This window comes from Narcine bancroftii, chromosome 5 (assembly GCF_036971445.1).
Source record: "Narcine bancroftii isolate sNarBan1 chromosome 5, sNarBan1.hap1, whole genome shotgun sequence".
In the NCBI taxonomy this organism is placed as follows: Eukaryota; Metazoa; Chordata; class Chondrichthyes; order Torpediniformes; family Narcinidae; genus Narcine; species Narcine bancroftii.
In genome coordinates, this window is record NC_091473.1 from 132,754,276 (window position 1) to 132,898,454 (window position 144,179).

The window sequence follows — 144,179 nt, forward strand, 5'->3', positions numbered from 1 at the left end:
GGTGACCTATGGACTCACGACTGACCCAGAGCTCTGTTAAGCTTTATTCTTGTTGACTGTTGAACCGAATACCTTCTCCTATCACTTCATTCAAAGAACACGCTGGACTCAGACCACACATAGACTAAATTAAGAGTAAGGTAAAGCCAGAGTCCGACAGACACCAGCCCACCGAGTTCTCTCCTCGACCTCGCTCAACGCAACTCGAAGCACACGGAGGTGACTCTGTGAGCGCGGAGGAAGGAAGGGCTGCAGATCGATACCTCGCTGCCTGGCCGCAGTTTCTCCAGCATCACCTCCCACTTCATTTGGGCGAACCCGAGAGCTAAACCAGCCTGAACGGCCGATCGCAGTCAGGACCTGAATGGCACAGCAGGACTGAAAGGAGTGGAGGAGCGATCCCTTCCATCACTGTGAAGCAAAAGAGCTGGATGGAGGTAAAAGAGCATTTACTTCCACTGCATTGTAGCCCCCCCCCCTCCTCCTCCTCCTCCTCCAAAATACTTGCATTTCTTTGCACCGACCCAGACCTTCCCAATGAAAGAGGGGAAACCAGCCCAACCTGCCAATGGCACCCAATCCCCCTCCCTCCCTTCACCTGCGGCAGCCGCCGCACTGGGTCTCTGCCCGGGGAGAGCGGGGCACGGCGCCCAGCCAATCAGCTGGCCGGACGGCGGTCACGTGCCCCGGGGAGGCCACTGCCCAAGTTCCGAAGGGGATCGGCGGCGAGTGAAGTTTTCCTCCTCGTCCCAACCAACCCCGAGCACCGGCCCAGGGAGAAGACGTGCGGAGAGAAGTGCGGGGAAGGGCGATGACCGCAACCCCGCGGGCGGCACGGCGTGTGGCGAGCTTCGGGCCCCGGGTGAGCGTGCTCTTCCCCCGCTCGGATTCCGCCCCGAAGGCACCGTCTCCTTTCCCTCTCCCCACATCCCCCCTCCCCCTCTCCCCCTCCTCCCCCCTCTCCCCCTCCTCCCCCCTCTCCCCCTCCTCCCCCCTCTCCCCCTCCTCCCCCCTCTCCCCCTCCTCCCCCCTCTCCCCCTCCTCCCCCCTCTCCCCCTCCTCCCCCACTCCCCCTCCTCCCCCCTCTCCCCCCTCCTCCCCCCTCTCCCCCTCCTCCCCCCTCTCCCCCTCCTCCCCCCTCTCCCCCTCCTCCCCCCTCTCTCCCCCTCCTCCCCCCTCTCTCCCCCTCTCTCCCCCTCCTCCCCCCTCTCTCCCCCCTCTCTCCCCCTCCTCCCCCCCTCTCTCCCCCTCCTCCCCCCTCTCTCCCCCTCCTCCCCCCTCTCTCCCCCTCCTCCCCCCTCTCTCCCCCTCTCTCCCCCTCCTCCCCCCTCTCTCCCCCTCCTCCCCCCTCTCTCCCCTCCTCCCCCCTCTCTCCCCCTCCTCCCCCCTCTCTCCCCCTCCTCCCCCCTCTCTCCCCCTCCTCCCCCCTCTCTCCCCCTCCTCCCCCCTCTCTCCCCTCCTCCCCCTCTCTCCCCCCTCTCTCCCCCTCCTCCCCCCTCTCTCCCCCTCCTCCCCCCTCTCTCCCCCTCCTCCCCCCTCTCTCCCCCTCCTCCCCCCTCTCTCCCCCTCCTCCCCCCTCTCTCCCCCTCCTCCCCCCTCTCTCCCCCTCCTCCCCCCTCTCTCCCCCTCCTCCCCCCTCTCTCCCCCTCCTCCCCCCTCTCTCCCCCTCCTCCCCCCTCTCTCCCCCTCCTCCCCCCTCTCTCCCCCTCCTCCCCCCTCTCTCCCCCTCCTCCCCCCTCCTCCCCCCTCTCTCCCCCTCCTCCCCCCTCTCTCCCCCTCCTCCCCCCTCTCTCCCCCTCCTCCCCCCTCTCTCCCCCTCCTCCCCCCTCTCTCCCCCTCCTCCCCCCTCTCTCCCCCTCCTCCCCCCTCTCTCCCCCTCCTCCCCCCTCTCTCCCCCTCCTCCCCCCTCTCTCCCCCTCCTCCCCCCTCTCTCCCCTCCTCCCCCCTCTCTCCCCCTCCTCCCCCCTCTCTCCCCCCTCTCTCCCCCTCCTCCCCCCTCTCTCCCCCTCCTCCCCCCTCTCTCCCCCTCCTCCCCCCTCTCTCCCCCTCCTCCCCCCTCTCTCCCCCTCCTCCCCCCTCTCTCCCCCTCCTCCCCCCTCTCTCCCCCTCCTCCCCCCTCTCTCCCCCTCCTCCCCCCTCTCTCCCCCTCCTCCCCCCTCTCTCCCCCTCCTCCCCCCTCTCTCCCCCTCCTCCCCCCTCTCTCCCCCTCCTCCCCCCTCTCTCCCCCTCCTCCCCCCTCTCTCCCCCTCCTCCCCCCTCTCTCCCCCTCCTCCCCCTCCTCCCCCCTCTCTCCCCCTCCTCCCCCCTCTCTCCCCCTCCTCCCCCCTCTCTCCCCCTCCTCCCCCCTCTCTCCCCCTCCTCCCCCCTCTCTCCCCCTCCTCCCCCCTCTCTCCCCCTCCTCCCCCCTCTCTCCCCCTCCTCCCCCCTCTCTCCCCCTCCTCCCCCCTCTCTCCCCCTCCTCCCCCCTCTCTCCCCCTCCTCCCCCCTCTCTCCCCCTCCTCCCCCCTCTCCCCCCCTCCTCCCCCCTCTCCCCCCTCCCTCATCCCCCTTTTACTTCAACCAGTGTCTACAGATTTTCGTGGTTTTTCTGACCACTTCCTTGCATCCCTTGCCACCCTATCAGCACCTTGTAACCAGGTCACAATTAAACAGATGCTTCCCTCCCCCATATCTCCAAGTTTTAGCTCCTCAGGTGCATCCTGCCCACACTCACTTTATTGCTCCCACTGTCCCCATTATTTGCCCAGACTCTGTTTACCTATATTTGTCTTCCACTTTGGATGCAAGAACAAAAGCTTTTGGGCCATACCTTGTACTCTGTCAAACTATCTAGAAATGCTCCCTGTTAGTTGTAGTGGGGTGGATTGGATACAGGTTATTTAAATTAAGGAATGCCAGTGCAGTATTTACGGTTAGATAAGGATAGCATGGATCATACCTGCATCTGTTTTTTCCTGTAGTTGCCTTTTAATAAAATACCTCTTCTGCACTATTTCTGTTGAGTGCCATTTTGACCCAGTTTGTGTTCTGTTGCAGTTTGGCAAAGAAAATGGTTTATACGGACGTCATAAACATTACATTTCTAAAACGCCTATTTCTGAAATGTGACTGTCAAATGTAATTGATCAGCAGGTTGTAATAAATTGTACAGGATTTTATTATCCATTAAAATTGTGGCACAAAACTGGTAAAATGTGCTGTGTGAAAGCTGAAGGTTACTTGTACTGTTCTCAGTGGAAAACAGGAAAGGCTCTTGCAACAGATTATGTTCATTTTGGTTACCTCTTTAGAAATGAGTTGACTTGTGTTGTTTCAATGAGATGCTTTGTGTAATAAATTAAAATGAGTTCTCATTTGTTCTGTTAACATTGCTTTTATAATGTGATTTAATTTTGATTAATTTCAATTTATAGAACAGTAAATAATGATGTTTAAACCGTGGGTTGATTTTTTTAAGCTAATAGTTAATGAACCCAAATTCTGCCCGCAGTGTTTTGCCATTGAGTTAACAGATGCACATTCTTTCAACTGGGACTTGAAAATTTGCTCCCTCTCTTTTTTTTATAAAAGAGAGCCAAGTAATGAGATATTGGGTAACTTTCAGAGAATCTAGTGAGTGGTGCTGCAGTAGTAGGCAGATGACAAAGTGTAGTAGTCCATTGTACCAAAAGGCAATTAATTGGAGGTTTACAAATACATCTTTAATAAAATAAATTTACAATTGTTCAGCTCCAGTTAATTTTTACTTCATGGTGTTAAAAAAATTATAATTGCAAAATGTTCAGCTACTGTTGGTATTCATTAAATACGACTTTGAAATCAAATGCTTTGAAATAATCTTGAATATGCTAACTTAATATTTGTTTTCTGTTCTCTTTCTAGAGTCTGTCATCCTAAACATTTGTAAATGATTTTTTTAGCCTGGTGAACAGATCATCCTGAGAAATTTGCAAGCATCGCGCAGCTGGGATGTTGCGACAGACTGGAAGTAATAAACGTGGTTTGGGTTTCTCCCGTTCAAATTTCTTTGCATTGCCCAGCTCAGGAAACTGGAGTATGGGCCGAAGTGTCAAAAGTGGTTCTGTCAGCAGTATCAGCTCCAACTCGGACTGCTATGACAATCCAGTTGTGGACCCAGAATACATCATGCAGTTAGTGAATGATGTCAGGAAATTTGCAGATGTACTGGAGCATTTGAAAGAAGTCTTCCTTTCTGAAGGTGGGTTCTTAATATCCCTGAATTTCTCATGAATAAGCTTAATTTAACTTAAAATGAACATTATGAAGGTAGATGCATTTTTTTTTTGCAGGTGGCCATCCAGTCAAAACTCTCAATATGGCCAACTGTTATTGCTCACGGAAGAGGGGGTCAGGAAGCTCCAGTGTGATTTGGATAAATTGAGGGACTGGGCAGATACATGGCAAATGCACTACAATGAGGATAAATGTGAGGTTATCCACTTTGGTAATACAAACCGGAGGGCAGATTACTATTTGAATGGACCTAGGGGTACTTGTACACCAGTCTCTGAAGGTGAGCATTCAGGTACAGCAGGTGGTTAAAAAGGCAAATGGTATGTTGGCCTTCATATCCAGAGGGTTTGAGTATAGGAACAAGGATACCTTACTGCAGCTGTACAGGGCCTTGGTGAGACCACACCTGGAGTATTGTGTGCAGTTTTGGTCACCTTATCTAAGGAAGGATGTTTTTGCAATGGAGGGAGTGCAGAGGCGATTCACCAGGCTGATACCTGGAATGGCAGGAATAACTTATGAGGAAAGATTGCGCAAATTGGAATTGTACTCGCTGGAGTTTAGAAGATTGAGAGGGGATCTCATAGAGACATATAAAATTCTGGCAGGACTGGACAGAATGGATGCAGATGGGATGTTTCCAGTGATGGGAAAATCCAGAACCCGGGGCCATGGTTTGAGGATAATAGGCAAACCATTTAGGACCGAGATAAGGAGGAATTTCTTGACCCAGAGGGTGGTGAATCTGTGGAATTCATTGCCACAGAGGGCAGTAGAGGCAGGTTCATTAAATATATTTAAGAGGGAATGAGATCTATTTCTTCAGTATAAGGGTATTAAAGGTTACGGAGAGAAGGCGGGGACGGGGTACTGAACTTTAAGATCAGCCATGATCTCGTTGAATGGCGGAGCAGGCTCGAAGGGTCGAATGACCTACTCCAGCTCCTATTTTCTATGTTTCTTTTATCGAGGAGATTTTCTTATTTTCTGTCCCGCATCGGACTGGTCAGCCACAAACGAGCCTGCAGCTGACGTGGACTTTTTACCCCCTCCATAAATCTTCGTCCGCGAAGCCAAGCCAAAGATAAAAAATAAACTTGCTTTATTGTCTTAATCCTTCATCTCGTGTCACCATTCATAAAATTAGCTCCTACTCTTGATTTTTTAAATCCCTGCATATGGGCTTTATTGAAAGTGTCATTATTTGTTGCCTTGTGAAGAAGAGGTGTGTATAACTACAGTGGTTTAATGCTGAAGGTGGCTCCTACTGTGTCGCCAGGGAATTTTGAAGTTTTTTTTAAACAGCAGGTGATTAAAGAACACTGATTAAATGTTCAAATCTGAATGGTGAGGTGCCAGTACCAAGTCCAAGGCAATTTTTACACATATCTTGCTAGGCAATGGAAGTTGTGCATTTAACCATTGCTACCGAACAACCAACTGGATGTTTCAGTAGTGTTTTTTTTACTACAGCGTTGTGGTGAAAGTGCACAACCGAAAACAGGTAAACTGAGACAGCATTTCATTGTGGTCTGGGTATTTTCTAATTTATATTGTCAATTCTTGAGATTCCCAACTAGTTAAGTGTTGGAAATCATGGTTGTGTACACAACTCGGTGAAATAGTTAAAAATGGATTACTTTCTCTTTTGGGCTTCTTTTATCCAGTCTGTCCTGTCCCTTAAGTCAATTCTTAACACATGAAGTCCACATTCACATTTTTACGATGTTCCTGGTATAAGCTTGATGAAGGCTTCTTCTCTTGCCTAACTCTCCCACCTCACCCCAATTCCCTGCTGTCTACCATCCCCTCCCTCTTTGATATTCAGCAGTCAGTTCTGTATCTTTGCACCCACTACGATGATTAAACCAAGTGTAGATTTGGCATTCATTCTGTAGAATACCTGCTTTCTGTCTGCAGCAGGTAGAATGAGCTTCCAATTGCACAATAGAACATTGTGCTACCTGAAAATGGAAAATTCTCTGACATAGACTTAACTGTCGATGTATTTTTTTTTTTCTTTTGTTAATTTTTTTCTTTCTGGTTCCACATATCACCTGATTGCCTTTGTATTGATTAAAAACTGGCAGTCTTTCCCCTAAATTTGATGCAGTCTTTACCTGAAATAGCAACATGGTGCAATTGCTGCTTGAGTTTTTGTTTCTGATATAGGGGTTTAAGAGTTTAGTGAAGTTTTTAAAGTTAAACTCCTACACCCTTTACAAATAATTTTACAGTAAAGAATTTCAAAATGTGTATTTAAAAAAAAAAAGTTTAATCATTAGCCGTGCTGCCGCTGTTTGGTACGAGACAAAGGAGTGGGGTCATATTGGAAGAGAGGGAAAATTAAAATGAAAGGTGACTCCAAACTTGGATCACATTTGAGGACTGAACAGAGTAATGCACAACAATGTATTGTCTCCCTTATACATATTGTGAACAATAGGAATGCTGTAGCTTGATTTGGGTGAAACGTTTGGCAGCATAAGGGATCGATGGAGTGAAGGCTGCATATTGGTAGAAAGGAGAGTGCACAACAGTATTGTAGCTGCAAGTAATGAGCTGTTGGAGGAAGTCAATGGGTTAGGTAGATTAGATTAAACTTTATTGTCATTGTGCCAACTGCAATACAAAGCCAACGAAAGACAATTAGCATCCAACGATAAGTTTTATAAAAAAGCACTATATACAAATAACTGCATGCAAATAAAAATAAGTGCATTCAACAAGCAAACAGTTGTAAAAGTACTGACAGTACAATGTGAGTACCACTCAGTGCTGTGATTTAAAGTTCAGCAGGGCCACAGCCTTGGGGAAAAACGCTTTTCTGGAGCCTGCTCCTGAAGTGCCAAGCAGATGGGAGTAGAGTTAAGACCATAGTTTGGGTGAGATGCACCTTTAATGATGCTCTTTGACCTGCCCAGACAGCGTTCCTGGTAGATGTTCTCAATGGTGGGCTGTTGGATGCTGATCATCCACTGGGGAGTTTTCATCACCCACTGAAGTGCTTTACAGTCCAATACAAGACCATTGCCATATCACACTGAGATGCCACTGCTCTCAGTGGTATAGTGATAAAAATCCATCAATATCATGGGACAGAGGTGTACTTTTCTCATGGTCCACAGGAAATAAAGTTGCACTTGTGCCTTTTTGATCAGAATGGAAGAGTTCAGGGACCAGGTGAGATCATCGGAAATGTGGACACCAAGGAATCTGAAGCTTGATGCACGTTCCACCACAACTCCATTGATGTAAAGGGCTTCCAGCACACCTGATGTCCACACTGATCTCCTTGGTCTTCTGAGTGTTAAGTTCCAAGTTGTTGTCGGCACTCCACGTGACTAGGTGCTTGTCCACTTTCCTATAAGCACTCTCATCTTCTCCTCTGATCAGGACAACCACTGTGGTGTCGTCAGCGAACTTGATTATGGATTTAGAACCATATACAGGAATGCAGTTTTAGGTGAAAAGGGAATACAGGAGAGGGCTCAGCACACAGCCCTGGGGCATGCTGGTGTTCAAGGTGAGAATGGAAGAGAAGAGATTGCCTAACTTAAGAGATTGGGGTCCAATTACAGAGGGATGAGCTGATACCAAGCTGGTGAAGTTTGGCGATCAGTTTGGAGGGAATCACCAATGCTGAACTAAAGTCAATGAACAGCATTCTTATTTAAGAGTTGGAGCTGTCCAAGTGGGTCAAGGCGGAGTGAAGTATTGTGGAAATGGCATCCTCAGTCGACCTGTTGATACGATAAGGAAATTGATGAGAGTCCAGTGTGATGGGCAAACAGATTTTCAAATGTGATTCTTTTAAAAAAAACCCCAGCCTCTCAAAGCATGTTGCAAAGGTGGGGGTGAGTGCAACTGGATGGAAGTCAATCAGACTTGTAATGGTGGAACGTTTCGGCACTGGTATGATGGTGGCAATCTTGAAGCTTATGGGAACAACTGCCTGGGCCAGGGACCGATTGAAAATGTTTGTGAAGACCCTGGTCAACTGTTCTGCACAGGCACTAAGTACTTGATCAGGTAAACCATCTGGACCAGCTGCCTTCTGTACAGGTGGCCAAACATCAGCTGGAAAGTGAGAGAGGCAGTTCATCAGGTGGAAGATCCATTTTTGAAAGGGAGCTTGTTCCCTTAATCAAAGTGAGTGTAGAAATAATTAAGTTCCTCCGAGAGGGAGGCACAGCTGGAAGGGGGCAAAATACTAGCTGGTTTATAGTCTGTAATCTATACCATGCCATATGTGCTGGGGGTCCGGGGGCTTGAAATGCTTTTCAATCTTTATGTACGTTTAGGTAGCATCGGTTGGTGGAAACGGATAAAGTGTCCCAACCCAAAGCATTAACCATTTCTACCCACAGATGTTACCTGACCCACTGACTTCATCCAGCAGTTCATTGTTTGCTCAAGATTCTGCCTTTTGCAGATTTTGTTTCTCTGATATTGTAGTTGCAATGGTCTCTTTGAAGTTCTTGGAAAGCAAAATGTTTAGTGATGAAGTTGATGGTGTCAAAAATTCATGTGGAGGCCAGTGCAGTAAAATGGAAGAGCAAAGGGAAGCTAACTTGGTTCTGCAAAGACAGTTGACTGTAAGCATGGGGAAATGGACTGAAGACAATTAGCCCTTGTCAAATATACTGGAGAAAATTCCTCTGACGAAGAATGAAAGCTTATTGGAAGCACTCCAAAGCATTTCCAGATGAAATTGGGAGTATTGAATGGTGTCTTTTCAGAAATTTGTGGAAGAATACTTGAAAGTCTATTGGCTAATTTTATTTTTGTTGTATATCTACTAGAATAAAATGGAAAGAACTGTTTCTTGCATGGTTGTTTTAAGTGTTCCCATTTATAATAGAATGAAATTGTGTCGATGGACGCATCATGGATAATTCTATTAAATGTAATATTTGGTTATTATTGGCTGTGCAGTAATATGACAAATTACAATGTGTCTCCATACAATGTCAGGTCCAAATGTGACAGACTTGTCATTATATTGGCTGGGTTTGTGTTCTATATTTTCTTCAATCCATTTGTATATTGTGCTCATATTTGTGATCCTAGTTTAATCCTTTTAGAAATGTGAACTTTGAACCTAAAAGTTGTGGAATGCCAAGTTGGAAATGATGTATTCATCAAAGAAATGAAAGAAGCGCACTCATAATGGTTAAGGTGGCATTTGGGTGATATCCCATGACCAAACTAGAAATTCTTAATAATCCAACCATTGCCGCCTTAACTGGTGAAAACTTAGTTTATCCCTTTTCTCAGTTCTGAATTATCTCGGACCTGAAATGTTAACTCTTTCCACAAATATTGCCTGCCTGATTATTTCATACATTTTCTGTTTTTATTTCTCATTTCCAGCATCTGAAGTTTTATATTTCCAGAAATTCTCTAGTTCTAGTAACTAATAATGGAACCTAAACTAGTCACTGCTTTATGAAAGTTGATCAGTAGAGTTCATTTATCTTTGTGTGTAATGAATGGATGGAGGTGGAGTGGGTTAGTGCAGTGTACCTTAATTCTTGGGAGTTCATATTTTAAATCTCCTGGAGCCAGCATATTGAATATACTTTTTAAAAAGTTTCAAGAGATTTGGCATGTGGTCGAATACTTTTATCAAGCTTCTTGAGGTGGAAAATGATTGCATTGTGGCACAGTTTGGAAATACATGTGCCTGGAAAAGCAGAGGCTGCAGAGGATAGCAAATGCAACCACGTGCATCCCAGTTTCTGACCTCTTATCTATTGAAGATATCCATGTCAAGAAGGCTCCCAACATCATAAAGAACCCCTTCACCCTAGTCACAAGCTCTTCCTAATGCTATTTTTTGGGTGGGATGCATAGAAGCCTGAAGATCAACACCTCTAGTTCAAAAGCAGTTTCTTTCCAATGGGTGTCAGGCTTTCCTTGTTATACTAATCATGAACTATTCCACCATCACAATAGGATTACCTACACTGTTTTAACACCACTTTTACTTGCATTTTGGAAATGAATATTTATTATCTATCCATTGTATTTTTTATTGTAGCGTGTTGTGAGCGAGCACAGTGAAGGGACAGAGACAACAGGCTGTGGGCTCCAGTATCACAACTGCTTTTATTTGAATCTCGCGCTGCAGCTTTTAATCCCCATCTTGGTTCCGCCCCTAACGTCCTAATGCTTGCGTCTCAATAACTCCAGCATGTACACAACCTTCCGGTTGGACCAGAAGGGACGGTCCCACGATGCCATCCTTGCTGTGGCTGCCCTGCTGACCCGTGTGTAACAAGTGAGGCCAGTTCGCCATTGCAGGAATGTGGGTTGCCACCCAACCCCCACCCCGGGAATGCGTTGCGGAGAGGTGTGCTGTTTTGGCTGACCTCTATGCACTGATAGGGGAGACTATACCGGCTGGGACAAGGCAACATGCGCTGGTTTTAAACAATCCATCATGAATACCTCCTCTTTGCCCCCGATGTCAATGGTGAATGTTGAAGTGTTTCTGTGTAACACCTTATATGGGTCCTCATCTAAGAGAGGGAGTCTTGTGTGCACCCCTGTGCACAAAAATGTACTCACAGGAAGACAAGGCTGGGGTGGAGGGGGGAGGGGTAGTTGCAGGGTAGTTGACTGTGTCGCAATGGCGGGGTGGTGCGATAGAGCCCAGTTTGTTACGCAGCTGCTTAAGGATGGTGTTGTTGGTGTCATGCTTGGTTGCTGGAGGGAGGAATTGTCCAGGCACTGCAATGGTCTCTCCATAGACTAGTTCGGCCGTGGAGGTCCCGAGGTCGTCCTTGGGCGCTGTGTGAATACCCAGGGCAGCTCATCCATCCAGTTGGGCTTGTGTACTATTAGAGCGGATTTGAGGTGACAGTCGAAATACTCAATTAGTCCATTGGCTTGAGGGTGGTAAGCTGTGGTTTGCTACAGCTGGGTGCCCAGGATTCTGGAGAGTTATGTCCCACAGGATGGAGGTAAGTTGTGCTCCCCAGTTGGTCATAACCTCTGCCGGGACACCGAAGCGGGAGACCCAGGTGGAGAGGAAATCCCTGGTGCATGTTTCTGTGGAGGTGTCTGGGATGGGTATGCCTCTGGCCATTGAGTGAATCCATCCATCACTGTGAATAGGTAGCGGGATCCCTGGGAGACGGGCAGGGGTCTAACTATGTCTAGATGGACGTGTTGGAACCTTTGGGTTGGGCCATCAAAGTGATGGAGATTGTGCTTGGTGTGCCACTGGACCTTGGATGTCTGGCAGTCTGTGCAGTTCTTCGCCCACTCCGTGACCTGTTTACGTTGCCTGTGCCAAACAAATTCTGCGGATACTAGCTGCACTGTGGTGCAGATGGAGGGGTGCGATAAGTTGTGGATTAAGTCAAAAACTGTTCTCCACTGTGCGGAGATGAGAGGGCAGGGGTGGTCAGTGGAAACATTGCAGAGGAGTGTGGTGCCATTGGTGTGAAGCGGGAGAACTTGAAGCTGCAACCCCATGATTGGTGATCTGAAGCTGAGTGTCTCGGCGTCGTTCTGTTGTGCCTGAGCCAGATCACTGTAGACAGAGCATGGACTGTAGGGCTGGAAAGTGCATTGGCAACGACGTTATGCTTTCCGGAGAGGTGTCAGATAGCAGTGGTGAATTCAGAGATGGACAAGTGTTTGTTTTCAGGCAGGCCACGGGTCAGAGGACTTTGCGAAGGCAAAAGTAAGCAGTTTGTGGTTGGTGTAGATGATGAATGGAAGTGGCGGACGGCCAGGTAGAGAGTGGGTACGCTGTACTTCAATTCTGACAGTCGCAGGTGTCGACTGAAGAAAGTGAGGGGTTGCCATGAGTCATCAACGAACTGTTCCAGGACAGCGCCCACGGCTGTGTTGGATGCGTCGACAGTGAAGGCTGTCGGTACATCCATCCTTGGGTATCGTAGTGTGGGCCAGAGCTTCTTTAGTCTGTTTGAATGCACTGTGCTTCTTTGATGAGCCCGACATTAATGTGAAGAGAGGGCATATAATCTTGGCTCCAGCAGGGATGAGCCTGTTGTAGAAATTCACTATGCCCATGAATTCCTGAAGGCCCTTCAGTGGTGTTGGTCTGGAAAACTGCCGGATGGCATCGACTTTGGTAAAAGGGTAGCGCCATCTGGGGTGATCATGTGGCCCAGAAAGTCTATTTCCGTGAGGCCGAACTGGTAGTTCTCTGGTTTAACGGTGAAACTGAACTGTGCAAGGCGAGTGAACAGCTGGCTACCAGGATGTCGTTGAGGTAGATGAAAACGTAAGACAAGTCTCTCAACCGGGTCCATGAGGCGCTGAAAGGTTTGTACTGCGCTTTTCAAACCAAACAGCGTGTGTAGGATCTCTGAGGCCGAACGAGGCAATGATAGTGGTCTTTTGGACATTGTCTGGATGTATGGGGATCTGATGGTATCCCCAGATTAGGTTGACTTTGGAGAAAAGCTTTGCGCCCTCAAGATTTGCTGTGAAATCCTGGATATGGCGAATTGGGTAGCAGTCTGGTGTCTGTAATCATCGCAGGACTTCCAGCTGCCATGGGACTTGGCCACCAAATGGAGGGGGTGAAGCCCATGGACTATCAGAATGACACATTGCCCAGCTCCTCACTGTGTCTAAACTCTTCCTTGGTGAGGTTGAGTTTGTCTGGGGCCAGGCAATGGGCACATGAATGCAATAGTGGACCAGTGGTAGCAATATGATGTTGGATGCCATGTTTGGGCATGGCTACCATGAACTGTGGGCACAGAATGGAGGGAAAGTCTGCAAGGAGTGGGCCGTACTGGCCATGTTTGGTCTCCACAGAAGCGAGCTGGGTGGACAGCTCATTTGATCTGCCGAGGGGCACCGTGTGGAAAGTCTGAGCGTGGACTAGTCGTGTGCCCTGCAGGTCAGCGAGTAGGGAGTGGGCCCAGAGGAAATCTGCGCCGAGCAGGGGTTTGTCCACTGAAGCAAGGGTGAAGGACCATTGGAAAGTGATGTTGCTAAATTGTACAGGAATCTGCCTTTTTCTAAAGGTTCGGGTGGCGGTGTTATTGGCAGCCAGAAGGGAAGGACTTTGGGGTCTTGAGCACTGTAGGGGGTACGATGCAAATTTCCGCCTGTGTCCACTGGGAACTTGCGGCCTGAGATGTTTCCCCAGGCTTGAAGAAGGCTATTTGATAGGCCAGCAGCCGTAGCCACTAATGGCGGCTGGTCAGATAATTTCCCTGGAATAAACATGGCTGGCAGCATCTGCAGGCAGACGCCCTCCCAACGATGGTGATAGAAACGCCATTTAGGATTGGGCCTCTCTGTCCTTTGTGGTGGTAACTGCTCACGTGGTGGACTAGACTTGAGCATTGTCCTCAGTGGTGGCTGTGAAGTACAGTTGACAGTCTATGGCTTTGAGTTCGAACAGTGGAGAACATCCGCATATACCGCAGCTTTGCATGGGTTGCTGAAGTCCGTTCGCCAAGAGGAGCCTGATGTTCTCTGACATCTGCTCGAGAAATGCTTGCTCGAACAAGAGACAGGGCTTGTCCCCTTCTGTCAGCATGAGCATTTCGTCCTTGAGGGCAGACTGGGTCCTATCACCTTAGGCCATCCAAGTGCAGGAGCCTGGCTGCTCACTCGTGTCATAAGAGGCCGTACATGCTAATGAGGAGGATTTTTCAGAGCCATGTATTTGCTGCCTTCCGGCGATGCTTGAATGAGGTCATCGACTAGTGAGGCGGTTTCCTGGTCGAGCGAGCTGATGATGAAGTATCTGTTTGATCTGGAACTGGGCCTTTGTTTGGCTGAACCAAGTGTGTGGCCTGTCCATTGTTTCGAATCTTCAGGACATGGAGACTCGTCAGGGTCACCAATGTAGCGTGTTGTGAGCGAGCGCAGCTAAGAGACTAGAGACTTGAGACAACAGGCTGTGAGCGCCATTATCACAACTGCTTTTATTTGAATCTCGTGCTGTAGCCTTTCAGCCCCATCTCTGTTCCCCCCCAACACAGACCATGCATTTCAAGCGGGGCCGGTTCGCCGCTACAAGAATGTGCGTTGCCACATTTTCTCTTTTTTAATTTAATGCTTTATATTTGTTTTATGGAGTACCTGTTCGGCTGCAGCAACTAAGAATTATTGTTGTATGTGCACTTCATATAATATATATGACAATAAACTTGTTATAAATTGTCACTTAAATTAACAAGCCTTATTGTTTGTGATGCTTTGGAACATCTTGGTCTTTTAGTTGCATATTATTTCTAACTTGGTGTGAGCTTCCAGGCGCCTCAGATTGAAGAGACTGCCATCCGTGCGGTACCGGATGTAAACAGCGTCTTCATTGTTGGGGTCTTTCATGGCTTGGTTCAGCATCATGCTGAAGAAGATTGAAAAGAGGGTTGGTGCGAGAACACAGCCTTGCTTCACGCCATTGTTAATGGAGAAGGGTTCAGAGAGCTCATTGCTGCATCTGACCCGACCTTGTTGGTTTTCGTGCAGTTGGATAATCATGTTGAGGAACTTTGGGGGACATCCGATGCGCTCTAGTATTTGCCAAAGCCCTTTCCTGCTCACGGTGTCGAAGGCTTTGGTGAGGTCAACAAAGGTGATGTAGAGTCCTTTGTTTTGTTCTCTGCACTTTTCTTGGAGCTGTCTGAGGGCAAAGACCATGTCAGTGGTTCCTCTGTTTGCGCGAAAGCCGCACTGTGATTCTGGGAGAATATTCTCGGCGACACTAGGTATTATTCTATTTAGTAGAATCCTAGCGAAGATTTTGCCTGCAATGGAGAGCAACGTGATTCCCCTGTAGTTTGAGCAGTCTGATTTCTCGCCTTTGTTTTTGTACAGGGTGATGATGGTGGCATCACGAAGATCCTGAGGCAGTTTACCTTGGTCCCAACAAAGCTTGAAAAACTCATGCAGTTTGGCATGCAGAGTTTTGCCGCCAGCCTTCCAGACTTCTGGGGGGATTCCATCCATACCTGCTGCTTTGCCACTTTTCAGTTGTTCGATTGCCTTATATGTCTCATCCAGGGTGGGAACCTCATCCAGCTCTAGCCTTAGGGGCTGTTGAGAGAGCTGGAGCAGGGCGGAATCTTGGACTGAGCGGTTGGCACTGAAAAGAGATTGGAAGTGTTCTGACCATCGGTTGAGGATGGAGATCTTGTCGCTGAGGAGGACTTTGCCGTCTGAGCTGCGCAGCGGGCTTTGGACTTGGGGTGAGGGGCTGTACACAGCCTTTAGAGCCTCGTAGAAACCCCTGACACAAGAGAAACTTGTCCGTGAACTACTCTTTGCAGATGATGCCGCTTTAGTTGCCCATTCAGAGCCAGCTCTTCAGCGCTTGACGTCCTGCTTTGCGGAAACTGCCAAAATGTTTGGCCTGGAAGTCAGCCTGAAGAAAACTGAGGTCCTCCATCAGCCAGCTCCCCACCATGACTACCAGCCCCCCCACATCTCCATCGGGCACACAAAACTCAAAACGGTCAACCAGTTTACCTATCTCGGCTGCACCATTTCATCAGATGCAAGGATCGACAATGAGATAGACAACAGACTCGCCAAGGCAAATAGCGCCTTTGGAAGACTACACAAGAGTCTGGAAAAACAACCAACTGAAAAACCTCACAAAGATATGTGTATACAGAGCCGTTGTCATACCCACACTCCTGTTCGGCTCCGAATCATGGGTCATCTACCGGCACCACCTACGGCTCCTAGAACGCTTCCACCAGCGTTGTCTCCGCTCCATCCTCAACATCCATTGGAGCGCTTACACCCCTAACGTCGAAGTACTCGAGATGGCAGAGGTCGACAGCATCGAGTCCACGCTGCTGAAGATCCAGCTGCGCTGGATGGGTCACGTCTCCAGAATGGAGGACCATTGCCTTCCCAAGATCCTGTTATATGGCGAGCTCTCCACTGGCCACCGTGACAGAGGTGCACCAAAGAAAAGGTACAAGGACTGCCTAAAGAAATCTCTTGGTGCCTGCCACATTGACCACCGCCAGTGGGCTGATAACGCCTCAAACCGTGCATCTTGGCGCCTCACAGTTTGGCGAGCAGCAACCTCCTTTGAAGAAGACTGCAGAGCCCACCTCACGAACAAAAGGCAAAGGAGGAAAAACCCAACACCCAACCCCAACCAACCAATTTTCCCTTGCAACCGCTGCAATCGTGTCTGCCTGTCCCGCATCGGACTTGTCAGCCACAAACGAGCCTGCAGCTGACGTGGACTTTTTACCCCCTCCATAAATCTTCGTCCGCGAAGCCAAGCCAAAGAAAAGAATTTCTAACTTGGAGCTTAAACTTCATGAAAATTTTATCCACAAGATATGTCCTACACTGGCAAGTCTTTCAATTAATATCCATTTGTTATTAGCCTGTAGAAGGTAGTGGGGATTTTTGTAATATATTGTCAAGGTTCTCCTGCAATGTTTTTGGCTCAGAAATTCCAGGATTTTGACTAGGTAACACCTGCACTATCAGACCTCATTTGCACTTAGCGTTTTGGCTCCTAATGCCTCCAATTTCCCTCATGGCTATTCCTGGAGATTAACTTCTACCATCCAATCTCATGACTCGTACATTCCTTTATTTTAATCAAACCCCATACACCCAACCTGTTATATCCCTAGAGTGGAACAATGATCTGTAGTGCACTCAGGAGTTATAGTAGTAAATAAAACTATATTCTGGTAAAATAGTCTATAGAAATTTAGAACATCCGTAAATACATTGGTAAAGAAATCAGATAAAATTAAAAAAAAAAAATGAGTACTGACTTCTGCAATTTACCACATTTAAAAAAAAAAAAATTCAAGATTTTGCTGTAGGATTGTCTGCAACTCTGTTACATTTGTTTGAAGTTAATCCTACAATTGAGGAAGTACCCTAAATGTGCACTACATTAATTTAACATTTTGTATGGCAAAATTTGTGGAATTTTAGCGATAAATCTGTTTTGTCACATTTTTAAAAAATTCATCATTCCCTAGAAATGTTGTGCACGATAATGCCAACCTTGTTCGTGACCCCATCACTTTTTCCAGCATCATCATGTATAGACTTGAGGCTTGTTTTGTGGCAGAATAAAAAAAAATAACCAGGCATATTATGGTTTTACATTTGCCTGCCAATGCTTGGCTTCCAGCCTGGAATATGTTGGTTTCTGAATCCTTTTCCCAATCAAAAAGATCACAAGATATAGGAACAAAAGTCGGCCCATTGGCCCATCGAGTCTGCTCTGCCATTCTGATCATGAACTGATCCATCCTCCCACTTCTCTGCCTGAGCCTCAAATGAGCCTGAAAATTTTGGGAGTTGCAGCAAAAACTGATTGCAGAATTTGCAGAGTTGTAAGGAATTGGAGTTGTTACGAGCCTAGAGGACCCCAAAACCCAGCAGCAATAGAAATTCACCAAGATAAATGGTTACTTTAACAAAAGTTGCTTTTAATTATCTTTAAACATAAAAACAGAATCAAACTTTAACTGATCACTATTAATTTAATTTAGCCTAACTTAACCCCCTTCTAATTCTAAGTGCACATGTATGTAATGTGTACATGTTCAGGAAAGTTCTTTGCTTTAATAGTCTGATCATTCATTTCGCTAAGTTCAGCCAACTCCAATTCCTCTCACGAATCATTAATCTACTGCCGCTGCAAGCAGCTGGCTAGGGGTGGGCTGATGACGTTGCGGTGATGTTGTCATCCCGTGATCCATCTCACCTTTTCTCTCTCCCACTCACTCACCCCTCTCCATCCATGACTCTCTCTGGGCAGGGGCAGCCAGCAGGGGGTGGCCGGGACGGTCTGTGACAGCTTCACCAGTCACTCTAGCCTCTAGCACCTCATCAGCCCTCTTTGGCCTTCGGGGCAGCTCGTTGGTACCAGCGGCTCAATACACAGCAGAGCAATGGCTGGAAAATGCAGAACTGTTCCAGCCCCGTGGAGGATTATGGGTAATGTAGTCAGCCCATTGCTCTGTGGCACCAGTAGCCATGCCTCCTGAACGTTGCATCAACACCCAGCTGCCTCCAGGCTGAAGGGGGACGTCGGAGCAGTCTTTTCTAGACCTGCGTGAAAAGGTGAGAAATACTTTTTCATTCGGCTTTTAGCTGGCCTCCATGCAGAGGTCAACTATGAAAAGGCCTATAGACTCTATGAACTGAATGGCTTCTTTTCAAACCTTGAATGATTATATTTTATGGATCTAACTTTCATTTACATCTTAGTGTCTTTTTGAAGACTGGAAAATTACCTGCCATGTTTACATTTTCATGCCCAAAGGAACTATGGGGAAAATGTAAAATAATTGAATTATCTAATTTTTTATTTTAATCTTCAAAGTATGGATTTATCTGGTAATTACTGAGTGAAGCATTTTATTTATCCATGTATGTGATGTGGAGTCATTGGGATTCATCTCTCACCATTGCTGTCTTGTGAAGAAAGAATGGTGATGGTTTTTTAAAATCCTTGTTAAACCTGGGAGAGTAATCTGGAAGTGTTGGCTTTGGTATTTCTCTCTTGGTAAACATCACAGATTTAGGGAGTTCCTTTAAAGTCGTGATGAGCTGTTGCAATGACCTTTACAGGTGGCTTCTAGTGACAGAAATTGTTGTTTAAAATGGGTGTAATCTATCAATGGTGAGAACTCCATTCATTCAGGCAAAGGTCCAGAAGTTTTGATTTTTGCAGTTGCAGAATTAAGATGGGCAATCCAGTTAAGCTTTTGGTTGGCTGTATCCCTTCGATCTTGAAAGTAGAGATTCAACAAAAGGTGTCCTGCTAAACATCAGAGTTCTTTTTTCTACACAAATGCCTGATATTCGCATCATGCACAAGTGCGATGGCCAGAACAATGAACCAGTCTCGTTTCCAAGGCTTTGGTGTGCTCCACACTCCCATCAAGGAGGCGGTTTTTTAAAGGATAATTAGCGTCAGTTTGCATATGTTTTTCCTATACAATGCAAGTCCGATATAACACGATGAGTCATTGGACCCCAATTATATACAAGGTATGTGCCGTTTAACGTCCACATTCCATTCTAAGTGAGCCCATTTTAAAAGATAAAGTACAAGGGATGGCCATCCTGTGGTGAATTGGCGTGTTTAAATGATTAAGGCAAGTACAATAATGTTTATCTTGATTTCTCTCCACCACACTAAAAATGTGTCGTCACTTATTGGGCCTGGATTTTGTTTACACCAGCCATGAGTTGCTTGATAGTTTGAGAACTACTCTCAAATCTGCAACTTCTACAATCAAATGCAAAACACTTGCCTTTGGAATCCATGGCTCCTTCCTCAACAATACTCTGAGTGCCTTCACAACAAAGACTGTACCATTTCAAGAAAGCAGTGTGTCCCATTTTTCTCAATGGTAATTAATATATGTGCTTAGTTTTGCATTGAGGTCCAGATCCTGGATTGAATTTGAACTAAGTAAATTTCTTGCACAGATTGGTGATTCTCTTGACTTCTATATGCTAGAGGGTTCTGGAAGCTAAATCATGAATGGTATATAAAGAGGAAGCCAATTAAAACTTTGAAAGATTAGAAATTGAGCATCACGGGGAAATGGCATAGAAGAGGAGATGAAGTTTAGAGAAAGTAAGCCACGATGTTGAATAGTGAGGCAGGCGTTATGTTCTCCATCATTGCTCAACCCAAGGCTTCTGTTTTATCCCATCCATTTATGCTGTCAGAATCGTGCTCCTGTTCTGTGGGAAATGCACACCATTTTTTTCTGGTTGTGACAGTCTAATGTGCATAATGTATGTTACGTTGTGTGGTATGTAATCTTAAAACTGTTTTCCCACACCTCTAACATGATAAATATTGTCTTCCAATTTTGGCACAAGAACCAGCTCAACACAGGCAATATATTCTTTGGAAAAGCAATGTAATTCTGGAATTAGTAATGTTGAGGTCTTTAAATTGTCTGCAACCTCAGTGAAACATGTTTACTGAATCATTTAGTTTTGAATCTGTATGAGCTCCATCTGTATATTCTCTTAAGCAAATCTAAGATTTTACATGAGGTCGTGCATATTTCTAAAATGTTTAAATGCAATTATAATGTTGGCAATTATACTTACCAATGTTACAGCTAATGCTTGTTCTTGATTAAAATGAAGCTGCTTTTTTAATTAGAAAGTCATGGGTAATTAATTGAGTTTTAACTGGGCAACTGAGAGGCTGATTAGGATGTTGCTGTGGCATGGTTTACGTCTCAAAGGTCGTGCTGCTTCACGATTGTAGAGATTTCCACAAGATAAAATCATGAATCGAGTTAGTATGATATGGTAGCTACTTAGCATGGTTTGATCACTTCAACTGCTCAATGGGCATAAGCATATTGGATTGCCGCATAGCTTGACTTCTGAGAAATGATGCTTTGAGGTTCAAGCACAAGGATGGCTTGGCACACTTGTCTGTTTAGTCAACTTTTGTTTCCTATAGCAATTTTCGGCTCTTGATTTGTGTTCATTGGAGTATAGAGGAATGAGAGGGGATCTCATAGAAACATTTTGAAGGCTGAAAGGTTTGGACAGAGTAGATGTGAATAAGATGTTTCCCTTGGTGGGTGAGTCCAGGATGAGAGGGCACAATTTTAGAATTAGAGGGTGTCCATTTAAAACTGATGAGGGTCATGGATTTGTGAAATTAGTTGCGCCACGTATAACTGTGAAGCCCGATCATTGAGGGTATTTCAGGAGATTGATAGATATCTAATTCGTCAGGGTATTAAGGGATATGGAAAAAGACCGGAACTTGGAATTAGATGTGAGAATGGTTTAGCTAATGATGGAGAGGTGAAGACTTGATGGGCCAAATGGCCTACTTCTGTTTCTTTATCTTGTGGATTGAGGCTAATGGCATAGCTTTCAATAGTGAGGCAAATGCAGCAATTTGTGTCTGTGTTAAAGAGAGCTGAATGGAAGGAATGTGGAAAAGATCAGATTGAAAGGTGTTGGCGATGGGAAGTGGTAGATCATGAACTTGAGCAAGGAATGTGGAAAAGATCAGATTGAAAGGTGTTGGCGATGGGAAGTGGTAGATCATGAACTTGAGCAAGGAATGTGGAAAAGATCAGATTGAAAGGTGTTGGCGATGGGAAGTGGTAGATCATGAACTTGAGCAAGGAATGTGGAAAAGATCAGATTGAAAGGTGTTGGCGATGGGAAGTGGTAGATCGTGAACTTGAGCAAGGAATGTGGAAAAGATCAGATTGAAAGGTGTTGGCGATGGGAAGTGGTAGATCATGAACTTGAGCAAGGAATGTGGAAAAGATCAGATTGAAAGGTGTTGGCGATGGGAAGTGGTAGATCATGAACTTGAGCAAGGAATGTGGAAAAGATCAGATTGAAAGGTGTTGGCGATGGGAAGTGGTAGATCATGAACTTGAGCAAGGAATGTGGAAAAGATCAGATTGAAAGGTGTTGGCGATGGGAAGTGGTAGATCATGAACTTGAGCAAGGAATGTGGAAAAGATCAGATTGAAAGGTGTTGGCGATGGGAAGTGGTAGATCATGAACTTGAGCAAGATGACTAAGGAATGCAAGAATGAGCATAATTGATGCAAAAAAAATGATTTGAGAAGCAAAAACCTGGATGTGATTAAGATGAAAGCATTGAGTTCTAGGGTGTTAGAACAATGTCTACAGTTGATGGCAGAGTCTTGATGATTTTGGTAGTTATATTGCTGGATTGCTACCATAATTGGATGAAGCGTAGGAATTTAGGTAGAGAATCTAGAGGCTTCAAACTCAAATCAGTTAATTGGATAATAGGTTATAACTAACCTTGAATTAGAACATTGTGACTGGAAAGATGAGATGGTAAGAGGTTAAAAATGAACACTGAGTACCAAATACAACAGGCCAGTCGTTCCAAAGGGAAACTGTTGGGTTCATAATAGTAGGGCAGCAATTGGTTCTGGTATGTGTGGTAATCATTTCAAATGTAGGATCCAAGTTGACACTATGATTTATTTTTAGGCCAGATGAAACAAAGATTTAAGGAATAAGTAACACCCTTGTGTTCAGACATCAGTCATTTGGTTGTATAAAAATAATTATAGGAAATGGACCATTCATCAGCTGCCTTTGAATGTTGATGCGTTTTCACCTTGTTCGTGCTCAATAACAAAAGTATTAATGCTGCATGTCAAACTACATGAGTTTTTCAAGCTTTGTTGGGACCAAAGAAAACTGCCTCAGGACCTTCGTGATGCCACCATCATCACCCTGTACAAAAACAAAGGCGAGAAATCAGACTGCTCAAACTACAGGGGAATCACGCTGCTCTCCATTGCAGGCAAAATCTTCGCTAGGATTCTCCTAAATAGAATAATACCTAGTGTCGCCGAGAATATTCTCCCAGAATCACAGTGCGGCTTTCGCGCAAACAGAGGAACTACTGACATGGTCTTTGCCCTCAGACAGCTCCAAGAAAAGTGCAGAGAACAAAACAAAGGACTCTACATCACCTTTGTTGACCTCACCAAAGCCTTCGACACCGTGAGCAGGAAAGGGCTTTGGCAAATACTAGAGCGCATCGGATGCCCCCCAAAGTTCCTCAACATGATTATCCAACTGCACGAAAACCAACAAGGTCGGGTCAGATACAGCAATGAGCTCTCTGAACCCTTCTCCATTAACAATGGCGTGAAGCAAGGCTGTGTTCTCGCACCAACCCTCTTTTCAATCTTCTTCAGCATAATGCTGAACCAAGCCATGAAAGACCTCAACAATGAAGACGCTGTTTACATCCGGTACCGCACGGATGGCAGTCTCTTCAATCTGAGGCGCCTGCAAGCTCACACCAAGACACAAGAGAAACTTGTCCGTGAACTACTCTTTGCAGACGATGCCGCTTTAGTTGCCCATTCAGAGCCAGCTCTTCAGCGCTTGACGTCCTCTTTTGCGGAAACTGCCAAAATGTTTGGCCTGGAAGTCAGCCTGAAGAAAACTGAGGTCCTCCATCAGCCAGCTCCCCACCATGACTACCATCGGGCACACAAAACTCAAAACGGTCAACCAGTTTACCTATCTCGGCTGCACCATTTCATCAGATGCAAGGATTGACAACAAGATCGACAACAGACTCGCCAAGGCAAATAGCGCCTTTGGAAGACTACACAAAAGAGTCTGGAAAAACAACTAACTGAAAAACCTCACAAAGATAAGCGTAAACAGAGCCATTGTCATACCCACACTCCTGTTCGGCTCCGAATCATGGGTCCTCTACCGGCATCACCTACGGCTCCTAGAACGCTTCCACCAGCGTTGTCTCCGCTCCATCCTCAACATTGATCCCTGACGTCGAAGTACTCGAGATGCCAGAGGTTGACAGCATCGAGTCCACACTGCTGAAGATCCAGCTGCGCTGGGTGGGTCACGTCTCCAGAATGGAGGACCATCGCCTTCGTGTTATATGGCGAGCTCTCCACTGGCCACCGTGACAGAGGTGCACCAAAGAAAAGGTACAAGGACTGCCTAAAGAAATCTCTTGGTGCCTACCACATTGACCACCGCCAGTGGGCTGATATCGCCTCAAACCGTGCATCTTGGCGCCTCACAGTTTGGCGGGCAGCAACCTCCTTTGAAGAAGACCGCAGAGCCCACCTCACTGACAAAAGGCAAAGGAGGAAAAACCCAACACCCAACCCCAACCAACCAATTTTCCCCTGCAACCGCTGCAACCGTGTCTGCCTGTCCCGCATCGGACTTGTCAGCCACAAACGAGCCTGCAACTGACGTGGACATTTACCCCCTCCATAAATCTTCGTCCGCGAAGCCAAGCCAAAGAAGAAGAAAAAGAAGAGAATGCCAAGGTTGAGAAAGTTGTCTCAAGTGAGAAACGTTTGAGCTCATCCTTAAATATTTTCCTCTGTCCACCTTTGCAATCTTATCTGAGAACTGTCATGGAATGGACAGTATTGTTACAAGCCCAGAGGACCCCAAAACCCAGCAGCAAAAAGATATTCACTAAGACAACTAGTTACTTAAACAAAAGTTGCTTTTAATTGTCTTTAAACATGAAAATAGATCTCACTTTAACTTTAACACTATTGATTTAACCCCCTTCTAATTCTAAGTGCACATGTATGTTCTTTAGTTCACAGTCCAATCTCACTTCTCATTCATCCAAGTTCACTAGTTGCAGGCAATTTTTATACTGTGTACTGAATTTAGCATTTATAAAGTTCACCAGGCTTTGGTGCTTGAAGGTGCTCAGGAAGATTTATTCTTGTCTGTTTTCAGAGAGATTTGTTGTATGATGGACACCCAGCCACTTCAGTGTCTTACTGGCAAAACTTGCTCTTCAGGGTCCTCCAGATGATAGCTTCTTTCTTTCAGGTCACCACAGAGTTCCTTTATGTTTTTCTTCTTCTAAGTGAAACATTAGCATCCAGTCCTCTACTCGTGCATGAACCACAAGGGCTTTGACCAGGTTGAACTAAGCACTCACAACCTGTCTTCCAAATGGGTTTTTTTTTTGTCCTGTTCCAGTCCCAGCTGCTGTAGCTGTAACACTGTAGAAGTGATATCTCTCCTCCCCACCCCCCCCCCTTTGTTTAGACCACCTCCAATCTGCGACTCCAACAAAAATCTTTCATCTGTTGCTTTTTTGTAAACAACAATCCATTAGTTAAGTCTCTTGGCCACTCCAAAGCTTTTGTAAAGACAGTTGACCTTGACAGTTGGCCTTGACATGGCTAGCATGGGGCAGAGCTTCAGTATTTTAAATAAGATCTGTTTTAAAGTGTTTGTATGTGACCTACTCTAACAAACCTTTCCCAATTTCTCTCCCAAAAACATATCAGTATGTCACAGTATGTTTTGGGAGTTTGGTTTTTGGCACGTGGGTGACATACCCATAAATCCTTGGAGAAATGCAATATTCCCAATCTCTCTTGAGGATCTCTGGCCTGCGACTGCTCAATATAGAAAAGGGACTTTTGGGATGGTATTGAAACTTTCAGCCATACTCTGGGAGTACAAAGAAGCTTTGTGTAAAGGAGTGAACCACTCCAGAAAATACCCACCAACAGCCAAATGTGTGGAAGTTGTTCTCATTTGTCACCCAAAAACCTTTAAGACTGGTATAAAGTTGTCATTTAAAATTTTTTTATTTTATTTAATTTTTTAAGTGTGTATATTTATAAATATTCATTGAGAGCGACTCGTTTAGCGAGCGACTCGTTTAGCGAGCGACTCGTTTAGCGAGCGACTCGTTTAGCGAGCGACTCGTTTAGCGAGCGACTCGTTTAGCGAGCGACTCGTTTAGCGAGCGACTCGTTTAGCGAGCGACTCGTTTAGCGAGCGACTCGTTTAGCGAGCGACTCGTTTAGCGAGCGACTCGTTTAGCGAGCGACTCGTTTAGCGAGCGACTCGTTTAGCGAGCGACTCGTTTAGCGAGCGACTCGTTTAGCGAGCGACTCGTTTAGCGAGCGACTCGTTTAGCGAGCGACTCGTTTAGCGAGCGACTCGTTTAGCGAGCGACTCGTTTAGCGAGCGACTCGTTTAGCGAGCGACTCGTTTAGCGAGCGACTCGTTTAGCGAGCGACTCGTTTATATCCCCCCCCCCGGTGTGGAATTCAATGACTGTATATATGGAAATATCTGGATACATAAAAAATCCTTAAAATGCAGATTAACCCTAGAAAGGAAAAGAAACAGTGGACAGAGAGGAAGGGAAAGAAAAAGGAGATGTAATTTAAATATAAAATATTTAATAAATAGATAAACTATCAGGGCTTTTACATAAATTCAAATAAGGCTGCCAAATATCTGTGAACCTGTTTTATTCATTTCTAAGATTAAAATAATTTTCTCCAAGGGTATACAACTTTTCATTTCCATGTTCCAATGATCAGTATGTAAGAGGGAATCAGATTTCCATGTTACTTACTGCTATATGTTTTCTGGCTATTGCCAAAGCTATTTTAATAAATTTGGATTTACTTTTGGCGGAAGTTAACATTCATGACAGCCAAATTCCCCAAAAGGAACAATTGCAGATCAAGAGAAGAGTTTATCCCCATAACAGACAAGGAGATTCAATTTGAAAGGGGAATATAACTAAATTAATTTCTACAATGTATTTCGTGCTCCAAGACTAAAGCCCAAAAATTGGGTTACATAGATCTCAGGAGAGATGGGAATTGGATTTGGAAATTGCGTAACCACTGAAAACAGTAGTGGCTGATGAAAGTGAAATAACGACACACCGTTACAGGTAAATCTGAACTAGTTTACTTGAGTCGCGCGCGAATTCTTTTAAAACATTGAACCACATGCGCCAAGTTATGACATCCTTTGCAAGTTCTGAAAGTTGTAGTCTATCTATAGCGCTGCTACACATTTCTGTCCCAGAACTGCCACTATCACTTGGCAGATTTTTGACCCCTGCGTCTGACTGTTGAATAGGGGCAGTTTGGTCAACGTGGGCAGGTTTGAGCTTGTCAATTGTGAATGACAGCAGCTGCCCAGCAGTGTCCAAGACGCAAATTGATTTCATTCACTTTATACCCCTGTATGGACCCTCGTATGGCGCCTGCAAGGTCTGTCCATGTGTTCCTCTACATATGAACACTTATTCACAGTCCTTCAGTTCATGTGGTACAAAAGAAACATTTTTGCCATGTGATGATGGTGGTACAGGGGATAATTTGCCTATGGTATCCCTTAGTCTGCTCAACAGCTCTTTGGGATCTTCATCTTTACTGGATCTGTGTGGAACGAATTTCCCTGGGACCACCAAAGTAGCACCATAATACAAGCTCCACAAATGAAGTATGAAGATCTTTTGGAGTTGTCTTAACACTGAGCAGTACCCATGGTAATTCGTCTGCCCAGTTGGTACCGTCCAAATGGACCACTAAGTCTGATTTAAGGTGATGATGGAATAGTTCAATCATCCTGTTGAACTGCAGGTGATAGGCACTTGTATGATGAAGCTTAGAGCTGAGCAGCCGAGATAAGGCTGTCCATAACTAAGATGTTCATTGAGATCCTCTGTCAGAAGTGATGTACATTGATAGGCCGAAGCAACTTACCCAGGAATTAAGGAATGCTCATGTACAAGAGTCTATAGAAACATCTACCACGGGAACTGCCTCAAACTATCTCATAAACTTAATGGTAGCCTCGTGAAACTGGAATTGGTCCTACAATGTCCACATGGACATGGTCTAAGCAGCGAGTTACCAGTGCGAAGGGTTGTAGCGTGCTTTCATATGCCAATGGATTTTGACCTTTTTGACAAGCTGCACAAGATCTGGCCGTTAGCATGAATCTTTCTTCAGACTGTGCCAAACCAATCTGTCTGAAATCAGATGAATGGTCAATCTGATGCATGGATGAGAAAGATCATGGACAGAATCAAAAATGCAACATCTTCACGAAGCTGGAACCACTGGCTGTGGATGACCTGTTGATATGTTGCAAAAGAACAGCTTACCATAGATAACGGTTTGCCCATCCTTCCATTATAGGTTGGTTATCAAGGTACGATACAACTCCATCTCACCGACTTGTGCTTGGGCACTGGGGAGAGCTGCATAGTCAATATCATGGTCCATAGCTGATACCTTGTGTGCCACTGAATGGGAAAGTGCATTAGCCACCACATTTTCTTTTCCAGAAATGTGCATTATTCTGGTAGAGAATTTCAAAATGATGGACAACTTCCGCTGTTGAGCTGACCAGGGCTCTGACACCTTCATAAACGTGAAGGTCAAGGATTTATTGACGGTGGACATGCCTCCCAAAAAGTAACTGTAGTGACGGATGGACAAATAAATGGATAGGAGTTCTTTATCAAAGATGTTGTATTTTGTCTCTACCTCAAGGAGGTAGTGGCTAAAGAATGCCAACGGCTTCCATTGTCCATTAACATACTGCTGCAAAGCACCCCCTATGGCCACATCAGAAAAGTGTGTTGAAAGGTATTTTTGCAGCAGGAGCTCTCCAGGCTCTGGTGGATTGCTCAGGACGTCACCAACTTGCTTGGCAGTGGCTTGGTCCAAGGCACTGATGAAGTGATAATAGCAAGTTGCGTCCACCTCTATCTTCTTGAGGTGAAATTGTGCCTCAGTCTGTCGAAACCACAGCTCTGGTTCTGCCATCAGGAGGTTGGTAGCTTAACAACAAAAGCTGCAATATCAATATGGTCCAAAAGTTTGCTTTGGACTCATCGGTGGCATCAATTGTAACCACTGAAAACGCAATGGTGGCTGATGAACACGAAATAATGCACAGTTGCAGGTAAATCTGAACTAGTTTACTCAAGTCAAGCGCGTATTCTTTTAAAACACTGAACCATGCGTGCCATATCATGATGTTAGGACATCCCGTGCTGGTTTGCTAGACTTCTGGGACTTGTAGTCTATCGATAGCGCCACTACAATTGTAATTGATCAACAGTGTTGGTCAAATTTATGCTTGTATAGCATGACAGCTCTTAATTCAAGATATAGAATGATATATTTCAGTTTTTAAAATCAGCTATATCTCACCCCTCAAAATAGTAAATCTCTCCAATGTGTTTTGGGGGTAGCATAGATATTGGTACTTTTATATCTGGTTATGCATGAAATTAAAACCTTTTTTGGATAAATTTGGAAGAAATACTGTGTATTTCTTGATCCTAAGGGACTGTAAGAAACTCAAGTGAGTTATTCCCAGAATCACACCTTAGTACTCAAATAAAATCTCCATATTCTTCCATTCCTACCTGAATCTGCCCTGACACGTGTTGGGTGGGCTCATTGAACGGTTCATCAAACATTTATTCACAGAAATCTCTGCTTCATATCTAATATGAGCAAGGAAATTTCTTGCTGATTACAGCTTCCCCAGCCAACCCTTCACCACCCCACCCCCCCCCAACCTCTTTCCGAGATTGATGAATCTAACATTCTTCCACATTGAATACTGCTTGATTACGAGGTACAGAAATCTTGGTTGGGAAGCTTGAAATCAAAAAGTGATTTAGTACAATGTCAATCCTGGAATCTCAAATGTATGGTGTGGATGAAAGCAACAAAGATCTTCATCTTGAAGTGTTGATGGTTTTTCTTTGAACAGATGTGGCATGAATCGCTAAGTGTTTACAGGGTTTTCTGTTCTTGTTTTAGATTTTTGCAGGATCACTGCCTCAATTAAAATTCTCCAGCCCTTATGGTGTCTTGAAATATAATGTCTTCTCACATTATATCTATAGCTATGAGATAACTATGGTTTTAACAATTTTGTGGGTTTTTTTTCCCCCTGCTACTTTGCATGTCATTTAATAGTGGCAAGAATTCTATACTTAATTACAGTGTTATTTTGGGGGAATCCTAGTACACTTTTCAATATCATTTATTGTACATGGCTTTGTGCATGGTAGGTCTTGTTTAACTAATGTTAGAATTTTTCAAGGAGGTTAACAGGAAAGTTGATGAAGGAAAGTCTTTGCATGTTGTCAAAGGCCTTTCTGAAGTCCTTGTAGACAAGGTCTCACATGGGAGTTTAGTTAGGAAGTTTCAGGCGCTTGGTATTCATGGTGAGGTAGTAAACTGGATTTGACATTGGCTATGGGAGCAAACCAGAGAGTGGTAGTGGATGATTGCATGTCAGACTGGAGGCCTGTTATTAGTGGTGTGGCTGAGGGATCGGTGCCAGGACCATTATTGTTTGTCATCTATATCAATGATCTGGATGATAATGTGGGAAAATGGATCAGCAAGTTGGCAGATGACACAAAGATTGGAGGTGTTGTGGACAACAAGGAAGGCTTTCACAGCTTGCGGTGAGATCTGGATCAGCTGGAAAAATAGGGTACAAAATGGCAGATGGAAATTAATGCAGATAGTGTGAGGTGTTACATTTTGGAAGGATAAGAAAGGATATACATGGTAAATAGTAGGGCATTGACGACTGCAGTAGAACAGAGGGATCTGGGACTATAGATACATAATTTCCTGAAAGTGGTGTCACAGGTAGATAATGTTGTAAAGGAAACTTTTGGCATATTGTGCTTCATTAATTAAAGTATTGAATAGGAGTTAGGATGTTATGGTAAAGTTGTATAAGTCACTGGTGAGGCCAAATGTGGAGTTTTGTGTGCGGTTTTGGTCACCTACAGGAAAGACATTAATAAGATAGAAACTGTGCAGAGAAAGTTTCCTAGGATGTTGCAGTGACTGTTGGAGCTGAGTTGCAGGGAAAGGTTAAGACTGGTTAGGACTTTATTCCCTGGAATGTAGAAGAACGATGGGAGATTTGATAGAGGAACTTAAAATTATAAGGAGTATAGACGGAATAAATGCAAGTAGGCTTGTTCCACTGAGGTTAGGTGAGATACATGGGTGAAGGATGAAAGGGGAAGGTTAAGGATGAAAGGGAAACAACTTCACAGTGAGTGGTGGGAGTGTGGAATGACCAGCTGAAGTGCTGAATGTGGGTTCAATTTTAATATTTAAGAAGAATTTGGATGGGCACATGGATGGGAGAGGTATAGAGGGCTAAGGTCTGGGTACGGGTCAGTGGAATGAGACAGAATAATAGTTTGGCACAGATGAAAAGGACCTGTTTCCAAGCTGTAATGTTATACAGTTCTATATTCCTTACTTTATTAATTCTGCAATGCAGTACATTGCACATCTGTAAATTCAGGTCCACTTGCTATTATTTTGCCCACCTGCCCAGTTCATGGCAACCATATTGCCATTTTGTATCACATTCAAATTTCTTAATCATGGGTCCTATTTTTAAGCTCAAATTATTGTTGTAGCTCACAGAAATATAACTAGCCATAATATCTAACTGAGGCTGATACTAAGAAAATCGTTAAAGGAACAATCTGCTTGTTTGCACTCACTTTTTGGCTGAGCTAAAAAACAGTTGCTTCAGTAATCTTTGGAGTCTACATCCTCGGGTTGTTTCCTTTTTTAAATAAAAAGATTGTTCACAAGCAATAAAACAAAATATGTTTAAACAAGGTGTTCTAAGTTATATTAGGTTGTGCCAGGTATCAACTACCCCTTTTGACAAGAGAATCTTGATAACCTCTTTGACATTAAATAACATTTTTAATTACCAAAGCCCTTGTTCAGCACCTGACTTTCTCTATCTTTGTATCTGTAAAGCACAGGTCAGCATATGACCGAATAATGGTCACTTGTTTGGATGTATATAGCTATAAACAATAACCAAGAGCTGTATGGTTTAGAAATAGAGTTATGGTAAGAGATTTGTCACTTAAGGTTAATGAGAAGAAACTTGTTTACTTGGAGGGCTATACATTCTTCATGAATCATTGATCTGTGGATACTTGATTTATTGGGCATATTTGCTGCTGACAGGAAACACCTACATGTTACAGCATTAGAGAAGATGGAAGAGAGAAAATTGATAGGGACAAGAACTTGGAAGGCCAGATGTGCTTGAAGTTTTGATGTGCATTTAGAAGAAAATGTAAATGAAGGATTCTGTGATCTATAGATCTTTTCTAATGTAAATGAGCCACGGAGTACTCATGAAAGGGGAATCTGCAACCTACGTTTAACAGGTGGTGCAAGGGGTTTGATCCCAAGCAAATACAGACTGTTTAATGTGATCTTGGCTCCCAGGGAAAATAAAATTGGATGACTGGAGAAGGTTGAGTTACTAACGAGCTGATATGAATTTATTAAAGGCTGAGTGTTTAACTAATCAAACTGCATTTTTTTCTTGGATGAAAAGAATGAAGTAGATATCAGCTTAATTGAGTTGATTTTTAAAAGCATTTGAAAAAGTTTTCGTGAGAGTTTATTAAAGTGAGGCCCAAAGAACAAAATAAAAACAGAAATGCTGGTGGAACTCGACAAGTCTCGTGCTGTCCCTCGGAGGTAAAGGTATATGACCTATTTTTGGGGTCTGACCCCTACCTCAAGGCATGAGTTAAATGCAGACAGGCACCTGAATTAAAAGGCTGGGTAGAAGGATTGGCAATGGAGACAAAGAGGCAGCTAGGAAGGACACATGACACTGGAAGCGAGTCTGGGTTTGTATATTGTTGTACAACTTGAGAGCAGCAGGATTTGCAGAGGGGTAGCAGTGAGAGTGGCTCTCACAGAACCCCCTTGGAGGAGAGGAGAACTTCTTTAGGCATCCTCCGAAGTGAATTTGCAATGGAACAACTGGAGTGAAAGGTGAAAGTTTGCAGATTTTGGTATTTCACACCATAGAATAAAAGAATGAATGGGATGTGAATTTCTTAGTGGTATAAAAACACAAAATAGAGTTGAACAAAGTGAAATAAAACTTTTTTTAAAGAAAATTTAAGCAGTGGCTGTGGAAAGAGATCTAAGGCCCTTCATCAGAACTACATTTGATCGACATACCAAAGGCTATATTTTTTAAAATGGAGTCTGGTGAAGAATTTTATTTCCTGAAGGTCAGAGTGAGGTCTGTATGTGGATGTGTGGGATAAGGGATCTAAATTTACAGGTATATAGGCTATCAGATTTGAACAGACAAATCGCAGATTAACTTAATGCAGATAGTGCAACTACTGTACAGTATATACATTGTGGCAGAAAGGAGCATCAATTGGCAAAAATTGGACTCATTTGTGCCTGGATTTTATGGGTAAATTGTGGGTAGAATTTCCTGTTGAAGCCGTTGCCATCAAAATATTTGACTAGCGCCTCAGTTTTTCACTTTAACCTAGGCTTGGCTTCCCTGCATGTATGTGGCTCATTTTAATTATCAAAATTCAATCAAATAGTTAATTTATTTGAGTTATTTATGAAATCACAATAGTGAATTGTATGTAATTTAAATTATTCCTCTGCAAACTCTACCCTATCACACCGTGCCTCATTTTAATGTGTAAAAATGCATCTCTTGCTATTTTTATTGGGGGGGGGGGGTTGGGTGAAGGGTACCAGCAGCCCCCCTTTAAGATCATGGTGTATCTGAATTGTTAACTGTATCTATCAATCCCTTCTGAGCATGATGCTCTTGAAGGCAGGGCACAGTGGGCCTGCTCCAGTTATTAAGGGGTCAGCATTGATTACAACAGCTATCAGGTTGTTGAACATCTCTACTACCCTTGCCTGTAGCAGCAATCCAGCTGTCAGAGGTCCTAATGGACATCTTCAACAACTCACTGCAGCAGTCCAGTGTACACTCAGGATTGAAAGTAACCACCATTGACGTGGTGCATAAGAGATGAATAGTAACTGGATTGAATGATTATGGCCCAGTGACACTGACCACAGCAGTCATGATGTTCTTTGAGCGACTGATAATAGAATGCCACAAATCCCACCTTCCAGCAACTTTGGGCCTGTTCCAGTTTGCCTACCGTCCAAACTGGTCCACTGATGATGCTATAGTCTTGGTCCACCTCTGATGCCTCATCCACCAAACTGTTCATTGACTTCAGTTCTGTGTTCAACAGGATTATATATCAGAGGCTGTGGATAAACTGGGACTCAACATCCCTCTCTGCAACTGGATCGGTACCTCTTGACTGATGGATCACATTCAGTCCAGCAGCAAAATCTCAAGCCTCATCGTACTGAGCATTGGTGCTCCTCAGAGCAATGTGCTCAGTCCATGACTGTTCATGCTGTTGTCTCATGATTGCACTGCTAGATTTATTTCAAGCCAAATCATAAAATTTGCAGGTGATATAACAGTAGGTGGCCTCATAATGAGTCTGCTTATATGGGAGGCACCTCAGTGGTGCCAGAACAACAACCTGAGTCTCAATGTGGACAAGACTAAGAGGATGATTGTAGACTTCAGAAGGATGAAGGTTAACCACAGTCCACTGCATCTTTGTGGAGAGCTTAAGTTCTTTGGTGTGCATATAACATGCAATCTATCTTGGAGTCATAATGCATCCAATGTCAGGAAGGCAAAGCGGTGCCAATGCTTCTTCAGTAGGTTGAGGAGAGCAAGTCTATGGGCCCCCAACTAGACAATATTTTACAGCTGCACAATTGAAGGTGCCTTGTCTGGCTGCATTATGTGATAGAGTAACTGCAGTGCATTGGATTAGAAGTCAATAGAGAGGATCATTAAAAAGGCTGAGATGATCATTGGGTCTCCCTTTCCTATTTTAACCATGTAACTATATAACAGTTTATGGCATGGAAACAGACCATATCGGGGGGCGTGGCAAGAAGGCGTAAGGATCAGACGTGCCTTCCAGTCCTCTCCTGACTCTGTCTTATTGTTTTGTCTAGAAATGCCCGTTAAAATTCTTTAAAAGTTTAGATAACTTCAGTGCTGTTAATTTAACTTATGATGGTACAATTGGTGGAAAAGAGCAAAAAAAAAACGACAACAGATTATCAAAAAACTACATTTTCCAAAAGTTCAAGTTTTGGAGCCTACCTACAGGAAAGACATCGAGACTCAGCCTGAAATGGATCCCAGGAGAAAGGTACAGCTTTCGGATGTAGAGTTCAATATTACATCAGTAGAGCCCTCTAAAGAGGGCACTAAACAGCCTTTAGAACAAAGAGTTACTCAGGTTCGCACATGTGCAGTAGCATCTGACGGCAATGTTATGAATGAACCACTTGTAGTAACATCAGTTGAAGTACCGGCTGGGGAAAGGCACTTGTCAACTGTAGCGGTGGCACTGCAAACTGCACCTCTTGAGATAAAAGAACCTAAACAACTTGATGTACTGGGAGAAATTAATACATTATGGACTGGGGAAAATCCCAGCCAGCGTCCTCCAGTCACTGCTGGAAAGGCTGTGGCTGGGGTTTCCACACGCAGCTATACTACAAGGAAGGCAACCAAAATGAAGGAAGCAACAGAAGACCCTTTGATTATGCAGAAGAGAAGCAGGAATTTGTTGAGCCAGAATCTCTTCCATTTGAAAAGATTCTTGTGAATCTTGAATCTAAATTATCTTATACAATGCAGGGATTATCTAAGATTATGACTGAACTTGGTACAGGTTCAATACTCTGATGGAAATAAATTCTCAACAGATGGCTGAGTTTGGAGCTTTTAAGCTTGAAGTGAGAGATAAATTTAATTCGTGTGAAGAAGATATAGACGAAATACGAGATCAAGTTTCAGATGTGACCAAAATGGTCGAAGACTTATAAACTCAAAGTAAAAATTTGGTGAAAAAGATTGATTATTTGGAAAACCAATCCAGATGGAACAATATAAAGATTATTGGTTTGCTGGAAGGAATGGAGGGACCAGACCCAAGAAAATTTTTTACTGAATGGATTCCGCAGGTGCTGGGTCAAGAACATTTCCCGGAAGGTATAATACTGGAACGTGCTCACAGAGCCTTGCGTAGAAGATCTATTTCAGGTCAAAGTCCAAGACCTGTTTTGGTTCGTTGGTTGAATGATTACGACAGAGAAATAATTTTACGAGTGGCTATTAGAAATGCACAACAGAGAAAATCACCCTTGATGATTCAAAATAATCGAGTTTTCTTCTATGCGGATTTGAGTCAAGAAGTTATGTTCCAACGACGGGAATTCAACTCTGCTAAAGAGTTGTTGTGGAAGAAAGGTTATAAGGCAACCTTTAGATATCCAGCTGTTTTGAAAGTTTTTCAAGATGGTAACCAACCAAAGTTCTTTGATTCTCCAAAGGAAGCTATAGCATTTGCTCAAGAGCTGCCAATTACTCAGTTTCAACAGAGATGTAGTCCGCCGCGATCTCTAAGGAGACAAGAGATGGAAGAAAAGAGCCGTGCTCCAAGAAGGAATGGTTGTAATGGTGACTCGGCAGTTGGAGCTGATTAAAAGAAGTTCTTTTTTTTTCTAATGTTTTTTTAAAAAAAAAAGGAATATTAAATAATGATGATGTTAGTTTAAGATGAAGTGAGAGTTGGGGGAGAGAACTGGATGGGCATTATTTCTTGAAAGTCATCTGCTACGTGTGAGTTATCTCACACCCATTTTTTGGGGGGGAGTTACCGCATTGCGCGGTTTAGACGGGAGGGGGTATTTTTAACCTCCTACCCGTTTTTTTTTTTCCTTTTTTTTGTATTATTAGATTAAAGAGTGAAGGGTTTTTTTATGTTTGTATATAAAAAAAAAAGCATAAAAAAGTATTTGATTGTTTAAAAAAACTAAAAATTGATGTAGTTTTTTTTTTGTAAAGTTTATTCAGTAGATAAGGAATATTTGAAATTTAAATGTGAATGGGATGGATAAGTTTTTTATATTTTTTCTTTAACTTTACGGTGAAAGGAGTGTTTTGCTATTTTAGTTATAGAACGAAGGGAATAATAGTGAAAGTTATAAATTGAATTGTACAATTCTTAATGAGGCTTGAATTTTGTTTGTGGTTTATGCTCCATTTGTTGAAGATATAGATTTCGTTGTAGATGTTTTTATTATTTGGATATCTGAATTTTAACGTAATGATTGGGGATATTTAAATGTGGTATTGGAGCTTTTATTGGATAATTATTCAAGAGTAAAAGGGAAAAATGGTGGGAGTACTAAAATTGAATTGTACAATGTTTAATGAGGTTTGAATTTTGTTTTAAGATGGTGGTTTATGTGACTAATATGATAGATGTGAAGTTAGTTGATATTTGGTGAAGGTTTATTTTTATAGAGAAAGTTTTTTTTTAATCTTTTTTTTCTCATGCTACAATTTTTTTTAAAGAATTGATTATTGTTTAAGAATTTTTGATAGACAATGTTACTAACTTTACTATTTTTTTATATTAAGTTTGAGTTAAATATGTTTCATCTTAACTCTGTTAAATATATGCATTTAAGTTTGATTTAAATATGTTTTTTAAGTCTGATATCTTAGTATTAATTACTTTTCTTTTTGTTAGTATTTTAATTGGTTATGTTTTTGTTTTTTTTTGTAAGTGGGTTTTTTTCTCACATATTATTAACTTTATTAATTCTTCACTCTTTATTTTGTGGGGGAAGGGGTGATTGGACTAATTTGAGTTGGGTTATTAATGTGTAATAATTATTGGGGAGGGTATAGTTTATTTAGATTACTGATACTGTATTGTAATTTTATTATTTTGTTCTTAATTTTTTTAAATGTAATTCTATATGTTATTCATGTTATAAAATCTTAAATAAAGTTTAAAAAAAAAAGGAAACAGACCATATCGGCCCTTCAAGTCCACGCCAGTTCACTCAAACAACTCCGCTAGATCCCCCCGCCTTTTCTCCGCCCATAACCCTCCAACCCCATGTATATATCCAGCCTCCTCTTAAATGAAAGAATTGACTGCCTCAACTATTTCCTCCGGAAGATTATTCCATTCAGTTACCACTTTGAGAGAAGAGGCATACTTTAATGTTTCTCCTAAAATTTTGCCCCCTTACCCTCAATTTGTGTCCTCTTGTTTCAATCTTCCCTGCTCTCAGGGGGAAGAGTCTACTTGCATCTAGTCTATTCCATTCATAATTTTAAACACCTCTATCAAATCCCCTCTCAACCGTCTATGTTCCAATGAATAGAGTCCTAACCTCTTCAATCTTTCTCTGTACTCGAGGTATTTTAAGCCAGGCAACATCCTTGTAAATCTTCTCTGCACCCTCTCCACCTTTTCTATATCCTTCCTATAATTTGGAGACCAGAACTGAACACAATACTCCAAACCTGGCCTCACCAATGCCTTAAACAGTCGCAGTGTCATTTCCCACCAGCTCCTATACTCTATGCTATGATTTATGAAGGCTAACATACCAAATGCCTTCTTAACAACCCTGTCAACATGGGAATCAACCTTCAAGGAACGCTGCACCATAATTCCAAGATCTTTGTTCTTTTACATTCCCCAATGTCCTCCCCTTTACCACATGTGTCCTATATTGATTATTTTTACCGAAGTGAAGCACCTCACACTTTTCTACATTAAATTCCATCTGCCATCTTTCAGCCCAACTCTCCAGACAAGCCAAATCCCTTTGTAATCCCTGAAAACCTTCCTCGCTATCCACCACTCCCCCTATTTTCATATCGTCTGCCTATTTACTTACCCAGTTAACCACCCCATCATCCAAATCATTAATATAAATTATGAACAACAGGGGACCTAGCACCGATCCTTGAGGTACTCTGCGCGTCATAGGCTTCCATCCTGACAAATTGTCCACCATGACCCTCTGCTGTCTCTCCTCCAGCCACATTTGGACCCATCTTACTATTTCTCTATTAATCCCTAGTGACTGAATCTTCCTTATCAACCTTTCATGTGGAACCCTTATCAAAAGCTTTGCTAAAATCCAGATAGACTACATCAACTGCCCTACCTTCATCCACCTTTCTTGTCACTTAGAAAAACTCAACAAGGTTCGTCAAACATGACTTCCCCTTCACAAACACGTGCTTGGTGCTCCTGATCAATCCCTGCTTATCTAGATATTCATAAACACCATCTCTAAGAATACCCTCCATAACTTTCCCTACACCAAAGTCAAGCTTACTGGCCTCTAATTACTTGGCCGACTCCTCGTGCTTTTTTCAAACAACAGAACTGTATTATCAACCCTCCAATCCTGCGGCACCTCACCCTCCTCCAGTGATTGTTGAAAAATCACTGACAGTGCCTCCGCTATTTGCTCCCTGACCTCCCTTAACGTCCTGGGGAAAGTCCCATCAGGACCAGGAGACTTGTCCACTTTTACTGACCCTAGAAGCTCCAAAACCCTCTCTACTAATCCCTATCTTTTCCATAACTAAGCAATTTGCTTCACTTATCTCATAGTCCAATGTCCTTTTCCTTCGTGACAGATGAGAAAAAATCGATTAATATCTCACCCTTCTGATATGGTTCCTTGCACAATTCACCGCTTTCATTTTCCAGCGGTCCTATTTACTTGGAGCATTGCTGAAATAGGGCTCAAAGAATTATTGAGGATCTCTACCATCCATCATGCAGTATCTTTGACCTGCTACTATTAGGAAGGAGCTACAAGAGTATTGAAATCAGGAATGCCAGGCTGTAAACTTGGGTTTCTTTTAAAGATATGAGTAAATTATTTTGAAATTTTTAAATATATTTATTTTAATGTATATATGTGATTATCATGTATTATCTATGCGTGCGCACCATGGTCCTAAGAAATGCTGTTTTATCTGGTGTTTGTATAGTCAGATGAAAATCATCTTGAACATCACAGTGCTTCAAGACCACCAAAGACCTGTGTGCATTATTGACTGAACACAATTTTGCACCCTGAGCAACTATAAATTTTTTTTGTTTCCCTTTTTATTTTTCCTCGTGTGTGTATGACCCTACGAAGCTGCAGCAAGCAAGACTTTAATTGCATCAGTACATTGAACTTGTGTATCTGACAGTAACTTCAGTGAGTTTTATTTTTCAGCTTATTTCTCAAATTCCTGGTGATGCACTGAATGATGAAACTATTAGGCATGGCTTTTTTACAAAAGATCTTGTCTGTTAACTTCAATTTTTTTTTCAGAAAATAAAAGTTTACATCAATTGGCTCATGAACGTCTAGGAGAACTGTTAAGGGTTTTGAAGATGGTGATCAGCAAACATCAGTCATTAAATTCCGTGGATATTCTAAGTGCAACAGGGACAGTGATTTCAAAAGTAAAAGGTAAGACTGAATATTCTATTCTACTACAGAGCAATATGTAAATTAATGTAATTGTTTTTAAAATATACTGTATGCGAATACAGATTTAACAAATACTTGGTCTACTGTGTTCTTGACTCCCTTTCTCACCTTAATTACAATAAGATGCTGCAATAATTTTGTACTAATTAATCTAAATCTTGAGCTGTTGTAATTTCATTATCTCTATATTTGGAAGCACTGCATAGAACTGTGACTGCAGTTGGACTGACTTCAGAAATAAAATCAAAAAGCCTCAGTTGGTGCAGTTTTCCCTGTGGTAAAATGTAGATCATGAAGTGTTCCTTGCTGAAAGTAGCACCATCTGGTGGATTGAACCTAAATTATAAAATCGATCTATAAAATGTTAAGTGTTGACAAAAGTATTCACATTTCACATATTGTGCTTTAACCTCCTTTCATCTCTGCCTTCTTGCAACTTGACCTTGAATACTATTAACACATTTCACTGGGTTATCATTAATTCTTTCACATGGAGTCATGATAGCAGACAATGGTTAGGAGCTGATGAACAAAAAAAACTTCAGGGAAGGAAGAAGGGAAGCATTGCTGAAATAGGGCTCAAAGAATTATTGAGGATCTCTACCATCCATCATGCAGTATCTTTGACCTGCTACTATTAGGAATGTTGCATGCAGGTTATAAGATTCTTGATGATCTTGAACTCCAATGCTTCATTTCGGGAAGCAATAATCAAAATAGGACCTGTGTAGTAAAGGGGAGGACATTGGGGAATGCACAAGAACAGGGAGATCTTGGAGTTAGGGTGCACCGTTCCTTGAAGGTGGATTCCCATGTTGACAGGGTGTTTAAGAAGGCATTTGGTATGTTAGCCTTCATAAATCATAGCATAGAGTTTAGGAGCTGGGAAGTGATGCTGCGACTGTTTAAGGGTTGGTGAGGTCATGTTTGGAGTATTGTGAGGGGGGTTGGAGGGTTATGGGTGAAGAATAGGCTGGGGGATCTAGTGGAGTTGTTTGAGTGAACCGGTGTGGACTTGAAGGGCCGAGATGGCCTATTTCCATGCCATAAACTGTTATCTGGTTACTCATTGAAATATTATTCATGCTGTACATGGAGTGCATGTTTCCAACAGCTGTTGATTAGTATTTTTTTTCCCACTTGAGCTCATAAAGCAGCCAGAAATTATGGAGCCTTTAACATCACTCAAGTTTACTTCAGCAGAAACCAACCAAAAGGCTGGCATGTGTTATTAGAGGGTTCTACACTGGGAGACTTGCTGAATACTAGCATACAAGAGCTTGGACAGAAATCAGTTTGTTATGAAGGTGACTGCACTTTGAGAATGCTACAGGTTAAGATTGCGAGGGAATATTTACAAAGGAACTTGGATATTTTTTAATGCATTGGGCTGCATGAATAAAATATGGAGGAATCCATGTCTGGCTTGTGTGGGATTTTTCAGATCATGCAACCAACCACAAACAAAGCTCATAACTGAGTGCTATAGAAAGATGGAGTGCTCAATGATTGCTTTGTTGGGAACTTTGGCCGATCTCAAAATCTAGAGTTTTACATTTTTTCATCATTTTTCAACGATTCAAAGATAATTTGCAGGCTATCTCTGCACTACCTCGCTGTGATTGTACTTCGCATTGGAAATGTTGATGTGAGTTGTATGACGGTGGTATTTGTTTCATGGAGGAGACATTTCATGTTATCTTTGTCTTAATAGCTTGTCTGCTTATATTTTTACCAACTTGGATCTTTTGATGTATAAAATCTATGCCAGCGCTATGAGCAGTGCTACTTGCGTCCCTGTAACTTGTTCATCATGGTGTGCTCTTCAATCCATCCTAATTCTCCAACCAATTAACTTACCAAGAAATCTTTTGAATGTGGGAGGTAACTTCGTTGCGTGGCATATTGAGTACAAAGTTGAGGCCTGATGATCCAATTCTGAGGTGTTGGTGAGACCACAATTTTGGCATACTGTGCAGTTCCGGTCATCTGGCTGCAGGAAAGATGTCATTAAATTGCAGAAGAGATTCTCCAGGATGCAACTGGCAATGGAGGGATTGCGTAATGGGGTTAGGCTGGATTTTTAATCTCTGGAGTGAGAGGTTTAGGGATGTCCTTGTGGAGCTATTTAGTCATGAGGGGTATAGTGAAGGTGAATGCTCGAGTCCTTTCCCAGGGTAGACTGTTCTAAAACTAGATTGGCTTGGGTTTAAGGTGAGGTGGGGAAAGATTTAAGAGGAAGTTGAGAGGTAGTGTTTCACTTCGAGGGTCATCGGATTTGCAACGAATTGCTACAGGAAACTATCGAAGCGGGTACAATTTAATATGGAGAGGAAGGGTTTGGAAGGATAATGGGGCTATCTTGGTCAATATGAATTAGTTGGGCAGAAAGACCTCTTCTGTGCTAGATGTCTCTATAACTGTAGAACTTGAGAGACTACATGGTCACAGGGAGAATGGCAAACTTCAGGGATTGCTCCAAGATTCCAATAGAACTAGCTGAAGTGTTAAGATATATGCAATGTCTACTTTGCCACCTGACTGACATCTCTGGCCTAGATGCTATGTAGTTAATTGGATAATTACTACAAAGTTGAATGCCTCAGTTTTTCATTGAAGTTTGGCTCCTTTGTTCCTCCTAATTTTCCCCTTGCTCCCACAGATGCCCCCCCCCCAAAATTTAAGGTCGAGCTTCTTGCTTCAATTGTATCAGAAACCGTGGTCCTCAGCCCAATGAATCTATGTTGACCATCAAGAACCCAACTATAATAATGCCATTTATCAGTACTTGGTCTGTAGTTTTCTATTTCTTGACTATTTAACTGTTGATTTAGATACTTAAATGTTATGAAAATGCCTGCCTTGCACTTTGGTTCAAAATTTCAGCTATCCTCTAGGTGATTTTAAAAAAAAATCCCTTGAATGAGATGTATGCCACAATTAATTTTTTTTTTGATAGTTGTCTTCTTTCTGCTAAATGAGCCATTGTGTTGGCCTTGGGGAAGGATGAGGGATTTGATCAGTTTTCTCCAAACTATTCATTATTTAGTATTTATTATATTTTTGATTTGTTAATACCTGGGCAACAGCAACAAGCCTGTTCATTTTCAAATCAAGCATTCATGTCAGGGAAAGTTTTTGGATAAAGTGCATCTCAGTGTAAGTATCCTGAAATTTCATTTTTGTCTGAAGCATTAAAAACTGATATGATTAATAAAACATTTAGTGCAAGAGTTTTTGAAATGTATATTATTAGAAATTAGATTTTTCAAAACATTTTCCTTCAGTTTGAGAGTAGTTCTCCTTAAGTTGATATTGTAGCTGGGCGTTACTTGAAAGAAGACACGCACACGTAACCCCACCTTGATGAAGGTCTCAATCCCAAAATGTTGAAGTACTTTTACCTTTGCTACATAAAGGCACTGTTTACCTGCTGAGTTTCTCCAGCATTTGTGTGTTTTTCTGCACACGTGGTGTCGTCAGGTTAAGCTCTGAGTTTTATTAGGGCTCAAACTTGACTTTTATACTTGCACTTTTCCCGCAGTGGCCCTCCCTTGGCTGACATCACAACATGCATAACAAAAGTGGGTTTCCTGCACACAGGTACTTTCCTGCATAACAATGCCTTTCTTCCCCGCGTGCTGTCCCTGTCTGTTGGCTGCGCAGAAAGGCCAGTGCCATTTGGGGTTGCTGGCCTTTGAGCTGCCCTTGCTTTTCACCAGCTGGTTCGCTTGTTGGGGTCAGTGCTGCTGTGCGGGCTGTTGGCCTTTGGTTGCGCTCGCCGCCTGGAGTGCTGGTTCAATCTCCGTGGCGATGGGCCGCCACATGAACCCCCCCCTCCCCAACAAAAGAACTGGCGGTATCTCTGCAGCCTTTGGTGGCCTGCCTCTTCGGCGTGGTACTGGTGTCTCGACTGGGCATGCTGGATCCAGTTTGTCTATGGTGAAGACCTCCATCTTACCTACAACCTCCAGCTTGAACTTGACCCTGTTGTTGGAGATGACCTGGAACGGACCTTCATATGGCCTCTGAAGCAGTGGATGATGCAGACCCCCTGTGAATGAAAACATAATTACAGTGCTTGGGTATGTTGATCCTCGCGTGTTTGTGCTTGGAAAGTGAAATCGGGGCTAGTTTGCTGACTCTTTTCCCTTAGCCTGCTGAGGAACACTGCCAAGTTGTCCAGCTGTCCTCCTGGGGATGGTAGACTTGTAGACTAGTTCGGCTGAAGAAGTATTGAGGTCCCCCTTGGGTGCCATGTGGATGCCCAACAGCGCCCATGGGTAGCTCATCTACCCAGTTGGGTCCTTGGATTCTGGTCATGAGTGTGGTTTTGAGGTACCTGTGGAAGCACTCCACCAACCCATTGTGCTGCGGGAGGTAAGTTGTTGGGTGATGCAGCTAGGCACTCCATAGGCTGGTAAGGTTGGACCACAGACTGGAGGTGAGCTGGGCCTCTCTATCGGATGTGATGTGGGACAGTATCCTGAACTGAGCCACCCAAAACTAGATGAGGGCCCTGGCGCACAAAGTTGTGGACGTGTCTCCCAGCGGGACTGCTTCTGGCCACCTGGTGAAGCGGTTGACCATCATGAACAGATGGCAGAAACCTTGAGATACCAGCAAAGGTAATACTATGTCCAGGTGGATGTGGTCAACCCTTCGTTCTGCGAGCTCAAAGTGCTGAGGTGGGGTCTTGGTGTGTTGCTGTACCTTGGTTGTTTGGCACTGCATGCACGCCTTTGTCCACCTGCTGACCTGTTTCCGCAATTCACGCCACACACATTTGCTGGCCACCAGCTGGACTGTGGTCCTGATGGATGGGTGAGCCAGTCTGTGGATGGAGTCGAAAATCTGTCATCTCCAAGCTGCCAGGACGATGGATCTGACCTGACCTGTGCCCACATCACCAGGAGGGTGGTGTCACCAATGCTGACTGGGATGTCCTGGAGCTGCAGTCTCGATATGGTAGTCCCATATTGGGGCATCTCCTCGTCTTCCTGCTGCGCCTCCGCCAGTTCCACGAAGTCCACTCCCCTTGGTAGTGGGTGGATACTTTGCCTGGACAGTGCATCAGCCACCACATTGTTCTTGCCGGAGACATACCTTACATCTATGGTGTACTCCTATGGAGGGCCGACCAGGGGTCCGAGATCTTAGTCAAGACAAGTGTCAGGGGCTTGTGATCTGTGAAAGCCATGAAGGACCTGCCCTCTAGGAAGTATATGAAGTGGTAGATGGCTAAGTACAATGCCAGTTCTATGTTGAAAGCACTGTACTTCAGTTCCGGAGGCCGCAGATGTTTGCTGAAGAAAGCCAGCAGCCGCCAACTTCCTTCAATCTGTTGCACCAGAACTCCGCTGATTGATATTCCTGAGACATCCACAGTCAGGGCCGTTGAACCGTCTGACCTCCGAAGTGCCAGGAAAGCGACATCTGCCAGGGCTCCCTTGGCCTTCACGAAGACTTCTGCTGTCTTCTCGTCCCAGATGATGTCCTTCGTCTAGCCTGCCATCCGGGCGAACAAGGGCCACATGATCTGGGCACCTGAGGGGATGAACATGATAGAAATTGATCATCCCCATGAACTCCTGTTGCCCCTTGGACGTGTTGGGTCTGGGGAACTTTCGGATGGCCTCCACTTTACTGGGTAGTGGTGTGGCTCCTTCCCTGGTTATCCTGTTGATGGCCTCCAATCCAAGCTGGCATTTGTCTGAATTGGTCGTCAGGCCGAGCTCGCTCAGTCAGGTGTAGAGGTTACAGAGGTGCGCCATATGCTCCTGTTGGTTCCTGCTCAACGCCAGAATGTTGTCCAGGTGCACGAAGGTGCATTCCAGGTCTTAACCCACTGCATCCATGAGTCACTGGAAGGTCTGGCATTCTTTAGCCCAAACAGCATTCAAAGGAATTTGAAGAGGCCAAAAGGGGTGATGATTGGGGATATCACTAAGGTGTACCAGGATCTGATGATATTCCCGCATGAGGTCCACCTTGGAGAAGATCCTTGCCCCATGCAGGTTAGCCGCAAAATCCTGGATATGCGGCATGGGGTATTGATCTGGTGCTGTGGCCTCGTTGTCTCAGCGGTAGTCGCCACATGGTCTCCACCCCTCGGTTGCTTTGGGTACCATATGCAGGAGTTGCTGAGCTCCTCCAGCTTCCTGAATTTCTCCTTTGCCAGTTGGAGCCTCTCCAGAGGAAGACGTCTTGCCCTTGTGTGGAGCGGCAGGCCCTGGGTCAGAATGTGGTGCTGTACTCGATGTCAGGGCATCACCATGGTGAATTGGGGGGGTGGGGGGGAGCACTGTAGGGAACTCTGCCAGAACCCTGGTGTACTCATTGTCTGATCTCTGAACGGAGTCCAGCTGGAGTGCTGGAAGCCTGGCATCTTTGAGGGGGAACGTTTGAAAAGTCTTGGCATGGACCAATCTCCTTCCCTTGAGGTCCACGAACAGGCTGTGGGTGTGCAGGAAGTCTGCCCCGAGAAGAGGCTATTTCCCAACTGCAGTTGGACCTTGTGGGTACCATCGGTCCAAATTGTGCTGTTCTTGGCAGCCGTCAGGATGGGGCCTCACTTCCTGTTGTGGTGTCTTGTCCTGATGGGGGCAGGACACGAACCTCTGCTCCTGTGTCCATGAGGAAGTGTTGTCCGGACTGGTGGTCCCAAACTTGCAGGAGGCTGTCCTGGTGGCCAACCGTCATGGCCATTAGCAACGGCTGGCCCTGGTGTTTCCTGAAACATGCATGGTGGACTGCTCCGGCACCCCCATCTCTGGTGGTGGAAACACTACTGGTCGTCTGGATCACCTCCTCTGGGCTGCTGCTGTTCTCTTGGCATCTCTGCATGGGTCTGGCTGCAGGGTTTAGTGAAGCCCCACGGATGCCGAGCACTCTCTTTTGTTTTCACAGAACATCTGCTCATGCTGTGCTTTTCTGGGTGGGTGGGGGGGTCGCTGAAATCCGTGTCAGCCAGGAGCAGTTGGGTGTCTTTGGGCAGTTACTCCAGGAGTGCCTGCTCAAACATGATGCAGGATTTGTGTTTGCCCTGGAGGGCCAGCATCTCATTCTTGAGGGCTGACGGGGGCCTGTCCCCTAGCCCATACAGATGGAGCAGACGTGCCCCTCACGCCGTGAGAGCCTGAAGGGATCAATCAGTAAGTCCTTGAAGACAGTGTACGTGCCTTCTGATGGGGGGGCTCCTGGACGCTTGGCCACTTGGTCTACTGTGTCCTGGTCCAGGGAGCTCACTATGTGGTAGTACTGGGTGGATTCTGCTGTGATCTGTTGGATCTGGGACTGTGCCTCAGCCTGGTCAAACCACACGCGTGGTCGATTCATCCAGAAGGTCGGCAGCTTGAGAGCTACCACATATTCTGCTGCCTGTTCGCTTATCACTGAGTTTAGATGACGTCTAAACCATTGGGGTCACCAATTGTAGCCACGTGCTACTCAAAAGAAGACACACACACGTAGGTTAAACTCAGAGTTTTATTAGGGCTCAGGCCCGACTTTTATACTTGCACTGTTCCTGCCGTGGCCCCCTTGGCTGACATCACATGATAACAAAAGCTGGTTTCTTGCGTGTGGGTACTTTCCTGCGTAACAATGCCCTTATTCCCCACACGCTGTCCCTGTCTGTTGGCTGCGCAGCAAGCCCAGTGCCATTTTAGGTTCGCTGGCATTTAAGCTGCCCTTGCTGTTCACCCACCAGTTTGCTTGTTGGCGCCAGTGCTGCTGCACGGGCTGCTGGCCTTTAGTTGTGCTCGCCACCCGGAATGCCAGCTCGATCACCATGGCGGTGGGCCACCACAATATTGCTGTAATCTTCTTGTCTCACAGTGGAAAGAAGAAAGTTGGGGGAGTGTGTGGTGGTGGTGGGATGGTGGGGAAGGAAAAGGTAGACTTGGAGAGAGGTATTCTCATAGTAAATTTTTATGTACTGTTTGTAACCATGATATTCCTGAGACATCCACAGTTAGGGCCGATGTTTTATGATGTTGGCTATAGACAGTCTGCTACTTGAAGTTATGAATATTTTGGAAATTATTACGGGAGCATTTTTTGATAGTTTTCTAGTTGTAAAGTTGCATCAGAATATCCACCTAAAATTACAGTTGTCTTTCAATTTCTTGTTGGTTATTGTCCAAACTTGCTACTCGTATTTGTTACTTAGATGTGAACAAAAACTGCAGGAAGTTTGTTTCCTTAAAACTTGATGAGATCAAAAGACTAAAAGCAAATTCTTTTAACAGAACCCTTCCTGCAACAGGAAAAATATCTCTTCAGTTTACTTGCACAGAAAAGCCAGTGTTAACGTTAGTGAAGTGTTCAATCAGGATATTGACAAAGACTGCTATAATTCTTCAGCGCTCTAATAATTGTATAATTGACTGAAAATTGTTATAATTGTGAGTATATAAATTTGTGCATTTTCTGTTCTGAGTTATGAAGATCTCGAGTATTTTGATAATTTGTGGGACTCTTCAAATTTTATTCATAGCTTTAAAATTTGCTCTTTGCGGAGGAAGCCAGGAGAGGAAGGAACTGAATCGTAGATTGTAGTTTCCAACCCCATGGGGACTGAGGTCCTTACAGAGAAATTTTATGCAGATTATTGAACCACAAGTAACTTGGACAGTATTTTTTTTTTGAAGATTGCATTAAAGCAGCTTCAAAAGAAATGAATGAAGGAGTTCATTATTATGGTTTATTACAATACTGTTCACTCCATTAGTGTTTTTAATGGCACAGGAAACTGGTGTCCTTAAAAGATTGCAGTCAGAATTTCAGTATGACAGAAGTTCCGAGTGGGTCTGAACATTTTATGCCTTGATCAAGAATGATTTGGTGCATTTTGCCCGTGAAGCTTGTGATGGCTGTGTTGGTCGATTCTGTTCAATAGTTGCATCTCCTTTGTTAGGTCTTGTTGTTTACAGCATGTATTTATACAATTGTTCTAAATCTGATGATATGTGAATATGTACCTGCTGAAAATTCTTATGACTGTTCAGTTGAGTCACATTAATTGAGGTGATATTTATTGATAAACTTCATAATTTCTCTTAGGTGCAAACTACAATGAAGTAAATGAAGAGAAAAGAGAGCATTTCAGTGAAATATTTGCTTCTATTGATACATTGGCATTCACATTTGGTAATGTGTAAGTAATAAAACTTCTGCTGTGCCTATTAGTATTTTAGCTAAATATTAATAAAATTGATGGCAGCAGCCAGGTATGGTTGAAAATAGACTGGTTTATTCATTGAACATTTACATTTTTGAAGTGCAGTGCTTTTTTTCCCCCCTCTCTGTACCGTCTGATTTGTAATTCTTGCTGGAATATAGTTATCCCAGCATTAATGTCCTTCCAGTAGATTTCCAAATATGTGAACTTGCACAGTGAATGGTGTTTTCAGCTATTAAAGCCAAGCTCTGACCTGTTCTGAATGTACAACCGTATTTTAATGCTGGTCATTGTTCAGCAGCCAGAAATGTGAACCCTAATTTCCAAAACTTTTGTTTTTAATCTCAGCAGTTCTAATGCCTGAATTGCTTTTGAAGTCAAAATATAAAACTAATTTAAGATGAGCCATGACCTTGGTCTGTATCATTTGGTGTTTTTATCCACAATAGCATTGGGACTTTGCACTCGCATTTCATGTGCATCTTCAAGAGCATTTGGATTTTGAAATTGAAGCAAAAATGTCATGAGGAAATTATGTTGAACGTTAGAAGTTGCCTTTTTGTGTCCGTGTTTTAAGCTATCATACGTTTTAAAATGCATGAGCTGTTAGGTGAAATAAATGAAAATAACTAAAGTTATCAGTTTCGGCTAACTACAATTTGCTTGTTTAACTGTAGGCATATTTAGCTATGGTCATTACATTTTAACAATTTCAAAAACTAATTTATACCTTGCAGGTCATTCTTTTCCTGAACCAATCCTCCAGATCCCATAGACAGGTTTTCGTAGGACTTAAATTAATAAAAAGACAAATTAATAATTCTCAAATGTGCAAGAGGTAAAATGAGAATTAAAAACAGATACAGCATGTTATTCTATGGAATAATAATAGAAAATTGTAAAAAAAAAAGTCAAGAAGTTGAACAGCTTTGGCAGAAAAGAAAGCTTTCTGGGGGAAAAGGAGCTCTTCTGAAAGAATACCTTCCATTTTGATTTCATGTCTGCCCTTTGCAACTGCCTAATCAGGTTGATCCTTTATCATGTCCTGTTTATATTCAGAAAAGTAAAATCATTATGCCGTTTTACAACTTGAATGTGGTTAAACCAGACAGACCCTTAGCAGAAACTTTTTTTTAAAAAATTTCCAATTACTAATAAGAATACCCTTTTTTATAATTATTTTCAAATATAGTATCTAAATAGTCATTATGGTCTCTTGGTTTCTATTAAATGTTGCAGCTGTGGTCATTGCCTATAATCCCAATTTTAATTGAAAACTGGAAATTCTGGTATGAGAATTGCATTAAAATACTGTATTAAATTGTTCATATTGATCTTGTGACATAAGTACAGCTATATTTCTAACAAATTTTAACAAGTTTGAGGACAATTTGTCCATGCCTCCAAAACGTCTGTTTTTATATTTGATTTTATTTTGCTTTATCTATATTGTTAAGTCTGGAGCTTCAAAGTTGTTGGATTTGTTTAGCAGAAATTATAAAAAGGAGAATTTTAAAAGGAATATGACATTAATAAAATTGAAAATCTCACTGATTTTTCTCTTATTGCTTGACAAGATTTGTTAAGTGGAATGGGAATAAAGGGAAATGCAAATCAACTTTTAATGAAAATGTCACTAATTAAAAATCAATCAATATTTGACTTGCAGCATTTCAGACTTTCTTATGGGAGATGTGGACTATAGCTCATCTGTGGGACTCCCAAACAGCGGAAGAAGTCATGTAAGTTCATAGAAAAGTTCATGTTGGTTGGAACTCATTTTAATCCAGGAATAAAACGGCAAACGATAGGCTTAATATGTAAAATCAATATTGCATATTTATAATGTGATAAGACTCCTGTGGAACAGATGATGCTAGGGCCACTATGCAGCTGTTTTAAAACTATTCATTAGCTTTCTTTCTAAACGGCAAGGGCATTTTGGTAAAATGTTCCTCTTTCCTTTCCCCTTAGTTGCTTACTGTAAATATGTAATTTAATCGCTCCTGGTCTATATCCTATTACAGAACATTCATTATTTTCTCCCTCCCTACTTCTACAGCTTAAACTTGTTTCAATTCCAACTTTTTGAACTTTTGGTACATGTCCTCAATCTAAAATGTTATCCCTGCTTCCTTTTCTGCCAAAGCTGTTCAACTTCTTGACTTTTTTTTTACAATTTTCTATTATTATTCCATAGAATAACATGCTGTATCTGTTTTTAATTCTCATTTTACCTCTTGCACATTTGAGAATTATTAATTTGTCTTTTTATTAATTTAAGTCCTACGAAAACCTGTCTATGGGATCTGGAGGATTGGTTCAGGAAAAGAATGACCTGCAAGGTATAAATTAGTTTTTGAAATTGTTAAAATGTAATGACCTGAGAAATGTTACAGGCTACCAGAGATTTGGCTTTATGATAATATATAACTTTTGCAAAGTACTGATTCCAACAGAGTGTCCTTTGTTTTATTTCTTCAAGAAGTATCTCAAACATATTGAAGGTTTTGTAATCCTATGCTTTTTGTGTCTTCTGTGTTGTTGGTACTTTAGCTAGATTCCAGGATTTTTCCCTTCCTCTAATCTATTTAGGATCTGGTTCTCAAGATGGGCTTATGTTTGCAGTTACACATGCTCAACTATGGTTACGGATAACTGTTAAATTTGTTTTCTTGCAACTGTTTCGTGTTCTAGTGTACTTCATTGTGCCCCAAGACTGACTTCCTGCACAAGTCTGTGGCTGACTACTTTATTCTGAGGAGAGGATGGTTGATGCCTGTTGAAGATGTATTATAATGCCATATTTATAAAAAAGCTCTGCAAGTTGTAATCTTCCATTGAGTTTTTAACACCATTGTTAAGTTTTCTTTTGTTATGGTAACTGACCCTCAAGGGATATCCCTGGATTACATAAGAGTTTAGTTCTCCTGGTACTGTCCGTAATCTGATTTATCCCAAGTTTAAAAATTAAATTTCTCAGTAAAGGAAAACAAGTGAGTGACAGAAATAACGACAGAAATTCACTCATTTGCAGCCAGTTGTGCAGATATGATCATCCGAGCCAGAGTGTCACCGTAGTACCAAAATTCCAATAGGACCTATTTTAATTAGCCACAATTTAAATACAGTACTTGAATGTTTGTCCCTTCAGATTAGATTATTCAGTTATTTTAAATTTTGAAGACTTTATGATACATCCATCATGAAATAAAATTGACAGGTTTGTTTTCATGTTTTCACTTTGTACTTATTTAGTGTTGATGGGAGCATTTGTGTAGAGTCAATTTCCAAAAGTCAGGTCTTTGGTTACCCAGGGACGCGTTTGCAGTGACGCACCAGCCCCGCTTGTCGTGTCTGGTCGGCAGGGCAACCGCAGCAAGGATTGTGTTGCAGGACCATCTCTTCTGGTCCAGACCGGAAGGTCGTGTACACGCTTGTGTCATTGGGATGCAAGCGCCATGACAGTGGGGGCGGGACTGAGGACAAGCTTAAAGGCTGCAGCACGGAATTCAAAATAAATCAGTTTTTATTCTTGAGTTCACAGTCTCAGTCTCTTCACTGCACTTGCTCACAACACGCGACAGTACAAACAAAATGCTACCCATCTACTTCTGAGTCCATCTATTTCAAAATGCTTGTTACAGTGAGGAAATGTATTCCCAGGTCACAGACTACTCTTTTTTAAAACATTTTTTTATGTTTCACACTATGAACCATACTAACCAAAATACACACAAAAATTTCCCTCTTGAATATACACAGTGTCATTTTCTCCCCTTTTCCCCCCTTCCCTCCCTCCTTCAACCACCCCCCTCCACCCACTCAACGTTCAACCTATATGATGCATTAAACCCATCACACAATGAAAATAAACAAGAAATTTGTGTCATCTACTTTTACATACTGGGTCAGTTCATTTCGTCTTCTTCTCCTTCTGTCATTTTTGGCGGTGGTCGTTGAAGGCATCTTTCTAGTACATTGGAAACTTTAATCTCCAGGGATATAGCTAGGTCCTTCTGACAAGAGATTACCAGGGGGTGTCAGTAAAGGCATAGAGACTATAGTCTTATTATTGGCTATACTTTGGTGCCTACTTCTATAAGATGAAGCAAAAGTAGTTGAAGTCCTCTTGGGTATGAAGTTTGAATGATTGCATGCACCAGTGAACAGTACAGTGTGACATGTAGCATAAACCACCAGCGGCAATATGGTATGATTCTCTGGTTTGAAAGCTGAGTGCAGCATGGACAATTATGTTAATTATAACTTTGCAATCTGTTACCCAGACGTGCATTGCCAGATTACCAAGCTTGGTGAGGACTGCCATTGTGAAGCTTGTCTTAAAATTTGCTGTCATCATATAGGTCCCTATAAAAACTTGGATTGATAATGTTTTGGGTTTAAAAACTCTGTCATTTCCTCCCATATGCTTTCTGTAGCTGTTAGTAGTGTCTCTGACATCTATGATCTATCTCAAAGCATCAACAAGGGAAGCTTGGTGAAAATATAACCTTATTGCAAGTGAGTTTAGGTGAAGAACAATTGAAGGTACAAGAAAGAAGATTAAAGAACATGTAATTTGGGCAGTAAAACTGCAGAGCTGTGGAGAGTATAAATTTGAAAGTTGTCCCTTTAAGTCAGTGTGTTCAGTCTAAATAGAAGGTGACCATTGAGCAAATAAGAGGGGCAAGGGAGACTGCAGATGCTGGAATCTGAAACCTCAAAGGGTCTTGGGCCAAAAAAACTTTATCAAAACCCAAAGCTGACCCCTTCACCAACTGATGCAGCTTGACCTTAGTTCCTCCAGTAAATAGTATTCAGTAAATACTTTTCAGATCAAAGGTTGAAATTTAAACTTGAAATGAATTTTAGATGCTGGACTATTGTCAATAACATATAGGGAATTTTATGATGAAAGCATTCTTTCTGGTGCTAACAATCCCTCCTAAAGGTCAGGAGAATGGGGGGTTAAAATTCTCAGCTCTTTGAGTCTGGGAAATGGGGATAAAACAAAAACTGCTCTTTTCCAAGCATCTTTATTCCCAGTGCAATTATCTCTGATAATCCAAAGTGATTTTTGTTTGTATTAGAAATGAACGAAATGTGCCCAAATGACAGTGATGGTTTCAGCCTATTTTCAACTTCTCTCGGTTGTTTTACATCATTGTGTGAGTAGGAATGTCTAGGTTTATCTTGCCATTCCTCACATTGTCCAGTCACTGGATCTTAGATTGTCAATTGAATCCTGGACCAAATGGTTCTTTCCATCTGCAAAGCTTTTGTTGTTGTTGCTTGTCCCCTGTTATTTTCCCATCATGTGAACAGCTGTCAAAACCATAAAGGATAAAGTCTTGTGTGTCAACCCACAGCTTTAAGATTAAGAACTTTATCCAGAAGGTTTGTACCCATGCTTGCTGCAAGGTAATTGGATGGGGCCATTTTAACTACTGATGGTTTAGTAACAAATAAACACAGCAAAGTTGAACAAAGCTGAGATCAGGAAGTTGTAAAACATGAGGCCATTTTTACATGTAGATTGATTCCCTGTTGGGTTCAAGGATTAATTGAAGGTCCATCCAAATCCGTTTTCTCATTGCATTATTTTTGGTGAAAATCATGCACTGTGAGTTGGAGAGTGATTTTGTATAATCACCCATAAATTTTAAAGGCAAATATGAGGTCAACCATCCAGTATTTAATGTTATTTTTTAATCTCATGAGCATAACCCATCTTGGCATTAGATGAGCATGTTCGTCACTGTGCCCATAAAATGCCAAGCATATAATCAGATGAGTGGTTCAAAATTTAGTTGTCTTGATTTTGTAGCACATTTTCATTTTAGTTCATTTGTTAATCTAGTGCAGGCACTGGTGCTACTATGTTTCATTGCAATGTTAAACAGATGTTGTACATGCCCCCTTGAATAGATATATAAAAGAAATCTAATTGTTTGAAGATTGGAAGGGGTTAGATCTCCCCTTCACAAAGGAAGAATTAGGAAAAGCATTGAGTTCGCTACGAACTAACAAGTCTCCAGGGGAGGATGGGTTCCCACCTGACTTCTACAAGGAATTTAAAGATTTGTTGATGCCTCTTTTTATGGAAGTGGTAGATAGGCAGTGGAGACCCATTACCCTTTCAGAATCTTTTTTGACAGCAATTGTTATGGTGATTCTTTTTTTTTAAAGTAAATACCTGCTGATAGTCTTATAAGCTAATGTCGTTGTTGAACACAGACAACAAGATACTGAATTGATTGGCATAATATTTACCAAAGTTAATAAACAAAAAACAGCCAGGCTTTGTGCAAAAGAGACAGGCTGCGAACAAAACATTGGACGGCATTTGAGCATAATGCATCTGGCACAGTCAAAAGATGAAAAAGGTGTAGTTGTAGCACTGGTTGCGGAAACAGCATTTTGATAGATTAGAGTGGGACTTTTTATTTAAAGTGGTAAAAAAATGGGGCTAGGGCCAACTTTTATAAATTAGATAAGAGTGCTGTATCACTTGCCCAAGGCTAAAGTTGTGACCAATAGACAAATTTTCCCAGCTTTCCCTCTGCCGGGATCCAGTAGACAAGGGTGCCCGCTATCTCAACTTTATTCGTACTGGCCATGGAGCCCTTGGCCTAGGCCATACGCCAGGATCCAGACATCAAGGGATTTGGATCAGCCCTGGAGGAACATAAATAAACCTGTTTGTGAATGATGTGTTGATATATCTGATAGATTTAGTGAACTCACTGGCCAAGTTGGACTCTTGAGGACTATGGGGAGATCTCTGGGTATAAGATTAGTTGGGAGAAGAGTGAAATTATGCCACTAATGAAAGGAGATTACAGTCAGTACCAGGAAAACAGCCCTTTGAAGTGGCTGCAAAATGATATAAAATATCTAGGGGTGAGGGTGGATAATAACTTGAATAATTTATAAACTAAATTATATCCCCATGGGAAGATTGAGGAGGTCTTGAATAAGTGGATGATCCTGCCTATAATACTAGTTGGCAGGGTTAACTGTGTTAAAATGATTGTGTGGCCGAGGCTTCAGTACCTTTTCCAGACATTACCGGTGGCGCTGCCCCAAGGATTCTTTCAGAAATTGCTCTCTCATGTGCGAGATTTTTATGGAATGGTAAGGTGACCAAGGTCTCTATGGAGAAATTGACTTGGGATTTCAGTCTTGGAGGTTTAAGACTTTAAGAAATATTATTGGGCAGCCCAGTCAAGATATACATTGCGTCACTCTTTGAGATGGGAGGTGTACCATCCTGGGTACAGTGGGAGAAGGTAACAGAGGACTTTATTTACAAGTGGAATAGTAAATTGCTATCCAGAAAGAAAGGCAACCCCATATTAAAACAAGTAATCCTAATTTGGAAGAAAAATCAATTAATCAAACTGGGGCTGTCTCCAAAAACACTCCTAGCTCTGAATAAACTGCTCCAATTGACGGTGGGTGACAGGATCCTAGACACTTGGTGTCATAATGGCATCTGGTGCATAGAAGACTGTTATGAGCAGCGGCAGCTAATGTTGTTGGAGCAGCTCAGAAATGTGGTTTATCAAATAGGATGTTCCACTGCTATCTACAAATAAGATCTTTTCTAAGGGACAAATTAGGTCCAACTATGGCCTTACCAACATGTTCTGACATAGAGACCCAGGTTCAAAAGGGAAACACATGGAAGTTTATTTCACCAATGTGCTTCTTACTTCAGGCAGGGGGCCAAAACGAGGCCTTCTCAACACAAGGTCGAGGTGGGAGTTGCACCCAAGAATTACAATTAACGAGCGGTGCTGGTCGGACCAATGTCGGATCAGCATGACAGCAATCATTAACATGCAGTACAAGCTGGTGCATTACAACATTCTTCACCAGCTATATCTGACACCGCAAAAATTGAACAGATCAATGCTTCAGATGTGGCATGGTGACAGGAAATATTGTGCACACAACCTGGATGTGAACCAAGGTGAGGCCCTTTTGGGTGGACCTGGGCGAAGCTCTGGAGAAAATCGTAGGCAAAGAATTCCCACAGGATCCAGGGTTGTTCCTGCTGGGAAATATTAAAACATAAGACTTGCAATGAAGATGTCCATATTTCAAATCCAATTTGTAATGATCGCATTGGCGGTGGCCAGGAAGTGCATAGCCTTTAACTGTAAGTTGCATGCTGGAATGCAGAGGTGTGTTCCCCTGGAGAAGATTACCTACAATCTCAGGAAAAAGCATAGTGCCTTCCTTAAAATTTGGAAACTGTATCTAAATTTCATAAGTGCACAGCTATAGGGTGGGCTGTCCAGTCTCCCGGCCTAGTTCCATCCTATCCCAATCAGAAAAAAAAAACGAAGCGACAGATAGGATATACTGCCAGAGTATAACCAATCTGCACAGCCCTGATTTATGTTTTTAACTTCTGTGTGTGTGTCATGAATTTAGTATGTTTGTGATAAGGGGGGAGGGAGGGGTAGAAAAAGGGCTCTGACTCTCTGGTGAACTTTGTTCAGAAATGATGACCAAGTTTTGATGAATGCTGATCACGGAGTTTGAGTTTGACACCATAAATATAAAAAAAATTGTTTGAAAAAGAGCAGAGGAACTCATGGTATCTGGCTTGTATTTCAAGCAATGCCATCAAATAAAATTAACCATTATTTGTGATTTGAATGATCTTCTTGCATATGAATTAGAGGCCACATTTTCCATAAATTGTATTGGCAGCCTACAGTTCCTAAAGTAATTTGTTGACTGTGAAATGTTTTCAGAGATTTTGATGTTATGGAAGACAACTACGTAATGCCTGAAATGCACAACTAGTGGACCAATGAAATATCGATAGCAACATGTGCTGAATGTTTGCTCGTCGGTACTACCACATGGTGTTGGACAGCATGCACCTGTTTTGCAGTTTTCTAAAGAATGAGTTGGCTGAAAACAATGGATAATCACTTTTGGTTAACTCACTAGAGTGGCCTTGAACACTGAATCAGTCAGCAGAAATTTTAAGTCATTTAAAAATAAAACACTTCTGCTGGGAGGACAATCAAAGTGTAAAAGGTTTTGAGCAAAACTGCAATTTATACTAAGAAAATACTGTTCTAATGTTAAATAATGTTGCAATTATTGAATGCAGAATTTCTCTACAATCACCTCATTGTTTTATCTCTCAAGTTGAGCAACCAGTAACAGTAATAAAAATATTACACTTGCCACTGATTTGTAAAGAATTTTCATTTGTTCTAGTTCCATGGTCTCCATCACTGCAATGCCTCTGTTACCAAGTATCAATTTGCATTGACTTGTATTGAAAGATTACAACTTTTCAATGCAGAAATTATGGGGTTCAATTTGTTTGAACTTGATTTTGTTTTATTCTTATTCTCTTACGATTCATTTCCTGTTTTTAGGGGTTCTTCGTGGAGAGGAAGTTGATAATATGTTACTTAAAAATGACAGTGGCATAGAGTCAGCTTTAATGTATGCAAAAAACTGGTCAAAATATACCAAAGATATTCTGGCCTGGTTGGAAAAGCGGCTCAATCTTGGTGAGTTCTCCAGACAACTGTTCCATTTTATTGGCCTTAATTGGATGAAAGGTGCTGCAGTATCCATGTTTTAATGTGTTCAGTTTCTCTTTGCACAGTAAATAATATTTGGTCCAGCATGTGCTTGTTCATTTACACTACAAGTCATAGGGAGCAGAAATAGCAGCTAGACTCGATGGGATGAATAGCCTATTTTGTCATGAGCTGATCCATTTTCTCACTCATCCCAACTGTCTGGACTTCTCCCCATATCCTTTGATGTCCTGGCTAATCAAGAACCTATCAATCTCTGCCTTAAATACATTCAATGACCAGGCCTCTACAGCCACCTGTGACAAAATAATTCCACAGGTTTACCACCCTTTGGCTAAAGCAATTCCTCTGCAATTCTGTTCCAAGTGGATCCCCTTCAATCCTGTTTTGTACCCTATTACTGCTAATTGAATTTAAAAATATTACTTGAACCTCCAGAAATTTACTTATTTGGTTATGAAATTACCCTATGGCTTTAGATTCTAAACTGTTCAAGAGAGAATGTTCGTCCGATTGTTCTAATTTTCTGAAGGATCTATCCAGTTCTTTTAATCATTCATAGAATGCTGGCATTCCAGGCTAGGCTATTTTTATTGCCCATCCCATATTATGTCAAGTTTTCTACTATTCTAATTATTGACTAGATTTGGATTTCAGGATCATTGGTACCTTTGAAACTATATTTGATCTTAAGAGAGATCCCAGAAAACTGACCATCACCTCTGTGGTACCTGACTCCAACATGTAAAATTGCTATTCATTGTTACCGTTTTTGTTTTTGTATTCACGCAACTACATTCCCTTTGATCTCATGAGTTTAAAGTTTCGTAGGCTAGACATGAGCTTTCTTTTAAAACTCCATGAAGATGGCATCACAAACTGCATCTATATCAAATAACTCAATTATTGGGTAATCACAATTAGATTTTTAAAATGCCCATTTCCTGTGCATAGTTTTGCCAAGTGCCTGTTATTTTTTTTTGTCCTGGATTATTCTTTGTGAAAGTTGCCCACCGTAAATGTTAGACTGTTAGATGTAATTATCAGGTTTATTGAACATGGTATAAGATTTGCAATTGCTTATTCCTCTGGTATTGTTTTCATATCAGAGTTGGATTGAATGATTCTGGTCAGATTTATTATAATTTCATGTGTTTCCCTTTGCAGCGTAATTTGCAACCCAGTCAAGTAAGATCGTTTTGTTTTTAACCAATGCCATCAGCTTTTTTGTCAACTTTTCTATTGAATCTTCTACCACAGTGGAGTAGATGCAGAGTACTCAATGCCCATGTCATATCTTCTGCCTTTATTTGAATATCTGTTTTTATCCTGTCATTTTTAGGGTGACATTTATAACATATAACATTTATAATGTTTTTTTTTTAAACATGCAGATATGGAATATGCAAGAAGCTTTTCAAAATTGGCAGAATCAGCTAAGACGTTTATTGGCCAACAGGTAAATGTAATCTCTGGTATTAAGTTAAAAGTGGAAGGTATTACTACAAATTAGACTGGGAATCTAACGCTTTATTTTCCTGTCACATGCAGGCAAACATGGGGTAGGGTTTAGGGTTAAAATTCCGGGCCAGATATTTTAAAAATAAAAACACTCTACAATTAGATATGAGCAGTCAACACGTTTTTTTGCTGAGTAATCTATCAAATGGAAACCTGCAAGATGTCGGAGAAAACAAGATTAGGAAGTCAACCCATGGGGAAGAAATATAATTGAATAATAAGAAAAACTGTTTTCTCAACAGATGTACATGCCATTTCAATCAGAGTTTATGTCTGCTTTTGAATATGATATGGAGTACTGCCAGGCAGTCCTTCAAACTGGAGCAGGTCTCCAGTCAAATAAATTTATTCAGGTGAGTTGATTGTTTTCTTAGTTATCTATTTTTGTGAATCATTTTAGAGAAGTTCAATGAAGATTCAATACAAAAATTCAGATCTAACCTACAATATTCATTTGTATTTAATGAAGGTGATTGCCTTATAACCATATCACAAAGCAAGGAAACAGGCCAATTTGGCCCTTCTAGTTGGGAGTACGTATTCCAGTTTGTAGATGATAGTAATTGACTTTGCTTTGCGGAGTCTCGGACCCCAAAAACAAGCAGCAAGATATGCACCACAACACAGGGTTACTTAAACAAAAGTAGTTCTTAATTATATTTGAACAAGAAAACAGAATTAAACTTTAACTTGTTACTTAACCTAACTACTTAATTCCCTTCCCCCCCCCCCCCCCCCCCCCCCTCTAATACTAAGCATAGGTGTATGTAATGTATATTTAAGATTAGAAAAGTTCTTTGGATCCCAGTCCAATCTCACTGGTTGCAGGCAATTCTTGTACTGTGCACAAAAGTTAGCATTAACAAAGTTCACCTGTCTTTGGTCCTCAACAGGCAAATGGTTACCACTCAGGAGGGTTCTTGCTGGTTTTCAGAGAGAGATTCCTTTTCCAGGACATCCGCAACTGATTCCTTCTCAATCAGTCTTGCTGATGAAACTTTCCCCCTTCAGGCTTCTCCAGATGATCCTCTTTTTTTCAGGTCACCTTTCAGACCGCTAGCCTTCTCCTTTGACCAGGCAGCCTTCTGACATTGGCCAGCTTTGTCCTGGAACTGATTTCTGTCTCCTCTCTGTGTTTCACACCCTCCCTCTGAGAGCAAAACCGTACTCCTCTGCCTGAAAAGATTACATGCTCTCCCAGGCAAACTGTTGTTGATACTTTGATGTCTCCTGCAAAAAAGCGTCCTGCAAAAGTCCTGCAAATATTCCGTGTTTTTAAAATGTGTGCAACCTGCCAAGTAAAATTCTCCTTTGAGCTACTGCTTGATAGTCATGCAGTGGATGGGCAGAGTTCTAGGTATACAGTTTAGAAAAGCCTTCTCTATTTGCTCTCGTTGAGCATTTTTATTAAAACAACCTGGATTACAAATGTGTAGAAAAATTGGATATGCAGGATTAGCTTCCTGTACAAGCTTGAACATAGGATTATTTCAGATACAACATTGCAATGTGATCCATAATAAAACTTTATTTTAATAGCAAGTGAGTAAAATTATATTTGCTTCAATTGTTTTGCAGCCACTTTTGCTGAGAAGAAATGAGCTCGATAAACAACGTAAAGAGATTAAAGAACAGTGGCAAAGAGAGCAAAGAAAAATGGTATTCTTCATGCTCTTAAAAGTAAAACTTTTGACTTGCTCATTTGATTCAATGCAAAATGCAATCTAAATATTAAGAACCTTTTTATCTATTTTGTAGCACGAGGCAGAAACCACCTACAGGAAGGCAAATCTGTTGTATATTCAGCGCCAGGAAGATTACGAGAGGGCAAAATCTTCTACAACACGAGCAGAAGAAGAACGTGTAACTTTGAGTAGTGGACTCACTGGAAATTACAGCAAGCATCTTGAGAGAAAAAGAAAACTAGAAGAAGATGCTTTACAGAAAGTAATTCTAAATTTTTAAAAAATGTACTTTTCCATTTTTAAGTGTCATTCTTTTTCTACCAGAGTGGAATGCTGCAGTTTTTAACCTCAGTTTAAAATCTTTGCTTGGAAATTTGACTCATCTGATGCATAAACTGCCAAGCATTGTGTTAGTAAAGCATTGTTGTGTTTTCCTCTATAGAGGTCCCAAACTTGATTTCTGGGCATTAACCTATTGCATTCATTGTTTTGTTGTGATACACTTGAATGCATGGAACATCTTTCTTCAAAGGGAAAATTGCTCTTTGATATGGAGTCGCAGATTGTAATGCACCTTCCAAATTCCCCCCTTCTAAGTTGATGTAGAACCACAGTATTTAAGTTGTCTGTTGAGTGATTTTTTGACTTGTTTACTTATTTTAGATTTGGGAGAACTAGCAAAATTTAGAATTGCTGTTGTTTTAAAACTTGACATTTTCTCTTTCGCAGGCAGAAGAAGCTGGAGAGAATTTCAAAGCCTCTATATCAGAAGCCAATGAGAAAAGAAGTCATATGGAAAGCATCAAAAGTGATATACTAACACAACTACGTGAACTTGTCTACCAGTGTGATCTCACTTTAAAATCAGTAAGAATGTTTTCTACAAAACATGTTGTCGCCATTAAAACTTACATGAAATAGTTTTAGCCTAAAGGGCTTGGGTTGGGATTCATGGTATGAAGGAGTTTATCTTTGATCATGAATGTTGTCCAGAATGTTGGCTGTTACCTCTAACACCAATTCTTTTGACCTGAGTAGCACTGGATATATTAAAGTGAGACCAGGTGCTAATTCTCTTTTGTGCATTTAACACCAGCTGCCAAAGGCAAATTTGAAATGTGGTAATTATGTTATTATAGATGGGAGGTCAATTATTTGACTTATTGGGCCTGTGAAAGGATTTACTAGGAAATGTGCAATTAGTTTCTCTCCTCTGCCGAAAGTTTTTTTTCTTCAACACTACTTGTTTGAAAGGCATGATTGAATCTGCTTCTATGCTTTCAAGCATTAAATTAAAATCTTAATTATTTGTGGTTTGACAGTATTCTTCCTACCTATTTGATTTTCCCCCCACCCCCCTCTAATACTAAGCGCTGGTGTATGTAATATATATTTAAGATTAGAAAAGTTCTTTGGATCCCAGTCCAATCTCACTGGTTGCAGGCAATTCTTGTACTGTGCACAGAAGTTAGCATTAACAAAGTTCACCTATCTTTGGTGCTCAACAGGCAAATGGTTACCATTCAAGAAGGTTCTTGTTGGTTTTCAGAGAGAGATTCCTTTTCCAGGACATCCGCAACTGATTCCTTCCCAATCAGTCTTGCTGACGAAACTTTCCCCCTTCAGGCTTCTCCAGATGATCCTCTTTCAGGTCACCTTTCAGACCGCTAGCCTTCTCCTTTGACCAGGCATATCAAATTCTTTTTCATTAGAATTACTAAGTGTTTAAGGAATATGTTACATTTAAAACATAACATTTAACTGAACAAACCATTAACTTTTGCAGCACATGCCCCATTGATTTTCAAATGGATTTTTTTTTTTCAGGTGACTGTCAACTTATTTCAGATGCAGCATGCTCAAGTGGTCTCCCTCCCTGTTAATTACCAATCTCTTTGTGAAAATACCAAGCTATATGAGCCAGGACAACAGTATTCAGAATTTGCCAAAAGTTTACCAAAGGAGGAAGTTCCAACTGAGCCATACTTTTTGCCATTTTCAGTCTTGCCCAGTGGAGGGTAAGTATTTGATTGTTGGCCTTGAATTATTTTGTCATGTGTGCCTATCTAAAAGGATGCAAACAGTGAGACATTAGCTTGGTATGAATATGTCATTCATGAACTTGCTATTTACAAACTTTTGCTGCAGCAAATATTTCCTTTCGGTTCCCTCTGAATACACTGCTGTATTTTGCCTGGATTTTTCAGTATCAAAATATTTTGTAAAACCAAAATATTGACTGTCAAGGAATATCTAAGGATTTTCTGAAATGTGTAAAGATAGATTAATACTTGTACATTATTACCCCACTACTAAATTTTCTTTCTCAGTTTGATTTACAAGGGAATATGTAGCTATTTTACAGTCATGTTCCACTCTATTTGTCTTCCCTTTCTTCTCTTTCTTTGGCTTGGCTTCGCGGACGAAGATTTATGGAGGGGTATGTCCACGTCTGCTGCAGGCTCGTTGGTGACTGACAAGTCCGATGCGGGACAGGCAGGCACGGTTGCAGCGGTTGCAAGGGAAAATTGGTGGGTTGGGGTTGGGTGTTGGGTTTTTCCTCCTCTGTCTTTTGTCAGTGAGGTGAGCTCTGCGGTCTTCTTCAAAGGAGGTTGCTGCCCGCCGAACTGTGAGGCGCCAAGATGCACGGTTGGAGGCGATCCCTTTCTTCTAATGCACTGATAATCCATTATCTGATATTTACTTATCCTGTTTTTTTAGCAGCTAGCTCATTTTGATAACATTTATCACATTTCCCCTTCCATTCATTTTGATTCTCCCTGTTCCCTTGACATTTACTGGGTTCACTGAAAAGTTTATATAAATTAAATCTGTGAACATCTGGCAGTCTAGAAAATGTGCTTTCCTGGCAACACCAAAATATCAAGCATACTGAATTAATAGTTTGACTATATTAATTTAAAATAAACTGTTTTTAAAAAGTTTAATCTTTTTAAACTACCTGTTCCAATTTTGCAGGCTTCCAGTTATTAAAAGAGCAACAAATAGTCCTCATTCATCACAAGGAAATCTATCGCAGACCTCTGGTACTTCAGGTGATATTTCGCTTCAGTCACCTGATGTAGAAAGTCCTCTTCATATCAAGTCCAATAGCATGGAAGAGAAGCGATTGAATAGCAACATTGATCTTCAAGGTATTTAAAAAGAATAGTTTTTTTTTTCTTCCTTCAACATCTGAAAAGATTGTTGCCTAATTGCATCAGATCTTAAAGGTTCCTATGTGAATAGAGCGCTTTGAAGCAATAATTACTTTTATTCAGTCTCGCAATGTATCACGAGGTTTCCATTTTTCCTTACCAGGTAGTGGTGGTGTTCCTGCTGTACCACTGAAGATTATTAAACTCTAAGTCAATGTTCTACGATACATGTCAGATTCTGGTGTTCACTAAATAGTTTTATTGTGCCCTTTCAGCAAATCTGCAGAAGATATCTGAAAAATAAATTAAAAATTATGGTGGGCAAAGAGTAGCACTGGTGTGTCCATAAACCAGATACAATTGATGTAATGTATTAAGACCATCAGATATAGAAGCAGATGTAGGCCACTCAGCCCATTGAGTTCATCATGAATTGAACCAATCTCCAACTTAACCCCACTCTCCTGCCTTTTCCCCATAACTGTTGATATCCTGACTATTCAGATAACTATAATTCTCTGCTTTAAATGCACCCAATGACTTGGCCCAATCATCTACCCGTGGCAGCAAATTCCAGAGGTCATCACTCTGGCTTAAATACGTTCCTCAGCATCAATTTTAAATCAGTGACTTACAATCCTGAAGTTATGCTATCATGTCCTAGACTACTTGACCACGGGAAACAACTTTGCCACATCTACTCTGCCAGACCTTTCAACATTCAAAATGTTTGCGGTCCCTCCTCATTCTTCTGAATTCCAAGGAGTACAGTCCAATAGCCATCAAACGTTCCTCATGCAAATCCATTCATTCTTTGAACCTTCTCCAATCCCAGCACATGATTAAACAAGGAGCCCAAAACTGTATTCCATACTCCAAGTGAAGCCTTATCAGTGTCTTCTAAAGACTCAACATCACACCCTGCTCTTGTATCCTACTCCTTTACATGTGAAAGTTAATATTGCATTTGTTGCCTTCACCACCGATTCAACCTGCACGAGGATACCCAAGTCCCTTTGCACTTCTGAATTATTAATTTTCTCACTATTTAAATAATAGTCGGCCCTTTTACTCTTTCTACCAAAGTGCATGACCATAAATTTTTAAATAGTGTATTTCATTTGTCACTTCTTTGCCCATTCTCTTAATCTAAATATCCCAGCAACCTCTGTTTTCTCATCACTACCTGCCCCTCCACCTATCTTTGTAATGCTTCATATTAAGAACATAAATATTTTGATTAATATTTCTTAAAATATTGAATAGCTGTCTGTAACTTTCCTAGCTTTGAGGCTTAGCATCTAAATTCAATTGCTTCTTCAAGTTGCAATGGAAATTACTTGTATAATAAGATTTTATGTACAACAAATAACAGTAGGATAACCGACCTCGGGGGTTGTCGGCAAATTAATAGAATGGATAGACGTAGCCGTTAAAGGTTTAACAAGTTTGAAACAATATATTTTGGTTAAAAAAAAATGAGGAAAGACAAAGTAATATGAAAGATACAGTTTAAAAAAAAAACTTGCAGTAACAGAGTGACCTAAATATAAATGTGTATAAATTAATGAATATGAAAATGAAGATTTTTGCGCTTCATGAGTAAATTTTTAAAAATGGAACCTCTTTTTACATTAAAAAAAAAACACACCACCACTTTGGTTTGATTCCCAGCAAGAGTATAGCATTCAATGTTGACCACAGAGCTGGAGATCTAGAAACAGGTAGAGAAATATATTCTTTTCAAAAGGAAGTTGGATAAATTTTTGAGGGTCAAAAAATAGCGAGTGTCGAGGCATAAAACTGGCGAATTGAGTTGATTGGCAAATTGGCATATTTTTGGCTGCTGGACGATCAGACGTTGAGCCTGATATTGGGAACTAACTGAATGGAATTTCCATGCTCTCCCTGCGATTTTTCTTGGTTTCCTCTGAAGACTTACCAAGTCGAAAGAGTCACCGTGGATTTGATGGACCCACTGGCCTCCAGTTCCAGAACATTCTGATTCAATTGAGCATCATTTCATTGTGTGGCAAGGATATTTTGTTCGAAAGAGGCACCATATATACGTTTATAATAGTCGAAACCATGTAACCTTTTACCACCTTATTTTTGGCCCCAAAATCTGTTATTTTCCATTTTGCATGTAAAAGGCAACCCCCCACCACCCCCCTTAATTTTGGCCTTGGCCACCTGCGCACCAGATCTCGTGATGCCCCAACCATGGACTCTCATCTAGTCCACGGCCACCTACCAATCCTAGCTCCCAACGCCTGAATGTTGGCTTAGCATGCTCATCCAAGTTCCAAATGCCCCAGGCAGAGTCCTGGCCGCCTGCCCATCTGAGCTCCCGACACAGACTTGCCACCGGTCCTGGCTGCTCTTCTACCCATCCAAGCACCTGATGCTGCAAACACTGACTTATGGCCCGGTCCTGTCCACCTGCCCATCCAAGTTCCTGACTCATCAAATGACGCAGACACTTACCACAGTCAAAAGTAGTATGTGTAATAAACGACCCCCTAAATTTTATCCAAGAAAATTGGTCCACAAAATTTGTCTATTACATGTGTAAATGTTCCTGTAAAGCCTTCGCAGCTTTTATTATCTGAATGTTTTCAAAATGACCTATTGCTGTTGTGATCGAGTTACTCAAGGCAAATTTGTCATCTTTATGGTTCAACCAATGTCTCGTATTTCCTTATTTTGCTCCAGTCCAAAGTCATGGACCATTCAGTGCTTGGCCCTTAGGAACACAGGCGAATGGTATGTGCAGCGATTCTGAGAGTGGGGGAGGAAGCAGCGAGTCACGATCCATGGATTCTCCCTCTACTAGCCCTGGTATGGAAACAAATGTTTGTGATTACTTATTTTGGATAATCTTAAGATACTTGCAATGGGCACATTAGTTGGATTGCTTTATTGGTTCTTGTGAGTAAAGGCTATGTGCTATCACTAAAAATGTTTCAAGTTTCATATGATAGGAGCAATTAGATATACTTAACAAAATTGTATGCTATATTATGCTGCAAATGAAGGGAAGATGATCATGTTGGTTGTGGGAACATTGCTAACATTGTAATTATGAGCATTCATCATTTTTATACTTGTTAGTCTAAGGAATTTGAAGGAATGTGCTTTCTCAATATTCAGTTGAGTTGCAAAGATTTAAATGAAACTGAGTGGGATAGTCATAAGGTTTTAATTTCCATTTGTGCATAATTGCTTGATCCAGCCAGGGCAATTGGTTGGAATATTGGTTTTGATATCAGTGTCCTTTAATTTGAAATCTATACAAAAATTACTTTGGCTAGTTTTCCGCATCACTATCCAGGTGTTTTTGGAGATTAAGAAGTACAGAATATGGACAGGTTGAAGCTACGTGTATTGCAACTTAATAGTGAAGTTCAAACAAAACTGTTTACGTACACATGCAACCTTTCTTAAAAAAAAACCCACACGTCACGCGCCCCGACTACTTCACCGCTTCTTGACGTCATGATGTTTCCCAGCCGGTTCGCTGGAACTTGTAATGCTAATACATGGCCCTCCCCAGAACTGGCTCAAAAGGTTCAGTTCATTTCTTTGGCAGCCAGCCACCCTGTGGAAGTGTTAGGTGTGGTATGGGCCATTCTAAGACAGTGTGCAGGTCCACTGTGAACGTTTGAGGTTGTCCTCCAATGTCTTAAGGCACATGTTGTCCAAGAGCTTCGTAGCACTTTGTATGGTACTTCATAAGGTGTTTGTAGGGGTGAACCTGAGTGCCCTTTCGGACACAAACATACCATCTCTGAGTTCCTTGGAAATGAAGGAAGATTATATGTCATGTCTAGAAACTAGTATGGGAATTAGTTTTTCTACCTGCTCCTGCAGCTCATATAGTGTCACTGACGGTTGGTCTTTCTGTCCACAAAGAGATGGTGCAAACTCTCCAGGGACAACCAGAGGTGCTCCATTGACCAACTGTGCTGACGATGAGTTGAGGTCATCTTTAGGCATTGTTCTGATGCCTAGTAGAGCCGACAGAAGTTCATCTGCCCAATCTGGTCCCTGTTACCAGGCCATAAGTGTTGCCTTCAGGTGCCTATAGAACCGCTCCACTGGAGCTGCATTGGACTGTGGATAATAGGCCATAGTATGGTGGAGCTGCATTCTTAGGAGTCTAGATAAAGCACTCCAGATGGCAGGCATAAACTGCAGACCTCTGTCCAAAGTGACATGTACGGGAGACTGAAACGAGAGACCTAGGACGAAATAAAAGCTCTTGTGCATGACTTGGTTGAGGCATCAACCATGGGAACTGCCTCCAGCCACCTAGTAAATATGTCGGTGATGGTGAATAAATATCTGAATCCCCTGGACACTGGGATTTTGCTGAAGATATTGACGTGTACATGGTCGAATCTACACATTGACAGTTCAAATGGCTGGAGTGGAACTTTTGCATGCCTTTGTATCTCAACTTCTGGCAGTCCATGGACATCCTCGCCCAGTGAGTGATGTCATTGGTCAGGCCATGCCAGACAAATTTATCAGATACTAGGTGGACCGTTGACCTAATGGAGGGATGCAATGGGTCGCGAATGGCGTCAAAAACATGCCTCCTCCGTGAGGCGGGAGTGATGGGGTGTGATTGTCCTGTCAAGACATTGCAAAGTAGTGCATTGCCCTGAGGTCCATGTTCTGGAATTGCAAGTTTGTAATGGCTGTCTTGTAGTCAGGTATCTGTGTCTTGCTTGTTGAGCCTCTGCTAGGTCAACACTTGGGAAAGTGCGCATAGTTGTTGAAAAGTGGCACAGGAGAAAGTATCAGCCTCCAGATTCTTTTTTCCAGAGATGTGCTGTATCTTCGTAGAGAACTCTGAAATGTAGGATAAGTGGCGCTGCTGACAAAGGGTACGAACCTTTACCGAAAGTGAAGGTTTATGGTGTGTAAAGATCATAAAGTCTCTGCCCTTGAAGTACTGAAAGTGCCTGACCACCAGATAAAGCGCCAGCAGCTCCTCATCGAAGGTGCTATATTTGGTCTCTGCTTGGTGAAAGTGTCAGCTGAAGAATGCTAATAGCTTCCATTGTTCACGTATTGTTCTAGCACTCCCCCTACGGCCATATCAGATGTATTTGTTGATATGGCTGTTGGTGCATCCATCCGCTGGTGCCTCAGCATGTATTTCTATGGGGTTCACCCAGCTGCTTTGCGGGCCATAGGACATCCACCTGCTGAAATCCTGGTTGGATAACATGAAGTGGTTGTCTACTGGCTCATGCTCAAGAAATAGCTGTTCAAAGAGCAAAGACTTGTGGCCAGTGCCATCATGTCACCCATAAGCTCTGAAGGGGCGTGTCGATGTGGAGGATCCGCGCAGCTTTCTCGTGCAGGGAGAGCCTGTAAATACTCAGGAGTGCTTTCAGCGCCTTGTACTTGCTGTGCGATGGTGGTTCCTGAAGGAAATCCGCAACGCAGCCGACTTCTTCCTGGTCCAAGGTGCTCGTCAGGTGGTAATACTCGATGGCGTCCACCTCTATTTTTTGTCAGGTTATGACGTTCAGAGGATGGGCAATTTTATGGATACTGCTGTGCTGTCCATCACTCGTCCAAAGTTTCGTTTTGGGCCCGTCAGGGTCACCAACTGTAGCTGTTGATGTCGCAGTGAGTAATTCGAGAGGAAAGAGCAACAAGTTGCAGTTGAGAGGAAGTTCAAACAAAGCTGTTTACTTTACAGACACGCGCAACCTTTTTAGAAAATCTGCGTTACGTGCCCCGATGACATCACTGCGTCGTGACCTTTGCCAGCTGGTTCACTGGAACTTGTCGTGTCGATACAGGGTATTGAATATAATAGTTGGAAAGTTGTGTTGCAGTTGTAGGAAACGTAAATCTGGCTACATTTGGAAAATTGCGTCCAGTTGTGGTTGCCTTGCTCTATCAGAAGGCATTGAATGTGTTGGAGAAAGGGCAGAAGAGGATCACCAGGATGTTGTCTGGATTGGAGTGCATGAGCTATAAAGAAAGGTTGGACCAACTTGAGTTTTCTGTGGAACACCATAGGCTGGGGTTGTGACCTGATAGAAGCATATAAAATTGAGAGGCAGAGATAGATGGATCTTCTTTTCTCTTCCCAAAGTGGAAATGTCAGCTGCATGATGGCAGAATTTTAAGTGAGAGGCGGAAAGCTTGGTTGCTCGAGGTTTTTTTCTTTTGCAGTAGGTGTCTATAATGTGCTACTAAGGAAGGTGGTACCAATAGTCACTATAGCATTGTTTGAGGGGTTTAGATAGGTGCAAGGAATAAAGACCATGTGCAGGTAGATAGGGTTAGTTAAATTAACATCATGGTTAGCACAGACGTGAGTGGAAGTACCTGCTCCTGTGTGGTGCTGCTTTGTCGTTTCAGAATGGGATTGCCTTTTGAGACAAACCAGGAAGAGTTTCACCTCGAAGTATTCTGTGAATCTTTGAGATTCTCTCCCCCCCAGAGATGATTTGCCTGATCTTCCCCATAAAATTTTAAGGGAATTTAGACCACGTTAATATTATACTCTTCCCTGAGCATCAGGAAAACCAATCTTATTTTGAAAAGTTCATATTCATTGAAGAGATTGAATTAAGTTGTTGCTTTATCCAGTTGCATTCAAATGATCTTTCCATTGCTCTCTTCTGAGAGCAAGAAAATTTGGGAACCTTTGTGGTTATTTCACCCATTTAAGGGAAAGATTTCACATCCCTCTGTTACTTGCAGAATTTCCAAGCTTTTTTTTTTAATTTGATAGATTATGAAATCATCGATAGAAAAAGCTTGGAAACTCTGCACTATTGTGATTTGGAAGCCCAAGATATTCCGAGTGAAGAGATGGAAATATGGGAAGAGTATGTAGAACTCTTATTTGTATTGGTGTAACAATCCAATATAATCATTAAATCCAATCATGCTTCAATGTCTTAATTTAATTAGGTTTTGTTGCCATCAATGAGGAAGTTATGAATATTACTTTATCGGTTGATCTAGGTGACTTTAAGAGAAGGCTGCCCCGAACACCTTCCACAGGAACCATGTCTTCAGCAGATGACTTGGATGAAAGAGAACCACCAACTTTGTCAGAGAATGGTGTGTATTTATTTCCCCACTACATTGTTTTCTAATTTGCTGTTGTAGATGTCATTTTATGCCATACAAATAAATTTTTGTTGTGTTGTTTTAATTAGCACCAGAGATAAATTAATTGAGGGCAATATTTTGCCGTTGCAAAATTTATTAAAGATCTTCCGTCATCGTCATTCATGACAGGAGTGGTCCCAGAGGGCTGGAGCACGGCTATTGTTGTGCCTTTGTTCAAGTAGAGAATAAAGGGGAATCCAGTAAATTGCAGTCCAGTTAAGCCTCGCGTCAATGATCAGGAAACTATTGGAAAGGATATTTGGTCCAATTTTATGCACAATTGGAAAGTCAACATTGTCTTTATCATTTTGATTTGAGTTTTTTTGAGGAGATATCAAAGATGGTTGATGTGGGTGTGGTAGTGAATGTTGTATCCATGGACTTAAGTAAGGTCCCTCGTGATAAGCTGATACAGAAGGTACAGATGTGTGGGATCCATGGCTTGGATCAAAATCGGATGGCTCACAAAACAAGGTAGTGTTCCATTTGGCATGCTTGGCTTTATTGGGTAGAACATTGTATATAAAAGTAAGGATGTCATTTTGCAGCTATATAGAACTTGGGCCACATGAGAAGCAATGATTGGGTGGACAGTCCTTTTCCCCCCTGGGGCAAAAGTGTTGTATGCTAGACAACATGTGCATGGTGAGAGGAAGTTTGAGAGAGATGTGTAGGGCAAATAATTTGTACAATCATAGGTGCCTGGAAGTGGCTGTCAGGAGTTGTGGCAGAAACAGATACTTTGTTTGCATTTAAGATGTGCTTGGGTCATTTGTTCTCAACCTTTTCTCTGCTCACAAACCACGTTAATGAATCCCTTTTGAACCACAGAGCACCTACAGGATAGATGCAGATGGTCAGTTGCACCCAAGAGCTGATGTTTACATGCTCACTAACCTCATTGCTACTGAAACATTCCCATTTCCTAGAACGGTATTTTAATGCTAGTAGGTAATTTGAATTTAGTTCATTTTGTCCATCTGGAACCTGCCGCATCAGCTTTATCTTGAATCTGGAGATCCAGTGTTTAAAATTTCTTGGGCAAATGTTATCCAAAAATTGGGTGTGCACAAGTTCTTTGTAAGATTGATATTTACATGATGTGTTGTAAGAAGTAATGATATTTCAGGAAAAGCTTAAAAATTATGTTTTGCTTTCTTGTGATGTAGGCCTGAATGAGATTGTGGTAGAGATGACGAGTTCTCCAGGGCCCTTCCGCAATACTGTAATGTCAAAGGCAGCTCAAACACACAAACTGCGAAAACTACGAGCTCCATCAAAATGTAGAGAATGTGACAGCCTTGTGGTGTTTCACGGTGCTGAATGTGAGGAGGTAAATTGTCAGAATGGACAGTTATTCTTGCATTGAAATTTGATGTGGGCAAAGGATTCGACATCTCATGAATATGTGAAGACTATAGTAGTCTTTTTGTGCATTGCTTTTAATTCATTTTGCCTTTAGATTTTAAATTACACGAAAAAATGGTAGCTAAAATTGCAAGTGTGTAACAAGTATGGGACAAAGCAAGGATTTTTATCTCTGCATTTGTAAATTTATTACACACTAGTAACCTTAAAGAAACTGGGCACAGTATGTTTTGGGGTGGGGAGAGGCACAGACTGAAATCATAAATTTTTTTGTTATTTATGTAGTTGGTAGGAGAGAAGTATGGAAGAAACCAACTGAACTTGACTGCTTCACAGGGAACGGGGCCCATAAAATTTGAGCAGAATCCTAAGAGGGCCATAGCCAAAAAAAAATTAAGAATGGCTGGTCTGGGAAATCACTGTTTCATCTGGTTCAATATGTACAGTCAGTATAATAAACTTTTTTAGACAACCGGTAGAAAGCTTTCTACTTGTGCAACTTTAGCAGTGATAATAATATCAATATTTATCTGTGAAAGTGGGGATTTCAGACTTTGGCAACTTCATGGCATAATGATATTGATACTGAAATTTCAGCGTCCAATATTAAGCGATAACATTTAAGGATTAAAATAGAAACTGCTGCCTCACTTGTTACAAAATGGGGAATTCTATTGACTTTTTAAAAAATTCTTTTAAATTCTAACAATGCAGAATAGTTAGGGCTTTATTCCCTGGAATAACAAAGAATGAGGGAGATTTGACAGAGGTATTAAAATGAAGGGGATGGACAGAGTAAATATAGAAAGGAGGGTAGGTGAGATACAAATAAGGACATGGGTTAAGGGTGAAAGTAGAAATGTCTAGGAGGAACCTTCTCACAGAGTGGTGGCAGTGTGGAACTGGCTGCCAGCGGGTGGTGAATGCAGGCTCAATTTTAACATTTAAGAATTTGGATGGTACGTGGATGGGAGATGTACGGAGCGCTAAGGACTGGGTGCAGGTCAGTGGGACTAAGCAGAAAAATGATTTGGCACAGACTACAAGGGCCAAAGGGGGCCTTGCTGTAATGTTCTAAGGTACATAGTAGAAGGCCCTGGTGGCCTACAAAACCTCTGCATCCCAGTTACCCCACCAAGCCCACACATTTTGGGGTGGGAGGAAATGCATTCTGGTCACTGAGAGAACATGCAAACTCTTTACAGCACCACATTGGAGCCCAGGTTACTGGCACTGTAATAATATTACACTAACCTTGCTGCCCAAGCATTGTCACAAGCATCTGCTTTCTTGCAGGAGACCATTCAAGTTCGTTGAAGAGTAAGAAAGGAATTACAGTGGTATAGGTCAGCCATTCTCAATGGGGTCCATGGGGGCCACAGCACGTTTAAGAAAAAGCCTTGGTTTCTTTTCACCTCACGTAACATAAATATTAATGATTTTTGTCGTCTGTATGAGAGAAATATAGCAAAAAACTAAAACTTGACTGCTCCATAGGGAAGGGGAGCCATAGCTGAAAAAGGGTTGAGAATGGCTATTATAGGTCATTATTTAATCAGCTTGAAGCTTCGCTTTAAAATTGAAAATAAAACACCCAAGTGCCTAACTTGCATTGGACCGAGCCAACTTCCTTGGTTCCTGCCAGCCTGCACATAGCTAACCAGAAATGTGAAGGCCAGTCTGGCTGACCCTTCTCCAGATTTGCCACAAGGTCTCAGCAGTGTGCAGAGTTTTTGCTGGAAAAACCCTGCTTCTGGTTTGTTCTAAAAACCCAATGCTGGAGACACTCAGCAGGTCAAACAGTGTACTTTATATAGCTTGAAGCTTTGGTTATGTAGCTTGATCTTCGCTATGTGAAGTACACGGTCAACCACTGTGTCTGCAGACTTTCGTGTTTTACTCCTAGTTTGCTTTGACAGCTTTCAATTAAGGGCAAAGATTGGTTGTAGATTTTTCCCCTGTGAAAATGATAGTTTTTTTTGCAGTTGTCAGAGAGGTGCATCCCCTATTGTAGTGTTGGGAATCTCAGCCAGACTTAGCTCTGCCACTGGATCACATGTGGATTCCTGCAGTTAAATGGAGTGATCGATTTGGCAATGTTTGATCCATATGTCCCAAGTATACAGCAAACCCATGCAAGTCTGGGACTGTTTCTTTAAGAACAGCCAGGTGCAATTTGCTGGGGCTAAATTGTGTATACTTAATTTTGAAGCATAACTTGTATTTTGTAATTTTTTGTCATTTACAGTAATTCAGTGGATTATTTTAAATAAATGAAATGTTGGTCCCTTTGAGTTTTGAGTCCTAAAAATTGTCTTGAACTGAAATTGAAATTGTGAGTTAATGCAATTAAGTCCATTTTGCAGTGTACTTTGACATGTCACAAGAAGTGCCTCGAGACTTTAGCTATTCAGTGTGGCCACAAGAAACTTCATGGTCGTCTGCACCTGTTTGGAGTGGATTTCATTCAAACTGTTAAAGATTGTGTTGATGGAATTCCCTTCATTATTAAAAAATGCACGTTGGAGATTGAAAACAGAGCTTTGAGTTTAAAGGTAAGATTTTCCATGTATCCCACAACTATGAACGTGCTTTCATTGCCTGTCACACTAAGACTTCAGGTTTAAATTCAACCAACTAAGTCAGTGCAGAAGTTAATAGTGTGTTCAGTGCTAGAATTCCAATAATGTGAGATGTGGAAACCTTTTCAACAGGTGAAAAGTGTGCAGTTTAAATCAAAAGTAAAATAAAAAAGTAAATGATTTTTTTTAGATAAAAATCTTGGTGTTATCAAGAACAACTACAGTTGGCTCTTTATTATTGTTTACTTGATAGAATTACACTTTTGGAAGATACTGTGCAGTGGTTGATAAACCACAGGTTAGTTCAGGATTTTTCATGTTCTCTTGGAAATGAGCACAAGGTAGTTCAATAATGTTTGTTTATAGAATATTAATTTCTTCTGCTATTCATGATGGTCAGTATTATCAATGTAAGTAAAATCAGAATTTCTATTTAAAAAGAAACACAGCATTCTGCTTGGTTCTTTGGATAGGAGTAACACTGGTCTGGCCACATTTATTTGCTTGTCCTGTAATAAGTAGTGGATTGTTATATAATGAAGTATCTTGCTGCTAGCATTCAGCTATGTAAGGTCATTAGTTTGGTGCAGTTTGTATCAAGTGGTTGTTACTTAATGTGGGAAAAGGTTATTGGTTAAATTGGAAGAAATAGATTGTAAAATAATTCAAATAGAAACTAAAATTGCCTGAAGCCTTAGTGTCAAAATTGCCATCAATTTGTCTCCAAGTCTCAGTGGCAATTTTCTGATAATGCATTATCACCTTTGGCAATACCCATACTCTATTCCTTGTTTATATTAATCAAGTAACTAATGTTTATTCCCTTTATCTTTGCTCAAGGGTATTTATCGAGTAAATGGAGCTAAATCAAGAGTTGAAAAGCTATGCCAAGCTTTTGAAAATGGAAAGGATTTAGTGGAACTCTCAGATTTGTATCCCCACGATATTAGCAATGTGTTAAAACTGTTCCTTCGTCAGGTAAGTTATTCTAGGATATGTTTGTTTAAAAAAAAAAATCCTTTATTTAAAAAAAAATCTAATTATCATTGAGTGAAATCATCTTTTATTTTTATTGTCCAATAGCTTCCAGAACCATTGATGTTGTTTCGTCTATATAATGAATTTATTGGCTTAGCCAAGGAATGCCACAGTGTTGACAATGAAGATGATAGAAAGCATTTAGCAGCACGAAAGTGGTCAACCAGTATAGGGAAGAAACAAATTCTTTCCAAGGTCAAATATCTACTTGGGCAGTTGCCTCCAGCAAATTACAACACCGTGCGGTATCTCATAAGCCATCTTTGCAGGTGCGCAAGAGTTAACATTTTTCTGCACTTTACAATTGTAATAAGTTGAGATTTTGCTCTTTATCAAAACTCCCATGTGCCACATTTCCCCAATCTGCCAAAATCCACTTTATGCCTCTGTTTAAAGCCTTGTATCAAGATGCTGGGCTTCTGGCTTACTCCCACAGAGCAGTGAAATTCTTGTATTATCAGCAAAAAGAAGCTTTGACAGTCCTCTTTGATATCCCTTTTGCTGAAATAACTTTTGTTTTAGCTTGAGAACTAGATCCCTTAAAGTTAACGAAGGTCCATGGTACATTGCAGATTGATTTGATTGTTCTTTGCCTTCTCAGTTTTATTATGCATTTATTAGTTTCTGTACTGTTAGTAATATTTGAAAGCCCACACATAAAAATTGCACAGTACCCCAGTTAACAAAAGCTGACAGTGTTTTGATCTTGCCGTGATGACTCTTCGAGGGAAGTTTCATCTAATTGGCAGTTTTATGAATATTTTTCTCAAGCGTTCTCCCTCACACAGATAATATCTGAAAAGAGCTTGCTTTCTGTGCTGTCATGAATCCTTGAGATTCTACTTGATTGCTTTATTCAATGTCATTTGTGAATTGCTTAAATGGCTATGGTAGCCTGACCATTTTGATCTTCAGTTTAACAATAAGCAGATATAACAGCCAAAATGCAATAAACCTTGGAATTCTTGGTTACCTTTCAGAATCTACTTTATATGAAGAGTGTCTTCATTTGCTGGCACACCGAAACACAGTGGAGACCGTCTTCATTTGCTAGCACACCGAAACACAGTCAGTGGAGGACCATGAGCCATCCTCAAAGCCTGTTCTGTCTTTTAATATCATCTGCACCAGGCCCCAACTCCTCTTTTGTGGCAGTTCCACATAGCCCTCAATTCCCTGCTCTTTGAATTAAAAAAAAAAATGGCTGACCTCTTTAAATACCTGATGGGATGGGGAATTCCAAAAATTCACCAGCTGAGACTGGTCATTTCCATTATTTTAGTACAAGTTGAGCTGCATCTGATGGGAACTACAGTCAGTTTTCACAAGGCACACTCCCATTCATTTTTATTAATGTTTGTCTAAAGAATGAATATTGACTATACACAAGGATAATGGAATTTTACTTCTCAAAGTGGTACCATGGTTCACCTAAGGGAACAGACAGACTTGATGTTTCATTTGAAATTCAGCATTTCTGACACTGCAACATTTTCTCAGCACAACATGAGCATCAGAACAGATTTTTGAGTTTGTATTTGTAAATTGATATTTGAAGGCAAATCTTTTGGAGTTCGAAGCCAACAGAGCTATTAACTAAAACCATGGCTAACAGAGATTCACACATTCATGTTTCTTCAACAGGGTAGCAGATAAAGAAGAAGAAAATAAAATGTCACCAAGCAACCTTGGAATAATATTTGGACCAACTCTTATTCGACCAAAACAAACAGATGCTACTGCTTCATTATCTTCTCTCGTTGATTATCCATATCAGGCTCAAATGGTGGAACTACTCATAAACCATTATGAAAGTATTTTTATTTCGCTTAGTCCATCTTCACAAACGGGGAATGCATTATTTAATGAGAAAGATGAGGTTATTCCTTTATCACAGGAAGAAGGTATCACAAAAAGCAAAGGTACTCCAAAAGATAACAAAGAGGTAAGTGTTAGTTAATATTAGAAGCATGACCAAACAGGTTTTCAAAGAATGATTTCTTTTCCCCTCAGTCTGCAATGCCATTTAAAAAAAAATGTATTTCCAGCAGAGATCAAGATGTGAAGCATCTCTGTTTGTCATATACATTCTGCAATGTACACAGGCATCAAAATTCTTACTTTGTTCGAATCTTTCGCATTTCATTTAACGGTCCTTCTAGCCCACACTGCCTAAATACACCCCTGTGACCAATTAACTTCTAAGCTCGTACATCTTTGGAATGTGGAGGGAAACCTAAGCACCTGGAGAAAACTTGCGTGGTCATGGGGACAGCGTACAAATGCCTTACACTGGTGGATTCAAGTGCTGCACTAAAACACTGTTAATTGTACCACCTCATTGATTGTGTGTTTCAACAAAGATTCTATTTTGGAAATAGAAATTGATCAGCCGGTCAGGCATATCTGTGCAGAAGGAAATGGGGGATAACACTTCTAGTCAAACACCTTTCATTTGTATTTCAGATTTCTGGTATCTGCCAATTTTTCCAATTTAGTGATTTGAAAATTAATTCCATTTTGTTTCTTCTTCACCCCCCCCCCCGCCCCCCAACACACTGCTTGTTATTAACCTGTATTAAAAGAAAAAAAAAACATATTCCAAGACTACTTTTCAAATCAAATGCATTAATAATTTTTAATCCAGAATTAATTTGTATCGACTCCATCCATATACAGAATGATTAAGTGTAAAATGTTTAGGAAATGATTTACTGAAAAGCATAAAAGTTGGTTTTTCGTATTGAAGCTGATTAGGTAAATGAAGACAAAATGGATATTGAAAACTGGCAATTTTTTTTAGTGTAAATTTTTTAGTGCTTTGGCAGTTATGTTGGCTGTGTTATATGGATGGCTAGTGGAGGGAAACTGTATTGAGTAGGATGAAAAGAGGCCAATGAGAAAATTTGGTTCAACAATAACTAAGCTTAATGCTATTACAATGCCAACGACCCAATTTAGAATTCAGCATTGTCTAGTTTCTTCCCATCCTTCAAAATGCATGAGGGTTGCAGGTTAATTGGGGTATTTGAGTGGCATGGGTTTGTGGGCAGGAAAGGCCTGTTACTGTGCTAAATGTTGACATTTAATTTAAAATTTAACTTAATCAAGTCAGGAGACCTAATTCCCTCTGTTAGGTGACAAGGAAAAAGGAGCTCTGTTTTTAATTTCCTTAAAGGTTTGACAGCATCTGAGACACGCCTTGAAAATATGGATGAAGTCTGCACATAGCTCCTGAGGAATAGAAATGTGCCAGGTTTGGAAGATAATGCAATGATTGGTTAGATGGTTGGATGAATAATCTAGAAATGTTGGTTCAATTCAGATGTTAATTTCCTTTCCGTTCAATTAACAGTCTGCTGTTAGTTTCATTACAGTTAGTACCAGGTTTTCATTTAAAAAAAAAATTGGTTCATGAAAATCCTTCAGAGGGAAATTTCTGCCATCCTTGATCAAGATGGCCTGAATGTGATGCAGGCCCATATCTATGGGATTGACTCCAAGATAACTTCTGAAATGTTATCTTGAGTCACTTAGTTGTATCATAACTGCCACATTAAAGGGTAAAAGAAAACTGAACCAGCCACCAATTTCAGATATGACAGTCTGTTAATATTGCAAAATCCTCACTGACAGCGATACTTTTGTCTATATTGGGGATGTTGTCCCTTGGGCCAGCCAAGCAATGCCTGACGTCTAGTCCCACTCGCAGAATTTTACCTTGCAGAAACATGACCGACTTCAGCTCAGATGATAGTTCAAGACCTAGCACAAAAAAATGTTGCTGTCGTTAAAAATATGATTCTGAACAATATTGATAGTTGCTAAGGTGGAAGAGCAGTGGCATATGGAATATAATTCTTAAAAAATTAGGTCATATATTTTGAGTGGATTAATCAAACTGAAATGTGCTTAATGGTTGGAATGTTGGATCCCAAGAAGTACTGAGCAAGTCCAAGATGGAAGCAGCACTGGCAGGTGAATTTAAGGCATGGAATACAGAGCAGGGAGGCCATTAGGCAACTACCCAAATCATTATTTATCTTTTTAGCTGTGTGGCACTACAATCATGCCAAATGAGTTGAACGTATCTGACAGCTCAAAACTGAGCATCCATGAAGCTCTGCACATCCCCAACAGCAGCAGAAATCTGCGAATGTGACTCAGAACCACTACAAAAAAATTAGGTGTCAACCTCGTGGAAGCAGCAGCACACTTGCAAGCGAAACAGTGGAAACCAAAAATACAAGCAGTTAAGAATCAAATCAAAGCTCTGCAGTCCTGCCTGATAAAATAGTGAGAGGTGGTGGACGGTTCACTTCTAACTGGAGGAAGTAATTTCATGATTATCCCCATCTGTATTATTATTATTAGTAGAAGACCGCAGAGCCCACCTCACTGACAAAAGGCAAAGGAGGAAAAACCCAACCCCAACCAACCAATTTTCCCCTGCAACCGTGTCTGCCTGTCCCGCATCGGACTTGTCAGCCACAAACGAGCCTGCAGCTGACGTGGACTTTTTACCCCCTCCATAAATCTTCGTCCGCGAAGCCAAGCCAAAGAGAAACAAGTGTTAAAGATTAAGCTGAAACTTTTCCAACCCTGTTCATTTCGAGGATTACAGGAGATTGGATGCTGTGGAGATGATGGAACTGGAGCGTTCAGCTGAATTCCTGGAGGCTTGACTCTTCAGAAATAGCTGTGCCTCCAGCCAAGTTATTTCAGTCCAGTTATAACCACGACAGCCTCAGGGCCATGTGCAGAACAAATCCAAGCTAACAAATTAGCACACAGCAAAGGGACAGTGGTGTCACTAGCAATCCTCAATTTGTTTGCTGGTACAGTATTCATTTTGGGTTTTGCCAGGATTCTCCACTTTTGACATCATAGCCTTGCTTCAGAAGTGGACCAAAGAGTTGAATTCTCGTGGTGAGTTGGGAGTGATTGCCCTTAACAACAAGACAATATTTATCCAAGTTGAAATCCTTGGCTTCATGGGGAAATGCTCCAACAGCTGGAATCATACTAGGCAGGCAGGAAAGTGGTTGTGGTTGTCAACGAGTCCAAGGCATGTCCTCGCTCAGCTGCTTCATCAATCAATAAGCTGCAACATCAATAACCTTTCCGACTGAGTGTTAATCATGTCAAGTTACATTAATGCCATAAAGATGCCCTGGCAGTCCCCCTCTCCAACAAGAGGCAATCAAACCACCTTCTCTTGATGTTTTGTACTATTAACCAACATGTTCTCTGCCACCTTCCCCCTCCCCCCTGCAGGATTTCTTAAAAAAAACTTGTAGAATTCTGTCATATGAAATGTTATAACATTCACTTATATCTTGGTAATTTAAGTTTTCTCAAACAGCTGAAATTTTAAAATAAAAGTTGATATAAAATGGGGTGCAATGCCCAATAGATAATTACTGCCTGAATCAATAAATATAACTGGGGCTTTCTTTATTGGCAGAGCTCTGCGTTGTCTGGAAATGAAAAGGAATCTTCACAAAAACTATCTTCAAGTAAGATTGTTAGTGAAAGAAATAATCTAAAATTGAACAAAAAATCCATTGAATCAGGTTTGTATCTAGTTTCATTTATAAAATAAATAATTTATTTTGAGGAATTCAAAAATTGAGTAAAAGCAAATGTTCTACATTTTTGCACTGGGAACTGCCGAGTAACAGGGAATCAGTCTCGTGGGGAAGGATTTGTGATTGAAATTGAGGTTTTTAAAATAATCTGAGAGTACTAATGTATAAATTGTATAACATTTCAGGTCCAGAGACCTCTCTCAACCCGGAAAAATGTGAACTGCTGAAGGAGTTGCCAACTATACAAGCTTCTAAATTGCAGAAGGCCACCAAATTGCCATCAATTGAAAAAGCTGGTCAACAGCTTGTTAAAGTAAATATGCGGCCTTCCAGGCCAAAGCCGGTTATTCCAAGACCTGCTAGCCTGCCTGTTCCGGAAACGATTTCTTTGAAAGTGTGTAGCAAAACAAACAATGAAAGGAGTGCTATTATTGAAGAAGTTCCAGACATGCAAATTCCATCTCGTTCGTCAACATGCTGCAGATATTCGTACTATGATACCCAGTCACTCCGTCGGACTTGGGACAAGCAATATAAATGTTACAATATAACTCAAAAGACGGCCATGATTATGGCAAATGTGGCTCCTGCAAACAAAACCATTGAGAATTCTCTCTCTCCGCCCTTTGCTCAAGGCTCTGGCAATAGCTTCACAAGTAGCTTGCTCCCTAATAAACCAAACACAGTGACAGTTAGACAAGTGAAGACTCCTAAACTTGATGGGACATCATTAGATTCTGCACCACCTTATACATTTCGATCTCCACGAACCTTGCAGCCTCCGCCTGGCACTTTTTACAAACCTCCCTCTAATGCACTCAAACACACAGGAGGCTCTCTGCTCAAACCTATTGTAATATTGGCTAACAGCTTGGATTCTGGACAGGGTGACCATGGAACAATTAATCCTGAAGAAGAGAGCGAGAACAACGGGGCCAAGGAATTGGCAAATTCTGCATGTGCAGCCAAAGAACCCCAAGGAGAACGTAAACAAGCATTTCAGAGATTGCGGTCAAAACGAATTCCACCAGACTATGAATACAGAGAAGCCCATTTTGTTTAAATGCCAATTCAATGAACTCTTGAGTTCATCTGCCAAGTTACTTTTTTAGTATTTAAAAATAGTTTTATTTTTCCATGCAAAAAGCCATAACACAGCCTGGAATGCAAAACTTTTGACAGTGACATTAACATTTGAAATGACATTCAATTTTCTCGTGGATATTTTCGTGTAAATGCTTGTAATTTTCATAACTGAAGCTTCTAGTTTCCTAATAAAAGCTATAGTTAAAATTGAGTTTTAAATAAGCTATGTAACACAAGTATAAGTTCACTGAGGCGATTTCTAAATATACAGTCCATTGTATATTTTGTGGTGATAGAAACATGTTAATAGTTGTATATTTTTATTTTCAGTTGTCCAAAGTTTTACAAACTTAATATCCTCAACTGCCATTCCTAACTGTGCAATCAAAGCTTCATAAGAATTCTTTAAAAATTGCACAAACCTGCCAGAGCCCTTCTTTAATATGCAAAATCCTTCAAATATATCCATACTGTTTGCATATTTGAATAGAAATTTTCAGAGAACATAACTTTTCTTTTTTGGTGTATGCAATATGGCCTATGAACAATGTACACAATAGGGGTCCTGTCTTAAAATGTGAATTGCCTTTATAATTTGTGCATCAGTTTATTTATGTTCATTTTGTTGCATGTATGCTTTGTTTACATTTCTTTATACACAAAAACACTAAGCTATGTTTCTTAAAGCAAATATATTAATTCCTATATATAATGTCATGAATTACAAGAAATGCCTTAACCTTTGGAAAGTTGCCTTATGTAATTTATTAAAATGTAGGTTTTATGTCTATAAATGTTGAATTTATGTAAGCTAATTGTGAGCATCTGATTTTGTTTGTACTTGTAATGCTTTAGGTGGGTTGCATGAGCCTTCAAACAATTGACAGATGTAAATGGCAATATTTCTCATCAGTGTTTCAAATGAAAGCCAGAGTTGTTTTTTTTTGTATTTGCAGCATTTTTATAGGTTTTTTTTAACCAGTCATGCACTGTTCTCTGCTCTTGGGTGGAGAACCTTCCATGTTAAAAAGATCTTAAATGTGGAAAGGATGGGACATAATTACTTGAGAATTTTGGGATGATTGCGTTAAATGTGTTAAATGTGCCTTGTTTACAGTTGAGACAGTCTTGATGATGGAAATGCTGGTGTTGAAGAATTGTGGAATTGTTTTTTGTGTCCTATCATTCTACCGTGTTACCATATTGGAATTTCAGACCATCATTTCTGTATGACATTCACTTGCAATAAATGTTTTGTTTTTCTAGAATGTTTATTGGTTGGGGAAAATTCTGTAAGTTATTTCCTTATTTATTTTATTTCACACCAGCTGCATACAATTTCAAGTAATTCAGTACATGAGCCCTAGTTTAAAGTTTAATTTCTCTAGCTCTTCTGTTCTTCCCATTTTGGCCTTGACAATGCATAGTGTGAATTGTACATTATGGGGGCACTAATGAGCATGTAGCTAACAAATGGCAAAATTGAACAAAGTAAACCCAATTGTTTTGATGTCTTAACATTTTGGAGCTCTAATTCTTTCTGAACTAATGGGGCACTGTCCCCAGAGCATTAAGGGTTTTCAATGTCATGCAGGTTAATAGCTGACTAGAGTTTACTCCTCTGCTTTGATTGTGTAAAATTGGTTAACTTGGTCAGCAAGAAACAAGATGGAAGTCTTGCTGAATGGGCAACCAAGGGTGTGACTTCTAATGTTGGCAGTTTTGAGTGAATGAGTTTGCTATTGCTCAAATCCTTGATGATCAGTTTGTAGCAAGGAATGGTCGCTAAATTACGCAGCATAAAGCAGAGCATCTTAAATTTCAACTACTTCCATCACCAACAACCATGTCAATGAAGAAATGACCATCATTGACTTTGCCAGAAGAGTAGGGATGTGATGCAGAGAAGCAGAAGCAGAATGGCTTCCGGCTCTCCACAGATATTCAGCAATCCATCCGATCGCTGCAGAACAGATTGCTAGATCCTGGCACCTCCCGGCGAACGGCAATGAGCTGCAGAATTTTTCTCAAGTTATCCTTCGGGAGCATCCATGACTTTCTTAATCTGATTTTGTGGGTTCTGAGATGGGAACAATATAACCATTTACGCAGCGGAAACAGGTCATGTTGGCCTTTCGAGTCCGCACCGGTTTACTGATTTTGTGCGCCCTCTTCAGGCATTGGTCCCGGTAGATGCAGCAGAAAAATGTGAACACCTCCCCCATTCTTCTCCTACCCTCAACTCCTCCAACAAGAAGGTAGGGTTCAAGATGACCTCTTAAAGTAACAGGAGGGCAGAGGTGGCCAACCCCCCAATCCCTAACTTAGACATACAGCACGGAAACATTTCAGTCCTTGAGTATGAACTGGGGTTGTAGGTTAATTGGGCAGCACGGACTCGTGGGCAGAAATGGCCTCTTAATGTGCTGTAGGTCTAAATTAAAAATCAAAAGGTTGGCCACCCCTGCAGTGGGGCCAACTCAACCAGCTTTGCTGTTGAATGAAGGAGATCTCTAGTGCACATAAAGCAGAATTAAATCTCATGAATGGTCCTAATTTTTGACCGTCTCCCACCGAACTGTTTAATATTTCAGACCCCTGATCATTTCCGGGCAATGCATTGCTATCAGTGGCCCTTGGTGTTTGGTCTGATGCTGATTGGTAGCACTAAATGTATTGCATTTTGCCATTGGTACATTTAATTCACAGTCAAATCATTCTTTCGCTGTTAATACTACTTCTAAAGGGGGATGAATACCTGGGCACTAATAAAAGAGTGCAATAAATTATTTCAGAAAATCTTGCAGGACAGTGTTATCCCAATCATAAGATAAATAGATGAGGGAGATGCTGGGCTCGGTGGGTTGTTAGAGGTGGCCTGTTCATTCCACTTAGGACCATGAGGTCCTCATTATTTGAAATGTTCCATCTTTACTTTGAGACTTCAGGGGCTGGAGATTCCTTGGAATCATTTTTTCAAATTTTATTAACACGTAACAAAATTGCATACAAAACTAGAAAATTCTATATATCAAAATCAATACATGCTTTTTAAAATCATTTCTCCCCACTCCCATTCAGAAAAACCCCAAAGAGACAAAGAAATGAAAGAAAAAAAAAGACTAATTTACCTTATTAATAAATTGTGACCTAATTATTCTAATACTTACAACTACAATTATATCTTCTAAGTATGAGATGTAGAGTAAAATAAAATACTGTAGTGGCTACTACAGTAGAGCTACTAAAGTGATATAAACACACATACCACATTAGGCAACTCAAGACTGATTTATTCAGTTTACAAGCTGCTTTTATATACCACATGTCCCAGACTCCACAAGACAAGGTGGAACATCTTTACAAGTTTGCTGCCAATCCATGGGACGGGCAGGTTTAAATTCAACCTTGTGAGTGTCCCGTGCCTTCCAGCCGGAGACTTGGCACATCAACATGCCATTCCTCGGCACTCAGTATCTCTCCCATGTGGTCCATTAGGTGAGTGTTCAGCTATCCATATTATGGTTCCACATGCCTGCAGAACCACACTGATGACAGTTTGCGATACCGCGCTGTGCACCCGCTCAGCCTGCTACACGGCCGCTACAATACTACTGTGCAACATATAACACTTAATTCAAAATCTTAAGTATATATTTTTTAAAAAACCCATCTAATAAAGTAAAATAAATGAATTGAGGTGAGGCTGGGATGTGACAGTACCATATTCTACCAACATTATAATTATAAAGTTACAACACCAATTTTTTCAATATGGAAATCACATTTTTGAAAAATCATCACATTTATACTTTGTAATCTTTTCCAAAGGAATACAACTTTGCATTTCACCATGCCATCTATCTAATACCAAATCTGTGTCCAATTTCCATGAAGCTGCTACATTTCCTGCGCAATCTTTTAAAATTTCTTTCGAAACCAATTTAATTCTAAATCTGGACTAATCCTTGATGTATCCCCTAAAAGAAACAGCATCCTGTTTGGTTAGATATTTCATGTGTTTTTGATGCAATCTATTAAGCTTTTGTAGTCCAATATAACTGATGAAATCTTTGTAATCATTTTGAAGAGAAGCAAACTTGACTCCTCCCCAATGTCCCTAGTAATATCTCCCCATGACATTGCTTGCATGCACATGACGAGTCTGGATGTGAGAAAGGTGTGCCCAGCTTATGTGACTGAATATAATGGGCTTCAGTAGTAAGGATGTTTTGCCAGGGAGATGATGCCAATCTTGATTTACTTGTCCTTTCAGTGAATTTGATGGATTTCAAGGATTTTTTTTAAACTAGTGCCTTGGCAGGTAGTTTATGTCTGAAGCAGATGAGGACAGGGATCACTACTGCCCATTTGACTTTGAATTGTGTTTCAGCTCTGAGGGGTTGATCTTTAACAACCTTTGATGCGGGGTAATTCATGCAATCTGGACATGTGAGAGAGTAGAAAAATTTTGGGATGATCTCAATCAGATATTAAATAAAATAACAGAAAACAATATACCAAAGAATCCAGAGATCTTTCTCCTAAGTAACATAAAAAACAAAGAATTTGGAATTGATTTGGAGGATGCACAAAAAAGATTTGTTAAGATAGCCGTAGCAAAAAAATGTATTATGTCAACCTGGAAATTGGAAGATAATTTGAAAATACAACAATGGTATATAGAAATGAATAAATGTATTCCATTAGAAAAAATAACATATAGTTTAAGAAATAATATTGAAATATTCGAACAAGTATGGGAGCCTTACATTAAATACAATAGCGAAAACCTACCGGGGACAAACATTACCTAAGTTAATGGAAGGAGAAGGAAAGAAAAGAATGGACTCTGTAGAATTTCTGGTGTATCTTTGTTGAATGACAACATTGTCTGACTGGTTTAATGCAACCTAGATTGTATACCTAAAATGGGTGAGAGGGTGGGGGGGGGGGGGGGGGGAGAAAAAGTCACTGTAAATGTGTGAAAAAGAAAAAGTGTATATCATGACTATTGTGATTTATGGTGTGAAAAATAAAAAATAAAAAAAATTAAAAAAAAATGTTCCTAAGAAAGCCAGCTTTTTGCATGCAATCACCAGACCAATAATAGAAACCTAAAACAGTACAGATCCTTCAATGCTATGCTGACATATATTCCGACCAAAAAAGATGACCCTTCCTCAAACCTTCTTTTAATCCATGTGCCTGCTTTAAATGCCCCATATACTTTAGCCTCCGCCACCATCCAGACACCCACAACTCTTTTTAAAAAAAATCCCTGATGTCTCCCTTAAACTTTCCCCTTTTGCACAGATGTAATGATAACAAACTGAATTTAAATGTTAGCTTAATCATCCAATGAAGGGCCAGAATCTAAACTTGCTTGTGCAGCAATTGAAGCTAAATTATGGCGACATCATATTTGTAGATAGTGTGGTAATAAGCCAAACAAACATAGGTGTAAGGCCAGTAGAACAGGAGGCTGAGAATGCAGCCCTGTGGTGCTCCGTTATGATGGAGAACGCAACCCTGTGGTGCTCCGGTACTGATGGAGAACGCAGCCCTGTGGTGCTCCGGTAATGATGGAGAACGCAGCCCAGTGGTGCTCCGGTACTGATGGAGAACGCAGCCCTGTGGTGCTCCGGTACTGATGGAGAACGCAGCCCTGTGGTGCTCCGGTACTGATGGAGAACGCAGCCCTGTGGTGCTCCGGTACTGATGGAGAACGCAGCCCTGTGGTGCTCCGGTACTGATGGAGAACGCAGCCCTGTGGTGCTCCGGTACTGATGGAGAACGCAGCCCTGTGGTGCTCCGGTACTGATGGAGAACGCAGCCCTGTGGTGCTCCGGTACTGATGGAGAACGCAGCCCTGTGGTGCTCCGGTACTGATGGAGAACGCAGCCCTGTGGTGCTCCGATACTGATGAAGATTGTGGAGGAGAAGTTCTTACTAATCCTCACTGATTGTGCTCTGTAGGTGAAGAAATCCAAAATCCATTTACCCAGTGGAGTGTTGAATCCCAATTCTTGAAGTTTACTGATCAATTTTGAGGGGACGATGGTGTTAAATGCCAAACTGTTGTAAATAAAGAGCATCTTGATGTATATATCTTTGCTGTCCAGGTGTTCAAGACTTTGTGTAGAACCAGACAGATGGTAGAATTAGTGGGTTACATACATACAAACATTTTAAAACAGATCTTAATTGAAAGACTGATGAATTCATATTCAGTAACATTGCAGGATCTATGGAGACTTTTATGCACATTTCACAAGTAGGTGCTAATTGAAACGATATCATGAAATGAATAGACCATTGTTTGGAGGAGACAAACTGGCTGTTAAAAAGTTCTTACAGTCTGCTCACAGAAAGGTCACTCCTAGGTTTTGTTTATCAAAAGACAACAGCTTGACCAAGGAGAAGGAACTGTTGTTTGCTGAAGAAGGTGGGGGATTTTGCAAGTGAGAGAGTCACATGGGCTTTCCGGCAGTCTCAGTTGGAGGGAGAGAAGACCAGCCCTCTCAGCCAGTGTGTGTGTGACACTGAAAAGAGACTGAACAATCAAGGCTGAAACAAGCCAGGAATAGCTGGTTGGAAACGGAAAGTTCCAGAGCAGTGGATGGCTGGGGACAGGATTGAATGGATGATGGTGAAAGAAGGGTGTTGGTAAGATCATCTGCATCTTGTAATGCAGATGAGATTGTGGGATTTTGTGCGACAGTACCACCATCCATCATTTTGTCCTCAATGGCTGCTATGATAATACTGAACCCAATCTCCTTCCAAGGGGTGAGAATATGCGGCCACAATCGTCACCCAATGGTTAACTACCGTTACATTACTTCATCATTCACAAGATATGGGCAAGTCAATATCCATCTCAGACAGTACTTGAGGGGCTTTACAAAGATTATAGTCAATCACGTTTCGGTTTGCCGCTTGTGTTCTAGATAAGGTGAAGGGAGACGTCATGGTTAGAAGTTTTTAATTTGGATTTTTTTGCATTAATTTAAATTCAAACTTGAACTCGCCTTTGGAAAATAAGCCCAAGCCAATTGGATCAATAATGATTATATTACACAAAAGTCTCCAGACACTGTGGTTGAAGTGAAAACAATGCTGGAGAAACTCTGTACTTTATATAGCAAAGGTCAAGATACATAACCAATATCTGAGGCTTGAGCCCTTCATCAGGGCATCTTGAAGGGGCTCAAGCCCAAAACATTAGTTATGTGTCTTTATCTTTGCTACATAACATACACTGTTTGACCAGCTGAGTTTCTCCAGTGCTGTTTTTTTATTGCATTACCTATACACTGTGGCAACTTGTTCTCCAAGCAAGGAGAAAGTATGTTGGTGAGTGCCGAGCAGATAGACCTTTCTGTGGTGGCACTGCTTAACATTTATTTTGTAAAATGTGGCTTTGAGACTTTGTCTAAATATGGAATATCTGAATGAGGTGACCGATGCCTTGAGCAGTTGCTAAGGCCAGTTCCGTAGACATTGGTGTGGCAGTTGAAGATGTCTTTGTTCTTTGAGTGAGCATGTGAAGTTTCAAGCTGCCATTGGCCTTGAGTTCTTCTGACTCCTTGACCAAATGCTGTATTGCAACATCAAGGCATCTTGCAGCCCACTCCCATTTTATTAAGCAATGGTCTGTTTTACAAATACTCATCTTAATTTTCAAGTTGCTCCGTGACATGGTACCTGCTTCTTCAATCCATTAAATCACCAAGAAATCTGCCCTCCAGCATTGGCTTGTTATCACCTCTGCATTTAGTTGCAACTATTGTGACAGGTCCCTCTGCTGGAAAAGTCTGGTTTCCAGTAGGACCCCAGGTATAAATTATAGAATTGTACAGCACAGGGACAGGAAATACATGGGTGTTTCTATGGCCACAAACGGGTCTCCTGGTTGATGTAAATGTCTCTGGAATGGCTGCAGGACATTCTGAGAGGATGAAAAGCCAGTTGTGCCAATGACGGATTAAAAAGTGAGTTCAGGACTTGTGAGCAGAATTTTGGAGAGTGAGGAGAGAAAAAGTCAGTCCTCAAAGATGGATATCTCTGTTCTAGTCAGATGAGGAAAAGTGGAATAGTTGAAGAGGACACTTGAGCGGTGGTGCAGTGGGGAGAACTTCATATTCTTGGAGCATTGAAATCTGTTCTGCAGGAGGTAGGGGCAATATATTTTTAAAAATTGGATGATCCAAACCTGGATAGGTCCAGGATCAGTGTCCTCAGGGGATTGTTTGCTAGAGTTACTAGGTGGGTTTAAAAGTGCCAGGAGGATAGGAATCTATGCAGAAAAATCAGAGGGAGACAATGCAGAATCCAGAGCAAAAGTTAGAAAAACAAAGAAAAGTGGAGTACAATAAAGCCAAATACAAAAATAAAAAACAAAGATTACGAGATTCCAGAAGGGCAATGAGTGTAGGGGGACTTTATCTGAATCCCTATTGCATTTGAATCAAGGTCCATGAATTGGTGGCTCTTGCAAATAAAGTGGTTGCAGGTTGGAGATGTTAAAGTATCAGGAAGATGGACAGGAAGGTGGGATAATGTTTTTGATTAAGGATGAGGTAACAGGGTGTGATGGTGAGAGATGATATGAGATGAAGGAGCAGAATGTTGAGACCATCTGGGTAGAGATTAGGAATAATGGGGAGGGGGTAAGAGGCATATTTACGATGGCAAATTATAAGTTTTACATCTAAAATTAAAAAGGATTATATGAGAGAAGTAGATCAATTAGAGAAAGAAATTACAGTTTTGGAAAATGACCTCCAAAGATAAATGTAGGGGACTGATTAATATATAATACATTACAAACTTAGAGGACTGAAAAAGCTATCATTGGGATATTATGAATTCGATGAGAGATCACGTAAAGTACTAGCCTGGCAATTGAAAGTGGAACAAACCTCGAGAATAATTAATGCAAATAAAAAAGATACTAATGTAATTACTTAAAAACTTCAAAAAATAAATTAACCTTTTAGAAATTTTTATATGAAATTATATACTTTGGAATTTTTAGGAATCTGTAGGAGGTGAAGCTAAAATAAATGATTATTTATCACGGATAATATTGCCAAGTGTTACGGGTTATATTATATTTTATATTACATATAAATGTCTTTAAAAGAGATTGTGGGGGTTCAGTGTAGGTCACTTCACAAACAGATACTTGCACTTCACATCTCATTTAAAATGCAAGAGCTTTGCTGAAGCCGGACATTCAGGCACCAGTGATTTTTGCAAAGACGATGGAACTCCTTTGGAAGGTGCAAATGGAAAAGTCCAGGCTCAAGTTCTGATAAAGATCTTTCAGGATTGGATTTGGAGACTTGGGAGGAGTTCTGGGTTTTACAAGCAGAGAAAGGGAAAAGCAAACCGGTGATTTCTCTTTTGGGGGTAGGGGGGGAGAGAGAAAGTTAGTTCTACAGTGGCTTTTGAGGCTGCAACATGACAAGATGGCAGTCTTGTTCAAAACCCCATTTTGAAGATGGGTTGTGAGTTCTGAGTTCAGCATGTTGAAAACCCTTGTAGTCCTGACAAGAGGATATGGCTGGCTAGAGTATTTCTCTTGAAATAAGGGAAACAAGGGGAACTCTATGGTGACCTGAAAGAAGAGGTTATAATTTGGAAAACCCACGATGGGGCAAGTTTCTTCGGCAAGACACTGAAGTGACTGATCAGAGTAAATCAGTTTATGTCTGTCCAATGATGAACAAATCTCTAGTAGCAAAAGTTTTAGCAAATAGAATGAATAATCTGTTACCAAAATTAATTAATGTGGATCAGACAGGATTTATAAAATCTTTGAAGAATGTAGCTAGATTGCTTAGCATAATTCATTTAGGGCAAAAGAAACTTGATTTGTGTTGCAGTGGTTTAGATGCAGAAAAGGCATTTGATAGATTAGAGTGGGATTTTTTAAATTTAAGATATTAGAAAAGTTAGGATTTGGATTAAAAATTTTTTGTTGGATTTTTAAAAAAAAAGATTATTTGGGGAAAACACACTGGTGGAAGTTGTTCACTTGCATCCAAAAATAAAATTTAAATTTTGGACATACAGCACAATAACAGGCCCTTTCACCCCAAGAGCCTGTGCTGCCCATTACACCCAACTGAGCAACAACCCCTGGTACATTTTTCATTGGTGGGAGTAAACCCATACAGACATGAGGAGAACATAAAAACTCCTTACAGATGTGCGGGATTCGAACCCTGGTTAATCGATGATGCTGTTACAGCATTGCACTAATTCCCACGTTGACCATGCCATGCCTAACATTACAGTGGCACAGATGATAATCCACAAAACATCTGATGCAAGAATGAAATGGCAATCGTCATGGGAGACTAACCTGCACATATATCAGGCAAATTGAGTAAGTGTAAACATAATCTTGAGAAGGGGTTCAGATAATGCATCCATAATAATTTTCTTAAGCAATTGTTGATGATCCTGGAAAGGAACATGCAATCTTAGCTCTAGTATTAAAAGGTAAATCGTGCTTGACAAATCTATTGGAATTCTTTGAGATGGTGACAGGTAAAATAGATGGGGGAGAGCCAGTGGATGTGGTGTACCTGGACTTCCAAAAGGCCTTCGATAAGGTCCCGCATAAACGACTGGCTTCCAAAATCAAGGCTCATGGGATTGGGGGAAAAGTATTGATGTGGATTGAGAACTGGCTGGCAGGTAGAATACAGAGAGTTGGGATAAATGGCTCGTTTTCTGAGTGGCAGGCGGTGACCAGTGGGGTACCACAGGGATCTGTACTGGGACCCCAGCTGTTCACAATTTACATTAATGATCTGGATGAGGGGTTTGGATGTAATATCTCCAAATTTGCAGATGACACTAAGCTAGGAGGGGTTGTGTGCACGGAAGAGGGGTCAGGAAGCTCCAGTGTGAATTGGATAAATTGAGGAACTGGGCAGATACATGGCAAATGCACTACAATGTGGATAAATGTGAGGTTATCCACTTTGGTAATACAAACCGGAGGGTAGATTACTATTTGAATGGCAATAGATTAAGAGATGGAGAAGTGCAGAGAGACCTAGGGGTACTTGTACATCAGTCTCTGAAGGCGAGCATGCAGGTACAGCAGGCAGTTAAAAAGGCAAATGGTATGTTGGCCTTCATATCAAGAGGGTTTGAGTATAGGAACAAGGATACCTTACTGCAGCTGTACAGGGCCTTGGTGAGACCCCACCTGGAGTATTGTGTGCAGTTTTGGTCACCTTATCTAAGGAAGGATGTTCTTGCAATGGAGGGAATGCAGAGGCGATTCACCAGGCTGATACCTGGAATGGCAGGAATGACTTATGAGGAAAGATTGCACAAATTGGGATTGTACTCGCTGGAGTTTAGAAGATTGAGAGGGGATCTCATAGAGACATATAAAATTCTGGCAGGACTGGACAGAATGGATGCAGATGGGATGTTTCCAATGGTGGGAAAATCCAGAACCCGGGGCCATGGTTTGAGGATAATAGGCAAACCATTTAGGACCGAGATGAGGAGGAATTTCTTGAGGGTGGTGAATCTGTGGAATTCATTGCCACAGAGGGCAGTAGAGGCATGTTCATTAAATATATTAAAGAGGGAATTAGATCTATTTCTTCAGTATAAGGATATTAAAGGTTACAGAGAGAAGGCAGGGACGGGGTACTAAACTTTAAGATCAACCATGATCTCGTTGAATGGCGGAGCAGGCTCGAAGGGTCGAATGACCTACTCCTGCTCCTATCTTCTATGTTTCTATGTTTCTATTTACACAGGAAACCGGCATAGTGAATAAGGATGGAAAAGAAACCAATAGAAGTGTCATGAAACATGGAATTTAAGGAGAAGGAGGTACTTGCTGCCTTCCAGTGAATAAAGGTAAACAAATCCCCTGGACCAGATATTTTTTTTTAAACTTTATTTAAGATTTTATAACATGAATAACATATAGGATTACATTAAAAAAAAATTAAGAATAAATAATAAAATTACAATACAATATCAGTAATCTAAATAATCTATACCCTCCCCAATAATTATTACACATTAATAACCCAACTCAAATTAGTCCAACCCCCCCTTTCCCCCCAAAATAAAAAGTGAAGAATTAATAAAGTTAATAATATATGTGAGAAAAAAAAACCCACTTACAAAAAAAAAACACAAAAACATAACCGATTAAAATACTAACAAAAAGAAAAGTAATTAATACTAAAATATCAGACTTAAAAAACATATTTAAATCAAACTTAAATGCATATATTTAACAAACAGGTTAAGATGAAACATATATTTAACTCAAACTTAATATAAAAAATTAGTAAAGTTAGTAACATTATCTATCAAAAATTCTTAAACAATAATCAATTCTTAAAAAAAATTGTAGCATGAAAAAAATGATGAAAAAAAAACTTTCTCTATAGAAATAAACCTTCACCAAATATCAACTAACTTCACATCTATCATCATATTAATCACATAAACCACCATCTTAAAACAAAATTCAAACCTCATTAAGCATTGTACAATTCAATTTTAGTACTCTTCCACCATTTTTCCCTTTTATTCTTAAATAGTTATCCAATAAAAGCTCCAATACCACATTTAAATATCACCAATCATTACGTTAAAATTCAGATATCCGAATAATAAAAACACATCTACAACAAAATCTATATCTTCAACAAATGGACCAGATATGATATTCCCCTGCACCTTGGGGGAGACGAGTGCTGAAATTGTAGGGCTCCTGGCAGATATATTCAAAATGTCCTTAGTCACGGGGGAGGTGCCGGAGGATTTGAGGGTGGCTCATGTTGTCCTGTTGTTTAAGAAGGGCTCCAAAAGTAAACCAGGCAATTGTAGGCCAGTGAGCCTGACGTCAGTGGTATGTAAATTATTTGAAGGATTTCTGAGAGATAGGATATATAGTTATATATATAGTCCTATATATATATAAAGTCCTCTATATATATATATATATATATATATATATATATTTATACAGCTGATTAAGGATGGTCAGCATGGATTGGTGTGTGGTAGGTTGCGTCTAAACATTTTGTAGAGTTTTTTGAGGAAGTTACCAAGAAGGTTGATGAGGGAAATGCTGTGGATGTTGATTATATGGACTTTAGTAAGCCCTTTGACAAGGTTCCACATGACAGGTTGGTTCAAAAGGTCAGGACAGTAGGTATACATAGAGAGGTTGCAAACTGGATTCGAAATTGGCTTTGTGGAAGAAAGCAGAGAGTGGTGGTGGATGGTTGCTTCTCAGACTGGACGTCTATGTCGAGTGGTGGGCCTCAGGGATCTGTGTTGGGACTATTATGGTTTGTTATCTATATAAATGACCTAGATGATGACGTGGTGAATTGGATCAGCAAGTTTGCTGATGACACAAAGATAGGAGGCATCGTGGACTGTGAGGAAGGTTTTCAAAATTTGCAGAGGGATCTGGACCAGTTGGGAAATTGGGCCAGTAAATGGCTGATGGAATTTAATGTAGATAAGCGTGAGGTGTTGCACTTTGGAAGAGCGAATCAGGGTAGGACGAACACAGTGACTGGTAGGCCATTGAGGAGTGCAGAGGAGCAAAGAGATCTGGGAATACATATACATTGCTCCCTGAAGGTGGCATCGCACGTGGACAGGGTTGTAATGAAAGCTTTTGGTACCTTAGTCTTTATAAATCAAAGTATTGCATATAGGAGTTGGGATGTTATGTTGAAGTTATTCAAGTAATTGGTAAGATCACATTTAGAATATTGTGTGCAGTTCTGGTCACCCAGCAGCAGGAAAGTTATCGATAAGATTGAAAGAGTGCAGATGTTGCCTGGTCTCCAGGAGTTGAGTTACCGGGAAAGATTAAACAGGTTAGGACTATTCTACTTGGAACAAAGAAAAATAAGATTATGAGAGGCATAGACAGAGTAGATGTGAGTAGGATGTTTCCATTTAGATTGGGGGAGATAAATAAATTTCCACTTCAGGACCTTATTCCCTTTCCTATCTATGTTATTGGTACCAATATAGACCATCCTGCTCATCCTCCTACTTGAGAATATTGAGAAATGAGGAAATGGCTGATGCCTTGAAATAACTTGTGTTGGTCTTCACATTTGAATATGTGTCTACCCTGCCAAAGGGGGATGTGATGGTAGGTGAGGGCCTTTATGCAATCTCTGTCACTAAGGTTGCTGAGCAAACTATTTGGTCTAAAGATGGATAAGTCTCCTGGTCTTGATGAAATGCATCTGTAGGTACTGAAAGAAATAGATGATAATAGTGAATCTTTGGCTTGGCTTCGCGGACGAAGATTTATGGAGGGGGTAAAAAGTCCACGTCAGCTGCAGGCTCGTTTGTGGCTGACCAGTCCGATGCGGGACAGGCAGACACGATTGCAGCGGTTGCAAGGGAAAATTGGTTGGTTGGGGTTGGGTGTTGGGTTTTTCCTCCTTTGCCTTTTGTCAGTGAGGTGGGCTCTGCGGTCTTCTTCAAAGGAGGCTGCTGCCCGCCAAACTGTGAGGCGCCAAGATGCACGGTTTGAGGCGTTATCAGCCCACTGGCGGTGGTCAATGTGGCAGGCACCAAGAGATTTCTTTAGGCAGTCCTTGTACCTTTTCTTTGGTGCACCTCTGTCACGGTGGCCAGTGGAGAGCTCGCCATATAATACGATCTTGGGAAGGCGATGGTCCTCCATTCTGGAGACGTGGCCCATCCAGCGCAGCTGGATCTTCAGCAGCGTGGACTCGATGCTGTCGACCTCTGCCATCTCGAGTACCTCGACGTTAGGGGTGTGAGCGCTCCAATGGATGTTGAGGATGGAGCGGAGACAACGCTGGTGGAAGCGTTCTAGGAGCCGTAGGTGGTGCCAGTAGAGGACCCATGATTCGGAGCCGAACAGGAGTGTGGGTATGACAACGGCTCTGTATACGCTTATCTTTGTGAGGTTTTTCAGTTGGTTGTTTTTCCAGACTCTTTTGTGTAGTCTTCCAAAGGCGCTATTTGCCTCTATGGTAAACTACCACAGGCAGGTAACTATAGGCCAGTTAGTTTAATGTCTGTTGTTGGGAAAATGCCTGAATTATCAGTAAAGATGAAAAAGCATCTGGATCAGGATAGAAATTGTTCCAAGTAAACACGCAAAATGCTGGAGAAGCTCAGCAGATCACGCAGTATCCTTTATATAGCAAAAGTAAAGATACATAATTGACGTTTCGGTCTTGAGGCCTTCATCAAAGTATGAGAAAATGCCGATGGGGGAGGGGGAAAGAGAGGTGGCAAAGGCAGGAGATAAGTGGAGAAAGGAGTGAGAGGACAGAAACAGTGAGGGGGAGGAGGGATGTCTGGGTAAGTGGAATAACTGGAAAGACAGGAAAGGGGGAAGGGAGGAAAAGGTGAGCTGGATTAAAGAAAGGTAGTAAAGTCAATGTTAATGCCATCTGGCTGGAGGGTGGCCAGACTAAAAAGGCATTGTTCCTCCAATCTGTGGGTGGTCTGGGTGGGATAGTACACAGGCCATGAACAGACATGTGAGTGCAGGAGTGTGAATTGGAATTGAAATGGTTGGCCACTGGGAGGTCGCTATGGTTGCGGATGGAGAGGAGGTGATCAACAAAGTGATCCTCCAGTCTGGGACTGGTCTCTCTGATGTAGAGAATGCCACAAAGGGTGCACTGGATGCAATAAATAAGTCCTCTGATTATACAAGTGAAGTTTTGTTTTACTTAAAAGGCCTGTCTGGGGCCCTGGACTGTGGTGAGGGAGGAAGTGTGGGTGCAAGTGTTGTACCTCCTGCGGACACCGGGGTTGCAATGGGTGGGGAGAGATGAGTGCATGAGGGAATCATGGAGGGAGCAGACCCTGCAGAAGGCCGAGAGAGGAGGAGAGGGAAAAATGTTTCTGATCGTGGGATCCTGCAGAAAGTGCCGGAAATTCCGATGGATAATGTGCTAGATGCGCAGGCTGGTGGGGTGGTAGGTGAGAATGAGGGGGGATTCTATGTTTGTTGTATCAGAGGGCAGAGGTGGCCAGGGCAAATGAGTGGGAAATGGAAGAGATGTGGGTAAGGGTTGAGTTGATAGCAGTGGAGGGGAGGACACGTTTGTGGAAAAAGGCAGACATTTAGGAAGATCTGGATTGGTAGACCTCATCTTGGGAACAGATGCGGCAGAGACGGAGAAATTGAGAGAAGGGACAGTGCAGGGGACAGTGTGTGAGGAAGTGTAGTCCAGGTAGTTGTGGGAGTTGGAGGGTTTGTCATATATGTCTGTGGAAAGCCAGTCTCCCGAGACGGAGACAGAGAGATCCAGGAAGGAGAGTGTTATTGGAGATGGATGCGTGGATTCAGAAGGGCAGATTTACTAGAATTCGAGGATAGGTTGAACACAATGGAGAGAAGGGACAGTGAATGTTGTATACTTGTATTTCCAGAAAGTATTTGATGAGGAGCTACTCATAATCCTTGTCCATAAGATAAGGATGTATGGAGTCAGGAGTAATATATTAACAAGGATAGAGGATTGGTTAACCAAAAGAAAGCAAAGATTTCTTGTTGGCAATCAGCGGCAAGAGGAATACCAGAGGAGTCAGTGCTTGACTTGCACCTGTTCACCATAAACAGAGAGTTGGAAGAGGGGATGAAGTTTAGCATTATCTAAATTCGCTGATGGCACAAAATTGTATGAAAAAAGCAAATGTGCAGATGATGCGAAAAAAGTCTGCAGAAAGACGTGGGTTAAGTGAATGGGCAAGGATCTGTCATATGCAGTACAATGCTGGTTGTTTCAAGGCCATCCCCTTAGGTAGAAAAAAAAGATAAGTGGTGAAAGATAGCAGCATGGGACCTGGGAGTGTTTGTGCATGAATTGCAAAAGGTTGATTTGCAGGTGAAAAATACAATTAAGAAGGCAAATGGAATGTTGGCTTCTGCTAAAAGGATTGAATTTAAGAGCAGGGATGTTCTACTGCGAACATATAGGGTATCGGTGAATCCGTACCTGAAATACTTTGTGCCGTCCTGGTCTCCTTACTTGAGAGAGAATGTACTGGATTTGCAGCAGGGTTAAACAGATTGATTCCAGAGATGAGAGGGTGAACCCATGGGTTGATTTGCCTGGGATTATACTTGCTAAAATTCAGACGAATGAGAGGGGATCTTGTAAAAACCTATAACCTTGTGAAAAGTATTGTATATACTTGTGGAATAGTCGAGTTATCTGGACCAGTATTTTGGGTCAAATTTTCAGGGGTTGACAAACAGCATACACGGGTTATACTTTTTACCATGGTAAGTACCTGCGTCATAGAAGGCATCAGGAGCTCAGAGAATCTGTGGCCTGGGCATTCAGAGCTCCAGTGGGCGGGTGGCTAGGAATGAAGGTCTGCCATCGGGGTGTCAGGAGCTCCAGTGTGTGGGTGACCAGGCGAAGATCTGTGATTAGGGCTTTGGGAGCTCAGATTCGGGGGGGGTTGGGTGTGGTCGGGAGCTCAGATGGGCGGACAGTTGGGACCAAAAGTTGGGGGAAGTCGACTTTTTCACAGGTCATACAGGTGGGGGGTGGGGGGGGGGGGGAGTTGACTATTACATGAGAATTTATAGTCAGATAGAGGTAGGAAAGTTATTTTCACTGATAGGTGAGACCAGAGCCATGGGACTTGGCCTCAATCCTCGATGGAGTGAAGACTGGTGCCTGTGATGGAGCTGGACAAGTTAACAATTCTCTGGAGTCTTCTCCTGTTCTTTGCATTGGCACCTCTGTACCAGACAGTGATGCCTTCAGTCAGAATGCTCTCCATGCTTACCTGTGGAAATTTTCAAGAAACCTTGGTGATGTACCAAATCTCCTCAAACTCTTCTCAATATTTAAGAAGAATTTTAACAAATACATTGAATTCCAAAGCAATGAAGGTACAGAGTCCTGGTGATAACTGGAGTATATAGGATTAGCTTAGTTAGCCACCAGTGACATAGACGTAGGGGTTTGTGATGATACGTAAATACTGCTACGTATGAGTGGCTGGCCCGCCCTCTGATGACTCGCTCCCTAGTGACTCCTCCCCTTGCGACCTGACCATAAATATCGACCTTCCTTCCCCTACCCATTCATTGGAGCGCATGGAGTTGGGCCAGTTACAATCTAAAGTGTATTAAAGCCCATCATCTCCCACTCTCATTCTTTGGTGTTATTGATAGAGCGTATCAGGGGTGGGTTTTGAAAGGGCTGTTCGATTACTCTTTGAACATGTTAATACAGGGCTTGTGCACTGCAGTTAAGAAGCCCGAGTAGTTGCAGCCTTGTGTGTGTCTTCCTGGATAAGTAGCCCTGAATGAGCAGTGAAAGTTAAATTTAACTTTTTTGCCAATATAAGTATTAGCAATTAGTTCCTCAATATCTGGAGTAGAATGTTGCAAAACATTAATCTGATGTGAATGAATGCCTTCCAATTCAGTAGCTTACTCTCTGATCTAAAATTCCTGCATCTTAACCATAGAACCTAAAACATTACAGCACAGAATTGGACCCCTTCTACTCTTTGCAGAACCATTTTTCTGCCAAATCCCACTGACCTGCACCCAAGTCATATCCTCCATACCCCTCACATCCACGTACCTGTCCAAATTCTTCTTAAATATTAAAATTGAGCCCGCATTCACCACTTCAGTTGGCAGCTCGTTCCACACTCCGACTAATCTTCTGCATGTGAAGAAGTTCCCCTTAAACTTTTCCCCTTTCATCCTTAAGCCTTCCACTCCTTTACCATAAAGAATTTCAATGTGAGAAGGTTTAGATCTGCCTTTAAACAAATATTATACATTTCTTGAACCCTTCTAAATGGTTACATATGGTTTATAGATATTTCTAATACGTGCAAGTTTTGTTTTCTGTCATACAACCTTCACTCACAGAAGTTGTACCAAAAAATCTGGCAGGAGCCAGATCAAGAAATCTTAAGGCAAGTGCCTATTTTTCTTTTCTTTCTTTCTTTTGCTTGGCTTCGCGGACAAAGATTTATGGAGGGGTATGTCTACGTCTGCTGCAGGCTCATTGGTGACTGACAAGTCCGATGCGGGACAGGCAGGCACGGTTGCAGCGGTTGCAGGGGAAAATTGGTTGGTTGGGTTTGGGTGTTGGGTTTTTCCTCCTTTGTCTTTTGTCAGATGCACGGTTGGAGGCTATATCAGCCCACTGGCGGTGGTCAATGTGGCAGGCACCAAGAGATTTCTTTAAGCAGTCCTTGTACCTCTTCTTTGGTGCACCTCTGTCTCGGTGGCCAGTGGAGAGCTCGCCATAGAACATGATCTTGGGAAGGCGATGGTCCTCCATTCTGGAGACGTGACCCACCCAGCGCAGGTGGGTCTTCAGCAGCGTGGATTCGATGCTTGCGGACTCTGCCAGCTCGAGTACTTCGATGTTGGTGTTGAAGTCACTCCAATGGATGTTGAGGATGGAGCAGAGACAGCGCTGATGGAAGCGTTCTAGGAGCCGTAGGTGATGCCGGTAGAGGACCCATGATTCGGAGCCGAACAGGAGCGTGGGTATGACAACGGCTCTGTACACGCTGATCTTTGTGTGTTTCTTCAGGTGATTGTTTGGGAGTCTATTCTTGAAAGTTGGCCCTTGGTTGCTGAGGCATTATAATTAAATTCTATCCAGAGAAAAGAATTGAAGGAGTGCAGATACCTAGCAGGCTAGGAGGAGGATCTCGGAGAGAAGAGGGGCTGTGGGACTTCATGAAGAGAGTAGTGACAAGGATTAAAATTAAAAATTGTGTAATTGATCATTTATCTAATCAAACGCAGAAGCAGCAGAATTTTGAGTGGCTCTGAATTTACAGAGTAGTTAAAGGAAGGTCAGATGGAAATGCATGGGGATAATCAAAGTCTATACAAGGATGTGTGAGGGTAGATTCGAGTGATGTTACAGAAGTGAAAATAGGCAGCCTTAGTGTTGGCCCATAAATTCATCGTTTCATTTAATTTAGAGCCCCAACAGTAAATCTAAATTTTACTGATATAGTTAACCAAACTAAAAGTCCTTAACTGAACAGTAATTTTAAATGAACAATAACCATTTTATTTGTATTTTTGGACTTTGAATATATATCTTTTTAATTCTTCCAGCTATTCCCTTGGTCCAAGAATCACAAACTTCAATGAGGAAGGGTAAAGGAGGGAATAGGTCGGCTCATTGAATGGTGGAACAACACCAACCTTGTGTTCAACATCAGCAAAATCAAGGGGATGATCGTGGACTTCAAAGGAAGTCAGGGGAATGCCACCCAGTCCTCGTCAAGGGCTCAGTAAAAAGAGCTTCAAATTCCTCATGTCAACATCTCCGAGGATCTGTCCTGGAGCCTCCATGTTGATGTAATCACAAAGACGGCTCGCCAGCGGCTATATTTTTTGAGGTGTCTGAGGAGATTCGGTATGTCACCCAAGACTCTCAAAAACTTCTACAGGTGTACCATGGAGAGCATCATTGCCTCGTATGGAGGCACCGACTCTCAGGACAAGAAATAAATCCAGAGTGCTGCCAACCCGGCCTGCGACATCACAGGCACCAGACTTCACTCCATCGAGGACATCTACATAGAGTGGTGTCTTAAAATAGCAGCCTCTATCCTCAAAGACACCCACCACCCAGGCCATGCCCTCTTCACTCTGCTACCATCAGGAAAAAGGTACAGGAGACTAAAGAGGAGCACTCAATGGCACAAGGACATCTTCTTCCACACTGCCATCAGATTCCTGAATAATCAATGAACCAAAGGCACTGCCTTATTTTTCATGCTCTACAATTTTAACTTTTTTACTTATAGTAATGTTGTAAGAGGGTTACAATATGTCTGTTTGCAGATGCTGCCACAAAACACCAAATTTCATGACTCGTTCATGACAATAAATTATGATTCTGAAGTTAAGTGGCATAACCAGTGAAGAAATGGCACCCAGCAATGAAGGAGAGCCGTGTATAGGAAGAGAATTGTAATTGTTACTCAGGGCATGCAGTGATTCCCAATAATTATCTTAATACCAAAATCACATCATCCTGTTGAAAACTAAGTCTAATTATTAACTTATCAACCCTAAAGTTTAGTTAAAAGGAACAGCAAAATCCATTAGAATAACCTCAATGAATTCAAATTACTGTATATTTCAGCATATAAACGAACCAGTAGATAGGTTGACCTCCCCTTTTTTTAGCCTAATTTTAATAGTTTTATGTTATATCTGGTGTATGTCAACCCCCATTTTTAAGGCTATCCAGGCCTCCCAGCAACAATACAAAATTTTTGGAACACCCCAATCACAAGTAACAAAACTGTAAATTAAGTACTGGGCAGGAGCAGATATGGCCCACAGAGCTGGAGTGCTGGCATCATGCTCCTGGCAAGAGTAGGAACCTCGGCTTACCGGGCAGGAGCAGTGATGGCCCATGGAACTGGAGCGCTGGCATCGTGCTCCTGGCGAGAGCAGGAACCTCGGCCTACTGGGCAGGAGCAATGATGGCGACCTCAGGGACCCACATAGGAGTAGTTATGGTAGTGCCCAGCAGTGAGGAGGTGTCGGTGAGTGCAAGCGCTGGCGGTGGGGAGATGATTCCAGCATCGACTTGTACACCAAATCAACATCAATCTAGTTTTTGTTGTCTCAAAAGTATATCTGGCATATAAGTTGACTCCCTCATTTTTAAGAATTTTTTTTAGGGTTCCATGACGACTTGTACGCTGAAATATACGGAATTTATTGCTTCAGGTTCTCTATTTAAAATACAGAGTTTTATAACAAACAAAAATAATTAAAATCACTATTTCAACAAGTTTATATGATTTTGTTTGTTAACCTAAAATGGTTATGCTTTTATCCAATTTGTTCCTTTATCCGGTTAACAGGTTTTACTGAGCTGCATCTTGGTCTAATTAATAATGACAGCCCTTGCAGATGATTTGTCATAATTTAATAAGGACGTCATCAAAATGTTTCCTGAAATATAGGTCATGTATTAGCAAATTCTCCTGCAAGTGGGTTTACTTCATGCTTTGTCTCAAATTTTTGTTCAAATGTTAGTAAAAATATGACATGATCAAATTATTTTCAATTTCAACCAAGTTGATGGGAAAAGAATTCAACATCAGCCAGTTTTTCTTCCACAAATTCAGATGTTCCATTTTGAGCAGGGGATTACAATTGCCATTGCAAGCAGATTACATTTGAGCTGTGTAGTTTGAAGCAGTAACCATGATTAGAATCTCATGTGGAAATGTATTCTCCTAAAGAAGGGCTTGTTTCCCCTGGATATTAGCTCCAAATGTCAGTTCTCCGGCTGAGGTAAGCTAATGTATGTACGCTGGCTGCTTTTACATTTAACAAGTAGTTCTACTTTTATATGGTCTGCCTTCCCCACAGGGTTCTTGTTAAGCTGTTTTTGGCCTAATTGCTGAACCAAAATCATTTCATTTTCTAGCAAGAACATATGAATAACTTGGTGGAAAAATGCATGTACATTGTTTAAACAAGTGAGAGTGGGAAATAATGATTCTCCAGAGCTATAAACATGAGGCAGTTCTTTCTTTTGGATGGCAGTTTTTAGCAGTCAATTTAAGGTTGGGGAGCATCTGCCTTGATCTTAAATTTAATTTTTTAAAGTGTAGACATCAGCCCATTAACGTGAGGCCAAATGCACCCAATTAGCCCACAACTCCATTTGTTTTCAAGGGTTGGAGGAAACTGGAGCTCTCAGAGGAAACCCACACAGACACTGGGAGAGTGTAGACTCCTTGTTTTTCTTTTAAAAATATTTTTATTGAGTTTAACATAATCCATATACAAGACATTAATAAAGCAAGGCAAAAATAATAACATATACCTCACATAAAAATTAAAGTAAGTGCGCAAGTGTAAATTCCTTCCTGACACTGCCGGATTTGAACCCGGGTGGCTGGCGCTATAATAACATCGCACTCGCTGCTACACTAACTGTTCAAAGCATTTGGCAAAGGGGCCTAAAACTATTATTGAAATCTCCCTTTTGCGTGCATTTGGTCAAATAACTGTTTAAAGTCTGTGTCCAGCTGAGCAATCTTGGGAGCTGCGGGGAGCCGGCATCCCCTGCAATGCCTATGCCCGTGAAAGGGGGTGAGCGTGACTGAAATGATAAAGTTGCTTCAGTGCAAAGCAAACACCAATTTGCCAGAAAGGAGAAGAATATTTCCTCTCATTTATTAAAGGAGCAAGTCGCAAAATGTCATCATGAGAAATACCTGAGGGGAGGTTTCAACATTTACTCTTTGTGTTTTGATAATTTGGTATGAGCAAATAACGGGCAAAACACACAGGTTTTGGATAATCTGGAGGTCTTTTGATAGCCTTGGTTCAAGCCACAAAGGTGGTTGCAGTCCTTTTTTTAAATGAAGTGCAAAGTTGCAGGAGAGCCTTTTATTTAGTCCATTTTGCTCGTTGACTTTTTCGTGCTCGTCAAGCTGGCTTTCAGTAAAGTCCTGAAAACCATTTGAATCTACTCGGCCACCTTGAGTTTTTTTTAAAATCGGGATCTAATGTTAGTCACATTTCTCGATTGGTCAGCAAATTAAAATCCTTTGCCATCAGAAGAATTAGTTTTAATTGGATCAAGTATTATCATAGAGCAGGGACAAAGTGTTAATGCTCCACTTTTATGGGTATAATGGGCTGACGTGGGCAAGCACAAGAGCATACATATTGGATGTGCTGATCCATTTCAAGTCTGAACACCTTAATGAGATTTAGATTATAGAAATCAATATAGGAAAATGGTATAATATTGGATCTTAGTAGCTGCTTTTCGCAAAATGTTATCCTTTTTGTTGTAGATGTGCAATAAACATTATGACAGATCATTTACAAATGATTTCATACTAATGTAATGAGTGACACACAAGGGAATCTGGAGCAAAACACAATCTGGTGGAGGAGCTTCATGAGTTGGGTGGGAGCAAAAGAATGGTCAATGTTTCTAGTTGGAACCCTTCATCGAGACTGAGAGTTTAGAGGGGAATTAGCCAGTATAACGAGGACAGGAATGGAGGGGAATAAAACATGAGCATCTGCAGACACCGTCGTTGAAGTAAAAATGCAACGCTGGAGAAACTCAGCAGGTCAAACAGTGTACAATATGTAGCAAGATAAAGATACATGACCACCATTTCAGGCTTGAGTCCTTCATCAAGGTAATAATCAAGGTATTTGATGAGGGGTTCAAGCCCGAAACATTGGTCATATATCTTTCTCTTTGCTATATAAAGAACACTGCTTGACTTTCCAGCATTATGTTTTTGCAGGAAAGGATAGGTTGCACAGGATTCAATAGGGATTGGTGTGCCAAGGAGGACTGTAAATGCACAGGTTGAAACCATCTGGTCATTGAACTGAATGCCTTCCCACTGTGGCATAGCATTTATAATGGGTTCCAAGCGCCACAACCAAACCTAATCGTGGACTCACCCAGAATTCGCGCACAAATTTCCTGGATTCCAAGCAAATTTACAAAAGGAGTGCAAGGGTAATATCTAAAACACAAAGAGCTGTCAGCAAAATCACAGGAACTGAATTCAAAGCTGCACAGAAGGCTTCTTCATTGCTGAGGAGCCTAGAAATTTGATTGGATGGATTCAAACCAGAAACCTTGTGAGAAACAAACACAGAAAGATAAGCCAGGATTTTGGAAATAAAGGGAAACTGGTAACTTGTGAATAAATACACAAAGGGTAACCAGAGAAAAAAAATATAACACCCCCTCAGGAATCAGAGCAGACAACTTTGTGGTGGTGGTGCCTTGGGTGTGGTCAGCGGTTGCACCTTGGGGGCAGTCAGCAGTCACACCTTGGGGTCAGAATTATAGTTGAGGAGGTGCTGAAGGTCCTGATGCATTTGAAGATGGACAAATCTCCTGGGCCTGATCAGATGTATCGAAGGACACTGACATTTTTGTGTCATCATTAAGAATGAGTGAAGTTCCAAAAGACTGGAGGTGGCAAATGTTGCACCTCTATTCCTGGAGGGCTGTGTGGAAATCCTGGGAACAACAGGCCGGTGAGCCGAACATCATTTTGGCACATCGGCCTTCATCAGTTGCAGTATTGTGTATGGAAATTGAGAGGTCTAAGATGATGGTGAGGCCCCATTTGAAGAATTGTGTTCAGATTTGGTTACCATTGCTGCCGAAAGATGTTTTCAAGCTGGACAGGATGCGGAGAAGATTTATGAGAATGTTGCTAGGACTCAGGGGGCCTGAACTATAAGAAGAGGTTAAACAAAGTAAAGGTTTATTCCTCGGAGTGCAGGAGGATGAGGGGTGATCTCATGGAGGTATTCAAAATCATGAGGGGAATAGATCGGATGATCACAGAGTCTTTTGCCTCGAGTAGGAGAGGACATGGGTTTAAGATAAGGGAGAAGAGGTTTAACAAGAATCTGAGAGGTAATTTTTTTTAACAACTTGGTTGGTGGGAGTATGGAATGGGCTGCTGGAGGAGATGGTTGAGTCAGGTGGTATTGCAATGTTATAGAAAAAAAATGTACAGATACATGGGTAGAACTTAGAACACTGCAGCATAGTACAGACCCTTAGTTGTGCCGATCCATATAATTCCTTCAACAAAAAGTACTAAACCCTCCCTACCACATAACCCTTTATTTTTCTTCCATCCATGTGCTTGTGTAAGAGTCTCTTAAATAGATAAGCTAAGAGGGATATGGGCCAAACGCAGGCAGATAGGATAGTTTGGTTGGTATGGGCAAGTTGGGCCAAAGGGCCTGTTTCCGTCAGTGTGATTCCACAGTTATCTACAAGAACAGAATGGGATCAGAAATTGTCATTTTTGAAGTACTGAGGTGATACCAGGATTATAGTTTTCAAAATTAGCCTCACTGCACTTACCACCGACTGACCCCAAGGCACCACCACTGACTGCCCAAGGTTCCCATTCCTCATGTCTTTCTCTACAGTAAAAACAGAGGGGAAGTACTTGTTGAGGACCTTGCCCATCTCCTGTGGCTCCACAAAGCTGTCTGCTCTGATTCCTGAGGGGGTACTAATTTTTTTTTTCTTGTGTATTTATGTATTTATTCACAAGTTACCAGTTTCCCTTTATTTCCAAAATCCTGGCTTATCTTTCTGTGTCTGTTTCTCACACGGCTTCTGGTTTGAATCCATCCAATCAAATTTCTAGCCCCTACAGCAATGAAGTGACCTTCTGTGCAGCTTTGAATTCAGTTCCCTGTGATTTTGCTGACAGCCCTACCTCTTTCAGATCTTATCCTCGCACTCCTTTTGTAAGAGGGAACCATTTGCAGTGCCAGCAAAGTCCTGAGAAGGGAAAAAAACTGGCTGGAGGTTTGGAGAGGATAAAAGACCAGGAGAATGGAATTGAATGATGGTCCGAGAATTTGCTAAAATTGGAGGGAGCACAGCAGGTGATGGGAGGAATGGGAAAGAACTGAAGAAGAATTTGGGTAGGAGGCCAACTAACATGGGGCAGGAGAGAGCAGGGCTAGGCAGGGAAATAATGAGCTGCCGAAAGGAAAAGCATCAATTACTAACTTGAAGTTGTGTATAAACTTGGTGGATTTATTCAACATCAAGCTGGTGAGGAGAGAGGCTGAAGAAATTGTTTGGGGAAAGAAAGATGACCTTCGTTCTCTAAAATTTTTAAAAATTAAATTAAATTAAATTATACCAGGATAGAAGGCAAATTCGCCCATTTAAACCTGTGCAGCCTAATTTCACCCTAATTAACCTACAACCCATATATTTTGGAGGGTGTGAGGAAAATGGAGCACCCAGGAAAAGTCCACACAGATGTGAGGAGAACATACCAATTCAAAGATTCAAAGCCAGGTCACCAGTGCTATAATATCGTTGGGCTAACAGCTGAACTGAATGTGCTGCCTTTAAAGCTTTGCAGATGTGACGATTGATAGTTAAACTAGTTGAGAGGTGTACAAAGCCTTTGGCTTTGAGTGAGCAAAAATGAGGTAGAGTAGAGCCCAGAGATGGCTTCCCCAAAAATAATATCCAAGGTGCACGTGGGAGATTTGTGGCACAAGTGAAGCCATTGTGGTGAAAGAAAGACCAGCATCTTGACCAGTGGAAGGTTCCTCAGAAATGATCAATAATGATCTGCTCACTGATGCCCAGTTTGGACTATGTCATCACCATTGCTGAACAGACCTCAACACTACCTCACTCCAACTGTGGACAACAGTTGGTGTAGTGGTTAGCAGAAGCCTTTATAGTAATCAGGGTTGGTTTGAATCTCATGCTGTACGTTCTCTCTGTGTCTGCGTGAGCCTCTCCCCCCCCGCCCCAGGGGCTTAAGTTTCCTCCCACCATGTGAAACGTACTGGGTGGTGTAGGTTAATTGGGTGTAAATTGGTCAGCATGGACTCTTGGGCCGAAATGGCCTGTTACCATGATGTATGTCTAAAATTTTAAATAAAAAAAATTAAATTTTACATTTAAAATTTTTTAAAAATGGAATAGCAACGATAAGATGGAAGTGAGTGCCTTTGTCATCAAGGTAATATTTGGCTGTATGGCATGAAGCAGGCCTGGTAAAAATGAAATCAAAAGAGAAACGTTCTCCACTAAATAGAGTAAAGCACGACTAGAAGGTGGTTATGGTTACTTTAAATCTCAACCCCAGGTTATCTTCATGAAGGAAGATGATTGTGGTTACTTCAAGATTTAGCCTCAGGGTATTTTTTTGCTGCAGTTCGTTTAGGTGTTGTTCCACACAGAAATGTTCAATTGTTTCATCAATCACCTCCTGAACCCATGAGATCAGAAGCAAAGACATTTAGAAATAATTGCATTATGTTCGAGCCCATTCACAGGGCAGTTAAAAAAAATCAAGCAGTGCATGGTGCCATGCAGCAAGACTTGGCCATAAATCAAGTATGGTTTGTGTTAAGATTAGACACACCACACCGATGCCAGGCAATAACTATATCCGACGAAAGAGAGTTCGATCACCTCTTCAGGTATTCAAAAGCATAACAATTACCAAGACCCAACCAGCAATGACCTGGTGGTGTCCATGGAGCTTGATCTCAACCAACTACATTATAGGAAGGATGTAGAAGCTGAGGAGAGGGTGCAGAGGAGATTTACCAGGGTGTTGCCTAGATTGGAATATCAGTCTGACGAGCACTGCTCAGACTTTTCTCTTTGCAGCAAAGAAGGATGAGAGGTGACAATAGAGGTCTACAAGATTCTGAGAGGCATAGATAGGATGGACAGCCAGCACCTTTTTCCCAGGGCAGGAATAGCAGAGGACATCTGTACAAAGTGAAGGGAAAAAAGTTTAGAGGAGACATCAGGGGTAAGTGTTTTTTTAACCAGAGAGTTGTGGGTGAATCATAGAACACTACAGAACAGAAAACAGGCCATTTGGCCCTTCTCATCTGTGCTGACCATTGTTCAGCTGTCCCAATAACCTGCCCCATTTCATAACCCTCCAGACCTCTCCCATCTATGTATCTATCCAATTTATTCTTAAACCTCAAGATTGAGTCCACACCCACCAGATCAGATGGCAGCTCATTCTCCACTCTCACTGCTCTCTGAGTGAAGTTCCCCCTAAACCTTTCCCCTTTCACCCTAAAGCCATGTCCTCTCATACAGAGTCGGAAACATTAGGGGCATTTAAAATACGCTTAGACAGGTGCATCTATGAAAGATAAATAGAGGGTGACAAGGTAGGAAGGGTTTAATATTGTTTTCGTAGGAATCTATATCGTTTGGCAGACATCGAGAGCCAAAGGGCTGGCATTGTGCCATAATATCTTATGATGACCAAGAGCTGATGAAAGGCTAGGAATCCTGTTGCATTATCTCCTATCACCCCACAGTCTTTCAAGTCAGGAGCATAGTAGAAAAAAACTTCCCTTAGACAGAGAAGTGTGAATCTGTGGAATGCTCTGCCACTGAGGGTGGTAGAGGCAGATTCGCTGATTATGTTCAAAAGAGAGTTAGATAAGACTCTAGTGGGCAAAGGAGTTAAGGGTTATGGGGATAAGGCTGGAAAGGGGTACTGATGGTAGTGATCAGCCATGATCTGTAAAATGGCGGTGCTGGCTCGACGGGCCGAAGGGCCTACTCCAGCTCCTATTGTCTATTGTCTATTGTCTATTGAATCCAACTGCAAAAATAATTCTGAAGAACAATTCAGAGCAAAGCAGCCTATTTGATTGGGACTCTGAACACCACACCTAACATTCATTCCCATCGTCCATCACCATGTATAAAATAAACTCCAGTGAGTTGTTCATCAAGGTTTCTTTTCAAGCACCTCCCACCTCCATGATACCTGTGGCTAAGTAATACAAGAATAACCCCTTCATATTCCCTCTACCCTGACTTGGAAATGTATTGTTTTGTCACTGTGGGTGAGTATAAATCTTGAGGATTTTTAATCAGCAAGGCTTCACAATTCAGTCAGACAACTCTTCACCACCTCCTCAAGGCAGATGGGATCAGACAAAAATTGCTGGCACTGCCATTAATGCGTTTGTCCCATAAATTACGGCAATTAAAACAAAAACTCATGCTGCCCATATCCTAAAGCATAGCCAAGTCTTGCTAATCTATTACCCTGAGTGGGCTGCAAAAAGGCTGACTGACAAAAAAACATTTTGATTTTAAAGTTCTATCCACAGCCTCATCCCACCCAACCTCTGCAATAATCTGCAGTACTGTGACCCTCCAGATATATGCACTCCCTCACTGGCTTTGAATTAATTGCTCTAGTTTTGGTGCTAAACCCTCAACAAAATCAGGGCGGAAAATCACTGAGGACCCTTTCCACCAATTCCTCCCCCCCCCCCACCTCCACCCCAATACTGCCTCTTTCAGCTGCTCCCTTTGGGAAAGAAGTACAGTACAGGAGGATCAGACCCAGCACCATCAGGCCGAGGAACAGTTTCATCCCATGGGGAGTGAGAACGCCGAACAACCAAAGGAACTAACCATCTGAGACTCTCATTTATACAAAACAATATTTTTTTGTCTGTATGTGTGCTATGTCTGCTTGTGTGTCTGCGTGTTTTGCACTGAGGACCGGAGAACGCTGTGCGTCAGGTTGTCACTTGAACAAACAAATGACAATAGACAAGCCTGAAGTCCAGCACCTCAAGGTTAGTTACTTACCCGTAGCTCTCAGCCTTTTGAACCTCTCCTTGTTACACTAGTCAGGGACTGCTCTGACACCACAAAAAGACTGCTTGTACTATTGCTGTCACTTTTATTTTGTACTTGGATAGCTGAATATTTATTATCCATCTTTTTTATTTATTGTCTTCTAATTCAATTAAGTATATCATTGTATTCTTCCTAGATAGTGTAGTTTTATTTGAACAAAGTATCTGTTCAGGTGCAACAAGCAGGGTTTGGAGCATTCGTACGTTGTACAATGTATATGACAATAACCTCAACATCACTTATCACCCTCCAAACTTTCAGCATTTCTGCTGTTGAGGCTTTTTAAAAAAATCTCCCACTTTCAACAATGTACAAACATCGCCCCATAATGCCCATCATCAATTTTGTTAGATAACACACATTGGGATATTTTACAACCCTAACGCCGCTGTTTTTGATGGGTAAATTGTTGAATTTTACCTCCTTCAGATTAGAGGCGATTCCAGCAGAGAATTGCATCCTTATTGAAAATACAGGAGAGGGATAACTCCAGCAACAGTGGGCCAGAATGGCAGATGTCAGTTAAGGAGAAATATCTAAAGACAGTTTCTGGGGTGGATGTTGATAAAGTTTGAATAAATATTAGCTGGAAAATCAAAAGCAGGTTGTATTTATTAAAAGCTAATTTCATCAAAGTTCATTGATAAGATATCCAACCAGATGAATTAGAGTGGTGTGGCTGACGTGGGTTTGAACTTTCATAGTTATTAAGAAGCCCACCTCTTAATAGACATGCAAACAAAAAATAAAGCCCTTGTGATTACAGGGATTTTGGTGGCATGGGTACAGATTTGCCTGAGCCACAGAAATTGTCATTCAGGGAGCGGTATTCCCCAAGTGTCAGTATTAGGACCACTGCTCTTTTTGACATATTTAATGACTGACTGGAGTATCGAAAGCAAAATTTGTCAAAGTTCGTAGCAGAAAATGTAAGCCTCAGAAATGTAGTCAGCAAAATGTCACACTTGAGAGGAAATGTGTGGACAACAATGGCTGAAATTTAATGCAGGGCCCTGTGAAGTGATGTACTGTGAATCAACATGAAATAAGTAGTGCAATTTTAAGGAGAATGCAAATACAGGAAGAGCTTTTACGCAGCCCTTTGATATTAGTAGAATTGTGTTGAAATGTCTGTCTTAATGTATACATGACTGACGTCCTTTTTAAGAAGGAAATAGAGAAATATAGCGAAGTAGTTTCCATATTCCCTTGTGACGCAATGAGGTAATTTGGCCCATTGAGTCTATTCCGGCTCACGGAACATTTCCATTTCCCCATCTTAATCTACTCGCTCTACATTCCTGTCAAAACCAACCTACTCCCAACCCCAAGATTCTGTCACTCACTTCTGCGCAACCCGACCAACCTGAGACACATGAGATACTGCAGATGCTGGAAATCTGCAGCAAAAAAAAACTACAAGCTGCTGTTGGAACTCAGCAAGGTCGAGTAGCATCAGAACAGCCAATGTTATAACCATATAACCATATAACCACTTACAGCACAGAACAGGTCAATTCGGCTCTACGAGTCCATGCCGTAACAAATCCCCCCCTCTCCTAGTCCCACTGACCAGCACCCAGTCCATACCCCTCCAGTCCTCTCCTATCCATGTAACTATCCAGTCTTTCCTTAAATGTAACCAATGATCCCGCCTCGACCACGTCTGTCGGAAGCTCATTCCACATCCCCACCACCCTTTGCGTAAAGAAGTTTCCCCTCATGTTCCCCTTATAATTTTCCCCCTTCAATCTTAAACCATGCCCTCTAGTTTGAATCTCCCCCACTCTTAATTAAAAAAGCCTATCCACGTTTACTCTGTCTGTCCCTTTTAAAATCTTAAACACCTCTATCAAGTCCCCTCTGAATCTTCTACACTCCAGAGAAAAAAGCCCCAGTCTGCACAACCTTTCCCTGTAACTCAAACCTTGAAATCTTGTCAACATTCTCGTGAACCTTCTCTGCACTCTCTCTATTTGTTTATATCTTTCCTATAATTTGGTGACCAAAACTGTACACAGTACTCCAAATTTGGCCTCACCAATGCCTTGTACAATTTCATCATAACCTCCCTACTCTTGAATTCAATACTCCGATTTATGAAGGCCAACATTCCAAATGCCTTCTTCACCACACCATCTACCTGAGTATCAGCCCTGAGGGTACTATTTACCACAACTCCTAAATCCCTTTGTTGCTCTGCACATCTCAATAGCCTACCATTTAATGCATATGACCTATTTAGATTTGCCTTTCCAAAATGTAACACCTCACACTTATCTGTATTAAATTCCATCAGCCATTTCTCAGCCCACACCTCCAGCCTTCCTAAATCACCTTTTAATCTACGGTAATCTTCTTCACTGTCCACAACACCACCAATCTTTGTATCATCCGCAAACTTGCTTATCCAATTCTCCATCCCTACTTCCAGATCGTTAATATATATAACAAACAATAGTGGACCCAGGACCGATCCCTGAGGAACTCAACTAGTCACCGGCCTCCAATTGGACAAACAATTTTCTACCACTACTCTCTGACACCTCCCATCCAACCATTGCTGAATCCATTTATACCTAATGCCTCCACCTTTTTTCCTAATCTCCTGTGCGGAACTTTGTCAAAAGCTTTCTTCTTCTTTGGCTTGGCTTCGCGGACGAAGATTTATGGAGGGGGTAAAAGTCCACGTCAGCTGCAGGCTCGTTTGTGGCTGACAAGTCTGATGCGGGACAGGCAGACACGGTTGCAGCGGCTGCAGGGGAAAATTGGTTGGTTGGGGTTGGGTGTTGGGTTTTTCCTCCTTTGCCTTTTTTCAGTGAGGTGGGCTCTGCGGTCTTCTTCAAAGGAGGTTGCTGCCCGCCAAACTGTGAGGCGCCAAGATGCACGGTTTGAGGCGTTATCAGCCCACTGGCGGTGGTCAATGTGGCAGGCACCAAGAGATTTCTTTAGGCAGTCCTTGTACCTTTTCTTTGGTGCACCTCTGTCACGGTGGCCAGTGGAGAGCTCGCCATATAACACGATCTTGGGAAGGCGATGGTCCTCCATTCTGGAGACGTGACCCATCCAGCGCAGCTAGATCTTCAGCAGCGTGGACTCGATGCTGTCGACCTCTGCCATCTCGAGTACTTCGACGTTAGGGATGAAAGCGCTCCAATGGATGTTGAGGATGGAGCGGAGACAACGCTGGTGGAAGCGTTCTAGGAGCCGTAGGTGATGCCGGTAGAGGACCCATAATTCGGAGCCGAACAGGAGTGTGGGTATGACAACGGCTCTGTATACGCTTATCTTTGTGAGGTTTTTCAGTTGGTTGTTTATCCAGACTCTTTTGTGTAGTCTTCCAAAGGCGCTATTTGCCTTGGCGAGTCTGTTGTCTATCTCATTGTCGATCCTTGCATCTGATGATGATGATGAGCAGGAAAGGGCTTTGGCAAATACTAGAGTGCATCGGATGTCCCCCAAAGTTCCTCAACATGATTATCCAACTGCACGAAAACCAACAAGGTCGGGTCAGATACAGCAATGAACTCTCTGAACCCTTCTCCATTAACAATGGCGTGAAGCAAGGCTGTGTTCTCGCACCAACCCTCTTTTCAATCTTCTTCAGCATGATGCTGAACCAAGCCATGAAAGACCCCAACAATGAAGACGCTGTTTACATCCGGTACTGCACGGATGGCAGTCTCTTCAATCTGAGGCGCCTGCAAGCTCACACCAAGAAACAAGAGAAACTTGTCCGTGAACTACTCTTTGCAGACGATGCTGCTTTAGTTGCCCATTCAGAGCCAGCTCTTCAGCACTTGACGTCCTGCTTTGCGGAAACTGCCAAAATGTTTGGCCTGGAAGTCAGCCTGAAGAAAACTGAGGTCCTCCATCAGCCAGCTCCCCACCATGACTACTGGCCCCCCCACATCTCCATCGGGCACACAAAACTCAAAACGGTCAACCAGTTTACCTATCTCGGCTGCACCATTTCATCAAAAGCTTTACTAAAGTCTAAATAGACAACATCCACAGCTTTCCCTTCATCAACCTTTTTTGTAACCCCCTCGAAAAACTCAATCAGGTTTGTCAAGCATGATCTACCCCTGACAAAACCATGCTGATTACTCCCTAGCAATCCCTGTACCTCCAAATATTTGTAAATACTTTGTAAATGTTCTGGGATGAAGCCCAGCATGAGCGTAGGGATGTGGGAGCTTACCAAATGGAGAAAACTAATAAAGTGAGAGGGATGAACCAAGTTCACTGATGTCCTGAGGCAGCAGTTTTATTAATTGTGCTGCTGTGCCAACCAACTGGTTGAAGCTTAACTGAAATTAGCGATGAGTTTTATTCCTGATCATTATAAAACATTGGTTAAACCTTAACTGAAGTATAGTGGTCAGGTCTCAGTGAAAGGTCTTCAAAGTCTTGAAGGATTTAGATAGGTTAAATAAGAGTAAATATTTCCAATGGCAAAAGGATTGTTAACTGGGGACACAAATTGTTTGCTACCAATGGGGCACTTGAGGAAACATGTATCCAGACAGTTAATGTCTAGAATGCGGTGCCTGAAAAAGGCAAGTGAAATATTGGGGGCAAGTTTCAAAAGGGAAAATATTTGAAATGAAAATGATCTGTGGCTTTGGGGAAGGATCATAATGGCAGGGTAATGGACAGCCCAGCTGATAAAAAACTGAATAACCCCACTAAGTGCTGCATTTTATTAGTCTGGATAACTCCGTTAGAATGCTGTTTAGAATGTTACGAGCTCAGAGGACCCCAAAACCCAGCAGCAGTAGATATTCACCAAGATAAATGGTTACTTAAACAAAAATTGCTTTTAATTATCTTTAAACATGAAAACAGAATCAAAATTTAACTTATCTCTATGGATTTAACTAACCTAACTTAACCCCCTCCTAATTCTCAGCGCATGTGTATGTAATGTGTGTGTAAGTTCAGAAAAGTTCATTGATTCACAGTCCAATCTCACTTCTCATTCCTCCAAGTTCACTGGTTGGAAGCCATTCTTATACTGTGCACAGAATTTAACATTTATAAAGTTCACCAGGCTTTGGTGCTTGAAAGGTAAATGGTTACTGCTCAGGAAGGTTCTTGTCAGTTTTCAGAGTGATTCATTGTCTGCTGACATCCAGAACTGATTTACTTCCATCATCCACTTCAGTGTCTTGCTGAAGAAACTTGCCCCCCTCAGGGTTCTCCAGATGATAACCTCTTTCTTTCAGGTCACCACAGAGTGCCTTTTTGTTTCTCTTATTCCAAGTGAAACATTTGACTAGGCTGAACTAAGCACTCACAACCCATCTTCCAGATGGGGTTTTCCACAAGCTTGCCAGCTTGTCCTGTTCCAGTTCCAGTTGCTGCTGCTGACTATAAAACTGTAGAACTGATATATATATATCTCTCTCTCTTTCTCTCTCACTCACTCTCTCTCTCTCTCTCTGTCTCTCAGGGAGAAAAGCCTCGTTGACTCTCTCTGCTTGCAAAACCACATGATCCTCTTAGAACAGCAAGTTCCACTGCAGACAGAATGTGGCTCCGACAAGCTCTTTCATCTGTTGCCTTTTTGTAAACAACAATCCATTAGTGAAGTCTCTTGGGCACTCTCCAAAGCTTTTGCAAAGGCTCTGAGGCCCTAAAATGTCTAGCATTAGCAGAGCTCCAGTATTTTAATTTTTCTGTTTTAAAGTGTTTGTAGGTGACCTACACTAACAATCCTGCCCCAATTTATCACCCCAAAAACATTTCTAAATTCTGTCACACTACATAAACACAGTCAGCACCTTTTACATAAGAATGTCAATAATTCTTTACAATAGAGGCCATTCTGCAGATAGCATTGCCTGTGAGAGGACATCATACTTCAAGGAAGGGCTCAGTTTTGATAAAAAGGTATAATTGCACTGAGTTTGCTTGCCTGAAGAAGGATATCTGTTCTTAATTATTTCCCCATCTAAGTTTATCCTTTTTTTCCTGATGATGTCAGGGATTTATCTATAAGAGTCCATGACCACCTTCCTGCAAACCATACAAGTGAGTAATTGTCATCAAGGCATAGTTAGCGTAGCAGTTAGTACAATGCTATTAAGATGGCAGCAATCAGAGTTTGAATCCAGTGCGTGGGTTTCCTCCACGTGCTCCAATTTCCTTTACCCTTTAAAATCCATACAGAGTCAATGGGTTAATTGGGCAGCACAGGATCTTGGGCTGAAAGGGCCTTTTACAGTGGTGTATCGCTAAATAAATAAATAAAAGGTTTAGGTTCATTGTCACATGCCAAGACACGGGAAGAAAGTTTGTTTTTCCAAAGAGCCCATCTGGACATCCTCTACATAGGACAGCAATTAAAGCACATGAATTACAAGAAGAAATCAGTTAGCACAGAGCAATGGTAACATAATTTTATGAGTTTGACGTTTATTCAGGAGAAACTATGGGAAAGAAACTGCCTTTGAATTCGGTGGTGTGTGATCTCACACTCAGGAATCTTCTTCACAACAGGAGGAGGGTGAAAAGAGTATGGCTGAGGTGGGATGAGTCTGTTAATATGTTGCCTGCTTTCTCAAGGCAGCAAAAAGAATAGATGGATTCAATGGCAGCGAGAGTGTACGCATGATGGTCTGTTCACAACCCTCTCCAATTTCTTGTCAAGATCGAAGCAATTCCTGTCCCACACTGTGATCCACCCTGATAGGATATTTTTAAATGGTGCATTTTGTTGAAGTTGTTGAGGGCTACAGGACTCCTGGCAAATTTCCTAAGGCTTCAGACTTAAGATCATGTAAAGCTTAAGATCACATAACTGCACTGGATCACACTGGAAATTGAAAATTGATCAGGATTTGATTTTACCCTTTTATTCCAGATTTTCAAATTATTATTTCTGCAATGTGTGAAACTCATTTTTTTTGGAAACAGAAGGGAGGTCGATGTGTAAAGAGTGGGATTGAATGCTTCGAGTGCATGCCCTTAATCAGAACCAAGACACTCTCCTGTGGCACAGTTGGTGTAGCGGTTAGTGCAACGCCTTTACAGCATCAGCGACTGGGACTGTGGTTTGAGTCCCACACTGTCTGTAGGGAGTTTGTATTTTCTCCCCGTGTCCGTGTGGGTTTTCCCCAAGGGCTCCGGTTTCCTCCCACTGTTCAAAATACATACCGGAGGACTGTAGGTTAATTGGGTGTAAAAATTGGTCGGCATGGACTCTTGGACCAAAATGGCCTGTTACCGTGCTGTATGTCTAAATTAAAAAATTTAATTTAAAATTTAAATTTAGTTTGGGAGAAATGTACACTCCTGAGATATCATCTTGTCTCTTTCACTTGACGTGTTTCGATCAGACTGCTGCATACTTGCTTTTACTCAGGCATTGTTTTTAAATTATAACATTGTTTCTAAAATCAGCTCCACCCAGAGATTGGGGGACTATCCTGGCCTGGATGGTTCAGCTAATCACTGCCTTTCCAAATAGAGCTATTTGAAGAAGCTACGGAACTCTGACTCAGACATCATCGTCTCCTGAATTGCTGTTCCTTCCTGTTTTTAAAAATAATTCAATTGTCTCATGTTAAGGCATTGTTGTTTACCTTTTAGGATTACACATGCTAAATTGCTGTAGTGGGAGAGAGACGGAAGAATGAATTCCTCCAATCAAATCTCTCTCCTGCTGTGGAAGAACTGGACGCTCAGGAAGAGACAAAAGGTCAGTGAGTGAACACAGCTAACCGTTCGCATTCATTCCCACACTGCTGAACAGTAAAAAGGAAATAGGACAGAGAGACTATTAATATGGGATCAGATGCTATGTAAACATGTTCAGGGGCTGCGCAAGCAGATTTTCACCAAGGTCAATTCATCTTTTTTCACAATACCTTGTGCTCTCGGTGGATATGGGCTTCATTTCATGTCTACATAGGTAAGGCAGCTTGTGTACAGGAGGGTTTAATTCTGGAATTTCAGCACATGGGGCCTCCACTCCATTCTTTGGAGACAGACATCAGCCACCAGTGGTAGAATTTGGCATTCCTCTACTATCATTGCCAAGGTATCCACTGTCAGAGTACAAAGATCTCCCATTTGTCATTTTTTTAAACAGATACATTTCTTCAGGGAACCAGGATTTTGAATGCAAATATTTACACCATTCAACAAACCAAAGCAAATTCAACGAAGATCAAGATAAAATAAAGGTCAAAAGAGAGAAAAGATAAAACATAATTGGGAATTTAGACAGAGAATCAACCAATATCCCAGTAAACTAGTTACTTAATTTGATTTAATTTAATTTAGACATACAACATGATGACAGGCTATTTCGGCTGCCCAAATTAACCTACATCCCTGGTACGTTTTGTACGGTGGGAGGAAACGGAGCCCCCAAGGCACATCTCATGCAGACATGGGGAGAACGTGCCAACTCCTTATAGACAGCACAGGATTTAAACCCTGGTTTGATTGCTGGCGCTAACTGCTACAACAATCGTGCCACTCTAATTTGGATGAGTTTGAACGTGTGTTTAAGATTTAGTGATTAAGTTTTTAACCTCTCACCAGAGGTCCTGGACAGCAGATCCAGCATCCCAATTTCAAATCCCACTGACGAATTTAAGTTCAGGGACATAAAAAACATCTGAAAAATAATGTTAGTAATGGTAACTATGAATTACGAGATTCTCATAAAAACTTCTCTAGTTCATTAAGGTCCCAAGGGCTGGGAAATCTGCTGTCTTCCCTTGCTTAATTGATTCTGAACTGCAAGGTTCTGTTGATGGGCACCTTGCAAGAACCAAAGGAAATACTTTCCCCTCAGACCTGGTTTGCTGTGTTTTCAGCCTAATTGATTTTACTCTCAGTACTTCTCGAGCTGTCATCTACCAAAGGAATGAGATGTTTAGTTCAATCTACTTTCTTGAATCAACGTGATGGGCTCAGTTTTGTTACGGATGGTGTAGGTCACAGCTATCTTTAAATGAGTTTTAAAAGAGAGGTACAACTCCTTACTTAAGTCATCAACAAATAGAGAATTCATGAACATATCACGGTTAGAGTAGCGGTTAGCGCAACAATTTTACAGCGCAATGCTATTACTACACCAGCAGTCTGGTTTAAAATCTATCGCTGACTCTAAGGAGTTTGCACGTTCTCTCTGTGTCTGCATAGGCTTCCTCTGGGCGCTCCGATTTTCTCCCACCCTTCAAAAGTGTACAGGGGTTGAAGATTAAATGGGGCATAGGCTGGTGGGCTGGGAAGGCCTGCTACCAGCTATATGTCTAAGTTTAAAAAAATTGTTAACATGTTCTTGCCATTAATTGAGGCATAGGTGCAATTGAATAACAGTATCAAAGGCTTGAGGGAAAATGAAGAGAAAAGGAACACACCAACTATTGATTTAGTGGCTGCTCCAATGACCTATCTATTATTAAATTCAAATGGCTTGAACTTGGAAAGAAAAATGCTTTTTGGGGTAGCACGGTTAGAGTAGAAGTTATCACGAAACTATTACAGCGTCAGCAAGCCTGGGTTAGAATTTGGTGCTGTCCGTACGGAGTTCGTACTTTCTCCCTGTGTTTGCTTTGGAAATCTCCAGGGGCCCTGGTTTCCTCCCACGTTCCAGAGACGCACAGGGTTTGTAGGCTATTGGGTCACATGGTGATAATTAGGCACCTCAGGCTTGTGAGCCGGGAGAGCCTGCCACCGTGCTAGATCTCTCCATTAAAATGTATCCAGCATTGTAAGACCTTACTTTATGCCTATTGAGCTGAGGAGCAGAATTGATTCCTGATCCATTACACAGATATTGTCATTGAACAGCAAAGTTTTAAATTTCTATCTTCTAGTTGTTATATTAATCATATTTGATGGGGTTATCCTTCTAATTACATTGGATGCAGCTCCCAGTAATTATGAACAATCCCTTATCAGTTCTGAAATACACCTTCATAGCTAACTTGTACAGTGAAATGTTTTACGGTTGTGATTCTGTTCCAATATTTGGGAGGTATTCTGAGATCATCCCAACAGGAATTGTGCCTGATCCATTTCTAATGCAATCATTCTGCACACTGGCGTAAGTACACATCAGTGGCAGACAGTAGGATAACGATGGCGTAAATGTTATTGATATGATCATTACTGCCCCAGCTGTGGAAAAAAAAACTGGAGAATGAAAAGGCAATTCGGTTTGTGTAGCGGTTTGTGCCATGCTGTTACAGCGCCAGCGACTGGGGTTCCGATCTAACGTCTGTAAGGAGTTTGCATTTTCTCCCTGCGTCTGCATGGGTTTTCTCCAGGTCCTCCAGTTTCCACCCACCCTTCAAAACCTACAAGGATTGTGTTTCATCTTGTGAGCTCTTGTGGATGAGGGTAAAAGATCTTTACTTTAAAGTTGTTGTAAACAGCACCATGAGGCAGGCCATGAGGCTGCAAGTCTCCATTGCAGATTCTGCATACTGTGTGTCAGCTCCCTGCTGGCAGCCAAGTCTAATCAAACAGTAAGGCATTGCTAGTGGCCATGCAACCATGATCACTCTCATTACATCTCCCTTTCTTAAAGCAAAAGTAGCTGACTTTTAACTAACATGTTTTCTTTCTATAACTCTGCAACTTAACTTAGAGTAATATCATGAACTTACACTTTCATTGGTAAACTGTCGGAACTTTCGGTTGCAAAACTGGGGTCCATTGTCTGTGAAGATCTCGCTTGCCACACCATGTCTGGAGAATATGGCTTTCATATCAGTTATTACAGCATCTGAAGTGGTGGTGTTCAGTTTACATACCTCTGGATACAGGGAGTAATAGTCTGTGACGACCAGATAGTCCTTCCCTTGACATTCAGATAGGTCCTCACCTACCTTCTGGTAATGACAATATGGTGCTGGATGTGACTTTAGTGGTCTGCAGGATGGCTTGCTTGATATTTCTGGCACATTGTACAGTTTGACACTTCATTTGTTATATCATTTTTGATTCTTGACCAGTACATCACCTCTCGTGTTCTTTTCTTACACTTTTCAATTCTGATATGTCCTCCATGGATCCTTTTTAGCATCTCTTTTCTCAGACTCTTTGGGATAAAGATTTTGCTTCCTTTGTAGATGATGTCTTCAACCTCTGATAGTTCCACCCTGCAGTTCCAGTACTCTGAAACGTCAGGTGAGAAGTCCTGCTTCATGTTGGGCCATCCATCCAAGATATTTTTTCTCAGTTGTCTCAGTGTTTCATCTTTGTTTGTTTCTGACTTTATGAGCTCCATTTTTGCATCTGATATGGGCAGTGCACTTGTGATCATGTCCACGAAGATATTCACGTCTTCATCCATTTTGGTGTTTATGGGCTCTCTCGTGTCAACAGCTCTATACCACGTATCTGCTGTGTACATTAGCTTACCCGGAATGTACGCCACATTCAGTGTATAGCATTGCAGCCTAATCATCATTCTTTGTATTCTAGGTGGACATTCATTAAATGGCTTTGGAACAATGCAATCAAGGGCTTATTGTCAGTCTCTACACTGATTGCTTTTCCTGACACAAACTGATGAAAGGGTTCACAGGCGTATGTGATGCTGAGCAGCTCCTTTTCAATTTGAATGCATCGAATCTCCACGTTTGTCATTGAGCGTGATGCATATGCAATGGGTTGCCAGTCACCATATTTTTGCCAATGAACTGCACCGAGCCCACTATGTGATGCGTCTGATGATATCTTGATGGGTCTCGCTGGGTCGTAAAATCTCAGAACTGGTTCCTCTGTGAGCAGTTTCTTTAGTTCCCTCCATGACTTTTCATGTTCATGATTCCACTCCCATTCGATGTTCTTTTCTTTTAGTCTTCTCACTGGAGCCATCTTTTCTGAGAGGTTAGATATGAATTTACCCACATAGTTGACCATTCCATTAAACCTCTGTATGTCCTTTTTGCATCGTGGCCTGGGCATGTTCCCAATGGCAGACACCTTTCAGGGATCTGGTCTGATGCCCTCACTGCCAATAATATCTCCTACAAATGTTAGTTCTGTCACCCTAAGCTGGCATTTCTCTCTATTCAGCTTCAGGTTTGCTTTCCTTGTTGCTTCCGACACTGTCCTTAGTCTCTCATCATGCTCCTTTCTTGTGGTTTCCCCATACTATGATGTCATCCATTGAGATATCAACTCCGTCCAGGTGCTCATAAACCATATGGATAGTTTTTGTGATACACTTCAGGAGTTGAAGCAATTCTGAATGGTCACCTTAGGAATCTGTATCTGCCAAATGGATTATTGAACGTGCAGTCTTGAACTTCCTTCATTCAATTTTAACTTCCAAAATCCTGATGATGCATCTAACTTGCTGAAATACTTTGCATTTGCCAATTGTGACATGAAACTTAAAGTATTCTCTCTTTGTTCCTCTGTTTAGATCTCTTAGATCCAGGAAAATTCTAAACTTTCTGTTCTTTTTGTCCACAACAATGAATGAACTCACCCACTCCGTTGGCTCATTTATCTTCTGAATGGGATGTTCAGGCTTTCTATCCTGCCCAACTCTGCCTTTAGTTGCTTTTGAAGTGCAAATGGAACTTTTCTGCATGGATGTATTATCGGTGGAACATGTTTATCAACTCTGATCGTGTGTTCTCCTGGAAGGCAGTTTAGTCCCTGAAATAGGACATTGTACTCCTTCATAAGCTCATCAATGACTGTTTCTCCTTTGCTTTCCACAATGAGGACTCTTTTTACCAGGTTCATTTTCTCACAGACTGTTAAACCTAGTATGGCCTGTACATCCTTTGGTGCCATGATGAATGCTACCATATGCTCTTTGTCCTTGTGTTTCACTTTGACCAAGCATTCTCCTTGCACTGGTATATCGGTACCTGAATTCCTGTCACCTTCTCTTTTGTTCCATACATCTTTGACCTGGGTCTAATCTTCTTAAAACCAGTCTCTGATATTACATTAATTTGTGCTCCAGTATCCAATTTAACTGAAATGTATATGTCATTCACTTTTAATTTTAACATCCAGTCTCTGTTTTCTTTCTTGTTTTCAGTCACAACATCTACATAGAATTCCTCTATCGCCCTTTCATTTACTGCATGAACCTTGCTTTGTTGCACTTGGTTCCTACAGCAACGGGCATAATGGGTGCTTTTGTTGCACATATAGCATGTTTTACCATATGCTGGACACTTTTTTGGTAGGGGTTGTGTACTGCATCAACGACATAGCTTTTGATTGTCCCTTTCACTTGTGTTTGCTGGCCATGTCTCTCTTCCCCTTCTGGCACTCTTTCTGTTAAATGGTATATGTCCGTTCTTGCTCATTGCATCCACGTTGCAGCTAGTTTCACTGAGCAGCTCTTTTGCCTGCAATTTTACAGTTTCTTTATCCCTACAGAGTGCTATGGCTTTCTCCAGGTCTAGAATTTACTTTCTTTTATCTGCGAGTTGGTCATTCCACTAAATTCACACATTTTTCTTCTGTTTCTCAATTTAGTCGCATACTGATCAATACTTTCTTCCATTTTCTGTACACATGCAAAAAATCGTGCCTCTCAAACATCGCATTATGTTTAGGTATGCACTATGTCTCAAACTGTTCCATTATTTTGTTTCCAGTTTCATTTTGTCTCCTTCAGCAGCAAATGTGAAGTTATTATACACATCCAGGGCTTCATCACCCACGGCATGTAAGGAAACTGATGCTTTCACTTTATCACTTTTCTTGTTAGCTTTGACTGCCACTAAATACAATCCAAGAAGTTGTTTGAATCTGTTCCAATTTTTGGCCACATTATCTGTCAGCTGAAGTTTCACTGGTGGATGTAATCCTTCCATTTTTTACTGTGTAAGTTTCTCTTCACTGATTAGTTGCTGACTTTAGATTTGACCTTCTAATGTATTTCCTTCTAATTTCCTTCATCCCACTTCTGACACCATGTTTCATCTTGTATTCATATGTGTGAGTTCTCAGACAACACATGGATGAAGGAAAAGGTTCTTTACTTTAAAGTTGATGTAAACAGCACCATGAGGCATGGCATGAGGCTGCAAGTCCCCTGCTGGCAGCCAAGTCTAATCAAACAGTAAGGCATTGCTAGTTGCATTGCAACCATGATCACTAACTATCATTACTGGTGGCAGGCTAATTGGGCGTGATAGGACAGTAGGACTTGTGTGCCGACAGGGCTTGTTATCATGCTGTATGTCAAAATTTCAAAATTCCAGACTAAATTTGATAAAGGCTAAATTGGATTAAATTCAAAATAAGTTACTAAGCTTCATTTCAAATACTTATCTGTTGGGTTTCAATGCTACTCTTAACTGACAGCCAATTTCCAATCTTTAACCAGCTCCGCTCCCTGGTGGAACTTGTCTGGCCTCTCTCTCTTTTCCTGGTTCTAGTTTGCCTGCGGAAGTTGAATCCTCTCTACCAGCAGCATGAATGTGAGTAACAGCAAAGCATTTTGTACCTTGAGGCCTTAATTTGCTATCTCCGAATGACTGACGTGCACCTCGACTTGAAATTGCCTCCAACAAGTATACGAAGAGAAGATGCTCAGTAAAATGCTCAGTAAAATGTTTTAAATGGAATGTTGCTGGCCAGAGTCCCTGTCTGATTTTAGTCTGCATTATAACTGTGCACCATAAGTTCCCCCAATTCATCAATCTCCTTCCCCAAGTGGTACATATTTCAAGGACAGAGTCAACAACAATAGGGCTACATCATGGAGCAACTTTGCGGTGCTTTTGCTGAAGCTGAATAGTTGACTTGATTCCAAACCACTTTGAGTGACTGAAGTATTTGTACAATCGTGAGAAGCAGAGAAAAAAACAGGGCTCTTTTCTTTGGATACACGAGCTTTGTTTTTAAAAGAGAATTTAAACTAGTTTCTCAGAAAGAGTCATTAAATAAACTCAGAGGCAACAGTCTTTTGAAATGACTTATAATTTTTCCCCCTTGTTTAGGCCATTTTCCCAATAAAGCGATGCCCTCTGCAGGAACGTTGCCATGGTTACAGGGCATTTTCTGTAATCGGAACAACCCCTGCTTCCAATACCCTACCTATGGAGAATCTCCCGGAGTGGTTTCAAACTACAGAAATTCCATGTAAGTATAATTTAAGGACAATAATTACCACATTCATTTCAAACCCTCTAAAAGATAGGAACTGAATTCTGGAGGCTCTGAAATGTTGGAATGATGCATTTAACAACATGGGACTGTGCACCGATCAAATAATGGCTGGAAAATCAACAGTTCGTTCTCGGATAGAATGAACATTTTAACATCTTGTACCAAATTATCTGTAAATGTTGTTGATATTTTAAAATGTCCTTTCTTTCAATCCATTTCATTCACATTCTCAATCCCTGTTTTCAACTCTTAGCCCCTGATTGTGACATTGTGGGGTGCTATTAATTCCATGGCATGTAGGCGTGGTTAACCAAGTGGTTGGTGCAATGTTATTACAGTGTCAGTGACCCAGGTTCAAATTTGCTGCTAACTGTAAGGCCTTTGTATGTTCTCCCCATGACCTGCGTGGGTTTCCCCCACCCAGGTGCTCTGGTTTCCTCCCGCCCTCCAAAAACCTATAGGTGTGGCGCTATCAATTAGACCCGACAGACCAGAAGTCAAGATTAATATCACTATACAGGCATGTTTTACATGCTGTTGGCCCAATTCCAAGGCAGTACTGGGAGGAGATTGGGCGGGAACCCCTTTATTGGAAATCCTGACGGGAAAGAGTTAAAGTATCTGGGGTGGGCCAATCACGTGCAATGCATGCATTACAGTGCTCCACCACATTCATCCCTTCTTTTGAAACAAAGTCCAGTGGGGTGAAGTGTCAGTCCATTCAGAATCTATTTAGTGGTACAGTCTGTCTGGTGGTTTTGTCCATCAAACTGACCATCTATGGTGTAGCTGTAGGTTCCTGGGCAGTGATTCAGATGGCTGAACAGAATCAGTTGGGGCTGGATCAGTGGGGGGGGGGTGGTGGTGAGGGTGTGGGTTGGGGTTGGGATGGAGCAACTGGTGCCAATGGTGACTGTATCAACTGCTCTTAGTTTCCACAAGCTTACAGTCGGGAGTAAGATTTTTGAACAGGTCATGAGCAGTGTTGATGTCACTAATTGGCTGTGTTCGGGCAGACAGGCGGGTGGGTTTAAAAGTTGGTTATTACAGACAGTGAAGGAGGGGTGGGGCCCATCATATGTCATCAGAACATTTTTCATTTGGCATGGAAGTCCAGCCCCAGTATGACCAGTGCAGAGTTGTGGCATTACGAGCAATTTAAAATTCTTGTACTTGGTGCCAACCATGGTTAATGTTACTGTGCAGCTCCCTCAGATTTTGGTCGAATGGAATTTGGAGGCCACCGAGATTTTACACTGGACTGAGGTCACTGTGAAGGACCATTGCTATACCGTGCCTGCGTGTATAAAACTTTCGGTGCTTCCCATTTCAAACAAGCAGTTGTAATGTGGCCATTTATCTCGATGTCCATGGTGGACCTTGTTAATTGATGTGGGCTTCTCTGGTCCAGAACGATGGATGGCAGTGACAGTTCATTGTCTGACTCGTTGCTACTGTATTTGTGTGTCGGTGATCTCCAAGATATCTGCCCCAACGATGGCTGCACCCATGGTTTGCATGCAGTCGCTGTTGGAATTGAAGCCAGAAGTGGCATCAACCCCAGCTGTCACGCCCAGGTTCCCACGGTGCTGTTCTCTGCATTCGGAAATGAAGCCAGAAATGATATGGTCCAAGATGGTGACAGCTATTTCCTGCATGTGGTGCTGCAAGGGAAGGTCTGGACCTACATACCCTTGCGTAGTGTCCTTTTCTTCTGCAGCTGGAGCAGGTCGCGCTTCTGGCAGGGCAGTTCTTCTGCAGGTGCTTTGTCTGGCTGCAGTATTAGCACTTTGGGTGCTCAGCGATAGCGGCTGCTGTTTGTGACCCCGTATCCCAAGTTGGAGATGCCTGTGCTCCCAATGTGGCAGCTGTGTTGCTGGAGGGGTAAGCCTCCGTGTTCTGTTGGGCTGTCTCTGGTGCCTTGGCAAGATCGACCATGTCCTGCATTGTCCAATAAGCCTACTCTAGGATCCTTTGTCTGATATGATCAGACCAGAGACCGGCCACAAAGGCATCCCTGATCAGCTCCTCCTGGTAGATGGGTGCCGTAACATCATTGCAGCCGTAAGCTCGTCCCACTTTCTGCAAGGGCTGAATGTATTTGTCAATGGACTCACCAGATGCTTGTCGACAGCTGCCCAGGAAGTATCAGCAAGGATCATGTTCTTCAGGGCCAGGTACTGCTTTTGCAGGAGCCCCATAGTGACTGAGTAAATCTCACAGTCTCTAATCGTTCTGGAATATGCGGCGGCCGATTGTGCAAACAGCAAGTCTCTCTTATCGACTTCTTCCCGAATGTTGTGTCGCCTTATAAAGGCGTTCAGGCAGTGCAGCCACTGGTTGAATTTTAGGAAGGCCTCTAGATCCTTAGGATCAGTGTCCAGTTTCTCCACTCAAATTTTCCTTGACCATGGTATAGCCATTAAATTTTAGCGCTATCAATTAGATCTGACATCAGAAGTTGATAGGCTATAAATTTACAGGCATATCTTACATGCTCTTGGCCCGATTCCAAGGCAGTACTGAGAGAGGGGTATCGGGTGGTACCACCTTTATTAGGAATCTGAGTGGGGGGAAGTTACACTATCAGGGGTGGGCCAACCTGTACAAAGTTAATTGCGTGTCATGGATTTCATGGGCTGGAAGGGTCTAGTACCGGGCTGCATCATTAAAAAGGTTTACAAAAAATGATGATCATTCTGCCACAGAGTGGTACGTGATCCTGTGTGGTTGAGTTGGTCATTTTTCTCTGTGATGCTGCTGTTTCCTCCCTCATCCGAGGGTCATGGTTGGTTTGGTTGTTGTAAGTGACCCTTGATGTAAGAGCATGGTAGTAGAATTGGTGGGAGGGAGGGAGTGGGGGAGTTAAAGAGAAGGAGTGGATTAGGGAAAAGAAAGTGAGAGAAGAGAGCAGTGGAGTTAACACAATGCTATTACAGTGCCAGTGGCCCATGTTCGAATCAGAGCTGTCAGTAATGGGACAGATTATAGAAATAATTTTGGGAGATAAATTGGGGCAGGTGTTTTTTTAATGTAGGTCACATACAAACATTTCAAAACAGATCTTATTTAAAATACTGGAGCTCTGCTCAAGCCAGACAGGTTGACTCCAAGAGTCTTTGAAAAAGCTTTGGAGAGTGCCAAGAGACTTCACCAATGGATTGTTGTTTTGAAAAGCAACAGATGAAAGAACTCCGAGCAGTAGGTTCAGAGCCGCAGGCTGTCTGGGAGTGCTGTTTGGTGTTCTAAGAGGGTCATGTGATATTTTGCAAGCAGAGAGGGAGTCAATCAGGCTTTTCTCTGTGTGTAGAAAAAGAGAGAGAGAGAGAGAGAGAGAGAGATCAGTTTTCCAGTTTTACAGTCAGCACCAACATCTGGGACTAGAACAGGACAAGCTGGCAAGCTTGTGGAAAACCCCATTTTGAAGACTGGTTGTGCATGCTTAGTTCAGCCTGGTCAAAGCCCTTGTGGTTCATACAAGAGGAGAGGACTGGCTGCTTAATGTTTCACTTGAAATAAGGGAAACAAAAAGGAAGTCTGTGGTGACCTGAAAGAAAGAGGTTATCATCTGGAAAACTCTGATGGGCCAAGTTCCTTCGACAAGACACTGAAGTGGCTGATTCAAAGGAATCAGTTGTTTGTCCAGCGAACAACAAATTTCTCTCTGAAAACCGACAAGAACCTTCATGAGCGGTAACCATTTACCTTTCAAGCACCAAAGTCTGGTGAACTTCATAAATGTTAAATTCTATGCACAGGGTAAGAATTGTCTCCAACCAGTGAACTTGGAAGAATGAGAATTGGACTGTGAATCAAAGAACTTTTCTGAACTTACACACACATTACATACACATGCGCTTAGAATTAGAAGGGGGTTAAGTTAAGTTAAAGTGTGATTCTGTTTTCACATTTAAAGATAATTAAAAGCAACTTTTGGTAAGTAAACATTTGTCTTAGTGAATATTTATTGCTGCTGGGTTTTGGGGTCCTCTGGGCTCGTAACAGTAAGGAGTTTGTATGTTCTCCCCGTGTCTGTGTGGTTTCCTCTGGGGGTTCCAGTTTCCTCTCACACTTCAAAAGCATGCAGCGTTGTAAGTTAATTAACTAAATCTTTTAACATTTAAATATAGACATCCAGCACGGTAACAGGCCCTTCTGGCTCACGAGAACATGCTACCCAATTGATCTACAACCTCCGGTACGTTTTGAAGAGTGGGAGGTAACTGGAGCCCCTGGGGAAAACCCATCCAGACATGGGGAGATCGAACAAACTCCTGAAGAAATTGAAGTATCAGGCATGACCTTGTGGGCCAGAAGACCTGTTATGTCTAAATTTAATTTTTTTTTTAAAAAGATTAATGGAATTGTTCTGAAAGCCAAAGACTGAACGAGTTAAATGGTGTCCTTCTATATTGTTAGAAAATAAATATCCAAATCTCAATATTTTAAGGAGCTTGAACAGTTTGATCAGTAAACTCACTTTGCTAACATTGGCTCACTCTGAGTAGACTTTGGTGTTATTCATATTTCTGCTTGATGTTGCTAAAAGATAGAACTTCATTGTTTAGCGCCGACTGGATTTTGCGTGGAAAAGCTAACCTAGTTGTGTTCTTCTGGACTTCTTTCCAGACTTGCACGAGTATACGCAGATGCACAGGAACTGCTGTTTGAGAAGCCTGAGATTCGTAAGCTGGGCGTAATCTGGGATGATGTACGCTTTCTATCTGACTTCATGGACATGCTCAGAACAAACCCCAGGAAAATTGCAGGCAAGAAGACATGCATTTTATACAGACATAAATGTTGGTGAACTCACTCTGTCTCCGAGCAACCAGTGATAAAGTACTTCTGAAGTGTTCTCTGCCCAAGGGCTCAGATTGGCAATTTGGCCGATGGGCCTATTTTCAACCTGCATAACTTTATGGCTCTATTAAGCTATAGATTTAATTTGGGACATGTGACAATGCATGGGGTGGCACAGTTAACATAGTGGTCAGCACAACATTGTTACAATGCTGGAGATCATGCTTTGAATCCGGCGCTCTCTGTAAGGAGTTTGTACATTCTCCCTGTGGGTTTCCTCTAGATCTTCAGGTTTTCTTCCACTGTTCAAAATGTACCGAGGTTATAGGCTAATTGGGTGCAATTGGATGGCATGAGCTCGTGGGCTGAAAGGGCCTGTAACCATGATGTATGTCTAAATTTAAAATTTTACAACAAAGTCCATCAAAAGGTAGATAAAATGCATTGGCCAATTGTGCTAAAGGCCCAATATATTTTGTATTTGTACAGCTCCACAATGGACTTCACTTCTGAAATTTGATTCTATTGGAGTGAATGGAACAGAATTTTGGAAGCAAATTTTACCATGTTTTGCATTCAACTGGCATAAGTGGCAAAGAAATAGTTTGTGCCCCAATATGTTTATAGTGGGATGGTGAGTTTGTGATCGAGCAGTAATATTGATCTTCCCTAAAGTTGATGCAATGGGATGTAAACATGTTTCTTGTGGCCTCAGATTAACACCTTAATTGGAAATGCTCCTCTGCATTATAAGCACTTCCTGTGCCACCCTGCATTATTAGCCAGGATTAACTGCTGAATGCAGAGCCTTGAAACCACTTTCTTTTTTTAATTAAAAAATTTTTTTTCACACTATGAACCATATTAATCAAAATACACACAAACAATTTCCTCTTGAATATACTCAGTGTCATTTTCTCCCCTTTTTCCCCCCTCCCTTCCCTCCCTCCTTCCCACCCCCCTCCAAACCCATTAAACGTTCAAAATATACAATACAATAAACCCATTAACCAATGTCATCACACAATGAAAATAAACAAGAAAATTGTGTCATCTACTTTTACACACTGGGTCAGTTCATTTCGTCTTCTTCTCATTCTGTCATTTTTAAGGGGTGGAGGTCTGCGGTAGGCCCTCTCTGTTGTGTTCCATGTACGGTTCCCAAATTTGTTCAAATAATGTGACTTTATTTTTTAAATTATATGTTATTTTTTTCCAATGGAATACATTTATTCATTTCCATGTACCATTGCTGTGCTCTCAGGCTCTCTTCTGATTTCCAGGTTAACATTATACATTTTGTTTTGCTACAGCTAAGGCTACCATAATAAATCTTTTTTGCGCTTCATCTAGTTTGAGGCCTAATTCTTTACTTCTTATATTACTTAGAAGAAAGATCTCTGGATTTTTTGGTATGTCGCTTTTTGATGCGTGCAGTTATCGAGGCATACTGCACGGGACCAGTCCCTTTTGAAACGACTCGTTAACCAAGTTGTCCATCTATGCTAGTTCCATTTTCCTGTATTTGGTCTCTCACCTTCCCTCTCAGCCTCTCACTTTTGCTCTTACTCTCACTCTCCCTTTCCTGCCCAAGTGCCTGTCCAAATGTCTTTTCAGTGCCCCCTTTTGCCATGTTCTCTGGCAGCTTGTTCCATACACCCACCACCTTCTCTGTGTAAAACTTACTTCTTTCACCACTCATTTTAAACCAATGTTCTCAAATTCAAGTTTATTATCATCTGACTTTATACATTCAACCAGACATATTAGCGATCCAGGACCATGGTGCATACACATCCTCTCACAAAATGCACATCGCACAATAATCACCTACATACATAAAGGTATAATAAACACAACCTGCTCGGCTACAGGATATTGTTCATTAATCTCACAGCCTGTAGAAATAAACTATTTCCCAGCCTAGCAGTCATGATTTTGATGGTCCTGTACCCAGGGCCAGAGCCAGACTACTTGCACCTCTCCAAAAAAAAATGCCAACTTCGATTTTCAAAATCAGATGTTTTGTAGAAAAAAATGAAAAGCACAAAACTTGAAACTGCTAAATTTATTTAAAATCGCAAGAATAAATGATACATCAATCTTTGATCATCTTTCTCAAATACATAAGAAAATATTTTGGCACACAAATAATGTTGAACTAAAGGGCACTCAGTAGAATGTAAACCTCTGCCAAGGGCAACAGAACATTAAAACTTTTTACTTCACACACCTTTAAGTCCATATACCTTCCAGTGTCCAATTTTGTTCCACAAGAATGATGCAGTATGAAAATGCCAACTAGACGTTGTTGTCCCTTAGCCCCTCTAGCTTTAGAACCTCTGGCAATAGCCCTTCAAGATACTCATGAGGTTCAAGGGATTGTCAGAAACGGTGTAACTCGTAAGGTTTCTTTGAATGCAGATGGCCTATTAGTTTATATTTCAGATCTGAAAAGATCTACCCCAGCTATGTTATCTGTGTTTCTCAATTCAGCTCTTTCTCTGGATAAATTAAACCTTTATAAAACTTTTCTCATTAATGTACAGGTCCCTATCTACACTCAAGTTCCATTAAAGATTGTCAGAGATAATTTCACATACTTTGGGGTTAAAATTACTAAATGATTTAAAGATTTATATAAACTCAATTTTTCTCCTGTATTCAAGTGTGTGATTGTCTTTTTTCTAGATGGTCTCCTTTATCATTATCACCCCCTCCATAAATCTTCGTCCGCGAAGCCAAGCCAAAGAATAGGTTGTAATAGTGTATTTAAAATGAGAATATATCCTAAGTTTTTACATCTATTTCAAATAATTCCAGTTTTCATCTCAAAGTCTTTTTTTATATATAATATTAATTCAAAAGTTTCTTACTTTATTTGGAAGAATGAAAATTCTAGAATTAGTAAATTTCATTTACAAAAATTTGAAAAAAAAAACCAGAGGTATGGTCCTACCTAATTTTAGATTTTATTACTGGGCCTGTTAATATTTGTTATCTAACTTTTTGGATTTTTTTTCTGATAAATTGGATCGTCCATTATGGACAGATTTAAAATTGAAATCTATATAATAATATTCAGTGACCTCTTTATTGGGTACCTCTCTTCCATTTCATTTTTACAAGATCAATAAGGATATAACTAATCAAACATTATATTGCGAATGTGTTTCCAATTTAGGAATTTTTTTACATTTAAAAATCTTTGTTTTATCTAGTGATATCTTACATAATTTTTTTCCGACCATCAATAGTTGATCAATCCTTCACTATATTGGAAAATCAAAGATTTTGCAAATTTATTTAAGGATTGTTGTTTAATGTCTTTTGAACAGCTGACAAGTAAATATGACTTACCAAATATTCATTTTTTAAAGATATTTACAGATTAGAAATTTCTTAAATTCCATATTACCGGACTTTCCATTTATATATCCTCTGGATCTAGTTGATAATATTTTTTTAATTGAATCCTTCTCAGAAAGGATGAACTGGAATTATATTTGATAGATCATCATTGAAATTATGTCCAGTACTTCATGATAAGATGAAAAAGGCCTGGGAATTTAAAAACATAGAAACATAGAAGATAGGAGCAGGAGTAGGTCATTCGACCCTTCGAGCCTGCTCCGCCATTCAACGAGATCATGGCTGATCTTAAAGTTCAGTACCCCGTCCCCGCCTTCTCTCCGTAACCTTTAATACCCTTATACTGAGGAAATAGATCTAATTCCCTCTTAAATATATTCAATGAACCTGCCTCTACTGCCCTCTGTGGCAATAAATTCCACAGATTCACCACCCTCTGGGTCAAGAAATTCCTCCTCATCTCGGTCCTAAATGGTTTGCCTATTATCCTCAAACCATGGCCCCGGGTTCTGGATATTCCCATCACTGGAAACATCCCATCTGCATCCATTCTGTCCAGTCCTGCCAGAATTTTATAGGTCTCTATGAGATCCCCTCTCAATCTTCTAAACTCCAGCAAGTACAATCCCAATTTGCGCAATCTTTCCTCATAAGTCATTCCTGCCATTCCAGGTATCAGCCTGCTGAATCGCCTCTGCACTTCCTCCATTGCAAGAACATTCTTCCTTAGATAAGGTGACCAAAACTGCACACAATACTCCAGGTGGGGTCTCACCAAGGCCCTGTACAGCTGCAGTAAGGTATCCTTGTTCCTATACTCAAACCCTCTTGATATGAAGGCCAACATACCATTTGCCTTTTTAACTGCCTGCTGTACCTGCATGCTCGCCTTCAGAGACTGGTGTACAAGTACCCCTAGGTCTCTCTGCACTTCCCCGTCTCTTAATCTATTGCCATTCAAATAGTAATCTGCCCTCCGGTTTGTATTATCAAAGTGGATAACCTCACATTTATCCACATTGTAGTGCATTTGCCATGTATCTGCCCAATCCCTCAATTTATCCAAATCACACTGGAGCTTCCTGACCCCCTCTTCCGTGCACACAACCCCTCCTAGCTTAGTGTCATCTGCAAATTTGGAGATATTACATCCAATCCCCTCATCCAGATCATTAATGTAAATTGTGAACAGCTGGGGTCCCAGTACAGATCCCTGTGGCACCCCACTGGTCACCGCCTGCCACTCAGAAAACGAGCCATTTATCCCAACTCTCTGTCTTCTACCTGCCAGCCAGTTCTCAATCCACATCAATACTTTGCCCCCAATCCCATGAGCCTTGATTTTGGAAGCCAGTTGTTTATGCGGGACCTTATCGAAGGGCTTTTGGAAGTCCAGGTACACCACATCCACTGGCTCTCCCCCATCTATTTTACCTGTCACCATATCAAAGAATTCCAATAGATTTGTCAAGCACGATTTACCTTTTGTAAATCCATGTTGACTCCGTCCGATCCCTTCTCTGCTAGTCATATGCTCTGCTATTACATCCTTAATAATGGATTCCATCATTTTGCCCACTACTGATGTAAGGCTCACCGGCCTATAATTCCCCGCTTTTTCTCTACCCCCCTTTTTAAATAGTGTGGTAACATTAGCTACCCTCCAATCCATGGGTACTGATCCTGAGTCTATCGAGTTCTGGAAAATAATTCTTAAAGCATCTGCTATCTGAATGGCCACTTCCTTAAGTACCCTAGGATGTACCTTGGGATTTATCTGCCTTCAATCCCATCAATTTCCCCAAGACCATGTCCTTAGAGATACTGATTTCTTTCAGTTCCTCCCTTGCATTAGTCTCTATGTTTCCCAACATCCTTGGGAGGTTATTTGTATCCTCTCTTGTAAAAACAGAACTAAAGTAAGAATTTAATTGGTCTGCCATTTCCTTATTCCCCATTATATATTCCCCTGATTCCGACTGCAAAGGGCCTACTCTGGATTTCACCAAGACCCTTATCAGAGGATCTATGGGACAAGATTTTTAAATTGGTAAATACATCTTCAATATGTGCCCGACATTCATTAATCCAGTTCAAATTAGTGCATCGTGTTCACATATCCAAAGATAAGCTGGCTTGTATCTTTTCTAATATTAACTCTACTTGTTACAGCTACAAATCTGACTGCTACATTGACACGTATGTTCTGGTCTGGTCCATCCTTAGAAATCCATTGGAAATAAATTTTTAACATCTTTTTAACTGTATATCAGATGGAGCTACAACCCAATCCAATAAATGCTCTTTTTGGGGTCATTGAACCAGACATAGTGAATTTTTCTGTATCTTCTCTACATTGTTGGCTAGAAGAGCCATCTTATTCAAATGAAAAAACACTAGGCCTCCAACAGTGTTTCAATGGTTCTCTCCTGTTTAAGTTTGGAAAAAATTAGATGTCGTGTATTTGATTCATTGGTGGAATTTGAAGATACATGGCAACCTTTTATGTCTTATTTTAATTTGTGATTAGATGTACTCACTCTTCTAGATGAATTATAGTCTTAGCTTTGTTTTTTGATATGTAACCCTCAGGATAAGCTGCTGCTCAGATGTTCTTTTGGTTAGTTTTCTTTTTTTTAAATAGAACACACACACACACACACACACACACACACATAAATTTAAGAAAATGAAAAAAAGAAAGAAAATGCCCTTTGGCCCATCAATTTTGCTCTGACTTTCCTATAACCATTTTTACAAATTTATGCTATTCCCTTTTTTATTTTTCCACATTTTGTATCATTCCCCCCCAAATTCTACAACTCACACTAAAGTAGTGGCCAATTATCTACCTGCCCACATCTTTGAAATTCGAGAGGAAATTAAAGCATCCAGAGGAAGTGCACATGGTCCCAGGGAGAATGTGCAATCTGCACGCGGACAGTGCAAGAGTTCAGGGCAGAAGCCAGATCACTAGAGCTGTGAGACAGCATCATTTATAGCAATAATAAAGTTGAATGCATGTCTCTTTAAGAACTACCTGGAAGGATAGTATCTACAAATTACACAATATCCCAAAGTGGCTCTGAATTCAGCCAAATCTTAAAATTTTGTGAAGATGGATTACAGTGTATTCTCACGACCTGTGAGAACTTGCAATACACATTGATAGAGGACCCAGAGAAAAATGTAACTATATACTTTCAACATGGCTTTACATACAGAAATTCAAGAATGCTTTCTTTTAGTCTGCCTTTTGAAGTTCTCATGTTTTGTGGAACTTTAACAACTAAGATTAAAAAAATTATTGACAAAAAATAGCATGGAGTAATTGCTGAGTTGATTTCTTTTAAGAATTTATTTATTTTTATTTCTCATCTATCAGTATTGATAGTTATTCTGCTATTAGAAACCAGCTAGTACCTGTCCTCAGCTATCTTTAACCCTGGACCATCCTGGTCTCAAATCTGCTTGGTTCCTGTTCTCATGAATTATGATTCTCTAAAAAGGAGCTTGTCATGGACCAACCAGGTTTTCTTGATGAAGTGTTAATAAATTGCTCAAACCATTGTTAGAATTATGGAAAGAATAAATCTCACTTATCGAACAGCTGAATACACATTTAGGCTTACATAAGACTCCCCTTGGCAGTTGGCCTACAGTCGCACACCAGAGCTCTGGACACTGACTCCGAACCCTCCCCTCAGCCTACTACTGCACACGCAAACCAGACTCAGGCGTGCATGTGCAGTAGGCAGAAGGGACAGGGTAGTGTTTGGAGTCGGGACTTGAGCGTCAGGAGCTCCAATGTAGGCCAAGGGGAGGGCTCAGAGTTGGGAGCTCCCGGCTCCAGTGACTGGAGCTCACGATGCCTGACTCCGAACACTCGCCTAGGCCTACCTAAGTTCCAGGGCACAATTTACTCTCTTCAACAGCGCCCCTCTGATGTCTGCGCCATAGGCAGCTGCCTAGTTAGCCTAATGCTAGCACTGACCCTGCCTGTTCCTCTTTCTTGATGGTAGTGGGTCAAAGGTGCTGTGTGCCAGGTGGAAAGGGTCCTCTTAAGATTGTTTGAGCTCTATTTAGCAAACACTCCTGCTAAATGTCAATAGAGGAAAGGGAGACCCCAGTGATATTCTCAGTTGTTTCGATGGCCCTCTGTATTGACTTCTGGTCTGATGCTTTACAGCTGCCATACCACACAGTGATGCAGCCAGGTAGGACACTCTCAATTGTACTCCTGTAAAAGGTTGCCACGATGAGACCGGTAGGCCTTGCCTTCCTCAACCTCCTTAGGAAGTGTAGGTACTGCTGCATCTTTCTGACCAGTGAAGAAGTGTGAATCCAGGGTGGGTCATCCTTCATATGGTCTTTACTCTCTCTGCGACGGTACCATTGTTGTTATGGAGAGTGGTCGACTTTTGCCCTCCTGAAGCCCACCACAATCTTCTTTTATCCTGTCCACATTGAGACTCGAGTGGTTGTTCTCTCACCCCATTTTATGAGCCTCCCAACCCCCTCTCTGTAATCTGACTCGTCACTGTTGATATTTCCGTCCTGTGCCCTTCTTCAGGAAGGGCTCAGGCCAAAAACTTTGACTGCCTTTTATTTCCGATCAAATCTTGTATTTCTTCAGCACTTTTATATATTTCACACTCTCGATTTCAAAGTGACTCCGAATTTAGGAAAATCTTAAAATTTGGTGAAGCTGGATGACAGTGTTTTTTCTAGTTACGGGAGGCTAACGGGCAACCTGATATTATAGTATAAAATTATGAGATTCATTGATGGAGTTGGTCATCAGAATTATTTTCCAAAAGTACTAGAGGGCAAAGTTTTAGGCGGGAAGAAAAAAGTTTAAAGACGAACTTTTTTTGCACGGAGGCTTGAAGGTATTGCCAGGGGAGATAGTAGAAGCAGATGCAACAATGATATTTAAGAGACATTTAGACATCAGATAAGAGTTAGAGGGATATGGACCACATACAGGCATATGGGAACAGTTTAAAATGGCATCACGGTCAACTGTAGTACCTGTTCTTGTGTTGTATTTTTCTGTTCTTATTTTAAAATGTATATATGTAAAATTCTAGGTTAAAAAATTGCTCAGTGTACAAGGTTGAGGAGATCAGTAGACTTGAATGTTCTGTGAAATGAAATGTTAGAATGCCATGTTGTTAGCTGTTAAGCCCACAGTCAATCTAAATATTGGCACACCATCATTTCTGGCTTCCCAATCACCTTTGCATTCAGTCAGTAGCTGCCTACCTTCATCCGCCAAAGTGTCAAGCTCTGGAATCCCCTCCAAGTTTCCCTTTCTCTCTCCTCTCTGCCGTTCCATCATGAGCTGATCCATGCTCCCATTCAGCCTCATTCATCTGCCAACTCCCTGTAACCTTTGGTAACCTGACTATTCAGATACCCATCAATCTTCACCTTAAATTCACCCAATGACAGCCTCCACAGCCGCCCGTGGTAGCAAATTCCAGAGGTTCACCACTCTCTGGCTCAAGAAATTCCTTTACATATCTGTTTTAAATGGGCCCCTTTCAATCCTGAATTAATCCCCTCTTGTCTTAGACTCCCCATCATAGGAAACAACTTTGCCGCATCTATTCTGTCCATGCCTTTCAATATTCAAAATGCTTCTATGAGGTCCAACCCTCAATATTCAGAACTCCAAGGAGTACAGTCCAAGAGCTGTCAAACATTTCTCATATGCTAATCTCTTCATTTCAGGAATCATAAAACAGAATACTACAGCACAGTACAGGTCCTTCGGCCTTTGATATTGCACTGACCCATATATTCCTTTAAAAAAAATACCCTCCTTACCCTGTAACCCTCAATCTTTCTTTAATCCAGATTTCAGATTTATTGTTAGGGTACATACCTGACATCACATACAACCCTGAGATTCCTTTGTCCTGCAGGCATGGCAGAATTACCACAAATTGGTAGTGCAAAAAATAAACTGTACATAGCATAAATGTAAACAAAGAACTGTAAGCAGATAATGAATGTAAACAAACTGTGCAATACAAAGAGAACAAAAGGAAATCAATAAAGTGCACAAGTAAGTGTCCTTAAATCAGTTTCTGACTGAGTTTGTCCTTGAGGGGTCTGGTGGTGGAGGGGTAGCAGCTGTTCCTGAACCTGGTGGTGTGAGGCTTGTAGTATCTATACCTCTTTCCTGATAGCAGCAGTGAGAACAGAGCTTGTGCTGGGTGGTGTGGGTCTTTGATGATTGCTGCTGCTCTCCGACGGCCACATTCCCTGTAGATGTACTCAGTGTTGGGGAGGGTTTTGCCTGTGATGTCCTGGACTGTGTCCACTACCTTTTGGAGGGCTTTACACTCAGGGGTATTTGTGTTTCCATACCAGACCATGATGCAGCCGGTCAGCACATTCGCCACCACACCTCTGTAGAAATTTGCCAGGGTTTCTCGTATCACATCAAACCTCTGCAAACTTCTGAAGAAGAAGAGGCGCTGACGTGCTTTCTTCATGATGCCATTGGTGTGTTGGGCCTAGGAAAGATCTTCCGAATACTTAAAATTGCTCACCCTCTCCACTTCTGATTCCCCAGTGATCACTGGATTGTATACATCTGGCTGTCCACTTCTGCCTGTTTAAAAGTCTCTTACATGCCCCTAATGTTTCAGTCTCCACCACCATCCTTGGTAAGGTGTTCGCTATTCCTGCCCTGGGAAAAAGATGCTGGCTGTTCACACTATCTATGCATTTCATAATCTTGTAGACCACTATTAAGACTCCTCTCATCCTTCTACGCTCCAAAAAGA

The 144,179-nt window shown here is 41.6% G+C and overlaps 2 protein-coding genes across 7 annotated transcripts in view; both read left to right on the forward strand.

Moving 5' to 3' along the window:
* The first annotated feature begins 700 nt into the window (after nucleotides 1-700).
* Nucleotides 701-85,071, forward strand: LOC138763979 (rho GTPase-activating protein 29-like). Of its 6 annotated transcripts, none has more exons than XM_069939088.1 (23): nucleotides 701-862; nucleotides 3,883-4,219; nucleotides 39,687-39,827; nucleotides 48,915-49,008; nucleotides 50,702-50,774; nucleotides 51,317-51,377; nucleotides 58,449-58,586; nucleotides 60,014-60,078; nucleotides 60,383-60,493; nucleotides 61,719-61,799; nucleotides 61,899-62,087; nucleotides 62,555-62,692; nucleotides 63,653-63,843; nucleotides 64,805-64,980; nucleotides 67,699-67,824; nucleotides 71,989-72,087; nucleotides 73,308-73,471; nucleotides 75,873-76,061; nucleotides 76,929-77,066; nucleotides 77,172-77,395; nucleotides 78,771-79,071; nucleotides 82,594-82,702; nucleotides 82,903-85,071. In XM_069939088.1, the coding sequence occupies exons 2-23, from the start codon at nucleotides 3,970-3,972 to the stop codon at nucleotides 83,778-83,780; spliced, it is 3,936 nt and encodes a 1,311-aa protein (XP_069795189.1). In that variant the 5' UTR covers nucleotides 701-862; nucleotides 3,883-3,969; the 3' UTR covers nucleotides 83,781-85,071. The 6 variants fall into 6 exon arrangements, with proteins under 6 accessions (XP_069795189.1, XP_069795190.1, XP_069795191.1 ...); XM_069939089.1 differs by having other exon boundaries at nucleotides 3,921-4,219; XM_069939090.1 differs by lacking the exons at nucleotides 701-862; nucleotides 3,883-4,219 and adding an exon at nucleotides 39,359-39,569.
* Nucleotides 85,072-121,580: 36,509 nt separating this feature from the next.
* The window catches only part of abca4b (ATP-binding cassette, sub-family A (ABC1), member 4b), a 177,857-nt gene continuing 155,258 nt past the window's right edge, over nucleotides 121,581-144,179 (forward strand). Inside the window, exons 1-4 of the mRNA XM_069939095.1 lie at nucleotides 121,581-121,783; nucleotides 128,417-128,510; nucleotides 129,033-129,174; nucleotides 133,831-133,970. Of these exons, the coding sequence (XP_069795196.1) occupies nucleotides 121,718-121,783; nucleotides 128,417-128,510; nucleotides 129,033-129,174; nucleotides 133,831-133,970 (442 nt within the window). The 5' untranslated portion in view covers nucleotides 121,581-121,717. The remainder of the gene's footprint in view (nucleotides 121,784-128,416; nucleotides 128,511-129,032; nucleotides 129,175-133,830; nucleotides 133,971-144,179) is intronic.

What these genes read in the sequence shown, in the direction of transcription:
- LOC138763979 (XM_069939088.1), top strand. Translation starts at nt 3,970, where the DNA reads ATGTTGCGACAGACTGGAAGTAATAAACGTGGTTTGGGTTTCTCCCGT. An exon ending in GGAAAAGCGGCTCAATCTTG is followed by an intron (nt 58,587 to 60,013) that starts GTGAGTTCTCCA and finishes TTAAACATGCAG; the next exon opens with ATATGGAATATGCAAGAAGC. An exon ending in TAGCAACATTGATCTTCAAG is followed by an intron (nt 64,981 to 67,698) that starts GTATTTAAAAAG and finishes ATTTTGCTCCAG; the next exon opens with TCCAAAGTCATGGACCATTC.